This window comes from Cervus elaphus, chromosome 7 (genome assembly GCF_910594005.1).
Source record: "Cervus elaphus chromosome 7, mCerEla1.1, whole genome shotgun sequence".
In the NCBI taxonomy this organism is placed as follows: Eukaryota; Metazoa; Chordata; class Mammalia; order Artiodactyla; family Cervidae; genus Cervus; species Cervus elaphus.
In genome coordinates, this window is record NC_057821.1 from 1,283,110 (window position 1) to 1,422,702 (window position 139,593).

Here is a 139,593-nt window from a genome sequence, read left to right on the forward strand (position 1 = left end):
TTAATTATAAATTATTGATAAACATGATTTATTTTGTTGATTAAGATTCAATCAAGGATGATGGTTATCAGAGTCTCTTCTCTAGGAAAGGCTTTGCTAATCTTTGAAAATGTTAATGGTTTACCTTTTTATGAGTATTGTGTTAAGAATCAATATCACTGAAATTAATGAAAGTTAATATGTGACTGGTTGACTTTCAAAGCTAATAATGTTAAACATTTTAAGCTACATAAACAGAGTTTTCATAGATTCTGATCTTTTCAAACAAACAAACAAAAAATCCTGTGTTTTGGCTTTATATGAAAATGAGTCAAAGAATAGCTTTTTGCACTGTATTCAAAATTTAATTATAAATACCAACTTGAAATAGAGTTCACTCCTCTAAGGTTTTACCATTTGGGGCAGTTGACTCATTTCCCAATGTGAAAGGCAGTAAAACACTTCCTTGTAGCTCTTCTAGTCACCATTTTCCTTCTCAAAATGAAGTCCCTAGTTTATTCTCTGTCTCTGTTTTTCTATAAAGAAAACATGTATACAAGAAATACTATATATTTAAGTTGGTTCAAACATAATTGCAATTTTGCACTGTTGAAATTTGCCAGTTGATATTGGAATACATTCTTAAGTAAATGTGGTTATGTTATACATCATTTTAATGCACATATCGCTCTTTATATTTTTTTGCTAATTACTTATTACTTGCTGTTTATTTTATATTATTTTAAACTATGGACATGATATTAGACAGAAAGCAAATTTGATCAATTTTCTTATTCTAATTCAAACTGGGTCGTGAAACAGTGGAGACAACTGGCAACATCAATGACTCCTTTGTCCCAGGAACTTCCAACAGACGTGCAATGCAGTGGTGGTTCAGGCAGTTTTTCAAAGGAGACAAGAGTCTTGAAGGTGAGGAGCAGAGTGGCTGGCTGTTGGAAGTCGACAACAACCAACTGAGAGCCATCACTGAAGCTGGTCCTTTTACAACGACACAAGAAGTTGCCAAACAGCTCAACATCAACCATTCTGTGGTCATTGGGCATTTGAAGCAAACTGGAAAGGTGAAAAAGCCTCATGAGCTGATCGAAAATATATTTAAAAAAAAAGTTGTCATTTGAAGTGTCATTTTCTCTTATTCTGCACAACTATGAACCATTTCTCAATCGGATTGCGATGTGTGATGAAAAGTGGATTGTATATGGCAACCAGCAATGACCAGCTCAGTGGCTGGACCAAAAAGAAGCTCCAAAGGACTTCTTAAAGCAAATTTGCACCAAAAAAAAAAAAAAAAAAAATGCTATGGTCAGTGTTTGGTGGTCTGCCGTCCATCTGACTCCCTACAGTTTTCTGAATCCTGGTGAAACCGTTATATCTGAGAAGTATGCTCAGCAAATCAACGAGATGCACTGAAAACTGCAACACCTGCAGCTGGCATTGATCAACACAAATGGCCCAATTCTTCTCTGCAACATCGCCCGACTGCACATTGCACAACCAACTGATGCTTCAGAAGTTGAACAAATTAGATTTGCCTCATTAGCCACACTCGCCTGACCTCTCACCAACTGACGACAGCTTCTTCAAGCATCTAGACAATTGACTAGCACTTCTTCAAGCATCTAGACAACTTTTTGCAGGGAAAACCCTTCCACAGGATGCAGAAAATGTTTTCCAAGTGTTTTGTATAATCCCAAAGCACAGATTTTTATGCTACAGGAATAAATAAACTTATTTTTCATTGGCAAATATGTTCTGATTGTAATCGTTCCTATTTTGATTAATAAGATGGTTTTGAGCTCAGTTACAATGATTTTAAATTCACATTCTGAAACCACAGTTACTTTTGTGTGTATATATATATATACATATATGATACATTGCAATTGATGAACTAATATTAATACATTATTATTAACTAAAGTCCATACTTTACATAGAGTTCACTCTTTGTGCTGCACATTCTATAAGCTTAAGAAAAACATAATGCTGTAATCCACCCCTATATATAAAAAGTAGTTCTTTTCACTTAAAACACCCTTTGCTTCACCCATTCACCCGCTCTTCACCTCTAACCCCTGGCAACCACCGATCTTTAAACTGTCTCCATAATTTTGCCTTTTCTAGAATGTCACATAGTTGAAATCATGTAGTATGCAGTCTTCTAAGATGGTTTCCTACTTTGCAATATGTTTTTAAGGTTCTTCATGTCTTTTTGTGGTTCAATAGCTTGTTTCTTTCAATGGCTACTATTATTTTATTGGCCAGATACAACATAGCTAATTTACCTATTGAGGACATCATAATTGCTTCCAAGTTTCAACAATTAAAAATAAAGTTTCAAGCTTTGTGCAGTGGCAGTATCGTAGCCAATGAGGTTTATCCGAGGTGCGATTATTGCTAATTGAAAAAAATTTAAAAAAAAAAAAGTTTCTATAAACACGCATGTGCAGGTTTTCTTGTGAACATGAGTTTTCAACTCATTTGTGCACATATGAAGGAGTATAATTGCTGGATTATATGTTAAGAGTATGAATATTTTATAAGAAACTATCAAATTGTCTTCCAAAGTGACTGTGCCATCTTGTATTTTCACAAGTGAGGAATAAGCATTTATGTCGCTCCACATCCTCATCAGTATTTAGTGTTGGCAGTATTTGGACTTTACATCTTTCTGAAGTGTATGCAGTAGTGCATCATGGCTGATTTAATTTATGATTTCCTAATGGCATATGATGTTAAGCATTTTTTCATACACTTGCTTGCTATCTGTATATCTTCCTTGGTGAAGTGTATCTTAAGATCTTTGTCCATTTTTAACCGCTTTCCTATTGTTCAGTTATAAGAATTCTTTGTATATTATAGAAATCAGTCTTTTATCAGATATCTTTTTGCAAATATTTTTCCCAGTCTGTGGCTTGACTTTTCATTCTATTAACAGTGTCTTTTGTAAAACAGAAGTATTTTATTTTAATTAAAGCCTATCACATTTTACATTGAATTCCATGATCCATTTTGAGATCCATTTAATGTATATCAAAACTGTAAGGTCTTTGTCTGGATTCACTTTTTCGGCATGTAGATATTCAGTTGTTCCAGCACCAAAATAACATAAAGGGAAATAGACGATCTCAATTAGCCTATGTATACTAAGAGATTTGAAACTATAGTTAATAACCTGCCAAAAAGAAAGCGCTAGGGCCACGTGGGTTCACTGATGAACTTTAGCAGAACATTTTAGGAAAAATGCATGATTGTTCTCTAAAAATAGAGCTAGAATAAATATTTTCTAACTCATTTTAGGAGGCCAGAATTATCCTAATGTCAAAAGCATACAAAGCATTATAAAAAAAAGAAAAATTCAGACAAATGAATATAGTTGCAAAAATCTTGAACAAAATATTAGTCAATCAAATTCAATTATGTTTGAAGAGTATCATACACCATGAACAAGTGGGGCCCATTCCAGCTATACAAAGCTGGTTTACCACAAGAAAACAAATTTGTGTAATTCATCATACAAACAGGTTAAAGAAAAAAAAAAACTATAAAGTGATACTAGTAGATATAGAAAAAGGATTTGACAAATCCAATGTTTATTCATGACAAAAACTTCCAGTAAACTAGAAACACAAGGGAGCTATTGCAACTTGATGTTGAGAATTTATAATATACCTACAGATAATACAGTATTTATTAGTGAGAATCTAGATGTTTTTCTCACTAAGATTAAGAACAAGGCAAAGGTATCCCTTCTCAACACATTTTTTAACATTGTCTTAGAATTCACAGCTAATATAATTAGACTAAAATAAATTAAAAATATATAAATCAAAAAGGAAGAGATAAAGCTGTCTTTGTAGTTGGCATGATTAGCCATATAGAAAATCTTGCTGAACCAACCAAAAGACTTTGGGAACTATAGCAATTATAGCAAGTGTTGCAGGATACATATTCACATATAAAAGCTAATTGCTTCCCTGTATACGAGCAATGAACAATTGGGTTTTGAAATTTCTTCAAAAAGCATCATTTACATTAGCACCCAAAATGAAATACTTAGATATAAATATGTACTATACCTAAATGAGGAAAAACTATAAACCTCTGAGGAAAGAAATCAAATAATTTAAATAAGTGAAGGGATACTCATGTTCATGTATAGGATGACAAAAAGTGTTATGATGATGCCAGCTCTTCCCAATTTGAGCTACAGATTTAATATGTGTGTCTCAGTCGCTAAGTCGTGTCCAACTCTTGGCAATCCCCTGGACTGTAGTGCGTCAGGCTTCTCTTTCCATGGAAACTTCCAGGCAAGAATATTGGAGTGGATGGCCATTTCCTTCTCTAAGGAATTTTCCCTACACAGGGATCAAACCCACAATTCTTGCATCTCCTGCATTGGCAGGTAGATTCCTTACCACTGAGTCACCTGGGAAGCCCATAGATTTAATTAATCCCAATCAAAATCAAAAAAGTTATTTTGCAAGATATTGACAAATTGATTCCAGAGTTTATAAAAACCCAGAATGGATGACACAATCTTGAACAGGAAGAACAAAGTTGGAGACAACAACAAGACTTACTATAAAGTGATAGTAATCAGGACAGTGTAGTATGGGCTTGAGAATGGACAAACATATCAATGGAACTGAACAGACAGCCCAGAAACAGACCCAGACATACACAGTAAACTGATTCTGACCAAGGCACAGTAGCAATATGAAGAACAAAGATTGTCTTTTCAACAAGTGGTCCTGGAATAACTAGACATCCACGTGCAGAAAGAAAAAAAAAAGTGAATTTATAAATAAACCTTATACCTTTTAGAAACATTAAAAATAAAAATGAAGTCGCTCAGTCGTGTCCAAATCTTTGCATCCTTATGGACACAGTCCTACCAGGTTCCTCTGTCCATGGGATTTTTCCAGGCAAGAGTCCTGGAATGGGTTGCCTGGAAAAGATCCCCTTCTCCAGGGGATCTTCCCAATCCAGGGATCAAACCTCCGTCTCCTGCATTGCAGGCGGATGATTTGCCGTCTGAGCCACCAGGGGATACTTTACTTAAAAGTGAAAGTCTACACACCAAGGAAACCAGATCTGAAATAGACACGTGTACCCCAATGTTCATCAAAGCACTGTTTATAATAGCCAGGACATGGAAGCAACCTAGATGTCCATCAGCAGATGAATGGATAAGAATGCTATGGTACATTTACACAATGGAATATTACTCAGCCATTAAAAAGAATACATTTGAATCAGTTCTAATGAGATGGATGAAACTGGAGCCCATTATATAGAGTGAAGTAAGCCAGAAAGATAAAGACCAATACAGTATACTAATGCATATATATGGAATTTAAAAAGATGATAACAATAACCCTATATACAAGACAGAAAAAGAGACACAGATGTATAGAACAGACTTTTGGACTCTGTGGGAAAAGGTGAGGGTGGGATGATCTGAGAGAATGCATTGAAACAAGTATGTTATCAAGTGTGAAACAGATCACAAGCCCAGGTTGGATGCACGAGAGATGTGCTCATGGCTGGTGCACTGGGAAGACCCATGGGAATGGGATGGGAAGGGAGGTGGGAGGGGGGATCAGGATGGGGAACACATGTAACTCCATGGCTGATTCATGTCAATGTAGGGCAAAACCCACTACAGTTTTGTAAAGTAGCCTCCAACTAAAAAAATAAATGAAAAAAAAAAGAAAAGTGAAAGTCACTCAGTCGTGTCCAACTCTTTGCAACTCCATGGACTATGCAGTTCATGGAATTCTCCAGGCCAGAATACTGGAGTGAGTAGCCTTTTCCTTCTCCAGGGGATCTTCCCAAGCCAGGGATCGAGCCCAAGTCTCCCGCATAGCAGGCAGAATCTTTACCAGCTGAGTCACAAGGGAAGCCCTAAATATAAACACAAATCTAAATATAAAATGGGCTTCCCAGGTGGCCCTAGTGATAAAGAACTTGCCTGTCAATGCAGGAGACGTAAGAGACATGTTCCATCTCTGGATGGGAAGATTCCCTGGAGGAGGACATGGCAACCCACTCCAGTATTCTTGCCTGGAGACTCCCATGGACAGAGGAGCCTGACAGGCTACAGTCCACAGGGTCACAAAGAGTCAGACATGACAGAGTGACTTAGCATACATGCATGCACACAAATATGAAACACAAAGCTATAAAACTTCTGGAAGATAATATAAAAGAAAACCTTCCAACTCTGCAACATTTTGGGAAAGGCAAAACTATGGAGATAGTAAAAAGATTCGGAGTTGTCAGGAATTAGGGAAAGAGATGTAGTGATGAGCAGGTAGATCATAGGAGTTTCTAGGGTAGGGCAGTGAAAATATTCCGTATGAGATTGTAGTGGCCAATACCTGCCATTATACATTTATTCAAACCCATATAACAAACAACACAAATAGTGAACTAATGCAAAATTTAATTAATCACAATATATCAGTATTGGCTCATCAATTATAAAAAGGTACCTCTAATGCAAGGTGTTAGTAACAGGGAAAAGGGGGAAGGGTATTGTCAATGAAATATATGGTATCTCTATGCATATCTGCTTAATATTTCTGTAAACCTAACATTGCTCAACAATTGAAGTTTTTTAATTTACAGATAATAGCAGAGAGAGTTGGAGATTCATATCAAAGTACTGATTCATGAAGGTTTTAAAGATTTAACAAAAATGCAGTAAGTGATAGCTTAGGGTTGGTAGGGCATGAGACTTCTTGCAGGGACAAAATTGTTTTAAAGTTAACCATGGAGATGATTGCACATATCTGTGAGTATACTAAAAATTACTGAACTATACATTCTAAATGGGTGAGTTGTAGTCCTATGTCAATTGTATCTTAATACATTTGGCTAAAAAGTTAAATGTCCTAAATCTGTGTTATTTAATTAAGTAGTACTTAGTAGTTTTTCTATTCCTGAAGTTTATGCTATAAGATTCTAACATCTGACTTCCTTCTTGGAAGTCAATAATGTTTAAAAGCATAAAATTCCAGAGTAAACATCAATTTTTTAAAAAATTTTCAATGATAGTTACAAGAATCACAGATGCATTGACCAAGAGTTATTAAATATTCTCCCTCCGGATCACAGACTAATGAGCAAGATTTTCATATGTCACTACTGATGACAATATTAATTTGTAGCGAAGCTTTCAGTATGTTCTTCTGAATGAAAACAATTACAAAACACTCTTCCCCAGACACACACGTGCACACACACAAATGCAGAATGCATCCTCCTTCATGAAGCTACCAACTCAGCTGCTTTTAATGAAGGACATACAAAATGCAGAGTGCATTACAAATATCCATTCCTGTTATCACCTCAGTAAGAGATGAGTAGCTTTATCATCAGAAGGAATTGAGAGAAAGAAAGAACAGATGCGCATCTGGATTATAGGGACACCTACAATAAGCATCGCCCTAGGTGGAAGGCTTGCCTCCAGAAAGAAAGTAGATGTTAGAAGAAACATGAGAGCAACAGAAAGGAAGAAGCTTTGGAGAACCTAATTACTTTCTTCAGTTGTTTTATTTTTTGGTACGTGTTTGACAGATTGATTGCACAGAACTGCCTTTTCTTACATGAGTGAAATTGAACTAGTGCAATTATTTTAAATTGAGGCTATCTTATTTAAAAAAAAAAGCTAAAGAACTAAGACTGATAAAATGATTACTATTTAACTGGAATCTAACTGTTTTACAATGTGATGGTGGTTTCTGCTGTACAGCAAAGTGAATCAGCTGTATATACATTCTCTCCCCTTTGAGCCTCCCTCCATCCCTGCCCCCCACCCCACCCCCTCTTGGTTGGCACAGAGCCCTGAGCTGAGCTCCCTGGGCTATATAGCAGCTTCCCACTAGCTGTCCGTTTTACACGTGGTAGTACATATATGACTGATTCTTTTTAAACATCCTGTGAAAACCCAACTTTTAATAGGGACTTTAGATCACTGGTATTTGGGATGATTTCGTACTCTCTCTTCCATCATTTCTAGATCAACATCATTTCATCAAGTGAAAAATTACATTTCACTGTACTTGTGCTCCATTTCTGCTCCATATAATGTTCTCCCAACCTCGTTCTAGTATCACCTATGATCCTGGGAGATTTAATCTAAACTTGAAAAATGACACATGGATGATTTTGAACTCTAAGCTTAGAGCATCAACCAACTATCGATTTGAATTAATAAGATGGAAATAGCCATTGGAAGTAGTGTAACCAGGAGAGGAGACTCCCTTCTTATACCTCAAACATGTACATACATGTGCATTTCACATAAATGCCTTTACTGTAGCTTTATAATGAAGATGTTTAACCATCTGACAATTAAAAAAAAAAAAAAAAAACTGTGGTACTCTAAATTCTTGTCATATTCTTCAAACTTACTCTTCTAAAAACATTTGTGTAGAACAACTGAATTTCAAAGGTACATTCTAAAAAGCTTCCTTGGTTTTAAGCTTTTAAATTTATTTTTAATTTTTATTGTAGTCTAGTTGACCTACAGTGCTGTCAGTTTCAGGTGGATAGCAAAGTGAAATAGCTGCAAATGCATATGCCCAGTCCTTTTGAGTCTCTTTCCCATGTAGGTCATAGGGTTACTGAGGAGAGTGCAGTAGGTCCTTGTCGGTTGTCTATGTTATGTAGAGCTGTGTGTAAATGTCACTCCCATTCTCCCAGCTTATCCCTCCCCACCTTCTTACCCCCTGATAATCGTGCTTTTTACATCTGTAACTCTCCGTTTGGTAGATAAGTTCATTTGTACCCTTTTTTCAAGATCCCACATATATCATGTGATATTTGTCTTTCTCTGCCTGACTTCCCTCAGTATGAGAACCTCTAGGCCCATTCATGTTGCTGCAAATGGCATTATCTCACTCGTTTGAATGGCTGAATAATATTCCATTAAATGTATATACATCTTCTTTATCTGTTCTCTGTTGATGGACAACTAGGTTGCTTCCATATCCTGGTTATTGTAAATAGTGCTGCAATGAGCATTGTGGTGTATGAATCTTTTCAAATCATGCTTTTCTCCACTTGTTCAGAAATGGGATTAAAAACTTTCTTGTTATATATGCATATAGATCAACTTTTAATATTCTGTAAGCTGTAAGATGGAAGAATTTCTGCAAGTAAGCTCATACTTTTTATTTAAATTATATTTGGGTAATCACTGCAGGCTATGATATACAGTGCTCCTGCATGCAAGGTCTCCATAAGGTAAAATTCAGAGTTTCCTGTACTATAAATACCAAAATGAGGTAACTAGAAGGGAAATTCATAAAAAAGATAACTAAATTAGTTTTGTAGCACATTGAGCATTGTTTATTAGCATATATATTTTAAAGCACTGACTTATATTGGAATGATTTCCAGGGTGAAATCATAGACATGATGTTTTAGAGAATAAAGCAAAATTATTTTTATAACATATGCATATATGTAAATATATATATTAGCCAATATCCATCTCTAAACCTTTATTCTGTTTAATTAATATTCTACTTCCAAAAAGGTATGTCCATGTAAAGTTAATAAAGCTTAACTTGTAAAGTATATGTCTATGTTTAAAAGAAATAAAGATGTACTATAAGCCAAATTCAATTATTTAAATTTGTGTTTCATCCTGTAAATTGGACTAAATTGATTATATAATACTCCAAGGTACTAAATAAGTAATGAAAACTAAAATTATTATTTATCTGGATGATATTATTGACCAGAAGGTATGTCCTCAGTTATTATAAATATTTCAAGAGGAAGCAGATTATCTATAAAACCTGTTTCCTATGAAGTCCTGGGTCTTATGATATGGATAAAACTTTTTCTAAACATGTATATAATTTCCTGATTTTCTTTGAAGAAATTCCTTGAAGAAAAAAAAAATAAGAAGCAAGCTAATTCAGTTTATGTTACTCCTTGTTTTGTTTTACTAGATATTATTAAATTGAAAATCAACTTGAAGCCTGTAGTAACATGAAATGTTTACTTAAGTAGAAGCAATTCAGCAAACTGTTTTAAGTATAAATGTGTCCAGGCACTCAGGCAATCCATTTTAAAGATGCATTAAGATAATAGGCTGAGATTTCAGAATAGAATTTAGTTAAAGGAGGGCTGGGTAACAAAAAGTCAACTTCTTAAAGTTCACGCCTTGATATTACAAATACCAATATAAAATGTTTCCTGTTTTCCTCGATGTCCATTGGCAGATGAATGGATACGGAGATAGTGGTATGTTTACACAATGGACTATTACTCAGCTATAAAAAGGAACACATTTGAATTCATTCTAATGAGGTGGATGAATCTAGAGCCTATTATACAGAAGTGAAGCAAGGCAGAAAGAGAAGGACAAATATCGTATATTAACTCACATATATGGGATCTTGAAAGACGGTATCAACAACCCTAGTGCAGGGCAGCGAAGGAGACAGAGACAGAAAGAACAGACTTTGGACTCAGTGGGAGAAAGAGGGTGGGATGATTTGAGAGAATAACACTGAGACACATACATTACCAAATGTAAACTAGATAGCTAGTGGGAAACCCAAAGCTGGTTTCTGTGACAACCTAGAGGGATGGAGCGGGAAGGGAGGTGGGAGTGGTGTTCCGGAAGGAGAGGACAGGTGTATGCCTATGGCCAAGTCATGCTGGTGTATAGCAAAAACCATCGTAATACTGTAATTATCCTCCAAGTAAATAAATGTTTTAAAAAATAAATAAAATATTGCCTATTCTTTTTAGATCTCAGTGTTGCATTAAGTATTGAATGTATAAGTAAAAAAAACAACTTTACAATTCAGTGATATTTGGGGGCAAAGTTGATAGTGTTTTTTCCATAAAAAATATAATGGAAGCAGGAAATCTCTATTCAACTGGAATTTTTAAATTTTAGTTAAAAATAATAGAGGCACATGGTTTGAAAAAGTCGAATAGCATGAAAATGTTTACTTTGAAATTTAGCTTTTCATAGCAAACCATGCAACTTTTGGCAAGTCATTTACCTGTCTGTGCTTCAGTTTCCTCATTTGTAAAATGGGGATAATAATATATCTGATTCACAGAGATGCTGTGAGCATTAAATGAATCAATATATTTAAAAGACTTAGTACAATGCAAGGTCATAGCAGAATCCTAATGCTTTCAACTACTGTAAATACTGTCCTCACCCTCAGAAGTAAACACCTCAATTTCCATAAACTGTCTCTTTTGGAACATACTTTTTGTTCTTACTCTCAATTAAATGTAAATCTGTTAGAGGGGAAGCTCAGGATATGTATTCACACTTGATTGAAGTTAAAATTTCAAAGTTTGAAACACATCTACATGATTCTTTTCTGATTCTTATTGATAGAATATGGAATTCTTGTTTTCCTGGTTATCTAATCCAAAATATTTGAAATATTTTCAATGTGGAGAATATATTTGTGATTGCCATGGGTGAAAGAGGGTGAGAGAGGGATGGACTGAGAGTCTGGGATTAGCAGATCCAAACTATTATATACAGAGTGGACAAACAACAGGGCCTTACTACACACACAGGGAACTGTGTTCAATATCCTGTGATAAACTATAATGGAAAAGAACATGAAAAAGAATGTATATATATATGTATAACTGAATTACTTAGCTGTACAGCAGAAATTAACACAACACTGTAAATCTACTATAAGCAAATAAATGCGGGGGAAAAAGCCTACTTTCAATGCCTGAATACTAACCACCATTCAGAATTCATCCTGAATTTATACATATATCTTTCTATCTCAAAACGTATTTTATAAACGTCAGTCATAGTTTCAGTTTTTGTCATCACATGTATGCTTACACTTTGCTAGAGTTTGCATGGAAATACCACATGGCATAATTGTCTATTCCACACACTAGGAGCTGGGAAGGCATAAGGACTCATAATAGACTGAGATTCTCATCTGATTTAAATAATTAAAATTTCAGTCTCATAAGCAACATTTGAATTTTTTTTTTATTGTAGGCAACTAAAGGGATGGAGGACAACACAAGTAATAATATCAAATAAAGGCATACACTGAACTGGGAACCCCAGGTCCCACTCCAAGGCTTTTTTTGATGGGGTATTTTGGTTTCATTGAGAGGCCAGAATTCCTGGGGATGGAGCTTCATGATCAAAAAGTATGGGACAAACCTGTCTGTATTACTAATTTCAACACAGAATAATACAACTGTATTACACATCTCTCAATTTAGAATATGAATACCATTATAAATGTGTTTTGGGGACATTACTGAAATTCTCTAAATCACTTTGATATCCTTAAGTTTCTTAAGGCATTTATCAAAACTTCACAGGAACAAAACTCATCTTTGCTGCTAATAGTTATCTGACTCAACTCCTACTTCAGGTCACAAGTTTTTAAAGGATTAAACCAGGATTTCCTTAATAATGAAACTACAAGGCCTGACTGTACTATACTGCAATTCAGTAAACTCAATTATAAATGCTACAATTCCTTTTGACAGTAAGGAGCAATATAATTCTTTGCTGGGAGCAGCATAATTTGAAAATCTTTCTTAAAAAAAGGAGAATTTATCAAAATATGAGTTTGCAGAATCAACAAGAGGCTGAAGGACTGAACTTGGGAAATAAGTAGAAACCAAACACCCTGGATGAAGGGTGGGAGGGTCCAGGGGCAGAAGCATATTTGCCTTTTGGTGGGACTCTGCTGCACTCTTTATCTTTGCCTGTGTGGAACCAACCAAAAGCTAACAATCCTCTTCTTTTTAGTTTTTTGAAGAACTTCCCTTGCTTCTGGGCATATATTTAAAGGAATCGAAATAAGAATATCATAGACATCTTCACACCTATATTCACTGCAACAAGATTACTCACAATAGCCAAGATATGGGAGTAACCTAATGTCCATCAACAAATGAATGAATAAAAGAGATGTGAGGTATACACAGTGGGATATTATTCAGTCTTTTAAAAGAAGGAAATTCTGCCATTCGTGACAATTTGAATGAACCTGGAGGACATTCAGTCAGTTCAGTTCAGTTGCTCAGTCATGTTGGATTCTTTGTGACCCCAAGGACTGCAGCATGCCAGGCTTCCCTATCCATCACCAACTTCCAGAGCTTGCTCATGTCCATTGAGTTGGTGATAAATATTAAGCTCAATGAAATAAGTCAGACACAGAAAGACAAATAATGCATGATATTGCCTATGTGAGAATTCTAAAAGTAGTCAAACTCACAAAAGCATAGAGTAGAATAGTGATTGCCAGGGGCTGAAGGGAGGCAGAAAATCAAAGTGTTAGTTAAAGGGAAGGACGTTCCAGTTATGCAAGATGAATAAGTCCTAGAGATCTTCTGCAGAGCAGTGTTGTTCAGACATTCAGTCATGTCCAACTCATTGTGACTCCATGGACTGCAACATGCCAGGCTTCCCTGACCTTCACTATTTCCCAGAGTTTGCTCGAACTCATATCCACTGAGTTCATGGTGTCATCCAACCATCTCATCCTCTGTCACCCCTTCACCTGCCCTTAATCTTTCCCAGCATCAGGGTCTTCTCCATTGAATCAGCTCTTCGCATCAGGTGGCCAAAGTCCTGGAGTTTCAGCTTCACTATCAGTCCTTCCAATGAATATTCAGGACTGACCTCCTTTAGGATGGACTGGTTGGATCTCCGTGCAGTCCAAGGGACTCTCAAGAGTCTTCTCCAACTCCACAGCTTGAAAGCATCAATTCTTTGGCATTCAGCTTTCTTTATGGTCCAACTCTCACATCTGTATATGACTACTGGAAAAACCATAGCTTTGACTATATGTACTTTTGTTGGTAAAGTGTCTCAGCTTTTTAATACGTTGTCTAGGTTTGTCATAATTATTCTTCCAAGGAGCAAGCGCTTTTTAATTTCATGGCTGCAATCACAGTCTGCAGTGATTTTGGAGCCCAAGAAAATAAAGTCTCTCACTGTTTCCGTTGTTTCTCCATCTATTTGCCATGAAGTGATGGGACCAGATGCCATGGTCTTCATTTTTTGAATGTTGAGTTTTAAGGCAGCTTTTTCACTCTCTTCTTTCACCTTCATCCAGAGGCTCTTTAGTTCCTCTGCACTTTCTGCCGTCAGGGTGGGTCATCTCTACAGCATAGTGCTTTTTAGTTTCAATGACACTGTGTTGTGCTATTAAAAATTTGCTAAGGAGATAGATCCTATATTGTATTCTTATACCCAAATAATAATGGTGGAAGAGAAGGCCAACAACCTGCTTCACACAGAGTGCAGGTCATAAGCCTGCTCTTATCTGCAGGGAGAATGAAGTGGTTTCCATGGTAGCAGGAAACATATTGCCTCTCAATAGAAAACCATATCTGGAGAAATTCCCCAGAGCCAGGGGACAGTGGGTGTCAGACAGTCAAAAAAATATCAAGCACAGTTTTCCCAAATTTATTCATGTACACACTTTGCTTCCCCAGTGGTTCAGTGGGTAAAGAATTACCAGCAAAGCCGGAGACACAGGAGACACAGGTTTGATTCCTGGACTTACCTGAATAGGCCATGGCTCCTGCTGGCTGCCCCCGCCCCCCTCAAAGGACTCCATGACCTCCATCACCACGGCAAAACCCCATGCTCCTTTAGCTTTGATCCGCTTGTTCCTAACCCTATCTTGGGTTTCAGGGCCCCACTGGCAGACCCGAACGTTCATGCCCTCACATTGGCTGCAAGGAACACCAAGAAGGGAAATCTGCCTCCTTCATGCATCACCGGGCTGAATGAAATGATATATTTAAAGCTTTTGAAATAATTCCTGGCTTGGGGCTAGTGTTACTCTCACTGTGTTTCCATGTCTTCCCAGAAAAGAGCTGCCTACAGGACTACCTACTGTAAACAAACTATTAGAATTAGAATGTAATTGAAAAATCAAATGTTAAAAATTAAGTTAATTAAATAACTAACACATTTATTGAGACAATCAGGCATGTGCTCTCATTTTCCTTTTTAGTGCCAATGAAACAGACTCCAAAGTGCTCACATGGTTAATTAATAGCAGAACTGGGACGAAAATGCCACACTAAATATTGAGCTACCTAGGAACACCATCCAAGCCTTACACATTCATTGTGACTGTCACAAAGTAAGCTCCAAATATTTTTTACTGAATGACCGAATCCGTACACTTTCTAATATATTAAGCTTCTGTGGGATTGGAATGAAAATTGACCTTTTCCAGTCCTATAGCCACAGTTGAGTTTTCCAAATTTGCTAACATATTGAGTGCAGCATTTTCACAGCATTATTTAGGATTTGAAATAGCTCATCTGGAATTCCATCACCTCCTATAGCTTTGCTCCTAGTAATGCTTCCTGCCGGGAGCCGGAACATGAGATCCCACCCATGACAAAGTCATGAGGAGAAGACCTGACAGGCAAGGCGGATCAGGACTTCAGGGATTTAGAAAAGCTGCCCCGGTGCTCACCTTAAAGATGATCTCTGTCTTTCCGATGCTTGCTGTATTAGACTACTCCCTAATTTCTGTGACACAGGCAGAAGGCCTTCCCCGATCTCTCTCCAAACAGAATCAACTTAGAACTTTAATCAATATGTCCCCCAGATGGTGGTATCCTATAAGATTATCCAGGATGAAAGGAGTGTTTCAATTTAGACCCCTTTGCTGGCATTCTAGCCTGCTTGGCAAATGCATACTGATGCACATGACTGCTCACAACACCTTAATCATAAACAGCATAAAGAAGCTGATCACAAAAGGCCCTAATAGGCACAGAGGCCTTTGGGAGTGAGGAAACCCTATTAGAGAACATAAAAATTTATTCTATAGGTGGTTATAGTTAAAGATTTAGAAAAATAAGAGTTTAGAATTGCTAATTTTAACCAGGAATGCTAAACAGGGGATGCCTCACCAGAGCTGCAGAGTCTTTGTGTGGTAAACCTTTTAGATAAATTTAACTGATAACTTCTGCAAAAGGACTGACCTTTGTGTTCATTAAAGAATAGATCGCAGAAAACAGCTTTGTATTCACCTAGTCATAAAATGTCAATAGGCCCCAAGGCCAGAAGATAATGTACAAGACTCTCACAAAGAAGTATGCAGAAAACACCCTGGTTTCTGTAGGAAAGCTGATGTAACAGTAAACTATCTTCCCCTTAAAAATGTACTAACTTAGAATATAAAAGCTACGGCAAAAAATAAAGATTTGCCGGACTCTGTGAACCCCCGTCTGGTCTCTCTCTCTCTCTCTCTCTCCCTCGCAGACTTGGCCCTATCAAGGCTGGTCTCACATGTCTTCTCTCGCCGACACCGATCATCCTGAGGGTACCCCCTGGATCCTGCCGAGGCTGGACCCCGGCAAGTGGCCCCCGAACTAGGAGGAAAGGGCCACAGTAATGCAAGGAGGTATTATTGGCAGTTGCTGCCCCCAGTACTGAATAGTGGTTTGGAAAGAGCCATAGGAAGCAGGGATCTTAGGAAGAGAGAGGAGGGGGAGGTGTGTATGACCTCCTTTTCTGATAGCTTTAGATCATAATATTAAGTGTTATACTGTGGGACTACAGCATGTTATGTCAGGTCACTTATTGTATTATGTCAAAGTCCTTTAAGAACAAGCAGTAGAAAGAATAAAACCTGTAATTTCCATTTTTACCTTTTTATAAACAGAATAGACTGACAAACTATTAGTTCAGCTTGGATGCTGTGATTGCAAAAATATTTGAGTACAATAGCAATATGATACGGAGATGTTCTAGTTCAGATAACAGCTGAAAAGAGGGTTTTTCACCATCCTTTTATGGTCTGGGAAGTTGACAAGTCAGTTACAGTTTTAAAATAATAATGATAAAGTCTACTTTTCTGTTATATTATCAAGAGCTTAAAATTATTGACTTTTGACTTCACATACTTTGAGGGAGACAATATGTTTTAGCCAAGATGACAGATTTCTGTTATATATATCTCAACTATATGTGTATGTATTTTAAGGCAAGGAATTCTCCTAGATCTCTAAAAATCAATCTATTATTTCTTTTTTATTTTTCCCCTGTGTTTCTCAGATACCTTAAAAAAAAATCTATTCATTTTCTTCTTTTTGCAGTTTTTCTTTTATTCCTTGAACACTCAGTTCTCAAACACAATCTGATGCTGTTTCTTTTCTCTTCTTTGCCTCTCTCCATCACTTTATGCACCATAAGCAGTGAGACTGATTTCCCCAGTTGATTCAAGAAACTTCCGTTACTTTGTCTCAGCTTATAAACTATGTCCATTGTGCTTATTGAGGTTGCAGTTATCAGAAGCCAAGTAGTCTTTTCTTTTATTGAAAGATAACTTGTATTTTGAAAGAAAATATAATTTATGCTATTCATTCTTTGCTCTGATTTTATGAATAAATTTTCCATAAGATAATTTATATCAGAGGAGAGATAAAATTATTGGTCATTTCTATACCATATAAGTATAAAAACAATGAAACGTTCATTTTTGTTTTAAAATTTTTTCCACATGAGATTCTCATTGAGCCAATTTTCATACGTATCTTGCTAGCTTGAAGTTTAGGAAATTGTGTTGGCATCAGAAAATCAAACAGATCAGGCAAAATTGCTGTGTTGTTGATTGACATGAAATGACTCGTCACATTTATTTTTGTGACAGTCCATGTCAGTTAATTAGGAAAGATTGGTTTTTTTGCCCTGATAAATGGTGAAATTCAAGTATGATATTTCTTTTTTTTTTTTTTTTTTAAATTTTATTTATTTTTTTTTTCCAGTGGGTCTTGTCATACATTGATATGAATCAGCCATGGATTTACATGTATTCCCAATCTCGATCCCCCCTCCCACCTCCCTCTCCACCCGATTCCTCTGGGTCTTCCCAGTGCACCAGGCCGGAGCACTTGTCTCATGCATCCCACCTGGGCTGGTGATCTGTTTCACCATAGATAGTATACATGCTGTTCTTTTGAAATATCCCACCCTCACATTCTCCCACAAAGTTCAAAAGTCTGTTCTGTATTTCTGTGTCTCTTTTTCTGTTTTGCATATAGGGTTATCGTTATGCAAACTAGTACAGCCGCTATGGAAAACATTGTGGAGTATGATATTTCTTTAAAGGGTTGTGCCTCCAGATATTATTGGTGAGGTCTGCTGTTTTTCATGTTCGTCATTTTATGCTACTGCCTTTTAAAAAGAACTAATGTATCTTTGAAATAGCACAAAAATGTTTTAAATTTAATAATTTCAAAATAACCTGTGACTAACTTAATGTCTTCATATCTAGAGTGTATAAAAATATTGATATTTCAATGATATTTCACTTGCTGCCAGAAAAAAAATATTCTCAATCTTTTGTAAGAGGGAGGAGGATTTTTGCATACATTTTTACTCTTTAAATAAAGACACTTATACTGTCATAATAACAACAACAACAACAAAATAAGATTCTGGAACATTCATTACTGAACACTAATTTCCTCTTACAGAGAAACTAGAGATTTTGGACTATTACTGAGTAATGTTGGATGCCATCCTGAGATGTTCGCTAAAATTTTTTAAAAAATTGTCACTGGTGTTTATGTTCACCAATCTGTAGATTGATAATATAAAGGTCAATTCTTGGTTGTTTAAGGAAAGTAAGATGTGTGTGTTCAGTAAAGAAGGCATGAGGAATGAAGTTACATTTTACAAAAAAAAAAAAAAAAGGAAGTAAGTCTGACTTACAGGTGGCTGTTTCAGGATGGGAGAACAAAGTAATGGGTACAGAAAGTGTTAAGAAGGTTTCATGGAAAGTGCACTCCAAGAAAAGAGTTTTGTGCATAAATACAAGTTTTCTTGAGATGTTAAACTGCCTCTGATAATGGATTTTAAGTTTCTTTACCTCTGAAGTGATCTGTTCTATGTTTACCTTTAAAATCTTCTTTTTCACTTTGGCTAAGTAAATATATTATTTCACAGTGATCTATATGATTCTACCTGACAGAGTACTATAAACCCTTTTGATATTTATTGACAAAACTGGCTAAATAGCTTGACTTCTAGCTGACTTTGGGATGCTTCAGAGGGTCCCTGAGACATCCCAAAGAGCTATTAAACTACCTGAGTTCATTTGACATGTTAAATTGCATGGGAATTATTGTTGGAGGAGTGATAAATCTTCTCAGGTTATATTGTACGGTTGATGTTACTTATATAGATATTCTAGAAATTATGTAAAATTCATGAGAATCTGATATCTCCTGGTAAAATGTTATCAGTTATATTTCTAGTTATCACGTTTAAGTGTTACAAGTCACAGCAATGACCAGGCTTCTTTGTCAATTACAATTTAATTAGATTTTAAACATGCCTTGTATGGTTTCACTCTCATGCCTTTAAAAAAATACTGCTAGTTCTTCAAGATTTATAAAAAAGACTTTTCTAAGATTAACTGATAAAGTTTGTTTGTTTGCTATCTGGTAAATTGGTAACAGACTAGAATTTAGTCTACTCTCTATGTTAAGAAAACAAGCTTTTCTTAAAATAAATCTTTCAGTAACAGATTATGAATTTCTTTGCCTTTAAGTGATTTATATTTGTTTTTAAAATCTTTAGTTACTTTAGTAAAGTAAATAAGTGCTATTTAAGATTATGGTACATGTAAAAGCTCATTTTGCTTCTACAAAAATAACCTCTCACTGTTAGACTTGTGCTATCCTAATGTCCTTAAAACATGGCAACAGTCTACTCCTAAATTGAAAAATTAAAAATGGGTGAACAATAGCTGAAAATCAAAGAGTCAGGGCTATGGAAAATCCAAGACAGCCACTGGCTTTTCCCAGCTCCCTGACAAATCTCATTTTTATTTGATGGGTTAAAGCCTTCCCTGGCTACAGGGTTAATGTATCCATAATAAAAAAAATTACTGAATATTAAGTTTTGTAAATTGTTAAACTAAGTTTCTAGTTTTGTTAATTAAGGTTTAGTGTTTACTAAGACTCACTTCTGAGATAGTTCCTTGTTATATTATATTGCTAACAGATTTAATTAAGTTATTTAAAAAAACAACTCTGTTTGTTTCTAAAGCTTATCTCAGTAATCTATCTTTGGATGAAGATCAGATGCCTCATGACCTGCAACCAAGAAATCCTGCGCGGGCAACTCAACAAGCCTCCACACCCACATGGGGGCAAATTAAGTCGCTGTGCCGTCAAGCACAGGGAATAGCTTCTCTGCAGGGATCTTCAGCCTCTCCTGAAAGGGTTTTTATAGCTATGCTTGCTTCACTTTCTTGCCAGGTAAATGCTACCTCTTCTACATCAGAAAAATACTGGGCATCAAAAAAAATATTGGGTGTATTTCCCTGATCCCCCAACTTTCCAAGTAGTTACTTGGAACAATGACTCTATACGGGTCAACACAAACCAGCTTCATCTCTTGGGAGGATCCTATACTTCTTATAATAAAGATCACTATCCCATTAATTTTAACTGTACTTTTAGGGGATTAACAGATGACCTTCCCCTTTGCTTTAACTTCCCAAGAAATGTTATCACTCCCTCTAAGGAGGGGTGTGTCGGAGCCTCCAAGAAAGCAATTTTGACAGATTCTCCAATATCAAAATTTTCAGATAAAACAGGAGATCAGCTGGTTTGAATATTACAGGCCCGTATTCCCGGGGCCCTTGATCCCTATAAATCCTTGTTCCTTAATGCTCCACCAAAATATCCAAATTGTATTGATGTTGCTCCTTCAGACGTCATATGGAAAACTATAGGCAACCGCCTTGGATACCTGGTATGGAAATCTTGTACTTATAATTCAAAAATAGATTATAGAATACCGGGAGGCGGAAGCTATTCGGTACAAGACTGGAGCAATCCAAACCCAAGTGAGGATCCAGGATCTGTTCCTGACTATGTCAATAGGTTTAGCAATTGGAAAAATGATTCCCTCCCTTGGCCACTGGGGGCCAGCAGATGGCATTATAGTCAATTTGTTCCCCCATGCTGTCCTATACAACTAAGGGTAAAACTTTTTGGCAACCAGAAATTTGGAGAGCCCTTGCTGCCACCTCCCTTGTTACTCTACCTCGGCCCGAGAACAATTCCACCTATTCTGTGCTGGCTTCTTTACCCTCCCCTTACGTTTTTTTGTTCACTAATAACTCTAAAAATATTTATATACAGATGAACTATCCAGGTGGACCACATATAGTCTACTGTGAACAATGCATGCTCTCATCCTGCCTAACCTCTCAACATAATATTTGTTCCTTTGTGGTGCTGCGACGCCCACCTTACCTTATGGTGCCCATCGCAGTGAGTACCTTTTGGTATGACAATTACGGTGTAGCCGTTCTGCAACAACTGCAAGATTTAATGCGATCCTGACGGTTTGTAGGACTACTTCTCTTAGGGATTTCAGCCTTAATAACCGCAATTACCTCTGTCACTGTGGCAGCGATATCATTGACTCAACAGGTACATACTGCTCAATATATCTGAAAGGTCGGGGCATGCCCCCGGGAAAGTGCTGCAAGGCAAATTCCGGAGGCTGGCTAAACTTCCAGGGGCTGGCCCCCTGCAGCCTGGCCCAATCAGGTACCAACATAAAGCCCTCGGACACTGACCACCGCTGTAGCCCGCGCTTTCTTCCTTATATGAAAAGACCTGGCCTGGATGCCGGCCCGGACTATAAAACCCCTCCCCACCCCTCATACCTTGCAGACTCCCTTTGTCTCCTCACTCACCAGCCCCCAGGAGTTCTGCCCGAGAGCGACGCTTAATAAAAGGCCTTTACCACCGGTCCTTAGAGGCGGCTTTTTCCTCCAGCGGCGTTTTTCCTAACAATATCAATGATATGTCAAAATATGTTTCTTTAGCTCTAGCTATGCAAAAGATTATAGATAGGAAATTAGAATTAAAAGTAGATGCCCTAGAAGCAGCGGTCATGCATATTGGAACTGAATTACAGGCCTTAAAAGTAAAGTTAGCATTATTCTGTCACGCCAACTATCGGTGGATTTGTGTAACACCCCTAAAAGTAAACGATACAGATTATAATTGGGAAAAGATTAAAAATCACATTTCAGGTGTATGGAATAGCTCCAGCATTAGTTTACACTTTGGAAAGCTTCACGATCAGATAAAAACCTTAGAATATTCCTGTCTGGACTTTACTGCTGCAGGGGCTGCTAATGATTTTTTTCATACCTTTTCTAACTTTATTACCGGAATAAATATTCTATCAACTATCCTCAGTTATGTTACTGTGGCAGCCCTAGTCCTACTTCTCATTATAATCCTTCCTTGTATTGTCAGAACTCTCCGGCAGAACACTCAGAAGCTCGCGACTGAGATCCATCTGTCTGTCTTAAAAAATAAAAAAGGGGGAGATGTCGGGAGCCAGCGCAGGAGATCCCACCCATGACAAGGTCATGAGGAGAAGACCTGACAGGCAAGGCGGATCAGGACTTCAGGGATTTAGAAAAGCTGCCCCGGTGCTCACCTTAAAGATGATCTCTGTCTTTCTGATGCTTGCTGTATTAGACTACTCCCTAATTTCTGTGACACAGGCAGAAGGCCTTCCCCGATCTCTCTCCAAACAGAATCAACTTAGAACTTTAATCAATATGTCCCCCAGACGGTGGAATCCTATAAGATTATCCAGGATGAAAGGAGTGTTTCAATTTAGACCCCTTTGCTGGCATTCTAGCCTGCTTGGCAAATGCGTACTAATGCACATGACTGCTCACAACACTTTAATCATAAACAGAATAAAGTGTTATAGCCACGCTTTCTGGGAAACAAACTCACTCAGAAGGACAATGCAGATAGTGGAGTGCAGTTTATTACACCGGTGGGCCCAAGGCAGAATCTCCTCTTAGCCCCGACCAGCATTTGTGAAAATCTTTTATACCCCATGTGTACGCGTCCAAACCCACCAGCCCAAATCCCTTGAGGCTTACAAAGGAAGGCTAAATACAATCACAGTAACCCCATCATTCACGTGTCATGTGTTCAAACAGTTAGTAATCAATAAGCCCACAGTTACATTCCAACCAGTTAATAACCAATAAGCCTGTGGTTACATTTTGATAGATACTGTCCGGAGGCAGGGGTGATTAGTGTCTGTTTTCTCTTAGGCAATGAGTAACCTGGATGTGATCTTCAAGATTCCCCTGCCCAAAGGGGGTCTTATCCTTCCATTGTCATTCCTACAGGCGCTAAGCACAAGAGTTCAGAGTCCAGTGGAGAGGTGGCCGCGTACAACCAGCACAGACAGGCTGAGATGGAGTCCAGGTCCTATGAATTCCTTCTTCAAAAGAACCTGATCACACAAAAGGCCCTAATAGGTACAGAGCCATTCGGGAGGTGAGGAAGCCCTATTAGAGAACACAAAAATTTATTCTAAAGGTGGTTATAGTTAAAGATTTAGAAAAATAAGAGTTTAAATTGTTAATTTTAACCAGGAATGCTAAACAGGGGATGCCTCACCAGAGCTGCAGAGTCTTTGTGTGGTAAAACTTTTAGATAAATTTAACTGATAACTTCTGCAAAAGGACTGACCTTTGTGTTCATTAAAGAATAGATCGCAGAAAACAGCTTTGCATGCACCTAGGTCATAAAATGTCAATAGGCCCCAAGGCCAGAAGATAATGTACAAGACTCTCACAAAGAAGTATGCAGAAAACACCCTGGTTTCGTGTAGGACAAGCTGATGTAACATTAAACTATCTTCCCCTTAAAAATGTACTAACTTAGAATATAAAAGCTACGGTAAAAATAAAGATTTGCCAGACCCTCTGCACCCCCGTCTGGTCACTCTCTCTCTCTCTCTCTTTCTCTCTCTCTTTCTCTCTCCCTCGCAGACTTGGCCCTATCAGGGCTGGTCTCATGTGTCTTCTCTCGCCAACACCGATCATCCTGAGGGTACCCCCTGGATCCTGCCGAGGCTGGACCCCGGCTGCTTCCTAAGGCCCACTTGACTTCACATTCCAGAATGTCTGGCTCTGGGTGAATGACCACACAACCACAGTTATCGGGGTCATTAAGACTTTTTGTACAGTTCTGTGTATTCTTGTCACCTCTTTTTAATCTCTTCTGCTTCTGTTAAGTCCTTACTGTTTCTGTCCTTTATCATATCCATTTTTGCATGAAATGTTCCTTTGATATCCCCAATTTATTGAAGGGATCTCCAGTCTTTCCTATTCTACTGTTTTCCTCTTTGCATTATTCATTTAAGAAGGCCTTCTTATCTCTCCTTGCTATTCTCTGGAACTCTGCACTCAGTTGGGTTTATTTTATTTTGTTTTTATTTTTTTTTATTAGTTGGAGGCTAATTACTTTACAATATTGTAGTGGTTTTTGCCATACATTGACATGAATCAGCCATGGATTTACATGTGTTTCCCATCCCACCCCCCCACCCCCCCACCTCTCTCCCCATCCCATCCCTCTGGGTCTTCCCAGTGCACCAGCCCTGAGCACTGGTCTCATGCATCCAACCTGGGCCAGCGATCTGTTTCACCCTTGATAGTAAATTTGTTTCAATGCTGTTCTCTCAGAACATCCCACCCTTGCCTTCTCCCACAGAGTCCAAAAGTTTGTTCTATACATCTGTGTCTCTTTTTCTGTTTTGCATATAGGGTTATTGTTACTATCTTTTAAAATTCCATATATATGCGTTAGTATATTGTATCGGTGTTTAATCTTTCCCTTTCCTCCTTGCCTTTCACTTCTCTTCTTTTCTCAGCTATATGTAAAGACTCCTCAGACAACCACTTTGCCTTCTTGCATTTCTTATTCTTGGGGATGATTTTGGTCACTGCCTCCTACACAGAGTTATGAATCTCTGTCCATCATTCTTCAGGCACTCTGTCTACCAGATCTAATCCCTTCATCTATTAGACCTATTAGATCCCTTCATCTAATCTAATCTTCATCCCTAATCTAATCTACTCATCACTTCCACTGTATAGTCATAAGGGATTTGATTTAGGTCAACCTGAATGGCCTAGTGGTTTTCCCTGCTTTCCTAAATTTAAGCCTGATTTTTGCAGTAAGGAGCTCATGATCTGAGCCCGTCAGTTCCAGGTCTTGTTTTCACTGACCGTATAGAACTTCTCCATCTTCTGCTGCAAATAATATAATTAATCTGATTTCAGAATTGGCTATCTGGTGATATCCATGTGTGGAGTTGTCTCTTGTGTTGTTGGAAAAGGCTGTTTGCTATAACCAATGTGTTCTCTGGAAAAACTGTTAGCCTTTGCCCTGCTTCATTTTGTACTCCAAGGCCAAACTTGCCTATTACTCCAGGAATCTCTTGACTTCCTACTTTTGCATTCCAGTCCAGTATAATGAAAAGGATATCTTTTTTTTGGTGCTAGTTCTAGAAGCTATTATAGAGCTTCATAGAACTGTTCAACTTTGGCTTCTTTGGCATGAGTGATTGGGGCATAGACTAAGATTACTATGATGTTGAATGATTTGCCTTGGAAACAAACCAAGATCATTCTGTTGTTTTTGAGATTGTACCCAAGTACTGCATTTCAGATTCTTTGGTTGACTATGAGGGCTACTCCATTTCTTTTAAAAAATTCTTGCCCACAGTGGTAGGTATACTGGTCATCTGAATGAAATCTGCCCATTCCTGTCCATTTTAGCTCACTGATTCCTTACATGTCTATATTCACTCTGGTCACCTTGTGCCTGGCCACATCTAATTTGCTTTCATTCATGGACCTACACATTCCAGGCTCCTATGCAATATTGTTCTTCACAGGATCGAACTTTAATTTCTACACCAGACAGACTTTACTTTCACCACAGACACAGCCACACCTGAGTATCGTTTTTACTTTGGCCCAGCTGCTTCATTCTTTCTGGAGCTATCAGTAATTGCTCTCTGCTCTTCCCCAGTAGCATATTGGACTCCTTCCAACCTGATGGCCTCATCTTCTGGTGCCATATCTTTTTGCCTTTTCATATTGTTCATGGTGTTTTCTCAGCAAGAATACTGAAGAGGTTTACCATTCCCTCTTCCAGTGGACCACATTTTGTCAGAACTCTTCACTATGACCCATCCATCTTGGGTGGCCCTGCAAGGCATGGTTCATGGCTTTATTGAGTTATGCAAGCCCTTTCACCATGACAATACTATAATCCATGAAGGGTAATGGAAAAGCTGAAGGGAACTCAATTAGAGACCAAGGACCTGTCCAGCCAGCACTCCTATCCCAGGCCTTTATCCCCGCCACACATGGTCTCAGAGGTCATGTTCATTGAGTGTCTACCACTTGGTCAATATTGTATTTGGTTTAACAGAGAAACAAGTCACATTTTCCTCCCTATTACAGAAGATATTTATGTGATTTTGGTAGTGAAAATGCATTCAAAGAGCATTTCTAAAGCAAATCTTTCCAAATGTGAATATGTGGATGTTTTTTGTCTGTACATTCAATAATATGAAACTATGATGACTTAGGGAGTATAATTAAAGTAGGGAAAAATACTCACTCTCCTTTCTCCCTAAACATATGTCAGAATAATTGGGCTTATAAAAGCCTGGAATCACAAAGGCTGATGATGAAAACTATGTGATTGGGATAGCTCCAATTAGATACTTTCTAAAATATTTTTCTTTCTAAAGTATTTTAAGCTACAGAGAAGCTTGTTAACTGTAATAGAGCTTGTTGAAGATGGATTCTTTAGAGGTAAGCAGAGCTCTGCCAGCCTTCAGATGCCTGTGTGGGAGACATGCTCTCAGTTCAAGGCAGACTCTCTGGACCCTGTGCATGTGTGGTCAGTCATGTCCAACTCTTTGTGACCCCATGGACTGTAGCCTGCCAGGCTCTTCTGTATATGGGATTTTCAAGCAAGAGTATTGGGTTGCCAGTCCTTCCTCCAGGGGATCTTTCAGACCCTGGAATCAAACCCATGTCTTCCACATCTCCTGCATTGGCAAGCAGATTCTTTACCACTGACCCGCCGGGAAGGCCCCTCTGTGCCTTGAAATCTGGCCAAAGCGGCACAGAGCTATGAAGGCAGCTCGTGAGGGGAGGGGTAGGTGCAGCAGTGCAACAGAGTCTGGTTCTCAGGGACAATCACATTTTAGGGGCCAAATAGTCTGGGTTTGGCCTGGTCCCTTGTCCTGAGCAAGCTTGGAAATATAATTTCAGAGTTTCTCAAGCTATACATGAAGGCTTTAATTCTGTACCAGCTCTGTAAATCTTTGTTTTCATTGATTCACAATTTACCATGTAACCTCTTGTAATCATCATTAGTTTTCAGCAGCTTTGGACTTGTCACTTACCTTGACATCAGAGATCTACAGGGTTGCTTAAATTAATGAAAAATTCCATATAGCATGATATCATTTATCTTAAGAGACTGCCTTTCTATCCTAATGTTGTTCATTGATTACTAGATTTATCTACCTGTGGTTAACCTACCTCAAAAGTTGGAAAATATTATTCAGCAGAAAGTAATATTTCTAACATAGTGTGTCAAAAATTACATTAAAATTTCCAAATATAATCCCCTAATACAATTTTTGCTTCTTTTATTATGTTACCAATGATAAAATGACTGCTTCAGATTTGAAGATGTCTTGAACAGTTTAGCACCCTCAAGAAAAAAACTTTTATATAATTTTTTTTTCTTATTCGAACACATTACTTTTTTTTTAGTGATTTGTTTTGTAATAATTATAGAGAGCCAGGAATGTGCAAAAGTAGGACAGAGACTTCAAGTAATCTTGGTCCAGTTTTCCTAATTGCTTACATTTTGTATAAAAATAGGACTCTATCAAAGCTGGGGAATGGACATTGCTACAATGTAGATGTATCATTTCATCACATGTGTTGGCACCACCACAGTCAAGATACAAACCTGTTCCATCAACACAAAGGTCTCCTTCCTGTTGCTCCTATAGGTACACTTACCATCCTCCCACCTTGGCCCCTAGGCACCATCCCCAAACTTTTGGCAACCACTTATCAATCTCTTTTTTTGTCTTCTTGAGAGTGCTATATAATGTATTCATATAATATATGGCCTTCAAATGCCAACCTCTAAGGTTGACACAGCATTTTACGAGAGTCATCCAGGTACTCTCATATATTAGTAGTGAGTCTTTTTTATTGTTAAGCAGTGTTTCATGGTATTCATGTACCACAATTTGTTTAACCATTCACTTATTCTAGAACATTTTTGTTGTTTCTAGCTTGGAGCTACTACAAATGAAGTTGCTAGAAACACTCATGTACAAATATTTTCATGGACATGAGATTTAATTTCTCTGGGATGAATGTAATGACATTTTTGAACATTTTTGGAAAACTAATCTATGTAGTTATGTTGTTCTGTTACTCCTTATGTCACCTAAAGAAATGGATGGACCTGAATTCCCAGCTCAAGTGCCTCATAAATGACTTGAGAGCTCCTATGTGTGCCCTAAAGGACATTGCTATTTCCTGTAGTGCAGGGCTGAAAATCAAGCACAGAACCTCAACGTGCATCTAGTTGAATTGCAATGCAAGTTGAACTTGCTGCCTGAAAGGGCATCTCATGTTGAATTAACATGAGGGCTTTGATTAGGAAAGAACTGGACCCTCTAAGTTAGAATGGGGATCTGTGGGAAGATCCTGATGAAGATGGGGAATCTGAACCCCTAAATTGTGATAAATATTTCTTACCAGTGGTCTCAGCCCCAACGTAGATGGCCTCTTCAACCCCAGTTGAAGTAGCTTCCCCTGACACAGGTGTCATGTAAGGCAATGTTTAGTCTCCTCATGACGCATCCCAACCACAACTCTTGACTTGTGGAACTTTTACTAGACTTAGCTTCAACAGGCCCCATGAGGTGGAATACACACTCTGACTCATGAGGAAGTGTGCTAAATTCCAAAATAATGACTTTCTAAGTTACACAGAAAAAATATTGTGAAATGTGTGGAAATGGGTACTAAAGGCGTGGGATGATGGAAGAAAGAATGCCTTATAAGATTGGATGAGGCTGAATTTATGGGTTCACTAAATAAGACTGCATTTAATTTGCAGCTTAGAAAGCCCTCTAGAAAATTTGGCTGGTTGGTTAGCTGATACACAGGCCAAAAGGTGGCCTCTTGGCCACCCCACCCCCACCCCCCACCTGCATGAATACACTGGAAATGCTGGACTTGAATCGGTTTAATGGAGAGAAGAACTGCAAAAGCTTAATGAGAGAAGAATGTTAGACTGGATTTATCATTTAAAACGTACACACCTGATGCGGTGGGCGGGGGCGGGGGAGGGGGGCGGAGATCCAGGAGTTTTACCTTCCACCAATACTATGAGGAATAAATTTATGAGAAGACCATCAATATCCTTCGTAGACAAAAAATGTCCCCTGTCATATCATTAGACAAAGGATGTTGCAGCCGTCAAGCCATCAGCCACTGGAGCCACCACTGATAGTGTACCCTGAGGGGATTCAAGATGTAGAAAAACAGATATTGACCTTAGATGTGCGTGTGTGCTAAGTAGTTGCAGCTGTGTCTGACTCTGTGACCCTATGGACCCTAGCCCGCCAGCCTCCTTTGTCCAGGGGATCCTCCACACAAGAATACTGGAGTGAGTGGGTTGCCATGTCCTCCTCCAGGGGATCTTTCTGACCTAGGGATGGAACCTGCATCTCTTATGTCTCCTGCATTGGCATACGGGTTCTTTACCACTACCACCACCTGGGAAGCTCTGGCCCTAGATGGTTAAGATGTACATCAAAGGAATAGTTTTATTAAGCCCAGACTCTTGCAGCTCCTCATACATAGAAAAGTGTTAAATTTGTTAATTTGAGATGTCTGCTTTATTGCTTGTTTGTTTTCTTTTTGTTGGCATTTGATATTTTATTACCTGGGTTTTTTGTTTCCATTTTTGTGTGTGTGTGTGTGTTTCCAGAAACCCCTATATATCCTATTTCTCTTTGAAACAGTCCTCAAGGAAGTTGTAGCCCAGGAAGTCCTCAGTGATATTCCAAATAGGACATAATTCTGCACTTCTGGTTGTGCTTTTTTTTTTTTCAGTTGACACCTTGAAGACTCTGCTATTGCTTCACTCAGTAATTGCATTGGGAAACCTAAATGCGATGAAGATAATTGAATCCTGGGGTGATAGGAGCCAAATGGCAATATTCAATTATCAAAAGCAAAGTGGGCATGGTTACCTTAATGAACAGTAGGGTCAAAGCAGCAATCAGAATGTTGATCTCAGTGTTCCTGGAAGTGACATAGATGGGAAGCCTACTAAATTTATATTTATGTCTGCAGAAGAGTTCCAGGTCAAGGGAGTAAAAGTCTAGCCTAAATCATAAAAACAGATCATTACATCCCTTCAATCCATTCCCAGAAACAAGCCAATTAATGCACCCAGAATTCCTGGAATGAAGGTGAGGCTGGGTCTGCTTGAGGAAGGACCCCAGGGAACTACTAAAAGTTTGTACTATCAATCCTTATCTCAGCCTTCCCCAAGATGATGTTTGGCCTTTTACCAAGGTAACTATGCATTGGGGAAAAGGAAATATTTTCCTTTTGGGAACTACTGACTGGCTTTGAACTAATACTAATTCTAGGAGACCTAAAACATTGCAGTGGCCCTAAAGTCAGCATAGAGCCTTATGGAAGTCAATTAATCAATGGAGTTGTAGCTCTGTTCTGCCTCACGGTGAGCCCAGTGTGTCTCTGAACCAGTCATGTGGCTATCTCTGCAGTTCTGGAATGTATACTTGGAATAGACATATTTAGCAGCATCAGATTCTTCACATTTGTTCCTTGACTTGTGGAGGGAGGGTTTTTATGGAGGGAAAGGCCAAGTAAAAGCTATGAGAACTACCTAGAGAAATAGCAAATAAAATTTAACAACACATTCATGGAGGGGTTGCAGAGTTTACTTCCACCACCAAGGACTTGAAGGATGCAGGAGCGGCAATTCCTACCACGTCCTGTTTGGCCTGTGCAGAAGACAGATGGATCTTGGAGAAGGACAGTGAATTATCATCATTTCAACCAGCTGGTGGCTCCAGTTGTAGCTGCTGTTCCAGATGTGGTTTCATGGCTTGAGCAAGTGAACACTCACCCTGGTAAGTGGTATGTAAGTTTATGTATTTAATCTGGAAAACACCTCTTTATCTATCCTTGTCCATAGGTGCACTAGAAGCAGTTTGCTTTCAGCTGACAAGGCCACTAATATACTTTCACTGCTCTACCCCATGGGTATATCAACTTTCCAGCCTGACACCATAATTTACTTTGATCTAAAACTGATTGACTCTCCCTTTCAGAAGATATCACACAGGTCTGTTACATTGCTGCCTCTATGCTGGTTGGCGCTAGCGAACAAGAAATAGCAACTACTCTAGACTCGTTGGTAAGGCATTTATGTGTCAAAGGATGGAAAACAGACCACACAAAAGGCAGGGGGCCTTCTATATCAGTGAAATTTCCGGGGGCAGTGGTGTGAGCCATGTCAAGATCTCCCTTCTAAGGTAAAGGATAAGTTGTGACATCTGGCCCCGACCAAGAAATAGGCACAGCACCTAGTGACTTCTTTGAGTTTTGGAAGCAGCATATTCCTCATTTGGATGTGCGACTCCAGGCTTTTTTATAAAGTGACTGCAAAAGCTGACAGTCTAGAAGGGAACTCAGGACAAGAGAGGGCTGTGCAATAGGTCCAGGTTGCCATGCTGGCTGCTTTGGACCATAACATTCAGAGGGTCCAATTGTGCTTGATGTGTCTGAGGCAGGTGTGGACGTCCTTTGGAGCCTTCTGAAGGCCCTTAAAAGTAAACTGATGCACAGGACTTAAGCATTATGGAGCAAGGTCCTTCTATCATCTAGGTAACCAGTCTGCTTTAGAGAAACAAAACATCTGCAGATTTTGTAGAAACTGAATGCTTAAACTTGGGCCATCAAGTTACCATGTGACCTGAGCTGCCCATCATGAACTAAGTGGTATCTTAACCACCAAGCTGCAATACAAGATGTGCATAGCGGCATTTATGTGAGCAGGCCAGAGCGGGTCCAGAAGGCACAATCAGTCACATGAGGTAGTAGCTCAGAAGCCCATAGTCCTCACTTCTGCTACACTACCTTTTCTGTCCCATCCTGTACCTGTGACCATGGGGGTCTTCCCCACTGTGGTGGGGAACTGACAGGGGAAGACTCAGGCAAGCTGGTTTATGAATGGTTCTGCACAGTATGCAGACACCACCTAAAAGTGGGCAGCTGCTGCCCTCACCCTGTCTTTGGGACATCTCTGAAGGACAGTGGTGAAGGGAAATCCTCCCTAGGGACAGAACTTGAGGCAGTTAGCTTGGCTGAGGGAGAAACACTTGGGAGGAGAAATGGTCAGACACACCGAGTGATCAAGGACTTGAAAAAGTCATGATTGGCAAATTGGTCACAAAGAAAAGCGGGGAAGAGGGATGTGGGCAGACTTCTTTGAAGAGTTGAAAGACATGAAGATATTTGTGTCTTATGTGAATGTTTCTCAAAGGGAGATCTCAGCAGAGGAGGATTTTAATTATCAAGTAGATAGAATGATACAATATTTATCCCCTCTGCCTAGAATGTGCTTCCTCAGCCTGGCTTGACTGGCTCCAAAATGGTATTCAACTCTGAACAGGAACATCATCACTTTTGCCTTTGCAAATAAAATTCCCCAATTTTCTCCTAAACTTGCTTCTTACCTTCAAATCATTTGTGATTAAACAAACAAACAAACAAAAACACTTGCTGATGCGTGATTTAAAGTTTGGCTTTCTGAGGTTACCTTACCTAGGAGTTGGTGACTACATGAGGACAGAAACTCTAATTTTTTCCTCACCACTGATCCCTCATGTTTTGATTGAGAAAATACTTGGGGATATCTGCTTAAATATTGATCTTTGAGCTGATCACCGATTAGAAGTCTGCCTCTATCAACTACTGCTCTCTACTGTTTGATTTGTAACATCAGTGTACTTATGGTTTGCAGTAACATTTTTATGTTTGTTATTAATTTTGCATAAATTCACCCTCCAGGATTTGTGTTCAATAATAATTTGTGTTATTTGTGTTCCATTTTCCTCCCTGGAGAAGGAAATGGCAACCCGCTCCAGTATTCTTGCCTGGAGAATCCCATGGACTGTAGCCTGTAAGGCTCCTCTGTCCATGGGGTCACAGGAGTTGGACACAACTTAGTGACTAAACCACCATCACCACCAATAATAATTAGCTGAAAGTCTAATTTTATATGTTAGGTTCTGCCGGTTTTCCACTCATCTTGATTTTTCAGTATCATGTGTTGAAATAATTTTGATAAGTGCCGAACTATTTTTTCCAAAAGTTATTTTTATATTAAACACTAATAATACATGTTCCCCTTTTTTCTGAAACTGATAAAAAAGACTTAGTGCTGAAAGCCTTAGTAAAGAAATTCTCAAATCAATGAAAACAATTGCAATTGAAGCTTTAAAATTTAGGAAGAAATCTTCTGGTTTAACTGTGGCATTGTTCTTCACAGAATATTTCTATAATTATTAAATTTATTTAATTTTAGGTGTTAATGTATACTAGAAATCAATTTTTTTATATATTTCTGAAAAGTCAACTTGGTTTAAATGTCTATTATTATTATTGTTATAATTTAAGTGCAACTAGGTTGGGAGGATAGGGATTCAAAGTTAAACATTTAACACAATTTAATTCATGAGAAAATAAGTCACATGTATTAATTCTTTTTTAGCTCTGATAGCCATGTAAGTTTTTTTGCTGATTTTTCTGAAGAGATTAAATCCTTAAAGTGAAAATTTTTTTTTTCAAAATGGTGAACTACACAACTTCAGAATTATTTTGACATAGAAGATTGCTTGATTTTAGGCAACAATTATACATTTTATTTGATTTAACTGTTATGAAGTGAAATTTAAATTCCTCATCAAATGTACTACACTCAGATGAAAAAGGCTGCATTCATCTGCAATGCAGATCTCTCATTTTGCAGGAAGCACAACTTGCCAATACTGACTGGGTCATTTTTGGTGGTATCAGGATGCAAATTTGAATATAACCTTGATTCTGAGAAGAAAGGAAGGGACCAGAAACAAAATTGAGCTGAGTGAATCCTTACTTCTCCCTAAGGGAAGGAAAAAAAAAAAATATATATATATATATATGTGTGTGTGTGTGTGTTGATTCCAATCGTTTGTAAAAGCAAATAAAGCAAGCACTTCTCATTTAACAAGATGAAACTAGATGGGCCTCACATACACATGGGAAAGGGTCTGATTTTGTGGTAATTCAGGACTTTAATCTAAAGACAGGTTTCTCTTTTCAAAGCAATTTCTTTGTAGTGCACACACATTATGCCAAATACTCAGCTGGATCTCAGAACTCACTTCCTCTGTATAGATAACAATTAAACTGTAAAATCTTGCATTGGTATACATTATTATTTAATATGATGTGAAAAGGGGCTTCCCTGATTGCTCAGATGTAAAGAAGTTACCTACAATGCAGGAGATGCAGGTTCAATCTCTGGTTCAGGAAGATCCCCTGGAGAAGGAAATGGCAATCCACTTTAGTATTCTTGCCCAAAAAATCCCATGGACAGAGGAGTCTGTCGGGCTACAGTCCAAACAGTTGCAAAAAGTCAGACACAACTGAGTGGCTGAGCACACGCACGATGTGAAAATGCTCTAGGTTTATTTACCGTTTTGAGGGCTTGACCTGTCCCCTTTAAAAGTCTGTAAGGATTTAAGAGGAACTCTATATTATTCTTTTCCACATATTTTTCTGAGTGTCTTTTGGCCAGGCAAGTACAGCGTTGCCAGAGGCCCACAGATTTATCCTCCTAATATAGGTCTAGTGTTACCAATTTATGCTGCATGTCTGGCCCCTGAAATAATCTGAGATTGAAATGAGATTTGCTTCAGTCCACTTGTTTGACAAAAGAGAAAATTAAAACCAGATTGTTTAAGGGATTTGCCTAAGTCCTGATAGTAGGACTATTTTATGAGTTTCATTGGCTTACTCATTTCCTGTGACTGCTATGATTAATTCCCACAAACTTAGTATCTTAAAACAACAGATAAAAATTATCTTAGAGTTTTGGAGTTCAGATGTCTGAAGTGAGTCTTCTGAACTAAATTCAAGCTGTCAGCAGGAGGCTCTGCAGGAATCCATTCTCTTGCTTTTTCCAGCTTTTAGTGAAAGCCCACATTCCTTGGCTCACGGCCACATCCTCAACCTATGAAACACATTGCTCCCACCTCTCCTCCTGTCATCATATCTCCTCCCTCTTTCTCTTACATCTGCTCTGTCTTGTAAGTGCCCTGGTGATCACACTGAGGCCCCTGGGGCGGTCCAGGATTCTCTTACCATCTCAGGATCCTTAATGTGCAAAGTCCCTTTTGCCTTTGGAGGTGACGCACTCACAGGTTCTAGGGATTAGGCTGTGGGCATCTTTGGGGTCACTGTTCTCTCTAACAGTGAGCATTTTTGTCTGGCGGGCTGCTTCATTACAAAGCATTAACAGATACACTGTATCACTGTCTTAGTCTAAAGACAAATATAATTCAGGCTCAACTTTTTATGAAACACATTATTATTATATTCATGCTTTCTCCTAATTTTAAAAGAAATGCAAATTAAACCAGTTCAATGGCCTGTCATACCTCATAGATAAGTAGGCCCTGGATGGAAAAGGTAAAAATGCAACACAGCTTTGTGAATTTTCATTTTCTTCATCTTTACACTAAAATTTCAGGCCTAATTTGGAGTTTCAGATGAAACTGTTGTTAATGACATACTGCTTTGGAATGTGCTACCACTTATGGCTACCTTTAACTTGAATCAAGTGTTCACTAAGCAATACAATGTTTTGGCCAATGCCTATTGTCACTAGACTGTTTTTAGACAAAATCCAGCAGCCACACAGGAAAGACAGACATCACATCTACATAATTCTTTTCTCAGCAGAAAATGCTTTTCCCAAGAGGTGCACTACTTAATTTCCTGCATCCCATATTCTTTTGTGCATTCTAGCTTAGTCAAAGATCCAGGAAGAAATTTATTTTCCTCTGAAGTACAAATCTCCCTGCATTCCTTCTCCAAATTGCCAGTGCAGTCATTAGCACATGGCATGAAAGAAGAATCTGATGATTTATTCTGTGACTTTTCAACTATTAAGAATGGCACATTGGTGTCAGTGTCTTTCCCCAGGGAAGGGGCAATAAGACAGCCCAAATTCTCAGGATGCATTGGGTCTCCTGAGATCCCTGATTTAGTTTCTGCTTTTTTTTTTTTTTTTAAATTATACAATGTTTAAAAGTTTCCTTTCCTTTTACAATTATTACAAAATATTATCTATGTTTCCCATGTTGCAGAATATATCCTTGAACTCCTCTTCCACCCAATAATTTGTACTTTTCCATTCCCGCATACCTCATGCCTCTGTCTCCCATAACCACTGGTTTGTTCTCTGTATCTTTGAGTCTGCTTCTTTATTGTTCTATTCACTAGGGTTTACTGTATTTTTAGATTCCACATATAAGTGATAACATAAAGTATTTATCTTTTTCTGACTCATTTCATTTAACATAATACTCTCCAAGTCCATCGATGTTGCTGCAAATGGCAAAAATTTCCTCCTTTCTTATGACTGAGTAGTATTTCATTGTGTGTGTGTGTGTGTGTGTATAAATCACTTATTTATTCATTCATGTGTTGATGGACACTTAGGATGTTCTCCTGTCTGGCTATTATAAATAATGCAACTGTGAACACTGGGGTGCATGTACCTTTTCAAATTACTTTTCTTGATTTTATCAGATATGCAGCCAGAAGTAGAATTGCTGAGTCATATTGTAGCTCTGTTTTTAATGTTTTGAGATACCTCCATACTGTTTTCCACAAGGCTGCACCGATTGACATTTCCACCAATAGTGTACAAAGGGTCTCTTTTCTCAAAATCCACACCAATATTTGTTATTTGCAGACATTTTTTTCCATTTATTTTTATTAGTTGGAAGCTAATTAGTTTACAATATTGTAGTGGATTTTGCCATACATTGACATGAATCAGCCATGGATTTACATGTGTTCCCCATCCTGAACCCCCCTCCCACCTCCCTCCCCACCCCATCCCTCTGGGTCTTCCCAGTGCACCAGCCCCAAGCACTTGTCTCATGCACCCAACCTGGGCTGGTGATCTGTTTCACCCTTGATAAGCATTGAAACATGTATATTTGTAGACATTTTGATGATATCTCACTGTGGTTTTGATTTGCGTTTCCCTGATGGTTAGCAATGTTGAGGATCTTCTCATGTGCCTATTGGTCATAAGCATCCCTTTTTTGAAAAAAAAAATGTCTATTCAGTTCTTCTTCCCATTTTTGAATCAAGTTATTTGTCTTTCTTTTTTAAAAAATACTGAGTTTTATGAGCTGTTTCTGTTGGTTATTAATCCCTTATTGGTCATACTACTTGAAAATATTTTACCCTATTCTGTACATAGTCTTTTCATTTTGCTTATAGACTCCTTTACTGTGCGAAAACTTTTAAGTTTAATTAAATTCTATTTATTTTTTTATTTCTTTTGCCTTAAAAGACAGATCCAAAAAATAATGCTTTGATTTATATCAAAATGTATTCTGCCTATGTTTTCACCTAGGAGTTTTATGATATCCAGTTTTACATTTAGGTCTTTAATCAATTTTGTATTTATTGATATCTACAGTGTTAGAAAATGTTCTAATTTCATTCTTTTACATGTAGCTTTCTAGTTTACCCAGCACCACTCACTGAAGAGACTCTCAATTGTATATTCTTGCATCATTTGTTATAGATTAAATGACCAAAGTGTGTGAGTTTAGTTCTGGGCTTTGTATTCTGTTCTAGTGATCTGTGTGTCTGCTTTTGTGCCAGTAGCATACTGTTTTGATTACTGCAGCTTTGTAGTATGGCCTGAAATCAGCTGAGCTCCTTGATTTAAGAACCAGCCTCCATGGGGGCAAGCTATAATTCTGAAAGCAGAAGAGTCTTGTCTTCATCATTAATACACTGTTTGTTCAGTTGCTCGGCCATGTCTGACTCTTTACAGTCCCATGGACTGCAGCATGCCAGGCCTCCCTATCCTCCACTATCTCCCAGAGTTTGCTCAAACTCATGTCCATTGAGTCAATGATGCTATCACACTGTGATGTACTTTTAAAAATGCTATCTTGATCCAGCATAGAGAGCTCTGGCTAGAGGCAATCAGTTCCCATTCTTGAACAGCCTATTAACTCCACATCCAGTCGTTTCCCTTACAGGGCTTTCACATGTTTGTCCACTAGTCCCCTGCCCTAACTGCTCCAGGGCCTGGTAGCTGACAGTTAAGAACAACTGCTCTGCCTCACAGCCCGCTGGAATTATTTCAAGTAGCCAGTCCTGAGCCTGCTTACCGTGAAATGCCCGTTCTTTCCCAAAGAAACCACAATAAAATCTCTTGTCCATAATTTCCATTCATTCGCTCAGCCTCCTGCCCTCACTCTGGTGATTCTCCTGTGGCTCTTCATGGTGTGGTGTGTTCCCTCCTGTTGTCATCTGGGAATATAATAAACTACCTTTTCAATGACTTTCATCTGGTGATCTGTTGACCTTCCTAAAATTAAATAGTAATAAAATATATTAAAGCATACACTTCTCTACAACAAATACTCATTGAAATAATGAGACTCTTAATCCAAAGAGTGCGTGGAACCCAGAGGCACACATGTAAAAGAGTTCATAAATTTAACAATGAGATTTGTAAGTTAAAATATTGAAACTATAATATGAATAGTAAGCCATTTGGAATGTAAAGATGAATGAAGGTATGTTTAAGTAAATAACTAATGAACAGGGTCTGCTTCACAGTTGGTCTTATGGGAAGAAAGAAAAATGCTCATTCATTGAATATTAATTGCACATAAAGCATTTTATAAGAACTGCCTTAGTTAATCCTTATCACATATGTCGAGAGGTCTCATTACAAATTTAGAAATTGAAGATCAAGAAATGAAAATAATTCTCTAAAGTCATATAACTAGCAAGATGTACAGCCAGATTTTCAATCAAGTCTGACTCATCCTTGCCATTTTCAAAATGTAAATTTATGCTTCTAGGTTTCCTCAGATGTTTTTGAAAAATATTCAGGAGTTAGGAATTGAGGCCAGTTCACAGTAACAAGTTGAATATGGAAAAAATATTTTAAAAGGATGCCAAAATTTAAAAGTCATTTTAAGAGAGAAGAAACTACAAAATGTGTTGGGTTTGGTAGGAAAAAAAAGTCATCTCCATATCTTCAGAGACAAGTCAAAGGCTCTGGTTCTTTGAAGTTGTTTACTTCATCAGGGAAAGGTGAAAGCCTCTAAAATGCAAGGCAAAGGGTAGGACACCTGCTGCTACAAGCTGCCTTGATTTCACTTTTTAGTCCCTGCCATTTTCATTTAATTCAGGTTTTGACCTTGCTATTTCCTCCTGAGGGTACTGTAAACAGAATGTTCAATTGCAGTGATCTCAAAAGATTATTTTCCTAATAAAATTTTGATTATAGTCTATTAATTCTTTGATCAAAGGTTTTGCAGTGCAGTTTTGAATTTTTTTAATTACTATTTTTATTTCATTCTAAGTGTTTCAATAATTTCCATTCCTTTCTTTCTATGTTAATTGTAGAGAAATAATTGATTTATGAATTCTTCCTTTTGTAACATCACATGATATTTCACTCAGTCTAACTTTTCTCATAGTGCATTTTTTTGTGTGTGTGGACATTACTTTAGTTAATCAGTTGCAATTACCCAAGGTCTTACAGATTTAAACTTTGTCACCTTTTGCCCAAAATGTTTTACCATGTGCAGTTTTATCTTTTGTCAGTATTACTTTGGACCAGTTGTTTCTACTGATTATAAAATTTTGCATGTTTATATTGCCGTTTTCAATATTGTCAAACTATGTGATTCAGCAATATTTTTACCTGCAATCAGTTAGTACTGCCAACTCTAATTTATCTTGGCTCCTTTTACCGGACAAATCACTACAAATTAGGCAGTTTTAGATGTGCCTACCATCATGTTTTTATGATACATATTTTAAATTGCTTATAAATGATTACTTGACCCAATAAGAAATCACCCTACATATTCTCCTCAGTTGAAAAATATAATGTTTTTCATCCTACAAATACCGAAATAGAGGTACTGTTTCAATAAATCATATTGTTGGGAAAGATGATATTGCATAACCTGCCATCTCTTGTATAATCTAATAAGCGTGGCCTCAGGCTTGGAGATTTCCTTCCTTATAGCCTGTGCTGGGCTTATTACTTGGTTTGTGAATATCTTCACCTGTTCTAAATTTAGCATGTTCTTATTTGTTCTGTTTAAAGGTGCACATAACATGACATCTGGCCAGCCGCACTGCTTTATCTGTTCCCACCAGAGAGGAAGTGGTTCCCCCGAAACCAAGAGGGGTGTGTGCACAGCATCACCTTACGTGGGCTGTGGGTGAGACCCAATGGCCACAGGAGATCGGTCACTATTGAGGCTAATCTCGATCTGTCTCTTCCTTATGTGAGTAAAGCATTGTTCCATCCCACGCTTGTGTAAATCATCTCTTTTCTGGCAACCCCAACATCTGTAAGCCCTGCAAGGGGCTGACACCCTGGCACTATTGCTCCTGGTGGTGGGAGCCTCCAGCAGGGGTATCCTCCCCTGCTTACTTGACAATAATGACAAGACTCCAGCTTTATTTGACCTTCCACACAAGACTGTTCAGCTAAATAAGCATAATATTAAGTTTGCCTTGGATTTAGTAGAAGGGGTATCCTATATTTTTGAGAATCTAAGAAATATCTATAAATTGAAAATCATTCAATCAAAACCAAAAAATTCTAAGCCATAAAAAAAAAAAATCTTCATCCCTTCCTTCCCCCTTTCCCTTTCTCCTTCCTTCCTTGCTTCCTTTCTAATGAAAGTATTCCCTTGACCATGATTTTTTATTATGAAACCTTTGAACCTCATATTGGTAATTTTGTGTTCTCTATCAAAAAGATGCTGTAAAATATATATATATATATATATATATATATATATATATATATATATATGTATCAAGCTCTGTAATTCAAAAGGTTAAGGTTGACAATGTGATTTTGACACATTTATCTAATCACACTAGGCTTTAGTTTCCTCATCTGTAAAGTGAAGTTGACAATACATTTGTCACAGACCTGTGTGCAGACTAAATGAACTAATGAATCTGCATTCACACTCAGAGTTACTGGCATATATTAGATCATCACTGGCTTCCCTGGTGACTCAGTGATAAAGAATCCACTTTCCAATGCAGGAGACACAGGGAACATGGGTTCAATCCCTGCGTTGGGAAGATCCCCTGGAGAAGGAAATGGCAACCCACCCCAGTATTTTTGCCTGGGAAATCCCATGGACAGAGGAGCCTGACACAACTTAGCGAATAAACAATAACAAATTAAATCATCTATACACAGTAGTCATTAGTGACTTAGCTTTTTTCCATGAGGAACGCCTAAATTTAAAAGCAAGAGCTCAAATCTGGACTGAATTTTTTCTACTGAATTCTATCAATAGATATTTTTCTCTTTTCCAATTACCTAAATCCAAGCAGGTCTTCTGACAAGTGGACAAGATTTAGGAATAAAGCTCAAACTGAGGGAGAAGTTTACCTCTATGCTTCTCAGATCTTTTAGTTAATAAACAATATAAATATGATCATTTGTCTTAATACTACCTTTCTCCAATGATGACTTTATTTTCTATGTATGTGTATCTTTAGGGATGAAGCAGGATGGGGAGTAAAGGAATGAATGACATTTGGTGAGAATCTGTGTGTCAGGTGCTGTTTTAAAAGATTTCTCAGTATTTCTCTTTATTAGTTAGTTCTCAGAGCATCCCCTGGAAGTAAATATTATTCATTGATTTTATTTATAACAAAATTAATACTTGGAAAATCTGACCCATCTTTGCAAAGATAACATACCCAGGAAGAAATGAACTGGGTTTTGAATTCCTGTTGATTTTATGTACTTTCCACTATACCAGGTTTCCATGGACATAGAGACTGTATCCTCATAGTCAAATAGTATGATTATTTGTATTACTTTTCAAAGATTTCCTATAATAAAATATGCTATTTACATCCACCATAAAAATTTTTATTGATTATATGTATTGCCTTTAGATTGAGTGTTTCTATCACCATAAACTTCAGGCTTAGCTGGGCAGAATCCTGAGCCTTTACTAGATCTGCGTATAGTGTTGTTCTCATTAGAACTCATGTATCCAGCTCTCCCACTGACCAGAGCCAGAGAATATGGGCCAGAAAGAAATTAAGTTATCAGGGGAAGTAAGCAAGACAAAGGAGAGTTGTAATGTTTTCTGTCTTCAGTGATAGAAGAAGAATACATTCAGTATCCTTCTTTTTTGATCAGTTTTTATCAGGAGGCTTAGAATTGACCACAAAGACTTGAGTTATCATATTGTTTTATTTAAATTAGTATAATCTATTGATTTTTTTTAAAAAAATGTATATTAGACCAACTTGGTGAGAATATATGTGACTCATAAAAGTGATTTAAGTAGAATTGTGTCAAATCACATTTTTCTGAAACAAATTTAGTGTAGCAAAGAGTTTTTCAAATGTTAATGCCAAATTGTAAAAGAATGAAAAGGGAGGTGCAGTTGAATCTGAGTAATATACACAACCAAAGTACAAAACACCACAGTAAATAGACAGCAATAAAATATGGTATTTCATTTGCACTACACTAGCTCAACATTCAGAAAACTAAGATCATGGCATCTGGTCCCATCACTTCATAGGAAATAGATGGGGAAATAGTGGAAACAGTGGCTGACTCTATTTTTGGGGGGCTCCAAAATCACTGCAGATGGTGATTGCAGCCATGAAATTAAAAGATGCTTACTCCTTGGAAGGAAAGTTATGACCAACCTAGACAGCATATTGAAAAGCAGAGACATTACTTTGCCAACAAATGTCTGTCTAGTCAAGGCTATGGTTTTTCCAGTAGTCACGTATGGATGTGAGAGTTGGACTGTGAAGAAAGCTGAGTGCTGAAGAATTTATGCTTTTGAACTGTGGTGTTGACTCTTGAGAGTCCCTTGGGCTGCAAGGAGATCCAACCAGTCCATTCTAAAGGAAACCAGTCCTGGGTGTTCATTGGAAGGAAAGATGCTGAAGCTGAGACTTCAATACTTTGGTCACCTCATGTGAAGAGTTGACTCATTGGAAAAGACCCTGATGCTGGGAGGGATTGGGGGCAGGAGGAGAAGGGGACAACAGAGGATGAGATGGTTGGATGGCATCACCGACTTGATGGGCATGAGTTTGAGTAAACTCCGGGAGTTGGTGATGGGCAGGGTGGCCTGGTGTGCTGCAAATCATGGGGTTGCAAAGAGTCGGACATGAATGAAGGACTGAAATGAACTGAACTGAACTGAATACTTTTGGGAGCACTGAAATGAAGCTTTGACATTACAAGGTCCTGAGCTTCTTTGTGTAACAGTGTCTCCACCATTCAATCTCCTGAGATTCAGTCCAATAGCAACAATGGAAACAGTCCACATGCCTGGTTACAACAATTCTCTCCAATCACCTTTTAGGTCACTTTCAAACTTGAGCCTTCTCAGCCTGTTTTTCTGATCTACAGGGAGTGTCTGTTGCAATACGATAATGAGGAATTGCCATACATTATGAAGACTATTTTTGGTTTTATGGAAGATGGTGGCAGAATCAATGGCATCAGTTTTCCTATGTAGTCATCACTTGAGAGGACACATGATATACAAAAGAGATCAGTCAATGAACTTCAGGATATTTGTATTTGCATAAATTCATATGACAAGCAAATATGACACATCCTTTCTTGCCATATAGTACACTTTTCCTTGAAAGTGTATTCACATCTATAAATAACTCAATTTAAGGAGATATATTTTTTTTCAGTGAAAATTTTAAATGCTCAAATCACAATAATGCCTTGCACAGTAAATCGGAGAAATAAAATGTATAGCTCCAACTCTCCAATTCAAAACTGGAGTCCCAGTTTCTACCTCCACTTTTGATTTTGCATCATATTTCTTTTTATGCTGAACATTTCCATTTGTAGGTTCATATTTATGATTTTCCACCTGAAAATATCTGTGCTTTATGATTTTTACCTTCTTGTTCAAAGGAACCATTTTTGTTGTAGATCCTGCACTCAGAGCCATGTTCATATGAGCAAAATAAACTCAAATTTTAATTTAAAAATCTTCCTCATTAAGAAGTCTATATTTATGATTTTCAAATAGAATATTGATTATTCTTTATGTGGCAGTTTCATTTGTAATTATATTTTAAATGATTCAGTAAAGCAATGAGAAATGCAAGGCGTGTTTCAATGCTTTGACTATTTTCTAGCTGCATATAATATTTTCTCTTTGTCACTAACTTTTAATAGTTTGACTAGGATGTACCAATGTATTATTTTCCTTATCCTGTTTAAGACTTAACAAAAATCTCTGTGATAAAATTTTTCATCATAGAAAATTCTCAGCTAAATCTCTTTAAATACTTTGAATTTTGTCTCTGCTTTATTATTTTTTCTCCTATTGAGACCAATTACACATATCTTAGAAATTTTGAGGATATCTTAAATGTCTCTTATGATTTTAATTTCCTTGATTCCTATTTTCTCTTGTGGAATCTGGAGTCTCAAAACACACCTCGGAGGACACTCAAGACAGTGGAGGATGGTTTATTACCCCAGTGGGTCCGACGGGTCAGCTCCCAACAAAGACTCTGATTTATTACCCCAGCGGGTCCAAGGGATGAGCTCCCTACAAGGACTCTTATGTTTCTGAGAGGCCCAGTTTTAAACCCTTTGCTCCATGACTGGCTACATGTTAGCAATCTTTTTGTTGTATATGATTGAGTTTTACAACAAATAGATGCTAAGAGAACAAACAATTAAGGTTAAAGGCGGCGGGGTGGGGGGGTGGGGTGGGCAATGATTACACATCAAGGGGGATGTCTCCATGGTTAATCTAACAGGGGCAGCCTGACCTCAACTACAATCTCTGTCATCTGTAGGGAGGGAAGTCTCCAAGAGACCTGGTTTTCACTAGCAATGGTTTCCTCACTCTTGGGCAGGGTTCAGGCCCAGCTCACATCCTGTCTTTAGGACGGATGACAGGCTTCAGGATGGAGTCTCTCCTGCTTTCCTCACACTGGCCCCCAACACTCTCTTATCCATGTTAGATATTTTCTATTGATTTGCTTTCCAGTTCAACAATCCTGTTCAAACTGCTCTTAAATTCACTGTTGTCATAATTTCAGATACTGTATTTTTCAGTTCTAGAATGACCATATGATTTTTTTTTAGACTGAAATTTTTTGATAAACCTTCCATTTTTCTCTTCATTTATTTCTAAAAGGAATCAGTTACTTCACTTTTTTATTTTTGAATTGAACTATAATTGATTTACAGTGTTGTTTTAGTTTCCGGTATACAGAAAACTGACTCAGTTAAACATATATATGAATATATTATTCTTTTTTATTGGAGTATAATTGCTTAACAATTCTACGTTAGTTTCTTCTGTACAATGAAGTGAATCAGTTATATGTATATATACACATCCCCTCCCTCTTGGATGTTGTCAGTAAAATTAAATAGTCTCATTCAGGCTTCAGAGGCATAGAGCGGAGCACTGCTGTGAGTGTCAGCCACACCTGCTGTGAGTGTCCTAAGAAAAACAAGATAGATAGAAGATCTTGGAATTTGTTAAATGCCTAGAGGAGGTCTGGCCAACTACTCCCTGGACTTAGCAACATTCCAAGATTTGCAGGACAAAGCAAACAGGATTGTAAAAACTTTACATAATACCAGAGCTGCAGTTTTGCTCACAAACTAACAATGATATAGGTTTGTGACATGGGGATTATACGCAATGGCCTGAGAGACAGCAATTTAAGTCTCACCCACGGAGCAGACGCACTGCCTGGGACGTTCTCCCAGTTGGAACTCTGGACTGCTGTTACACAGAGCTTCACAGCGCTGTTTAAGTCTGGGTGTTGGCAAATCCAATTTGGTGATGTATGTACTATTGCTCTCCTCTGCTGTTTTTCTTTCTTTCTTTTTTTCTCTTTTTCTTTTAACGACAGTGTGTTGAAAGTAGACTAGATGGGCTGATAAATATTTGTATTGTTCATCTGTATATAACAAATGGCTTAGTTTGTTAACAAATCCTTTGAATCTGAGATGAAAGTGAAAACTTTTGGCAAAGCAGATGTGCCTCCCACCATCCCCGCCAGTCACCCGCCTAGATCACCAGAGCTCCAGGCTGAGCTCCCTGTGCTGCTCGGCATCTTCCTGTTCAGAATCTGTCTTACACTTACTTGCAGTATATATTCTCTCAGTTCATCCCGCCTTCACCACCCCTCCATGTCCGCATGTCCCTTCTCTACCTCTGCTTCTCTATTCCCACCCTGCAAAAATGTTCATTTATGCCCTTTTTCTAGGTTCCACATATATGCATTAATATGCAATATTGGTCTTTCTATTTCTGACTTATTTCACTTTGTATGACAGACTCTAGGTCGACCCATATCTCTGTGAATGACCCAATTTTGTTCTTTTCTATGGCTGAGTAATATTCTATTTTATATATGTGCCACATCGTTTTTATCCATTCATCTGCCTATGGACATTTAGGTTGCTTCCAGGTCTTGGCTATTGTAAACAGTGTTGCAGTGAACACTGAAGTGCATGTATCTTTTCGAATATGATCTTGCAATCCTCCTCTCGGGCATATATCTAGAGAAATCCATAATTCAATGAGTTATTTTAAAGTCCTTGTCAACCACAGGTAAGAGCTGGACTATCTGTGCTTCTGTTTCTGTTGTTGTTTTTTCTCATGATTACCAGTTACATCATCTTGCTTCTTTACATGTCTGGAATTTGAGAGTGTGCCTGGCCCGTCATTAGAGGACCCAGTGACATCTTCCACTACTGAAGGTGCTTTCCTTTGCTCTACACAAAGCATGAGGCTGATTCCCTATGTCAGGGGCTTAAAAATACTTAAAGATAAAATCTGCCAGCCCAGAAAACAGCTCCACAGAGGTATATGTAAAAGAGGCCTTTTATATAACCAGACAGACACAACCCATTGCATACATGTAAATTGCCTTTATGTATCAAAAAGAAAAGTGAACTTCTGTCATCTTTCCAATAAGCAGGAAGTCACAGCTTGAAGTTAAGTGTCTAAGTCTGAGGTCCCGGAGACAGGAGGACAAGACAGGAGGACATCTCTTTGAAATACAAACAACAAGGAGGACTTGCTTCTAGTTGTTTGTATTTCAAACAGATAGCTCCAAAATCCCCAAGAAAGGCATTCCTAGCATGTAAGACCAGCAAGAGTCTCGCTTAACTTTCAGAAAGATGTGTATACACAGGGGGCCCATGATGACCTAGAAGGGTGGGTAGCCAGGGGATAGAGGCTTTACAAAGAGGTGATATGCATACAATTAGGGCTGCCTGCAATGTGGGAGACCCGGGTTCAATCCCTGAGTCAGGATGGTCCCCTGCAGAAGGAAATGGCAACCCACTCCAGTATTCTTGCCTGGAGAATCCCATGGACAGTGAAGCTTGGTGGGCTACAGTCCATGGGGTTGCAAAGAGTCAGACATGACTTAGTGACTAACGCTCCATGGCAGAAACCAACACAACATTGTAAAGCAATTTTCCTCCAATTAAAAAATAAAGTTAAAAAATGTGGGTACATCTCATAGAGGTAGAAAAAGCACTACGATTTCGATTTCAAATTTCCTAAAGAAAATGCAAAAGAGGAGTGAGGAAGATGAAGTTATTTTGATCTTGGACAGCAAGGTAAATTTTAAACTAACCTTTTTTTTTTTTTTTTTAAATGATGGTCACCTTTACACCTGTCAGAGTTGCACTCCATCAGGATTGGGTAGCAGCTTTAGTGGGATTTCTACTTCAGTTCACCTCTGTTCCTTTCAACTGAGAGTCCAGTGTATCTAGTGGTTGCAGAAGATCCATATCTTCTTTACAGCTTACTCTTGAGCCAGCCAGACAACAGCTTCAAAATCTCACAAATGTCTTGAGTCAAGAACTACTATATGTTACAGGTCCCTCAAGTCCCCAACTCTGTCACTATAGTCCTTGCAACTGTCTCCCAGCAAAGCCTTCCGCCAAATGTAGCACAGAGCCTCAGGCTAGAAGCAAGGATAGAGCCTCAGGGTCAACTCACTGCCCCCCCCAAGGTCTCATCTCAGGATACCTTGTTTCCAGCCCTGACTACTATAGGTCTCTGCTTCCTAAAGACCCTAAGACTGCAGAAGTCCTACTGTTTCTCGGAAGTTTTGGCACAGCTCTTTCACCTTCCATGCAAAATTCACCTAACGTCTTCTGAGGAAAGCCAGAATGTACTTAAAACCCTTGAAGACTCCCATTGTATGACTGTATAACTTCCAAGAGCTTTGCCACTTTCTCTTTTTCCCAGAGGTTGTCTTTGACTTTGGCCAAGCCCGGTCTCTCAGCCAATGCCCAGAACTAGCAAATACCCCTCAGGGGTAGGGAAACTCTCAGCTGGCCTGGAATTGTCATCCCTTCCTGACAACTGTACTTCACCTGGTTCTCATGCTTTCTATAGCCCTCCAATGTCATCAAAAATACAGTCTTTGTAATATTTTCCTTTCTAGGTATTGTTAGCAAGACTGATGGTGCATATTAGTATATATCAGAAGCCTAGAATGTTCTCATGTTATTCTTTGAGGTTTCACTTTAAGGACAAAGCATTGACCCCTGTTTCCTAATTAAAATAATATCCAAAACCTACAAAGAACTCATAAAACTGCACATTAAAAAGCCAAACAACCCAATTAAAAAAATTGGGCAGAGTATCTGAATGCACATTTTTCCAAAGAAGATGTACATATGGCCAATAGGTACATCAAAAAGATGTTCAACACCATCAATCATCAGGGAAATTAAAATAAAAATCACAGTGGGATATCACCTCACACCTGTCAGAATGGCTGTTATAAATAACAATAAATAACAAATGCTAACCAAGATGTAGAAGAAAGGGAAGGCTCATGCACTATTGGTAAGAATGTAAATTAGTGCAGCCACAATGGAGAACAGTATGGTGATATCTTAAAAAAATAAAAATAGAACTACCATATAATCCAGCAATTCCTCTCCTTGGTATTTGTCTGTGTGTGCTAAATCGCTTCAGTCCTATACAACTCTTTGCCACCCGATGGACTGTAGCCCGCCAGGCTCCTCTGTCCATGGGATTTTCCAGCACAAATACTGGAGTGGGTTGCCATACTTTTCTCCAGGGGATCTTCCTGACACAGGATTGAACCTGTATCTCCTGTGCTCCTGAGCTGCAGCTGGATTCTTTACTGCTGAGCCATGGGGAAGTCCACTGGGTATTTGTCTGAAGAAAACAAAAACATGAATTAGAAAAAATATGTGCACCCTTATGTTCATTACAGCATTATTTACAATAGCCAAGATATGGGAGCAACCTAAGTGCACATCAGGAGATGAGCAGATGAAGAATATGTGGTGTACATACACACAATGGAATCTTTCTCATCCATAAAAAGGATGAAATCTTGCCATGTGTGACAACACGCATGGGCCTAGAAGGTATTATGCTAAGTGAAATAAGTCAGACAAAGAAAAGCAAACAAGATATGGTTTCAATTATGTATGGAACCAAAACCAAAAGAACAAAAAAGTAATAGAAGCAAGAGTTTTAAATACAGAGAACAAACAGGAGGTTATAGACCAGAGAGGGATGAGAGAGGAGAAAAATAGATGAGAGAGATTAGGAGGTACAAAATTCCAGATGCAAATAAATGATTCACAAACATGAAGTGTATGTATGGAAGTATAGTCAATAAAGTTATTAAAACTATGTAATATTTTTTTAGTGTGACATATTGTAGCTAGACTTATTGAAATGTATATTGGAATATTGAATAACTATGTTGTATAACAGGAACTAACATAGTGTCATAGGTCAATTATACTTCAAACAAATAAACAAACACACCAACTCATAGGAAAAGAGATCAGATTTATGATTACCAGAGTTGGTGGGGGAGAAGAATTGAATCAGGTGTTCAAAAGGTACAAACTTCCAGCTATAAGATATTTAAATACTAGGGGCATTATATACACCATGATAGATATAATTGAGACTGCTATATGTTACATATAAAAGTTGTTAAGAGAGTAAGTCTGAAGAATTCCCAGCACAAGACAAATTTTTCTATTTCTTTACTTTTTATCTACATGAAATAATGGATGTTCACTAAACTCAGTGTGAGAGTCACTTCATGGTGTATGTAAATGAAATCTACATGCTATACACCCTAAGTTATACTGTGCTATATGTTAATTTTATCTTAATAAAAATGGAAAAATATAAATAAGAATAATATCATCTACATTTTCCCAATAATTTGTAACTATTAATTCTCCCAAAGCACAAGTTAAACAAATATCATCTGATTTTTTCAAATGCCTCTGTCCCTGTAATGAGTCACTTCCTGTTTTGTTTCTTTTTCTGGACCTCTCACATTTTTCTTTTAATTGTGGTACTTCCACCCGGGGCACAGACACATCATTGCAAAAGTCCCTCTATACCATATTTCTCTCATATTTGTAATCTGACATCTAACTGGTTTAAAAATAAATTATTAATTTGTTTCTATGGGCTATAAACAAAGCAGGATTGCTTTCATTTGCTTAGCAAAATAGAGAGATCTTTTAATGTGAATAATAACTCATTAATTGGCTTGTTATGTCTGCATAGCTATTTTAGAGTAGAGCGCAAGTTCAGTGCATTATCTATAATGGCTTAGAAAATTTAATAGTTAAATTATACACACAGCTTCCCTGATGGCTCAGATGATAAAGAATCTGACTGCAATGAAGGACATCCGGGTTTGATCCCTGGGTCAGGAAGATCCCTGGAGAAGGGAATGGCTACCCACTCCAGTACTCTTGCGTAGAGAATTCCATGGGAGAGGAGCCTGATGGGCTACAGTGCATGGGGTGGCCAAGAGTCAGACATGGCTGAAGCAACTTAGCATGCAGGCATGCATGCACAGATTAAATGAAGAGTACAAAGCAAGAAATATTCACCCTGAAGAATAAAGAAAATAATATGCCCTTGACATGTCAGAGGTCACTTTAGAGGAAAGTAGTGCTCTGAGCTGTTAATTGACTTATTCATTGATACAACAAATACTGATCAAGTCCTTTATTGAAAGCTTCAGTGACCACTGACTGGTGGCTTTGGTAGAGAAAGTGACTAATCATTTGTAAATGGATTTGGAAGATGACAGACATTGATTAAAGTGCTGGAAAATTAGATATCAAGGGGGATATTAACAGATTACCCAAAGAGGATATGAACAGCAAAATGTGAGATGTTCAAAACTCCAAGTATCTTTACTAAAGTGCTAAAAAAAAAAAGATATGGGCCAAAAATAGTTTACCCCCTTCATGTATCATAGACATTGATTAGTAAAAGACTGTTCAGTTAAAGAAAATAGCATAAATAGCAGAAATTTTGGTCAATAATGTCAATCTCTTTCTGTCTACTCCATAGTGATGTATTTTTATGCTATAAAGTATGAATAAATTAGAAGTCTTTATATTTAGCAATGGCAACCCACTCCAGTATTCTTGCCTAGAGAATCCTGTGGACAGAGGAGGCTGGTGGGCTGCCATCAGTGGGGTTGCACAGAGTCGGACATGACTGAAGAGACTTGCCATATTTACCATCGGAAAGACTATAAAATCTTTAGCAAATGGGAAGATAGGACCATTTGTGTGTTCATTATTTAAAACTGCAGCAGCGGGGAGTCCTGCCTGTGAGATCCTTGAATAGTCCTTGGTTAGAAGAAATCTAGCAAGCAGTAGGGCACTAATGAACTGGAGTCTTGTTTCAGCAACAGTAAATGTGTATGAGATTTGAAGTAGTGAAGTGGGCTGTGTCTCCCCAAGGTGCAACCAATACAGAGTAATTTCCTTACACCCTTATATTCTTCATATAACACCAGCATCACCTGACCTTCAGTTATTCCTGACTCGATAATGCCTGTGGTCACAGATACTTGCATGTTGCTAGGTGATAACAAAATCCCATCAATAGCAGCAGTCTTATTCAACCTATTCCTGCAGATGAGTGATATATACTTGGATCATGATTCAAACATTAACTCAAGAGAGACTTTTGAAACCATGTCCACTAAATAGGATTAAGGAGTCAGAAGATTGGGGTTCCTCTATCAAATTCAACTCCCATCTCTGGATAGTGAACAGCATTCACTTGGGGAACTATTGATAGCAAAATACTGCAAACATCAAAACACACCTCCAGTTCAGCCCTGGGTGGGAGCTTGGTCATGTGGACCTAATCTGGCCATCTCTTTGTGTGAGAAGCTCCACCACTGAACTATGGACTCCGGAGAAGCTGGGGGAGTGAAAGGAAGCACTGAATGCTTGACCACCAAGGATTCTGCTGCTGGGTTAAGATCACTAACAGGTATTTTGAAACTTTATTGAGTAAAACAGAGTTTATTTATTTTTAATTTTTTATTAAACTTTTTTTAAATTACAGTATGGCTGATTAACAATGTTGTGATCATTTCAGGTGAATAGCCAAGGGACCCAGCCACACCTATACAAGTACCCATTCACCCCCAAATTCCCCTCCCATTCAAGCTGCCACATAACGTTGAGCAGAGTTCCTTGTGCTATACAGTAGGTCCCACTTGGCTATCTATTTTAAATATAGCGGTGAAATGGAGTTTTAACTGTAAATAAAATAAAGTCCTCTTGTTGTTTTTGTTCAGTCGCTAAGTCTTGTCTGACTCTTTGTGACCCCATGGACTGTAGCACACCAGGCTCCTCTATCCTCCTCTATCTCCTGGAGTTTGCTGAAATTCATGTTCATTGAATCGGTGATGCTATCCAATCATCTCCATCCTCTACTTCCCCTTTATCCTTTTGCCTTCAATCTTTCCCAGCTTCAGGGTCTTTTCCAATGAGTCAGCTCTTCACATCAGGTGACTAAAGTTAAAGACTAAACTTTGAGGATCCACAGAAAGAGAGACAAAGCCATCTCTGAAACGGGTGTTAAAGTCTTGAATACATAGGGCAGCCACAGTAACCAGACCTGCGTGGGACCAGAGAGACCTATGTTCTCCCAAGCAGCTTGAGATCAGCATATGAGGGTGGGTGGAATATTAGGGGGATAATTCCAAAGAAGCATGAGAAGGGGATGTAACAAAGTGAGAGGGAAGAAAGGACAGCAACTCAAGGTGCACAGATGAGCACGTGACTACTATGAGAAATGGCTCAGTCACACAGGGGTCCCTGGGGGACAACACGCCTCAGAGCTGTCCCAGCTGAAGGATGAAGTAGCTGGAGTATCGCGCCACCAGCTGTGCCATTGACTGAGAAATGAGACGGCAACCCAGGCACATTAATTTCCTGACACATCTGATCTTCCAAATGTGTATAAGCTAGACATGTTCTTTCATAGGCAGAGAAAGTTTCAGACAGAGCCCTGGGAGTTGTAGCAATTAAACCTTAGCGTTATGGAAATGTAGGTGCCAACAACACCTTCTACACACAAGGGTGAGAGGCATGGCAGAGTGAGTGTGAACACTAGAACAAAGATGAACTTAAAACCACCATGAGGAAGGTCTTTTCTGATATCTCAGTAGAGAGAAACCAACAGTGGTACCACAAATTAAGAATCATTAACCACTGCACCTCATGGGAAGAGTTGACTCATTGGAAAAGACCCTGATGCTGGGAGGGATTGGAGGCAGGAGGAGAAGGGGACGACAGAGGATGAGATGGCTGGATGGCATCACCGACTCGATGGACATGACTTTGAGTAAACTCCGGGAGTTGGTGATGGACAGGGAGACCTGGCGTGCATGGGGTCGCAAAGAGTTGGACACGACTGAGCGACTGAAGTGAACTGAACTGAACTGAACTGAACCACTGCAGATGCAGAGTATTTTTTATTTGGTATGCAGCATAAATATAACAAATATGTATCCATATTTATATTTATGCTTACTCTAATGGAGTATGTTTCTCATCCCTTGCCCTGAGCCAAGAAATTTGTTTTATCTTTTTTCATTTATTTATTGCCTAGATTAGATAACCACAGATGTTGAATGAATTAATAATATGAATGTGCTTGCCAACCGGACAGCCCTTTGTAGAATGAGTGCAGAACCAAGTTTGTTTGGGCATGAGTGAGTCACAGAAAAGTGCTGTCAAGATCCGTGCAACACTGCACAAATGTTAGTTAATAAGAGAATGATGACCTGGGTGTGATATTGTGCATGGCAGAGGCTCCAAAAGAAAAGGGACATTCCCAGGATTTTGGGCTGCCCACAGGTGGAATTTCTATTTTCTCTCTGACCCCATGTGGTAAATCAAATCTTGTAATAGAGCATGGGCCACAACCCACATAATGACAATTACATAGTCTAACAAAAAGTATGTTGAACAATGAAAGTCTGATTTTGTATCAGAATCCACTATTAACTTTTTAAATTAACTTTTTATTTTCAAAATTAATGTATGTTATAAAAATTCTGAAATCTTAAAAATATGTGCAGGAGAAAATATAAGTCCTTTGACATTCTAACCCTCTTAAAGTAGGTGAGTTACTTTGGCATGTTTACTTCCAAAATGCTTCCGGTTCATTTCTTTACCACTTTAGCAGAGCTTTCTACATTTGGCATATTCATAATCAACAATGCCAATGTCTGATTATGACAGCATTTGGAAAGTGGGAATTAGAGATTTAATTTTTTGTAGATGGGTCTCTGTGTTCACTGAGGAAACTAAGGGGTCTCAGGAGACCATCCATCCCGATCTTGCCTGACCTGAGCATCTGGGTCAAAGACACACTCTTGAAGAGCAGAGATTATGCCCATGTGCTGAGACTACAGAGAACAATGAAAGATGTGTGTTTCTTATAAGCTTCTCACTCTATGGTATTCCACTATAGCAGCCTAAATTGTCTAAGACAGAAATTGTTTACCAAGAGGTAATGGTCTTGCTCTAACAAAATACCGTAAAAAATGTAGAAATGACTTTGGAACTGGAGAGTGGGTGGAGACTGGAAGACTCTTGAAGTGCATGCTAGCAAAGTCTAGATTGTTGGGAACAGACTTCCGAAAATGGTTCTAGTAAAAGCTCAGAAAGAAAAGAGAGCTGTAGAGAAGGTTTTCATCTTCTTCAGTTCAGTCGCTCAGTCGTGTCTGACTCTGCGACCCCATGAACCGCAGCACGCCAGGCTTCCTTGTCCATCACCAACTCCCAGAGTCCACCCAAACTCATGACCACTGAGTCGGTGATGTCATCTAACCAAATGCCTAAATTACTGTGAATAGAACACTGGTAGAAACATTCTGGTGAAGTCTCAGATGGACGTGAGGAACATGTTATTGGACAATGATTACCACTTTTATCCTTGTTATAAAATGGCAAATAAATTGGTTGAACTGTGTTTGTGCTCTAGCATTTTGCAGAAAGTAGAACTTTCAAGCAATGAACTTGGACTTTAAGCTGAAGAGATTTTTAAGCTAAGTGTTGAATGAGTCATTTGGGTCTTCCTGGCTGCTTATAGTAAAATGGATAGGAGCCAAATAAATTGCAGATGGAATTGTTAAGCAAAAAGGAACCAGAAATGATTGGTCTGTTCATATTACAAAAATTTGTGTTTGGGAAGGGGCACTAACAATGTAGCAAACCAACTTTTTGATGAGGAGAATAGAGTGGGTGAGAACCAGGGACTTCTTCTTAGCAAAAACAGGAGTAGATATGGAATTGTGCCAATGAAAATATTGCAAGCTGGGAAAATAAGACAAAATGAAGGAAAACTGCCAGGCTTCTGAGACCCTACATGATCGACCCTATTCAGCTATGAATACACATTACTGTTTAAGACAAGGGAGGAAGGACTCTGAAGATGCTTCAGAGATCATCAGGGCTGCCACACCCACCCAAGGACCAGAGAGCAGGTGTGGGGTAGGGGAACAAGTCCACTCGACTTCAGTTTCAAAAGGTGGGGCCAAAACCCAGTGCAGCTATGAGGGCATGGCTGCCTGACGTAGCCTTAGAAAATTCATAATAAATGAGTATGATTGATTGTGTTCAAATAAAAGTTTGCGATCACTGAAATATGAATATCAAATACTTTTAACTTATAAAATATACTTCTTTTGATTTTTCCTAACATCATAAAATATAAGATCTATTCTTCATTTATGTGCCATATAAGAACAGGTTGCAGGCCCAATTTGACTGGAGGGCTGTACTGTGGTGACCCCTGCTTTAAATTTTCACGTGGATTTTAGAATCAACTTGTCTTATCTATAAAAAATTATGTCACTATTTTCTTTCACATTGCATTAAATCTATTGATGAATTTGAGGATAAATAACCTCTTAACTGTATTGACTATTCCAATACATGAACACAGTATGTGTCTCTATTTATAGACATTCTTTGATTGCTTTCATCTGTGTTTACAGTTTTTAGCATATAGATCCTAGGCACACTTCATTAGGTTTTTAACATGGTTAGTAAGCCCCAACACAATTGACATTTTGGGCTGGATGATTCTGTGTTATGAGTGGTTCCTCTGTAGCATCACAAAATGCTTAGTGCCATCCTCGGCATCACCTAATAGATGTCAGTAGTACCCATAACCCCACTGTGACGACTGAAAATGCTTTCAGACATTATGAACCCCTGGTTAAGAATCATTTATATATATATATACACATATATATAAAGAATCACTTATACATATATATATAATATAATACTTTAATATAATACTATATTATATATAATACTTTAAACAATACTCTTTCAAATATAGAAGTATAATTCATTTTTCAAGTTGACTTTTAACTTGCAATATTGCTCACTCATTTTTTCATTCTAGGGACTTTTTTGTAGAGTCCTAGGAACTTTCTGGCTTCTCTGGTGGCTCAGTGGTGAGGAATTTGCCTGCCAATAGAGGAGATGTGGGTTCAATCCTAAGGTTGGGAAGATCCCTTGGAGAAGAAAACGGCAACCCACTCCAATATTCCTGCCTGGAAAATCTCATTAACAGAGGAGTCTTGTGGGCTACAGTCCATGGGGTCACAAAAGAATCAGACACGACTCAGCAACTAAACAATAATAATTTTCTACATAGACAATCATGTTGTCTACAAACAGAATATTTTATTTCCTCCTTTTTCAAAAAAATTTTCCTTGACTTATTGAAATTGCTAAACTTCCAGTACAATATGGAATAAGAATCAGGAGGACAGATATCCTTGCCTGTTTCCTTACCTTTTAGTTTTTCATTACTAAGTACAGTTTAAGCTGCAGGGCTTCCTTGTTACCTTTATCAGCTCTTTTATATTCCTAGTTTGATACGAAATTTATTTGCTGCTCTTCAGTAGCCAAGTCATGTCCAACTTTTTGTGACATCAGGGACTGCAGCCTGCCAGGCTTCCCTGTCCTATACCATCTCCTGGAGTTTACTCAAACTCATGTCCACTGAGTCAGTGATGCCACCCAAGCATTTCATCCTTTGTTGCCCCTTTCTCGTCTTACCTCAATCTTTCCCAGCATCAGGATCTTTTCCAATGAGTCAGCTCTTCTCATCAGGTTGCCAAAGTATTGGAGCTTCAATACAAAGTAAATAAACCAGCTTACTGTGTTCCCTATATACTCATGAAAGTACTCAGTCCCCAAAGTTCTGATGTGAACACCTGTGCCATCAACCACATCCTCTTATTTTTAACCCAGTACCTCCCAAACACCGACAGAGCCTGCACAGGGCTGGATTTGGGGTTCATAGGGTCACTTAAGAAAAACATTTTAAAAGCCACAGCTGTTCTTGCTCTGAACCTGGGGATGGGGTTCACGAGGTGGCACATGTATAAGAACCACTGCTTCAGCTCATATTGTAGCTTTATTTCCTACAGTCCATAGAAATAGCCTTCACGGCAAACTGCATTTTGAAATATATAGAGCATTTGAATATGTACATTTAGGAAAAAGCCATTCTAAGCAGACGTTATAACCAGTCACAGAAACAGTGGCAGAGAAGAGTGCTTCCTGCAGTGACTTTTGATGACCGCTGGTCCAGCCCAATGGCTGATTTGCTTGGAGTGTGGAGTACAAGTGCATGTAGGAAATATCTGGGATTGGAGTGTAGATGGCCTTGCATGTCAAGTACACCCAGGTTCATTGCCCAGGCAAAAGGGAGTCTGTGGAGGCTTTCAAAATGAATGAAGACAAGATAGAATTATGGGCCAAGGACATACATCTATCTGCCGACTGTAATAGTAACTGATGTGCTGTGAATGAATGTGAGAGACAGAAAGCAAGGTCAACAAATGAGAGAAAGCAAAGATCAGAGGTGGCCTGGGGAGCACCGGGGAGCACTGTGGAGCACTGGGGAGCAGATACTGGGCACTAGAATGCGAGGAGGAGGAGGAGATTTGGAGACAATTTTATTTGAGTCACAGATTTCAACTTTTAAGGTCAACTATCCAGTTTAAGTGGGGAATCAGTGTTTTAATTTACAAAATAAGAAATCCACCCTTAAGATTTACTCAGTGCAGAATATCCTGTGGATATATATCAGATAAATGTGCTAACATTTCCAATGTAAATTTAATTTGCAGTATCACATTTCTCTTTAACTTTTTGAAGAGTTCTCAGTCCTTTATTAAATTGCATCAGAATAAATGAGTTAAGAACTTGGATTACTTTCTATAATCTTGAGAAAGAAGAATGGAACTGGAGGAATCAACCTGCCTGACTTCAGACTATACTACAAAGCCACAGTCATCAAGACAGTATGGTACTGGCACAAAGACAGAAATATAGATCAATGGAACAGAATAGAAAGCCCAGAGATAAATCCACGAACCTATGGACACCTTATCTTTGACAAAGGAGGCAAGAATATACAATGGAAAAAAGACAACCTCTTTAACAAGTGGTGCTGGGAAAACTGGTCAACCACTTGTAAAAGAATGAAACTAGAACACTTTCTAACACCATACACAAAAATAAACTCAAAATGGATTAAAGATCTAAATGTAAGACCAGAAACTATAAAACTCCTAGAGGAGAACACAGGCAAGACACTCTCCGTGATAAATTACAGCAGGATCCTCTATGACCCACCTCCCAGAATATTGGAAATAAAAGCAAAAATTAACAAATGGGACCTAATGAAACTTAAAAGCTTTTGCACAACAAAGGAAACTATAAGGAAGGTGAAAAGATAGCCTTCAGAATGGAGAAAATAATAACAAATGAAGCAACAGACAAAGGATTAATCTCAAAAATATACAAGCAACTCCTGCAGCTCAATTCTAGAAAAGTAAATGACCCAATCAAAAAATGGGCCAAAGAACTAAACAGACATTTCTCCAAAGAAGACATACAGATGGCTAACAAACACATGAAAAGATGCTCAACATCACTCATTATCAGAGAAATGCAAATCAAAACCACAATGAGGTACCATTATACGCCAGTCAGGATGGCTGCTATCCAGAAATCTATGAGCAATAAATGCTGGAGAGGGTGTGGAGAAAAGGGAACCCTCTTACACTGTTGGTGGGAATGCAAACTAGTACAGCCACTATGGAGCACAGTGTGGAGATTTCTTAAAAAACTGGAGATAGAACTGCCATATGACCCAGCAATCCCACTGATGGGCATACACACTGAGGAAACCAGATCTGAAAGAGACACATGCACCCCAATGTTCATTGCAGCACTGTTTACAATAGCCAGGACATGGAAGCAACCTAGATGCCCATCAGCAGACGAATGGATAAGGAAGCTGTGGTACATATACACCATGGAATATTACTCAGCCATTAAAAAGAATTCATTTGAATCAGTTCTAATGAGATGGATGAAACTGGAGCCCATTATACAGAGTGAAGTAAGCCAGAAAGATAAAGAACATTACAGTATACTAACACATATATATGGAATTTAGAAAGATGGTAACGATAACCCTATATGCAAAATAGAAAAAGAGACTCTGATGTAGAGAATAGACTTTTGAACTCTGTGGGAGAAGGCAATGGTAGGATGTTTTGAGAGAAGAGCATTGAAACATGTATATTATTAAGGGTGAAACAGATCACCAGCCCATGTTGGATGCATGAGACAAGTGCTTGGGGCTGGTGCACTGGGAAGACCCAGAGGGATCGGGTGGAGAGGGAGGTGGGAGGGGGGATCAGGATGGGGAATACATGTAAATCCATGGCTGATTCATGTCAATGTATGACAAAAACCACTACCATATATATATATATATATATATATATATATAAAGAGAACTTGGATTACTTTCTAGTTCAAGACTTATATGTAATTATCCTCTGTTGCCTTACATTATTGCTTTTTTACCTATGCTATTTCTTAACTTTAACGTTTTATTTCTCATTACCCTGTATCCACACTTAACTCAAGGAAATATAACCAGAACTAACTTCTGGGACAGTTTGTGAGAATTTGAGGACTTGAGGGACATTTTTAATGAGAATTTTTCCAAAGGATAGAAATACAGCAAAATATGACCAATGTATTCCTCTAATATACCTCAGTCAATAACCTTTAAGTCTTAATTCACAATATGTCTTTATTTTCTGACTGATTTTTTCTCACCTTATGAAGGAGAATTCAACCTTCACATTTTATCATAGCTTTCTTTATATGAGCAGTAATGATTTTGATTCTATCCCCTAAGGTTTTTTTTTTTTTTTTTTTTTTTTTTTTGCCAGGCCCATTTGCTTTTCCCCTTGGGGGCAAGGAAGCAGGTAGGGTAAAATCATATTTCCCTTTATCTTTCTTCCTTCAGAGACAGCTGGTGGCCAGGAGGGCCAGTAGGGAAGGTGAGTGTGTGGGAATAACCAACCTTCATTAGTTCCATTTTGTGAATGAATAAAAGTTACCAGTTCGAAAGTTTACAAACCTAGCTTCTTTCACAACCACCCCAAAGTGGAAACAATCCAGAAGTACTTCAACAGGTGAGTGGATTAACAAAGTACGGTACCTCCATACAGTAGAGTACTATTCTTTAACAAAAGGAACAAACCACTGATTCGTGTGACAACATAGATAAAATAAATGGATAAAGTTTAATGCATTTTACTACTAAGATTGCTGGGAGGTGATGGAATTCCAGTTGAACTATTTCAAATTCTGAAAGATTTATGCAGTTAAAATGCTGCAGTCAGTATGTCAGCAAATTTGGAAAACTCAGCAGTGGCCACAGGACTGGAAAAGGTCAGTTTTCATCCCAATCCTAAAGAAGGGCAATGTCAAATAATGTTCCGCTTACCAAACAGTTGCATTCATTTCACGTGCTGGTAAGGCTATGCTCAAAATCCTTCAAGTTAGGCGTTAGCAGTGTATGAACAGAGAACTTCCAAACATACAAGGTGAGTTTAGAAAAGGCAGAGGAACCAGGGGCAAATTGCCAACATTCATTGGATCATAGAGAAAGCAAGGGAATTCCAGAAAAACACCTACATCTGTTTCATTGATTATGTTAAAATCTTTGACTGTGTGGATCACAATTGTGGAAAATTCTTAAAAAGATGGCACTACCAGACCACCTTACCTGTCTCCTCAGAAACCTATATGTGGGTCAAGAAGCAACAGTTAGAACCAGACTTGGAACAACAGACTGGTTCCAAATTGGGAAAGGAATACATCAAGTCTATATATTGTCACCCTGTTTATTTAACTTATATGCAGAGAATATCGTACAAAATGTCAGACTGGATGAATCACAAGCTGCCGGAATCAAGATAACTTGGAGAAATATCAGCAATCTCAGATTTGCAGAGGATACCACTCTAATGGCAGAAAGTGAAGAGGAACTAAAGAGCCTCTTGATGAAGGTGAAAGAGGAGAATGAAAAAGCTGGCCTAAAACCAACATTCAAAAAACTAAGATCATAGCATCCAGTCCCCTTACTTCATGGCAAACAGAGAGTGAAAAAATGAAAACAGGGACAGACTTTATTTTTTCAGGCTCCAAAATCACTGTGGATGGTGATTTCATGGATAGTCATGAAATCAAAATATGCTAGCTCCTTGGAAAAAGCTATGAAAAACATAGACAATGTATCAAAAAGCAGAGACATCAGTTTACCTATAAAGGTCCATTTAATCAAAGCTATGGTTTTCCCCTGCAGTAGTGTATGGATGTGAGAGTTGGGCCATGAAGAAGGTTGAAGAATTGATGCTTTTGAATGGTGATGCTGGAGAAGACTCTTGAGAGTCCGTTGGATGGCAAAGAGATCATACCGGTCCATCCTAAAGGAAATCAACCCTGAATATCAATTGGAAGGACTGATGGTGAAGCTGAAGCTCCAGTATTTTGGCCACCTGATGTGAAGAGCTGACTCTTTGGAAAAGACCCTGATGCTGGGAAAGACTGAGGGCAAGAGAAGAAGGGGTGACAGAGGACGAGATGGTTGGGTGGCATCACTGACTCAATGGACATGAGTTTGAGCAAACTTTGGGGGATAGTGAAGGACAGGGAAGCCCGTGCTTCAGTCCATGGGGTTGCAGAGTCAGACATGACTTAGTGACTGAACAACAAATACAGTTTGTGTTAATTATGCCTCCTTACTACCTACTGTGAGTCCTGCAGATAACCATGAAACCTGGGCTGAGAAACAATGGACATCATGTTGAAAAATATTATAGACAATGGACAGCAAAGCTGGACATCTAGACTAAGACTCTTAGGAGAGTACTTGTAGATAATAGAGAGTGTTGCACATATTTGACCAGAAAAATATGTCTATCAAGCCACAGCTTATACAAAAAATTGTTTTTTTTTTTTTTAGCTAGTCCTAGGATAGACTGTAGAAGCTAAAAGTAATGTGATGAATTAATAAATTATTATAGGTGTTTGAATTAAAGAATATGAGCAGACAGTAGGAGGGCAAAAAAAGAAATTGATTTTTATAAGAAGGATTTATAAGGAAATAGATTAACATGAGAGTGCTCAAAGTCTGCAATAACTGAAAGACATCTGAAGAATGACCTACATTTTAGAGACTGAGAAAATAGGAGAAAGAAGCCTGCAGGGGCAGTTGCTTTCAGAAATGACAATGATTTTTACTCCAAGAACATTTGCAGTGTTTACTGCCAACAGAAAGAGAGAACCCAGTAGGAGCTAGATAGAAAGTGCATGCCTGGGGCACACAGCCTTTGGTGTGGTGGAGGTGACCGAAGTTCCATTTTCCTTCTCTTTCACTGAGGGAGAAGGCTTATCTGGTCTTTCCCTCTGGAAGGTCACAAAGACCTTTGTGACAAGACCGGGAGGGATGGGTAAGGCCTGGACACAGCGGTGGAGAGCAGGTCTTCCTCGCTGCCTACCCCTCTGACTTCATCAGAGCAGCAACTGCCTAGTCTTCCCATCCTCAGAGGTCTTTGGAACCAGGTGAGGTGCAACACTTTATGCTCAAGTCGTTTTCTCTGCTTGAATACCCCAGCTGCCCGAAAGGGAAGCAGCAACACCACAGATGCAGGAATCAGTAACGCTCAAAACTCTGAAAACTAGTGCTTCACTTTGCTGTCTATCCAGTCTTTATGACCACCGTCTTAGAATCGCGGATTCGGGACGAGATGTGGACAATGACTGGAGTCACTATGACTTGCACCCCCAGCACTCAGGACAGCACAAAGCTGTGAGATATGCTCACAGCAACTTTGAAATGAAGTTGTTTCAAGCTCATTAAAAGCAGGTTTCTACCGATGGGAGTGCCCAGGATCCCGAGTGTCCAGGACACTATGAACCCACGATCCCTTTCTATGCATGGTATTGTACAATCTCCTGTTTGTCTTTTTAACTATTGGTTTTAAGTAAAGTATGTCTTTTTGCCCTATTGTTTTTACTGAAAGACTATTTTTTAGTTAAGTTTGTCAGTCTCCAAAATGCCTCCCACACCATATTGCTATGAAAAATTCCCTGAGATTTTTATACTACTTAGAAGGTGTTAAGCTTTATAAAAAATTTTTTTAAATTGGAAATACATTTTTACTTAGACAAATTTCACTTAAATTTGCAGAAGAGTTTTCAGGAGCACAAAGGGTTTCTTTATATCCTTCATTCAGATTCCCCTAGTGTTACCTTACATAACCATTGGACATTGATCAATTCTAAGAAATTAACATTGCTACATTACTATCAACTAAAGTTTATTTAAATGTAACCCATTTTTCCACTGATTTCTCAAGACCACACACTGCATTTAGTCATCACATTTCTAAAAATTTTTTTAATCAGACAGTTTATCAATCTGTCCTATTTCTCCTGATGCTTTTGAAGAATATTGGTCAGGTATCTTGTAAAATGTCCTTCAGTTTGGGTTTGTCTATTCTTATCCCTTGATTAGATGGAGTTTGGAAAAATTAGAGGGAGAATTTATTTTTATAAAAATACAGTAAGGGTGATTTGCCTGTCTCATCACATTTTATCAGATGTATGATGTCAAAATGATTTATTACTGGTACCCTTTTTAATTTGGTCACTAGGTTAATTGGTGTCTGCCCATATTTTCTGCTACAAAGTTATTATTTTTTTTCCTTTCTGTTCTCTATTTATTAGAAGACAGTCACAGTCCAGCCCACGCTTAACAGAGGGGGATTAACCTTCACCTCTTGGAGAGAGAAATAACAAAGAACCTGCAGGCATATGTCAGAATCACCACAGTGATTAACAAATACTTGGCATTCATCCATGGGTATTGCCTGCAACAATGTAACTGTGATGTTTTAATGGTAATTTTCTGTTTTCCTCATTCTGACCACATTTATTAATTGGAATTCTTCTGTAAGAAAGCTTTCCCCCTTTTCCCCTCTTTATTTATTTAGTTATTGGAGACAGAATTGAACTCTAAATAGATTAAAGAGCAAAAGTAAGAAAAAAAATACAAAGCTAACCTAAGGATAAGGAAAACAATATAAATACACCAAAAACATTAAAGACAACTAACATTTTTAATCAACAGTTGATACCCATAGAGTGTTTTAAAACAATTTAACAGACAGGGAACAACATATATGAAGCATACTGTAAGTTTTGGAGACATATGTAAAAGACAATAAATCAAAGTCTAGCATATCCAAAAATTCTTGCAAATGAGCTACAAAGATGATGACAATAACAACAAGATGACAACAAAAAATAACAACACAAAAGCAGAAAAGTTAAGGAGTTCCTATTTTTTTTATTTTTTATTTTTTTTCCATTTATTTTTATTAGTTGGAGGCTAATTACTTTACAATATTGTAGTGGTTTTCACCATACATTGACATGAACCAGCCATGGATTTACATGTGCTCCCCATCCCGATCCCCCCTCCCACCTCCCTCTCCATCCCATCCCTCTGGGTCTTCCCAGTGCACCAGCCCTGAGCACTTGTCTCATGCCTCCAACCTGGGCTGGTGATCTGTTTCACCCTTGATAGTATACACCAGCCTAGGAATTCCTATTTTTAAAAATCAACAAAGGATATGGATGGGCAATAACCAGAAAACTACTTTAAAATTCCATTTGATAAACTAAGATACATAAATTAAAGCAACGAGATACAAGGACTCTTGTCAGTCAGCCTTAAGGACGTGAGTTACAATATGGATGCGGATCCTCTGTTATAGCTCAACTTGGAGAAGGCTGTTGACACACAAGTTGGAATGATTCTGATAGCCAACCTTGCAGAGTGCCTCAGAATGACAGAATTTCCTTTGTAAGAATGACAAAGGACGTGTCAGGGTTTTGCACTTAGACCAACGACTTAACATTGTTAGCCTAGAAAATTCCGAGAAGACAACTGTGGTTCTCCTTGCTTGTGGTTTTTTATTCTAGTCACCAACATGCACCTCAGGTTGTTTGAACTGGTCAAGAACTACACGAACGCAATAGGAAAATATACAGTTAGACAAGGCACAATTTATCCTGTCAGCAAGGTATAAAAGAAGCATCAAACTCTTCTTTGCCCATTGCCGAGTTATCATTGCATATCTTGCCACCAAGAATTCAAAGCAGGTGGAAGTGTGTGCATGGGAAAGACTTCAGAAGGGGTGGCTAGAGACTGCTCAGGTGCTCAGACACCATCGAGAGAAATTGGAGACTAGTAGCTGTGATAACTGGAAGGACTCACCTATGCCAGAAAGACCTGAATGGAGGAGGAAGTTGGCTGAACAAAGCCAAGATTTTAGTCAAAAGAAATCCCTGGGGTCAGAAGCAAAAGGTGTCCAAAGGTAACATTGCTGTGTGGGGCAGATTTATTGGGGTCCTTTGGTGATCCCAACCTGCAGAAGAATGAGGATTTCACCCAAATTTAAGAAAGTATGAGTTCATAGGTATTACCCAGGCAGGGATTGTTGTTCAGAAATTCATCTGTGAACCAGATGTTCTGTGAAAACATCAGAACAACATTCTTCTAGTGAATGAATGGATTACCAATGACATCTTATTCACAAAGACCCAGCAAGGCCTCAGAAGGAGTTAGAGCATTCACTACTTGGTACTAGATCTTGTCCAAGAGTATACTGAAAAGCATAATTTTTATGACTCCAAGAGTGAAGAGAGGCATTTTGGGGTGATACTGGCTCCTTTGCAGAAAGACAGTGTGGATTCTAAGTCGTAAAAAATTCTACAGCATGATATTTTGGACTTCCTTTTGGGAATTTGAGACAATCAAAGTGTTAGTAACTGGGGAAAAGAATTGTGATCCTGTCTCTTAAACTAAAACTTAAAATTTTGATAAAAATCAGTAGTAAATTAAAATCAGCTTTGTCTCTCTATCAGAAGTTGCTAAGGTGAATGTTTTCAACATGGTCTCTCTTTTTCAGGATGTACAAATCTTTTAATCTTTATTTTTGTTTTTCCAGCTGTGTTGGGATATAATTGACATATAGCACTGCCTAAACTTAAAGTATAATTATTTAATTTAAATACATCATGAAATGATTACTGCAATAAGTTTAGAGAGTATCATTTTCTCATATAGATACAAAGTAAAAAGAAAAAAAATATGTTTCCTAGTGATGTGAATTCTAGGAATTACTCTCTTAACAACTGTCATATATAGCACAGCAGTGTTATTTATATTGATCCTATTGTACATTACAGCCTTTGTACTTTTTATCTTATAACTGGAAGTTTGTACCCTTTGATTCCCTTCATCCAATTCCCCCATCTCTGGTAACCTCAAATCTGATCTCTTTCTCTAGGAGTTTTTCTGTTTGGTTTTTGAAGTGTAATAGACCCACAACACTGCACACCTCACAATGATTCAGTACTTTTATACATTACAGAGTGATTACCATTGCTTTAGCTTTAAAACAAGGGATCAACAGCACTAAAGTCAGAAGAACATTTAATCAAACTAACTACAAAAAGAATTCAAAACGAACACCCTGGCTTTACCATATAAGAGAAGCAGAGTGCCAAGCAAGGGTGCATTTAAGATCCTAACTTCAGTGATGAAGAGAACTAACATTCTATGCATACCTTTTTCTGTGCAGTCTTCCCCCAGGATAGCCAAAGAAGTAATTCTTAAAACAGCAGTCTTGTAAAATGCACCACTGATCAGTCATCTCCAGCTCTGCAAAATACAGGCTGTGAATGCTTCTGGCAAAAACTTTATACTTATAATTTGTTCTCCAGCACACATCTGAAAGCCAATGAAACTTTGCCAAGACACACTTGCCAGCAGCACCGCCTTTGGAGGAAGGGAGAGGGGTCTAAGACCTATAGAAAGTTGCACAGGTGTTTTTGATGCCCCCCCCCCCCCCCGAGATAGAAAGCCTCTCCCTTATATGTCTTATGTACATTCTCTTCACACTAACCTGTTGTGGCTCATGTTCTAGTACTGGTCATCCACCATCTGTCTTTAGGAACAGCTTCAAAGATGACATCATCCTTCCTAGAACAGAGGAACCACAGAGAATGAGAGATCTCCCTCAAGGATTTTATGAAATATGAATGCTTTTAACCTTTCCTGAGAGCTTAATCATCAAAAAGATGAATGGACATGAGAAATGTCACACTGGCTCACCCTGGAAGATCCTTTGGCTCAGGATTTGGGGCACTGATGAATGACTTGTGGAAGAGTACCCAGTGATCTCAATCCAAAACTCTGGAGTCTCTGAAGAGCACTACTATTTCTATTTCAGCCAACTGTGAATCTGCCATTTGTTAATTTAAGGAGAAAAAGGGTCTATTTTCTTATGCTGTTTTTCTTCTTGTCCTTTTATATAGACTCTGATCAAAGTAGAATTCCTAAATAATAATTAAAGTCATTGTTGTTGTTTAGTTGCTAGGTCGTGTCAGACTCATAACCCCATGGACTGTGGCCCTCCATGCTCCTATCTCCATGAGATTCTCCAGGCAAGAATACTGAAATAGGTAGCCATTTCCGTCCCCAGGGCATCTTCCCAACTCAGGGATTGGATCTGGTATTCTACATTGGCAGGCAGATTCTTCACCACCAAATCACCAGGGAAGCCCCAGTTTAGCTTTATACTAAAACATAAGCTTGTTATATAATTTTCTATTGACTAAAATTTTGTGGAGGGTTCACCAACTTATAAAGCAAGAGGACCAAGTTAACTTTTTATATAATAGTTTATATTCATGAAAGTCATTCTGTGATAGAAACAGGACTAAAGTTAAATTTGCAATGAAAATGGAATAATTTACTTTTTTGCAATTTATATTTCATACCTACACCTGATGAAGGGTTTATAATTCTGCAGAGAAAAAAATACTTAAAACTGTGCAATCATATAGTCAGATCTGAATCTATAATTTAAAAAGGGAAAATGTTAAATAAAGCAAATGCAAAAATAACAACAACAATGAGCTACACTTCACAGCCATCAAAATAACAAATAAGGCCAATATAGAGGAACTGTGGCTCCCAAGGCACGCTGGATGCAGAGAAACTGAATATGTGGTCGACCAGATTTTGGAAATAACTGCAACAGGAGGTCTGAAAAACAAAGAGATTGTTTTCACCTCATCAGTCCTAGATGAAGAGGTCAAGCCATAAGCTTTTGGAGTGGGAGCACTGCCTCCAAGACCTTAGACTACCAGAGAACTAACCCTAGGGAGTATCAAATAGTGAGAACTCATACCAAAAAAAGCCCTGTGCAGGGCACCTCATCTAAACAACAAACAAAGCAAAAATATAAAAAAGTCATCAGCAGACAGGAGTACCACCTCACTCAGCCTTGCCCATCAGAGGGGGAAAAAGGAAAAAAAAAAAAAAAAACTGAGCACAAATCTCACCTTATACGAAGCTTACACAAACCACTGGACTAAACTTAGGAGGGCAGAAATCAAAAGGAAGAAAGAACTCAACCTTGAAACCTGGGAAAATGAGACCTCAAATGCAATAAGTTAAAAAGAAAAAAAAATGAAAAGGCAGAGAGATAGTACACAAATGAAGGAACAAACTAGAAACACAGAAGTCCAAACAAGTGAAGAGGAAACAGGCGAACTACCGGAAAAAGAATTCAGAACAATGATAGTAAAGATGATCAAAAACCTTGAAAACAGAATGGAGAAAATGAAACATTCAATTAACAAAGACCTAGAAGAATTAAAGAACAAACATACAGGGACAAACAACACAATTACTGAAATTAAAAATACTCTAGAAGGAATCAATAGAAGAATATCTGAAACAGAAGAACTAATCAGTGAGCTGGAAGATAAAACGGTGGCAATAACTTCTGAAGAGCAGATAAAGCAAAAATAATGAAAAGAACTGAGAATAGTCTCAGAGACCTCTGGGAAAATATCAAACCCAGCAACATTTGAATTATAGGAGTACCAGAAGATGAAAAGAAAAAGGGTACGAGAAAATTTTTGTAGTGATTATAGTTGAAAATTTCCCCAACATGGAAAAGTAAATAGTCAATCAAGTCCAAGAGGTGCAGAGTCCCATACGGGATAAACCCAAGGAGAAACACACCAAGACACATCCTAATCAGGTTAACAAAGACTAAACACAAAGAAAAAAATATTAAAAGCAGCAAGAGAAAAGCAACAAGTAACATTCAAGGGAAACCCCACATGTTTAACAGCTGATCTTTCAGCAGAAACTACAGACCAGAAGAGAATGGCAGGATGCATTTAGAGTGCTGAAAGGGAAAATTCTACAACCAAGATTTCTGTACCCAGCAAGGATCTATTTCAAAATTGATAGAGAAATAAAAAGCTTTTCAGACAAGCAAAAGATAAGAGAATTCAGTACTACCAAACCAGCTTTACAACAAATGTTAAGGGGAATCATAGAGTCAAGAAATACAAGAGAAGAAAAAGATCTACAAAATCAACCCCAAACAATTAAGAAAATGGCAATAGGAACATATATATCAATAATTACATTAAATGTAAATGAATTAAATGCTCTGACCAAAAGACACAGACTAGCTGAATAGATACAAAAACAACACCCATATATACGCTGTCTACAAGAGACCCGCTTCAGACCTAAAGACACATATAGACTGAAAGTGAGAGGTTGGAAAAAATATATCCCATGCAAATGGGAAGCAAAAGAAAGCTGGAGTAGCAATCTTCATATCAAACACAATAGAGCTTAAGATAAAGAAGATTATAAGAGATAAGGAAGGACAGTACAGAATGATCAAGGGACCTGTCCAAGAGGAAGACATAACAATTGTAAATATCTATGCACCCAACATAGGAACACCTCAATACATAAGACAAACACTAACAAGACATAAAAGGAGAAACTGACAGTAACACAATAATAGCAGGAGACTTTAACACCCCACTCACATCAATGGAGAGATCATCAAAACAGAAAATTAATAAGGAAACACAGGTCTTAAATGATACATTAGATGAGATGGATCTCATTGATATCTTCAGGACATTCTATCCAAATGCAGAAGATCGCACCTTCTTTAAAAGTGCACATGGAGCATTCTCCAGGATAGACCACAACTTGGGTCACAAATCAAACCCCAGTAAATTTAAGAAAATTGAAATCCTATTAAACATCTTTCCTGACCACAACACTATGAGACTAGATCTCAAGTACAAGAAAAAAAAAACTGTAAAAAACACAAACACATGGAGATTAAACAATATGTTTCCAAATAACTGACAGGTTACTGAAGAAATCAAAATGGAAATAAAAAAAAAAATTCTAGAAACAAGTGACAATGAAAACATGACAATTCAAAACCTATGGGATGTTGCAAAAGCAGTTCTAAGAGGGAAGTTTTTAGCAATACAATCGTACCACAAGAAACAAGAAAATCATCGAATAGACAACCTAACTTTACACCTAAAATAGCTGGAAAAAGATGAACAAAAAAATTAGAAGGAAATAAATCATAAAGATCTGAGCAAAAATAAATGAAAAAGAAAAGAAAGAAACAATAGTAAAGATTAATAAAACTAAAAGCTGGTTCTATGAGAAGATAAACAAAATTGACAAAACTTTGGCCAGACTCATCAAGGAAAAAAGAGAGAAGAATCAAATCAACAAAACTAGAAATGAAAAAGAGATTACAATAGATAATGCAGAAATACAAAAGACTATAAAAGGCTATTATGAACAATATATAGCAATAAAATGGATAACCTGGAAGAAATGGTCAGATTCTTAGAAAAGTTCAATCTTCCAAGACTGAACCAGGAACAAATAGAAATTATGAACAACCCAGTTACAAGCACTGAAACTGAAGTTGTGATAAAAAATCTCCCCAAAAACAAAAGCCCAGGACCAGATGGCTTCACAGGAGAATTCTATCAAATATTTGGAGAAGAGCTAATGCCTATCCTTCTAAAACACTTTCAAAAAATTGCAGAGGAAGGAACACTTTCAAACTCATTCTATGAGGCCACCATCACCCTGATACAAAAACCAGACAAAGACAACACAAAAAAAGAAAACTATAGGCCAATATCACTGATGAACATAGATGCAAAAATTTCAACAAAATTTTAGCAAACAGAATTCAGCAACACATCAAAAAGCTCATACACCATGATCAAGTTGGGTTTATTACAGGGATGGAAGGATTCTTTAACATATGCAAATCGATCAATGTGATATCCCATATTAACAAATTGAAAGATAAAAACCATATGATCATCTCAACAGATGTAGAAAAAGCCTTTGACAAAATTCAGTATCCATTTATGATTAAAACTCTTCAAAAAATGGGCATAGAAGGAATCTACCTCAACTTAGTAAGGGCCATAAATGATAAGCCTACAGCAAACATTATTCTCAATGGAAAAACTGAAAGCACTCCCCCTAAGATCAGAAATAAGACAAGGGTGTCCACTTTCCTCACTATTATTCAAAACAGTTCTGAAAGTCCTAGCTACAGCAATCAGAGAAGAAAAAGAAATAAAAGGTATCCAGATAGGAAAAGAAGAAGTAAAGCTCTCACTGTTTGCAGATGACATGATACTGTACATAGAAAACCCTAAAGACAGTATTAGAAAATTACTAGAGCTAATCAGTGAATTTAGCAAAGTTACAGGATACAAAATCAATACACAGAAATCACTTGCATTTCTATATACTAACAATAATGAATCAGAAAGATAAATTAAGGAATCAATCCCATTCACCATTGCAACAAAAAGAATAAAATATCTATGAATAAACTTACCTAAGGAGACAAAAGAATTATACATAGAAAATTATAAGACACTGATGAAAGGAATCAGAGACAACATAAACAGATGGTGAGATATTCCTTGTTCCTGGGTAGGAAGAATCAATATTGTGAAAATGACTATACTACCAAATGCAAGCTACAGATTCAATGAGATCCTTATCAAATTACCAATGGCGTTTTTCACAGAACTAGAACAAAAAATCTCGCAATTCATATGGAAACACAAAAGACCCCGAATAGCCAAAGCAGTTTTGAGAAAGAAGGACAGACCTGGAAGAATCAACCTTCCTGGCTTCAGATTATACTACAAAGCTACAGTCATTAAGACAGTATGGTACTGGAACAAAAACAGAAATATAGACCAATGGAACAAGATAGAAAGTCCAGAAGTAAATCCATGTGCCTAAGGGTACCATATTTTTGACAAAGGAGTCAAGAATATACAATGGGGCAAAGACAGCCTTTTCAATAAATGGTGCTGGGAAAACTGGACAGCTACATGTAAAAGAATGAAATCAGAACACTTCCTAACACCATACACAAAGATAAACTCAAAATGGATTAAAGGCCTGAATGTAAGACCAGAAACTATAAAACTCTTAGAGGAAAACATAGGCAGAACACTCGATGACATAAATCAAAGCAAGATCCTCTATGACCCACCTCCTAGAGTCATGGAAATAAAAATAAAAGTAAACAAGTGAGACTTGATTAAATTTAAAAGTTTTTTTCCACAGCGAAGGAAATTATAAGCAAGGTGAAAAGACAACCCTCAGAATGGGAGAAAATAATAGCAAATTAAACAACTGACAAAGGATTAATTTCCAAAATATACAAGCAACTCATACAACTCAATACTAGAAAAACAAACAACCCAATCAAAAAGTGGGAAAAAGATCTAAACAGACATTTCTCCAAAGAAGACGTACAGATAGCTAATAAACACATGAAAAGATGCTCAACATCGCTTATTATAAGAGAAATGCAAATCAAAACTACAATGAGATATCACCTCATACCCTTCAGAATGGCCATCATCAAAAAGTCTACAAACAATAAATGCTAGAGAGGGTGTGGAAAAAAGCGAACACTCTTGCACTGTTGGTGGTAATGTAAACTGATACAGCCACTATGGAAGACGGTATAGGGATTCCTTAAAAAACTAGGAATAAAATCACCATATGACCCAGCAATCCCACTCCTAGGCATATACCCTAAGGAAATCAAAGTTGAAAAAGACACATGTATCCTATTATTCACTGCAACACTATTTACAATAGCTAGAACATGGAAGCAACATAGATGTCCATTGACAGATGAATGCATAAAGAAGTTGTATTACATATACACAATGAAATATTACTCAGCCATAAAAGGAACACATTTGAGTCAGTTCTAATGAGGTGGATGAACCTAGAGCCTATTATACAGAAATAAGTCAGAAAGAGAAAGATAAATATCATATCTAACAGATACATATGGAATCGAGAAAAATGGTACTGAAGAATTTATTTACAGGGCAGCAATGGAGAAACAGACATAGACAATAGACATATGGACATGGGGTGAGGGGAGGAGAGGATGAGATGTATGGAAAGAGTAACATGGAAACTTACATCACCGTATGTAAAATAGATAGCCAGTGGGAATTTGCTGTATGGCTCAGGAAACGCAAACAGAGGCTCTGTATCAATCTAGAGGGGTGGGATGGGCAGGGAGATGGGAGGGAGTTTCAAAAGGGAGGGAATATATGTATACTTATGGCTGATTCATGTTGAGGTTTGACAGAAAACAGCAAAATCCTGTAAAGCAATTATCCTTCTATTAAAAAATAAATTAAAAAATAAAATAAAATTAATGACCTGAAAAAAAAGACAAATAAGATGGATAATAACAACATGTGTTGGCCCAAGATGTGAAGAAGCAGAATTTTTCAAGCCCTTTTATGTGAGTGTAAATTACAGAGCATTCTGGAAAGGAATCTGGGCAATATTCAGTGAAATAAAGTATGTATCCTATGACCAGTGATCCCACTTCTGGGTATGTATCCCAGAGATATTTTTATACAGGTCCTTAAGGAAACACATACAAGAGCTTGGTTCGTTGTGACAGAGAAATAGAAATAATGTGATCTTTATTATTAGGTGAGTGGATGGGGAGTGGGGCAAGCTACAGAACACTCTGGAGCAAAGAACACTGAAGTAGAAGTACATATGACAACACAGGTAGATCTACAGTGTTGAGGGGAAAGGATAAGACACAGAACAAGGGCTGTTGTTGCTATTGTTGTTCAGTCGCTCAGTCGTGTCCGACTCTTTGTGACCCCATGGACTGCAGCACGCCAGGCTTCCCTGTCCATCACCATCCCCCAGAGCTTGCTCAAACTCACGTCCATCGAGTCGGTGATGCCATCCAGCCGTCTCGTCCTCTGTCGTTCCCTTCTCCTGCCCTCAATCTTTCCCAGCATCAGGGTCTTTTCCAATGAGTCGCCTCTTCACATCAGGTGGCCTCCATCAGGTGGAGCTTCAGCTTCAGCATTGGTTCAGGGTTGATTTCCTTTAAGATTGACTGATTTAATCTCCTCGCAGCCCAGAGGACTCTCAAGAGTCTTCTTCAACATCGCTATTCAGAAGCATCAATTCTTATGGTCCAACTCTCACATCCATACATGACTACTGGGAAAAAAACATAGCTTTGACTAGATGGACATTTGTTGACAAAGTAATGTCTCTGCCTATTAGTCTGCTGTCTAGGTTTGTCACAGCATTTCTTTGAAGGATCAGGTGTCTTTTAATTTCGTGGCTGCGGTCACCATCTGCAGTGATTTTGGAGCCCAGGAAAATAAAGTTTGTCACTCTTTCCATTGTTTCCTCATCTATTTGCCATGAAGTGATGAGACTGGATACCATGACCTTAGTTTTTGAATGCTGAATTTTAAGTCAACTTTTTCACTCTCCTCTTTTACCTTCATCAAGAGGCTCTTCAGTTCCTCTTTGCTTTCTGCCATAAAGGTGTTGTCTTCTACATATCTGAGGTTACTTTTTTTTTTTTTACTTTGTTTTTTCTTTTTTTTTTCATTTATTGTTATTAGTTGGGGGCTAATTACTTCACAACATTGCAGTGGGTTTTGTCATACATTGATATGAATCAGCCATGGATTTACATATATTCCCCATCCTGATCTCCCCTCCCACCTCCCTCTCCACCCGATTCCTCTGGGTCTTCCCAGTGCACCAGGCCCGAGCACTTGTCTCATGCATCCCACCTGGGCTGGTGATCTGTTTCACCATAGATAATATACATGCTGTTCACTCAAAACATCCCACCCACGCCTTCTCCCACAGAGTCCAAAAGTCTGTTCTGTACATCTGTGTCTCTTTTTCTGTTTTGCATATAGGGTTATCATTACCATCTTTCTAAATTCCATATATATGTGTTAGTATGCTGTAATGGTCTTTATCTTTCTGGCTTACTTCACTCTGTATAATGGGCTCCAGTTTCATCCATCTCATTAGAACTGATTCAAATGAATTCTTTTTAACGACTGAGTAATATTCCATGGTGTATATGTACCACAGCTTCCTTATGAGGTTACTGATATTTCTCCCAGCAATCTGGATTCCAGCTTGTGTTTCATCCAGTCTGGCATTTCACATGATGTACTCTGCATATAAATTAAATAAGCAGGCTGACAATATACAGCCTTGAGGTACTCCTTACCTAATTTTGAACCAGCCCATTGTTCCATGTCCAGTACTAAGGGTTATACTAATGGAGAATCATTAACATAGATTAAAAGCACATGCTCAAAGCAATCACATATTTCACAAGGCTGCCACCACACACCAAACATATTAAAGTGAGAGTTTTTGTGGAAAAAGGAATAGGGAAATAGTATGAGGATGAAGGTAGAAAAATAACATAAGAAACCACTCTTTTGCATACACTAGATTATATTACTCTGTACTAAAGAATTTGATTAGCTTGATTTTAAGTAACTGAATTTTTTTTTAATTAAGAAACTTTACTATACAAATGCCCTAGGGCACAGGAGAAACCAGTACCTAAGGAGAACTGGGTGAAGACAGAAAACCCCACAGAGAGTATATTCAGGATATAGATAAATAAAGTGTGGTCTAGCCATACAATGAAATATTACTCAGCTATAATATGTAATAAAATTCTGAGGCAAGTTGCAACATGGATGACCTCAAAAAAAAAAAAAAAAAAAAAGGTAAGTAAAGAAGGCTGACACTAAAGGTCACATATTTAAGATTCCATTTACATGAAACATCGAAAATAGGCACATCTGTAGAGACAGAAAGTAGGTTAGTGGCTGCCAGAGGCTGAGAGAGAAAGGGATAGGAAGTGACTGTTTAATGGTATGGGGTCTCCTTTGGGGGCAATAAATCCACCTGCAAGGCAGGCCCGGTTCGATCCCTGGGTCAGAAAGTTCCCCTGGAGGAGGGCATGGCAACCCAGTCCAGTGTTCTAGGCTGGAGAGTCCCATGGACAGAGGAGCCTGGTGGACTACAGCCCACGGGGTCACAAAGAGTCCAACACGACTGAGTGACTAAGCACACAGGGGTAATGGTTGCACAAAATCATGAATGAACTAAGTTCCAATGAATTGTATACTTTAAAATGGTAAACTACATGTCATATGAACTTTACCTCAATTAAAAAAAACATAAACTTCACAGATATCAGGCAAAAGGGTAGATAACTTCTCTCTGAAGAAATGTAGCCTTATTGTAAATTCAATTAATCTCAGTCTTCAAAACAGGAGGAAGCCCATCTCCCAGACTGGATCATTTAAAGGAGAAGCAGAATACATTCCATGTCTTTGTAATGTGTTTTTGGACCAGGGTGCATATAATGGATTTCAATAATGTTTTTGACTGTTTTATTATGTTTTCATTAATGATATGTATCTCACTTTACCAACAAAGGTCCACAGAGTCAAAGCTATGGTTTTTCCAGTAGTCATGTATGGATGTGAGAGTTGGACCATAAGGAAGACTGAGCACCAAAGAACTGATGCTTTGGCCACCTGATACAAAGAGCTGGCTCACTGGAAAAGACTCCAGTGCTGGGAAAGATTAAAGACAGTAGGAGAAGGGGGCAACAGAGGATGAAATGGTTGGATGGCATCACTGACTCAATGGACATGAGTTTGAGGAAACTCTAGGAGGTAGTGAAGGATACGGGAGCCTGGTGTGCTGCAGTCCATGGGGTTGCAAAGAGTCAGACACCACTTAGTGACTGAGTAACAGCACCAACTAGTTCTTTCAGTGGTTGTATATATATGTGGTTATTATCCATAATGGGCATGCAAAGTTGCTTCAGTCTTGTCCAACTCTTTGGGACGCTATGGACTGTAGCCTGCCAGGCTCCTTTGTTCATGGGATTCTCCAGGTGAAAACACTGGAGTGGGTTGCTGTGCCTCCCTCCAGGGGATCTTCACAACACAGGAATCAAACCTGCATCTCTTATGTCTCCTTCATTGGCAGGGGATTTCTTTACCACTATCACCACCTGGGAAACCCTATTATCCATAATACATAAGTATGTTTATGAATTATATAATTATTACACACATTAAATACAATTTTATCATTATAATGAACACTATACCTATACAATTGACGCTTGGATATCTCAGCAGCCCACCAAAGCTCCTCTGTCCTTGGGATTTTCCAGGAAAGAAACAGGAGTGGGTTGCTATTTCCTACTCTAATACTTTATGATATGTGTATGTATATATAGTCACACTTCTATACACTGGGGGAGTGTGACATTGGAAATGGAGTTTGATACCTTATACTGAAGACTCATGCAGGTTTTGTTAAGGGTCTTTCTTCTTTTCAGCCCATAAAAAATGGAAAGCCATTAAATGTATTATGAAGGGGGTTGCTGTTGCTGGGGTTGACCAATTTGATAAATATTTTGAAAAGATTACTCCAACTGTGATTAGAAAACAGATGACAGGAATCAAATGTGGTTGCAGGTGAAACAGTTATGAGTTTCCTGTAGAAGTCAAAGAAAACAGATAACATGGATTTGATTGATATTAAGGAAGAAGAATTTATGTAGCCAAATTTGAAATATACTTATGAAAAGACCAGGATAACTGCATATTAAGAGACAAAGATGTCAGACATGACTGCTGGGGTTTTAGTTAGCTAACCTATTAGATAATATTGCCAATTGTGCAATCATGCATTCAATTTCAAATATGGCAGAGTGGATGTGTATTTGAAGATCCCTAACATGCCTGATCGGAGAATGCAATGGCAACCCCCTCCAGTACTCTTGCCTGGAAAATCCCATGGACGTAGGAGCCTGGTGGACTGCAGTCTAAGAGGTCGCTGAGAGTCGTACACGACTGAGCGATTTCACTTTCACTTTTCACTTTTCACTTTCATGCATTGGAGAAGGAATTGGCAACCCACTCCAGTGTTCTTTCCTGGAGAATCCCAGGGACAGGGGAGCCTGGTGGGCTGCCATCTATGGGGTCATACAGAGTCGGACACGACTGAAGTGACTTAGCAGCAGCAGCAGCAGCAGCAGCAGCAGCAACATGGCTGACAAGTGATCAATACTTTCAAGTTGAGGCTGAGGCTGTATGATTGCTCAGCCCATGGGTGTTAACTGAAGTCACAGGCATGGGAGTGATGGATTACAGGATTTCAAAGGAATCCCTATCAAGCTACCAATGGTATTCTTCACAGAACTACTAGAACAAATAATTTCACAATTTGTTTGAAAATACAAAAAAACCTCAAATAGCCAAAGCAATCTTGAGAAAGAAGAATGGAACTGGAGGAATCAATCTGCCTGACTTCAGGCTCTACTGGAAAGCCACAGTCATCAAGACAGTATGGTACTGGCACAAAGACAAGGATATGCAATGGAAAAAAGACAACCTCTTTAACAAGTGGTGCTGGGAAAACTGGTCAACTACTTGTAAAAGAATGAAACTAGAACACTTTCTAACACCATACACAAAAATAAACTCAAAATGGATTAAAGATCTAAATGTAAGACCAGAAACTATAAAACTCCTAGAGAAGAACATAGGCAAAACACTCTCCAACATAAATCACAGCCAGATCCTTTATGACCCACCTCACAGAATATTGGAAATAAAAGCAAAAATAAACAAATGAGACCTAATGAAACTTAAAAGCTTTTGCACAACAAAGGAAACTATAAGCAAGGTAAAAAGACAGCCTTCAGAATGGGAGAAAATAATAGCAAATGAAGAAACATACAAAGGATTAATCTCAAAGATATACAAGCAACTCCTGCAGCTCAATTCCAGAAAAGTAAATGATCCAGTCAAAAAATGGGCCAAAGAACTAAACAGACATTTCTCCAAAGAAGACATACAGATGGCTAACAAACACATGAAAAGATGCTCAACATCACTCATTATCAGAGAAATGCAAATCAAAACCACAATGAGGTACCATTATATGCCAGTCAGGATGGCTGCTATCCAAAAGTCTACAAGCAATAAACGCTGGAGGGGGTGTGGAGAAAAGGGAACCCTCTTACACTGTTGGTGGGAATGCAAACTAGTACAGCCACTATGGAAAACAGTGTGGAGATTTCTTAAAAAACTGGAAATAGAACTGCCATATGACCCAGCAATCCCACTTCTGGGCATACACACTGAGGAAACCAGATCTGAAAGAGACACGTGCACCCCAATGTTCATCGCAGCACTGTTTATAATAGCCAGGACATGGAAGCAACCTAGATGCCCATCAGCAGACGAATGGATAAGGAAGCTGTGGTACATATACACCATGGAATATTACTCAGCCATTAAAAAGAATTCATTTGAGTCAGTTCTAATGAGATGGATGAAACTGGAACCCATCAAACAGAGTGAAGTAAGCCAGAAAGATAAAGACCAGTATGGTATACTAACACATATATATGGAATTTAGAAAGATGGTAATGATAACCCTATATGTAAAACAGAAAAAGAGACACAGATGTACAGAAAAGACTTTTGGACTCTGTGGGAGAAGGCGAGGGTGGGATGTTTTGAGAGAACAGCATCAAAACATGTATATTATCAAGGGTGAAACAGATCACCAGCCCATGTTGGATGCATGAGACAAGTGCTTGGGGCTGGTGCACTGGGAAGACCCAGAGGGATAGGGTGGGGAGGGAGGTGGGAGGGGGAATCGGGATGGGAAATACATGTAAATCCATGGCTGATTCATGTCAATGTATGGCAAAAACCACTACAACATTGCAAAGTAATTAGCCTCCAACTAATAAAAATAAATGGGGGAAAAAAAAGTGAAACCAGCATGCGTTTCTGGTTAATGACTTGGGGAAGGATCTTCAAGCATATGTGAATTTAAGTTTTTATGCCAATATTTAAGTTAAAGGGGATAAGTAGTTAATATTTAGTCCAAACTCAAAGTTGTATTTGAATATCATTCAACCTTTTCAGCCTTTTGTCACATTCTAATTAGTTCTGTATAACAAGTACCAAATCTCTTTTCTCAACCAGGGTGAATCTGTAAACAACTTACTATGTTTACTCCCATTAAAAATAAAACACTACAGGAACCTACACCCTGAAGGAGGAAAATCCCATAATCCTTGGCTTTCTGTCTCCTTATGGCTTATTGTCCTTGTCCTGGGCTGGCTTCAGATAGCCAGATTCATGTCTAAATCTTCATGACAAGAATAACTGCTGGCTACTTCTGTGTGGACTAGATACATGAGCTTTCACAGAGAATTATTTTTCCTTAACAAATAAAAAAGCTGTGGGGGACTTTCCTGGTGGTCCAGTGACTATGGCTTTGTGGTCCCAATGCAAGGTGCCTGGGTTCAGTCCCTGGTCGGGGAACGAGATGCCACATGTCACAGCTAAGAAATCCCTGATGACACAACTACATTGTCTTTCGGAAATGAAGGAGAGACAGAACTTTCCAGATAAGCAGAAGGTGAAGGACTTCCTCACCAATGGATCAATCTTAGAAGAAATGTTAAAGGAAGTTCTACAAGCTGAAATGAAAAGATGTGAATTAGTAAAAGAAAAATATATCAAAGTATAAAACTCCCTGGGACAGATAAGTAAACAGATTCAGAAAAGTCCAACGTTGTAAAGCTGGTGAGTAAAGCGTTCATGTAACATATCACTTATAAGTCATGTAAGTATACTGTTCATAATTCCAGTATGCAGAAAAAGATTAAAGTACTAAACATAGGTATAGCTATAAAAAACTAAAGGAACCATATTTAAATAATTAGATGAAAATATGATAATAAGGCAACAAATAGAGAAGCTCAGTGAACAGCTAGAAATTAAATAAAACTGAAGCAAATTTAAATTCTGGAATTGAAAACTATGATAATTGAAATGAAAAAATGATTAGAGAAGTTCAACAGCGCATGTAAGATGGTAGACAAAAGACTGTAAACTTGAAGATGGATTAATAGAAATCAATGTAAAAAATGAAAAGATTTTGAGAAAAAATGAGCTAGGGGACACATTAAGCACACTGGCATATATGGAAAGAGTATCAGAAAGTAGGAAGAGAAAGAGGAGGAAGAAAAAAAAAAAATACTTGTAGACATAATGACTGGAAATGTACCAAGTCTAATGGAAAACATTAAAAGACAAAATATTAGCAAGATGGCAAAATAAAAATATTCTCAGATAAACAAAGACCAGGAGAATTTTCTGCTAACATTCCAACTTATAATGATTACTAAAGGAAGACATTTGAACAGGAAAAAAGAAAAAAAGCTTGATTCTCTTAGATTTGAAAATACTGGACTGATTCATTAAAGATGAGTGTGTATCTGTACAAAATTTTCCAAAAGTTTTTGTTAAGTTTATTGATTTCAGAAACAAAGATGCTGGAAACTTATGAAAAATTTACTTTGAAGCTTAACTATTAGAATTTGTTTTATACTTCATAACTTTTAAATTTCATGTGGTTATTGATTTAATTTTAAGACTCTGTATCTACATCTAGTGAAAATTAAATGAAATTTTACAATTTTCTTAATATTTCCAAAATTCACATGGCTAAAAAATATGAAAGAAATTTTAGTTCCATGCCTAGGTCGATGCAAGGCACAAATATACTATGTGGAAAATTTGGAGTTACAGACAAGGGAATCCTGAGAGTAAGAATTCCTGGAATCAACCAAAACTATAGGGACAACTCTAGATTTTTAAAAGCCATTTATGGGGCTCAAGTAGAGATTTGGGAAAAAAACAAAAACAAAAACAGTATTGTCTGAGTTCCAGATGGGATGAATTGAAACTAGACTAATATTTCTGTCTAACAGGATGAGAAGGTAGGATGGGAAGGCTCAGAGATGAATGAAGCTGTGGGGATGGATGGTTAGGGAGGGGCTCTAAGTCCAGCCGCCTCCTCCTCTGCTAACCTCTCTTACCCCCAAGGGCCCTTTGTTACCAGACCACATCTCTGTGATGTGAGGCTGGTACTTTAGTCCCCAAGTGCACACCTGGCTCAGTTGCCTGAGGGCAGCGGTGTGATTCAGATGATGGAGAATCTTCTCTTTTTTCTGAAAAAAACTTCTGATATTTGGCTGAACTCCAGCTCCCCTATCTGGGTGATCGATACCATCCTCGCCTTTCTGTGTGGACTGGGGCTCTTTCTCCTGATCCTTCCTTACCTGGAGAATAACCCATCCTTTGCTCCCCCTAGGAAACATGGAAACATCAGGAAGGTAAGGAACTCTTGGTCCAGACTAACAAGCACCTGGCTGTCTCTTCATTTCTGTTATTATTTCCACTTTTCTAAACCAACTAGAGACTTTTGAAATGAGAAAGAACAGGGCATCTATTCTCAAGGAAGAATAGAACATCATGCCCCTAGGGACAAACCAGGCTGGGCAGGGGAGAGAGTGAACACTAGGATTTCCACCCAGAGATCTCAGACTAGATGTTCTGGTGTGATAGGGGCTCCAGAGCATGCACCAAGCAAAATGACCAGGGGCCGAGGATTGGATACTGAGTTCAATGTCAGCCAGAGCACAGAACTCTGGACACCAGTTCACCAGTCATGAACAAATGTCTTAGACCAGGGCTAGTTGGCTGGCAGTACTGAAATCCTAAGAGCCTCAGAGCAGGGTCTGGAGTGGAGTTGTGGCTTCAAAAAGCAGAGACTTACCTCATGGAGCTCAGTTTTACCCATAGGTCTGTGACTGCATGTGTTTTTTGAACAGAGGAACAGTGATGAGAGATACTGGGTGAATCTCACTTGAAAATCCTTGTCAGTGAGTGAGTGAGTCAAAGTACCTCAGTCGTGTCTGACTCTTTGAGACCCCATAGACTATACAGTCCATGGAATTCTCCAGGTAAGAATACTGGATTGGGTAGCCTTTCCCTTCTCCAGGGAATCTTCCCAACCCAGGAATCAAACCCAGATCTCCCAAATTGCAGGCAGATTTTTTACCAGCTGAGCCACAAGGGAAGCCCAAGAATATTGGAGTGGGTAGCCTGTCCCTTCTCCAGTGGATCTTCCCAATCCAGGAATCGAACAGGGGTCTCCCACATTGAAGGCAGATTCTTTACCAACTGAGCTATCAGGGAATCCCTGAAAATCCTTATATTCTTCAAAAAAGGAAAATAGAAAATATTTTTATACACTTTAAATATGAGTTTAAAGAATGAAAGGCCACAGAGTTCTGTTAGTGAAACATAGAAAGTCATATTATGTATGGACACTGTTTGATCCTTGTCTAGAGAGGAGAGAGAGAGAATTGTCTCCCAGGCCCTTATTTTTCCTCTCTCTCAGCATCACATGGAGTGGAGGGGAAGAAGCAGGAGCAGAATAAGAAATGGAGCTTTGAAAGGTAAGTTCTGACATTCAGTCCTGTGAGCCCCAGGTGTTAGCCCTAACCTCTTCAGTCATGATGGCCCAGTTCCACAAATTTCAAGGAGACCAGTGGCAGGGCCATCCCACAGTAAACAGAACACCCAGGGAAGCTCTGGGAAGGAGAGCAGAACCCAGATATATCCTAGATTCTGTGTATAGAATGAAGCCTAAGGAGTCTGGAAATAGACGTTGCCCAGCAGACATTTGTGAGCTTCACTGGACCAATAATGCCTGGATTGGGAGGTGGGACCTCTGGGTCCAACTATGGACACCTCGTTTAACTTTGCTCAGATGTCACTGCAAGGTGACCCACGCCCATTCTCCCCAACAGGGGATTATGAGGGAAGAAAGGATTAAAGGATATGAAAACACTTTGTAAATGATAAACCCTTTCATGAGCTTCACTTCACCATCACTGTCAGCGATCATATGACCTTGGATGCTGGTACTTGGGCTCCCATCTCCCAGTTGCAACCCTTTCAAGGGACCTACACGCAAAGCCCCATAAGTCCCCTAGGCTCCTGCCTTCATCCTCATGATGAGTCTGCCAATTTCCAGCTTGCAGAGATTGTCTGGAAGCACTGGAAGAGGTCTGGGACCTGACTTCACTTCTGCAAAGGTAAAGCATCTTTCTCTTCTCTCCTACGTGGTTCTTCCTCCTAGAGCCTATGGTGTGACCACAGGACTGCAAGCAGCCTGGGGCTGAGCTAGGAGGGGGAGCACTGGGGCAGAGAATGGCTAAAACCTTGGTGGGAGGGACAGCAGGAGCATTGTGAAGTCAGCATTGGGACTGTGCAGGGCCATGGGCTGCAGGTGCCGACCCCTGCCTGGCCTGCCCAGCCCACCTGGCCCCGGGGCTCCTGGCTACAGCTTGTTCTTCATGTCTTCTGCAGACTTCTGAGGAGGCTCCCTGACAAGGGCGGCTTTCATCAGGTATCCAGTCAAGATGCCCCTGGGGATGTGTGCAAAGCAGGGTCGGCTGGAGCCCACCAGCCAAGTAGGGAAAAGGTCACTCCCACCATGCCCCCTCCTCCTCTGATCCAGTGGCCTCTATCTTAGGACTCCACCCACTCTCCACACTCAGTGTCTTCCTTAGATTCTGTTCATTCACTTTCATCTGAGAGTACCTCTCAGTAATCAGAGCCTTTCTTTCTCCTGGACAGCCTTTCACCCTGGCCACTGGCTCTTTCCACTTCCCCACCATGCCCCAGTAACGGGGAGGCCGGTCCTCCACCTCCAAGAGCCTCCTCTGACTCCCCACTACTAGGTTCTGTGCTGAGTCTCAATCAGGGTGCCTGCATGTCACTCCCACTGGGCACCATCCCACACAGCTTGTATCCACAATCTCCTTGGAGACCAGCCATCTCAGGGCTTGTCCATTCAAGCTGTCCCCTTTCAGCCCTGTCTTGGTGGCATGGGGCTGCCAAATCTTGGAGTCTCTCTACCATGACAAACTTTGAGTCCCAGCAAAAGCACGCCATCCACCAGAGGCCTCATTCTGGGGACACCCCAAAAACAGGCAGATAGAGGCCAGTACCCTCTTGTTTGTCAACCTGGATGTCCAGAAGCTGCTGGAGATACTAATCACCAAGAGAGTAGAACTGAAGTCTTGGAAGGAGGAAGAAAACAAGGAGGAGGCAGGCTACCGCCTGAATTCTTTGGGGAAAAGGATCAAGTTACTGGGTGACAAGCAGGACACCTTGGGTCACCAACACTTCTAGAGCATAAAAGGCAAACATGATCAGCTGCTTGGTCCCGAGAAGCCCCCACATCCTGACACTTTGGGGGGCTGTCTACAGAAGACATGCAGCCAGCTCTTCTGGGGTCTCCCCTTTCTGCACAGTGAGTCTCTCGTAGCTGCTGTCACAGTACCTGGGTCAGCTCTAGAATTATGCCATGTCTTATTCAATGAACTCTCTAAGGCTGAAAAATTTCAAATTCAATCTAAAGTAACTTCACAACTGTCACTGGCCCAGCCCTTGACCCACTCTGTGGCCCAGGCTCAACCTCAATCCTTGACTCCAACCATGCCCCAATTGCAACTGTCACCTGTGGGTCACATGGAGACTCAGGCCCGACCCCTACCCTTGACTTCAACCATGTTCCAGTTTTGCTCACCATCTGGGGCTCACATGGAGACCCAGGCTTCACCCCTACTCTTGACTCTGACCATGCCCCAACATCAACCACAACCACAGGTTCATGTGGAGACCCAGGCTCAATCCAAACCCTTGTCTCCAATGATGACTCACTTTCAACCACCACCTCAGGCTCACATGGAGGCCCAGACCAGACTGCAACCCTTTGCTCCAACCATGACCCAGTGTCAATCACCATCTCAGGCTCACATGCAGACCCAGGCCCAACCCTAACCCTTGAATCCAAACACGCCTCAATGTCAACCACAATCTTGGGCTCATATGGAGGCCCAGGCCCAACCCCAATCCTTGAATCCAAACACGCCTCAATGTCAACCACAATCTTGGGCTCATATGGCGACCCAGGCCCGACCTCAAGCTTTGAATCCTTCCATGCCTCACTCTCAACCAAAACCTCAGGCTCATATGCAGACCAGGGTCCAACCCTTACCCTTGACAACAACAAAGGCCAAACATCAATCACCACCACTTTGGGCTCACATGGAGGCCCAGATGCAACCCCAAACCTTTACTCCAACCATGCCCCAAGGTCAAGCATGACTTTGGGCTCAGTTAGAGACCACTACCCATCTTATACACTCTTTCCCAATCAAACCATCTTCCTCTGAATCACAGACTAGGTACCATGATGTATCTGGCCCTATAGTCCAAAATAAGGCACAATATTTCATCCCAAAAGCAATTCATACCCTAGAACATCACTGTTTGCAAAAGCAAGTAGAAAGTGGGAGAACTTTACCCTCTTTGGTTAAAAAATCTCAGCAAGTGTTTAGCCAGGTCATCCCCAACCTTCCCCAGGAAAGCAAGTCTTCCTAGCCCACACCTCTGTTTCCATCTTTCCTGGGGATTTGATCAGCCCTGAGGTTTGGGAGAAATTGGAGCACCACATTTCCAAAAGGTTCATGGAACAAGAGAGTAGCCTGCCCTGCAGAATCCAAGCTTCTCAAAGACTGATGCAGTCTCAGGATCAATTCCCAAGGCCTTGTCAGGCACAGGGCAGGGAGGGGCCCTCAAGTGCCTCTGCAGGTCTAGGCAAAAGAAGCGAGGATGCACAGAAGATGAGGTCCAAGTGCCCAGCACGAATCCTACCAGGACAGACCTATGCCATGATGTAGGGCAGAGCATGGGGGGAGCCCATAAAATTCTATACATGACATCAGCAAACCACCCAATGAAGGTTCTAATAGCAAAACCTCAGTCAGAAAGAGAGTTGAGCCCAGGCAGGAAGCATCCAGAAAAAGTCTTGGGAGTCCTTATAAGCAAGAAGGCACAGCAGATCTGTGAGGGTCAAATCCCTGTGAATGTCCATTGTTCCAGACTTGCTGCCAACCACTTCCTAGACCTTCCTGGTGAGTTATATGCCCCTACAGGAACAGAAGACACAGATTCTTCTCAGGATGGGGAAGCCTCTATGAACACGTCCCATGAGTCTCTTGTTGTCAGTCCTTATATTCAGCGGGAGTTGGAAGCTTATGTGTTAAAGTTTCGGGTGAGGCACAGATGGGTCCTACTCCTCAAGGTCTTCAAGTTTATATTTAACTTAAAGTTGAAAGATGCTTACTGCACACACCTTCCAAGATCCACCTTGAAGGCCACCAGTGACACTGGGGACCACCCAAAAGCCCAGCTAGCCAAGGACTCGGGAAAACATCCTCAGCTCCATCCAGGAAAGAAAGGAATAACACCAGAGGCAGTTCCCCACCTGGAGAGGCCCCTCACTGCCCCTTCATGGGCAACTGAGGAAACCTGGCAGGCTCTGGAAGGACCCCTACCTGGCAATATGCAGAAACCCTTAAAGGCACCTCTGACTGGACAGGAAGTCAAGCCATCTTCTCAGGACACTACATACAACTTTGTGGGCAGAATTTGGCACAGTGAGTCTGTCATGGAGGCTGACAGAGGCAGCCTGGAGTCCAGTCCAAGTCCAGCAATGGCCAGGAATGTGCCACAAGAGGGATCCGGGGGGTGGACCACCCCAGAATCTTGCTCTAGTGAGACAGTCATGGACCTCAATGAGTGTTCCCCATCTTGCAGAGAACAAGAGGCTGTGGAGGAAGACCCTGTTAGGAAAGATAATTTTGAACCAAGTCTACTAACCAAGTCCTAAATCATCAATATTGATATAAGAAAATCACAGCTTCTAAGGTCCAATACAAATCCTTCCTTGAACACAAAGTTTGTTGACTCAAATCCAGAAGATGTAGACTTTGATGAACCATTTTGTAAGCTTGAGTTCCGAGGGTTCACAGACTGGCAGAAGCAGGCTCAAGGCCAGCCCGCCTGCATGCTCCCCCAAGACTGTGCCACTGAACGGCTTCTCAAAGACTCTCACTCAGATATATTCACTGCCGCAAACACCTGGCTTCTCAGGCATCTCTGTCCTGTTGTGAGACCCTGTCCAGTAGAGAATCATCCAATTCCCAGATACTCTATGATGTTATGTCAAGCGGAGAGCAGCCAGGGACAGAAGGAGGCTCTGAGAAGGCAGCCCCAACATAAGTCAATGCAGGAAATTCATCTCCACTGATGCGAGAGGGACTAATAGGAGGCCTAAACTAGGACAGCATAGAAAAGGGTTGGTGGTACGCAGAGCCCACCAGGTCCGCAAGATGAGCTACCCTGGCCAGAAATAGGAATCAGCAGAATCCCTACAAAGCAAATCCCACCTTGAAGAAGGGACAGGTTTCTTCAGAAAACCACTTCGGAGAGAGGATTAAGCACTTTCTGCAGTGGATTTGCCCCAATAAAGGCAAAAGATTGGAAGAGCCCTTGCAAAAATGCAAGCCTGCCGCAGACACTGCCCAGAGCCACAGAACTGTCAAAAGTTGTCTGATTACAGACAGCAAGGCTGTTGAGGCTCAGGCTCTCATGACAGCTGTTGGACAGATCTTAGAGGAGAAGATGGTGCTTCACTGTGGACCACACACCTCAGAATTAAACTGGTACAAAGTAGAACTCCAGGCCCCTTTAGGTCCACCTTACTGCTATCATAGGTTTCTCTCCTATCAAGGACAAAGCAGAGTGATGAGACAAACAGCCCACCAGCAGCAAGCTACGCCCACAGGCCACAGGTGTCCTACACAGGGCAGGCCCAGGGACAGCACATGGCCCTGCCCACCCAGGAAGCCAGGTCCCTGTCTGGGCAGAGCCTGCCAGCACAGATCAAGAGTGACAACTAAAAAAAAAAAAAGAGTGACAACTGCTGCAGGCCATTCCTGCCACTGTCCAAGGCACTGTCTTCTTCAGAGATATGCCTCTTCTCAATCAGAACATGCTTGTCACAGCTTTCCTAGTAAGAAAAGTCTTTCCCAAGAGAAAAATGTATACCATGCAGATAAAAACATGTTTTCCTCTTATTAGCACATCCTCTTTGTGCTAATGACTGCTTCCTACCACATATTTTCTTGTTTCCTGAAATAGATGCTTTTTCTCATGAGAGGTGGTGACTTTTGTCTGTGCCTTTTTGGGGGAAGGGAAGGGATCAGGGTCCACTCTTTCCAGGTGCCTGCTTTGACTTCCAGATGGAACAGGGCCATGGAAGGAGGGTGAGCTCCTCCTCACCCTCACCCCAATTCCCTCGATACAGCTCAGTTTCTATAATACCAGCTTTACAGAAACAAGCAATGGCATTCAAGCCTTGTCACAGTGAACTAAACCTAACGATCTCTCCCACCTCAGGATCTGGCTCTGTCTCCTGCTGTCTCTACTTTGAACTTGCGCGGCTGTAGGAGAGGGATTTGCAGAGGCTGAAATTCCCCTCTGGCTCAGAAAGTGTCAGAGACAAGTTCACAAGCCAGAATAAGGATGGAATTTTAGGGGCAGTGGGTCCTGAGTCCAAAGGAGGGAGAAATTTTGTCCCCATGTCCTGGTGGGATTAGATGCTGCTGCCCTGGAAGCCCCTCCTCTCCCAGCAGGAGCTGAGTTGAGATGAGCCAGGAGTGTCACTCTCCTTCTGTCTTTCTCCTGCTCTGGAGCAGAGTTGAGGATGAGGATCACACACCCCAGCCCTGAGGGTGTGTGGTGGGGAGCATGGAGGCCCTGTGGGCCAGTTCACCCCTGCCCCAGAGGAGAGGACAGCCCTGCTCACGGCGCCCACCTGCCCTGGGTGAACGAGCAAGGGGCATGGCTGTGCGTGCGGTCACTCATGGTTTGAGGGTGGGATGCTGCGCCCCTAGGGTGGGACGTGGGGAAGGAGGCAGGGGGCAGAGGCGCCCACTGATGACATTGAAACCCAGGAGCCCCTGGCATCCCACCGCCATCTACAGGCCCAGAGGAAAGAAGTCAGGGGCCCTACCCCAGAGTCTCCCCTCTGCTCCAGCTCCCAGAGCCCAGACAGAGGGAACCCCTGGAGCTCCTCCACAGAGGGCCAGGCTGCCAGAGGCGACGGAGCCTCCGAGCAGGGAAGCTTCACTTCTCCACAGTGTAAACCATCAGATTTCACAGGATGGGGAGCTCAGGACAGACTCGTGGTCTGTGACCTCTGCCTACACATGTGGCCCAAGGAGATTCCCAGGGGACAGGTGGGACTCAACAGGCCCAGGGACTGCAGGGGTCATAGCAAGGCTCACCTGCTCTCAGCCTCACTCATCCCAGAGCCCCGAGAGGGAAGAGAGCAGCAGACAGGATGTGTCACGCAGCGGGTGGGAAGTGACCTGTGGAGAAGGGCGCTGTCAGCTTTCCTCCCCGGGTCCCGCCCACACGGCAAAGTGGGGAGACAGGAGCAATTCCCTAGGGCAGTTTGGGGCTCTGTGTGACAGTCACTCTCATGGTGGAGAGACCTGCTCCTGGAGGGATCCCTGATCCAGGAGCTGGCAGGAACGGCCCTGCCTCCATGCCTGTCAGGGCCCCCACATGTGGGACCAGGCCCGGGGCTGTGGGGGCAGTGGGCACAGGCCTACTTGTGCTGTGGTTCCTCCCTGGAGGCTAGTCCTGACTCTGCACAGCATCCTCCTCTGTGGGCACAGCGGTGGGGGCTCAGCCAGGGTCTGAGGGGAGGGCTGGGACCCAGGCCACAGGGTGACCTCCAGAGCTCAGGAGAGGGGAGCACAGGGCATGGTCCTGAGCCTGGCTGCTGCAGGTTCTGTCAGAGGCACCATGGGGTCAGTGCTGGGGATGGGGGGAGCTGACCCCCAAGACGCCTGTTGGGAGAAGTGACACAGAGGGACAGCGACAGAACAGCAAGAAACCAGAAGGGGAAAATCCCTGTGCCCTTCTCTTGTAAGGGGCAGAACAGTCAGCAACCGAGGTGCCCTCACTGAGTCTCCACACAGAGACCCACACTGTTTCCATAGGGGGACCTCCCACATGCCCACTCTGAGAAATCTCACCCAGAGACCACTCAGGGCATCCCACAGAGACCTCTCTCTGAGACCTCCCATGCACACACCTCCCAGGTGTTCCTTAGGATCTGAGTACCCACCCGCTGACACGTCCTTCATGGGGGATCTGATGTCAGATAACAAACAGGCAGCGCAGGAGGAGGACCAATGACGGTGCCAGTCCCAACCCTCCCTGCCCCCAGGACTCCAAGACATCCAGACATCATCAGCGTTACCCTAAACAGGGGAGTTCTCTGCTTGGAGAAATGCTCATGCCTTCTGTCCTTTGCAACCATTGCCTCTGAACAGAAGAGTTTTGGTGCTCCACGTGCAGACCTGCAAAAGTCTTTCCTCCACATATCTTCATCAGCTTGAGCTCTGCCCCATGGCTTAGAGAATCACAAATTTAAGCATGAGTAAAGTGCTGCCAGATTCCAATACAAGCATCTTATTTGTCCCATTTATTCATCTTCCAGTCAGATGGTGCCAATATCTTTTTTTTTTTTTAATTTTTTTCTTTCCTGGGTGACCAGATCTGAACTCAAGATGCAGATTTCTTTACTTTGGAAACAAAGGTAAAGGACTGCAGCAAATGGGCTCTAGGAATAAAATAAACCAGCAACAAGGTGTGTAGAGTCTCACCTCGCTAGTGGGCTGTGCAACTAACACAGCATTTTGTATATAACAGCTTGTGTCAGGCTTGGGTTTGTTTTATTTTTAAATGAAACAAGCTAAAATTAAGTGAAAACTTTTCAAAGGAATCATATATCTGCCAATATTCCTCTTTTGTCCTCTGGCAAGAAATATACTTATTTGTTTTCTCAAAATGTGGCAATGCCCTCAAATGTTATTATGCATATTTCTAAAACATGATAAAATCCTAATGTCCAAGAACCATAGTTTAAACTGATGAACTATTTAGGATTCATTTCTTAAATCTTTTAAAATGTACAATCTCCAAGATGAGGACAGGTTCTATATTACAATCATTATAGGGCTATAAAAGGACACTTTGCTTCAAATTCTGTAGAATCTTACAAAAGATATCATTCAATCTATGCCTAATGTATACACATGGCCTAATAAAATGACCAGAAGGGTGTCCTCATATCTGAATAGAAGAAAGTGTACATAAATAATCAAAATGTACATTAACATACACAAAGTGTGTATCAGTCATCAAAATCCTCACATTGCATACCAAGCCCTTTCCAAAAGGATCATTTTAGTGATATTACATATATATTTCTCATTGCTCCTAAGCAACTAGTTTTCCTTGCCTTGTTAATATCTATCATTGTTAAGTCAGATTATCCCTCAGAGGACAGCCCCTCTTCTAAGAAAAGCAGAACTGATGTGAGGACTCTTTTGGCCTACTTATTTCAACAAAAACTTCCTTCTTGTACTTTCCATAACTTACAAATTTATAATTAATTTTCTACCTTACTTACAATCTCATTGAATCACAACATGATAGAATATAGTTGTGGCGTCCTGTAGTATTCTATAGGGTGGTACTTTTTTTGTAGTAAAAGTTATGCAGATAAGTTTCATGATCATAACAAGTAGGGAAAATTCCACACAGGAAATGCTTTGCCAAGTGTATTATTTCCTTTTCAAGTTGACTGTCTTAACAGTATTATACTGATTATTGTTCAGTCCTTTGAATTTAAGTTGAACAAACTGAAAACATAGACAAACATCCATAGTAGTTTATTTCATTAACATGTGAATGTGATTGTCCCTCAGAAGCAATGCATAGTTTAATAAACTGTGCAAAACTGCAATGAACAATGTGCATTACAGCAACGTTCCCATCAATCATTGCACCTGCCTCTATCACATGTTACCTCAAATGAGTTGTGTGTCCAATTTTCATGGCATAAACTTGCACCTTTACCCTGGATGAAACAATCAAGGGGATTCTATTATAAAAACATTGTCAGTATTGGCAGGCTTTATGGTCACTTGTTTATTGTTAACAAGATTCACCTACAGAAAATCTGTAAACTTTTCCCCATTTATATATACCAAACAGAAAAAATAAGATAATGGAGAAAGTAACAAAAGCAAGTCCTTTGCTTTTGGCATTTTTCACATGAAACCATTTTGCTGAAAATGAAGTGGTTTTTAATCTACAGATAAAAGACTGTCTCCGTCTCCATGATATTCAGGGTCTTTTGTCAGTATGGTTTGAATCGAAGTATATTTAAAACAGTTCTCACACTGATTATAACGAACCAGAAATTCTAGGAAAACAAAAAAGCAGAGGGTGCAATTATGTGATGACTTCTTAATACTCCAGGGGGTAACTTTTTTTCCAAATGGATAAACAAGAAATACAAAAAGTAGTCATCTACAATGTTACTTCTGAAGAGCTCCCATTGATAGGTTAAAATGCTGTGTTCACTTTTACTTTATAAAGAGCTCCCACAGGAAGTGTGTTGGCAGTGTTCGTGCACATATACAGTTAGACTTTCCGCCATACTCACACCATGGACACAGCAGGGAACATCAAGGTCTGGATGATCCAGCAGCTGCATAACTGACACTGCCTTTCTGAGATCAGTCATATTCATAATTATTCCTGGAACAGGATCCGTCTTTATCATTGTGCCTCTGGTCTCTATCCATCTGGATGGTTTCATTTCCCGAGAAGGCATGAGGCCGTATTACTCTGGAAGATCCCCCGGAGGAGGGCAGGGCAACCCACTGTCCCCGTGGACAGAGCAGCCTGGTGGGCTACAGTCCATGGGGTTGCATGGAGTTGGACCCAGCTGAAGCACGTCTCCAACACCCAGATTTACTGTGGCACCCTCCCTCACCCTGTAGTCAGGCTGTGTCCACACACCGTGGTGACCGATAGAGCCATTTCTCCAGGGATAAGCAATCTGTGCTCTCCACAGACACACGGAACCACAGAAATGCATGTGGCACCTAGGAAAATAACTTTCAGGTGGCTGCAACATCATGCCGTGCCAGACCCAGCAGATGAAGATGTGGGACACGCCCTCTCTTTCATGGCAAACCTGGGGGACACAGCTCTCTGACTTGAAGCATTTTGGTGCTTTCCAGTTCCTCACCCTCACTCACTGTAATGATGTCTGCAGCTCTTCTTTTCTCCTCTGAATCCTGAAATTGCTCTCATTACAACCTGCTCCATGTGGCTTCACAATCTCTGCTCTTTGTTTCCAATCAACACTGCAACCAAACAGACCTCTCCCAGCTCACGTATTGCCCTTAAACTTCAGAAGCAAGACCACCATCTTTTGTTTTCATTCCTGCCACAATTTTATGCTGGTGACACATCACATGCCCATTTCCAGTGTCAAGAAATATTTCATAGAGTGTGTAAATTTATTTTGCAGAGAATGGTCCCTGGAGTGAGATAAACTTTTCACCTACCAGTTCTATGACTTGAGCAAGTCACTCAGAGCCTCCAAATTTATTTGCTTCATTTGGAAAATGGGGCTCAAAGTTAACAGAGTTGCAGTGAAGGGAAAATGAGTTAGAATATTGAAACACTGCATGGCTCGTATTGAATCATTTGGTTACTTTTGTTGTTTTTATTTTTTCATATTATTATTACCAAGTTACTTGTTATTTGTTAAAGTATACACAATTAACTATTTTTATAGAATTAAGTGATAAAAATTTTCTATCACAAAAGCTATTGTGTTATACATATTAAAAATTAAAAATCCTGTCTGAGAAAATAAGCTGAATATTCTTTCAAATAATTTTCAAATCATTTTTTTCCCACACAGTATTTAGTAGATTTCCAAATACTAAATATTAAGTAGGTTTATTTTAAATGACTCTTTCTGCAATCTCAAAGCCATTGCTTCTTTCACTTCGAACAAGTTGGACTCACTGGGTTCTTCAAAACCAACTCTGTTCTCTCCACCTGTTCATACATGCTCCGTGGTGCTGAACTCCCAGGTCTCAGGTGAAATCCAGGGGTCCTCGAGTTACTTTCAGTAATAAGAGGAAGTCTGCTTTCAGTAATTAAATCACACAGGCCAGAGTAACAGTCAAAATGCACGTTGCATTTCAATGCAAGGCAGCTCCTGTCCTCCAGAAGAGCCCGCCTTAGATGGAGATGCTGTGGTGCAGAGCTGGGCCAGGAGCACCTCAGCTTCTCCATTTGCCCTTGGAGTTGCTTCCTCTTCTTCCCAGCCCTGTCCGCTAGGCTCAGCTGCTCCCTAGGTTACTCATCCGGAATTCTGACCTCTCTCCATCTAGCAAGGGGAGGGAGGGAAGGAAAGAAGCGTAAAAGAGCAAGAAAGGCTTGTGTTACGCCAGTGCTCTGCTGGAAGCCCACCATGGTACCACCCGCACTGTCAGAGGTTGAGAGCAGACTTTCTCTTGTGGGCATTTCATGTCATTTCCAGGGGCCTCACACTCACAGGGCATTGTCCTGGGGAAGCATCTCCTCTGGTCGATCCTCACAGTTCCCCATTAATGGGCAGCACTCATGTGGTTGCCATCTCCTCCTCTCTCTCGAGCTGGGCCACGTTAAGTCAGCAGGGAAACACCTTTAGTCCCAAGACTGAGAGAGCACTTGTTACCAAGTCTAAACTCATGCTGCTCGCCAGGTGACAAGCCAGTCTGTTGGGAGAAGAGTTGTTGTGGCAAGGAATAAAGGCTTTATCTGGAAGGCCAGCAGACCAAGAAGACTGCAGGCTACAGTTGTAGGGAACCATCTTCCCCAGTCAGAATTCAGGCTTCTTGTATACTTAAAGGGGAGGGAGTATGGCTGGTGGGTGCAAACTTCTTGACCTTAGAATTCTTTACTGTCAGCTTACTGATGCTCTTGTAAACCTCCAGACGTTATTTTCATTTGTTTCAATAAACAACACAAATGTTATTTTCTATTCTGCAACTTGTTATCTCTATATAAATGGAAAAGTGTTACACCCTTTAAAGGTCAGAGCCTTGAGGATGGGCTACCCTGTATATTTCAGACTATAGGCAACATTCTTCAGTTCAGTTCAGTCGCTCAGTCGTGTCTGACTCTTTGCGACCCCATGAACCACAGCACATCAGGCCTCCCTGTCCATCACTGACTCCCGGAGTCCACCCAAACCCATGTCCATGGAGGCGGTGATGCCATCCAACCATCTCATCCTCTGTCGTCCCCTTCTCCTCCTGCCCTCAATCTTTCCCAGAATTAGGGTCTTTTCCAATGAGTTAGCTCTTGGCATCAGGTGACCAGAGTATTGGAGTTTCAGCTTCAACATCAGTCCTTCCAATGAACACCCAGGACTGATCTCCTTTAGGATGGACGGGTTGGATCTCATTGCAGTCCAAGGGGCTCTCAAGATCTTCTCCAACACCATAGTTCAAAAGCATCAATTCTTTGGTGCTCAGCTTTCTTTATAGTCCTCATATCCTGGCTGCGACGGCACGCGAGCGCGGCCGGGAGGAGCTACCCCACGCCCGAGGTAAGGAGGCACGGCTGCGCTTTTCTGGAGCAGCCCTGAAGAGAGATCCTGCGTCCAAGGTAAGAGAAACCCAAGTAAGACGGTAGGCGCTGAGAGAGGGAGTCAGAGGGCAGACAGACTGAAACCGCAATCACAGACAACAGGCCAGTCTGATCACAGGACCACAGCCTTGTCTAACTCAGTGACACTGAGCCATGCCGCGTGGGGCCATCCGGGATGGACGGGTCATGGTGGAGAGGGCTGACAGAATGTGGTCCACCGGAGAAGGGAATGGCCAACCGCCTCAGTATTCTTGCCTTGAGAACCCCATGAGCAGGATGAGAAGGCTACATTCTTAACCTGAAGCAAAAACCACAGAATACAGAGGTTAAAGACACAGGTTTAATGTGGAGTCAGATTTGTTCTTCCTTATTACACAGTTACTCCGGGCACTCCAGCCAGCTTCTCCCCCACATCTCCAGGACGGTCAGACAGTCATGCCTTGGGATCCCCAAAGGCCAAGAAGACACAGGCAGGTTCTCAAAGTTGGTCCTAGATGCTCCCTGTTGGAAAGGGTGCTTACAGAACCTTGAAAGCACTCTCTAAAACTCCTCCTTCGTCTCCACCTCTCTGAACCTGCCTCAGAGAGGCTGCAGGGCTGAAGGAGGGGATGGTCATCTGTGGCCCATTCTACAGGCCCCTCTTTCCAGGTGCTGCTTTCCAGGTGAATGAGGGCTTTGTTCTCTCATCAGGATCCCTCACCTCCTAGGGCTGGTGTTAGGCCTTTGAGTTATGGTAAAGCCATCTGAAGGAAATCATGAATACTCATTGGAAGGACTCATTGGAATACTCATTGGAAGGATGCTGAAGCTGAAGCTCCAACACTTTGGCCACCTGATGTGAAGAGCTGACTCATTGGAAAAGAGCCTGATGCTGGAAAAGTTGAAGACAAAAGGAGAAGAGGGTGGCAGAGGATGAGATGATTGGATAACCTCACTGACTCGATGCACATAAGTTAGAGCAAACGTCGGGAGATAGTGAAAGACAGGGAAGCCTGGCCTGCTGCAGTCCATGGGGTTGCAAAGAGTTGGATACGACCTAGTGACTGAACAACAACCACAAAGGCATCTGAATTTATGATTTTTGTTTTAATTTGCAGCTAAGTTTGATATCAACTTTTATCAGTTCATTTGAAAGAGAATTTCTCATCCCCAGGAAAAAGAGTTAAGATAAAAGCTTATAAAATTTTATATAACTTGGAAATTTAGAGACTGAGGCCTGGCTCTGTTTGTTTATGTAATATTGGCACTTACGTATAAGGATATTTACCACTTTCTCTTCCTTCTTTACAAAAACCAGAAAATACATTAAGAATTAGCTGTGAAAATGCCAATATTTAGGAAGGACTTCACTTGTGTATTTTTTAAGTTAAGCTCTCCATTTTTATAGCACAAAGGAGAGAGTTCCTTGAGGAAAAAAAAAATCAGCCTTAAATACATACTTGGTTGAAGTATTTATATTTCAGGGTCACCATTCAAAGTCACCTGACCTTGTCTAGATGTTCCTCATGGGTCAGTGAAAAAGCTCTAAAACCTTAGGAACAGAAACAAATTGGAAATTAAAAGCCACATCATTGAAATTAAGAGTCATCTGACGAGATCATGATTCCCTCCTATACCTCTGGTAAGTGGCAACTGTTTCTGTGTGGACAGCAAGGCTTTGGGCACTTCAGAGAAGCATCAGGAGTGCAGGGCATTCCCAGAATTGAGACTTGTCCTCCTGGCGGCTCAGATGGTAAAGAATCTGCCTGCAGTGCAGGAGACCCTGGTTCAATCTCTGGGTCGGGAAGATCCCCTGAGAAGGGAATGACTACCCACTCCAGTATTCTTGCCTGGAGAATTCCCCAGATAGAGGAACCTGGTGGGCTACACTCCATGGAGTTGCAGAGTCAGACACAACTGAGCAACTAAGACACCCCACATGAAGGTGCTTTAAGGCTGAGAGGGACAGGATCTCACAGAGGTGATGGGATCTCACAGAGAGACAGCAGTGGCTGTCATCACTGCTGTGAGGCTTAGCTGTATTTTCCTCCAGATGATAAATATGATCCATTTTAGTTACATGGTTATTAGATCACATTCAACCACCTGTTTACCTGCTGGTGAGTGCTTCAATATTGTGGACCAGATGACATTTTGACTAGTTCAGGGAAGGAATTCTTTTCTGAGACTTTTCAGTGATAAAATTTTATCCAACAGAGATGCCAGAAAAAATATTGGTCTTGCTAACTTTCTAGTACAGAGAGGATCCAACACTATATTTATTTGGGAACAACAGTATGTATTTGTCTAAAAGAATTTTCACTAATGAGCAGTGAATGAAGGATACAATGCATCTGGGCCTGATGAGTAATATTCCTCCTTCATATTTTGCTGTGGGCTCCCCAGCCTTGTGTGGCTTCTGCCATCCAGATCCTCGAGCCGTGGGTCTCTTTCTCAGGCTCAGGGCAATGTGGGGAGCTGCTGTCTCATGCTATCCAGATAGACACACGTCGTCATCTCTAACTGAGGGGCTTTATATTGTGAACTAGCTCCGTTTGATAGGACACAGTACACACATGCTGAAGTCATGCTTATCAGGGCCTCTTACAATCTCAGCGTAGATGTAGATAACCAATGTGAAAGTCATCTTGCTCAAATAACAAAGTACATTATTATTTTTTTTTTCTGTAACTGTGGTCTTAGTTTTACAGCCAACTCAATCTGACCAGAGGTCCCAGGGACCCAAGATGAAGCAATGCCATTATTAGATACCATTTTACCTTAAGGACCAAAACCTCTGAGAGTTGGTAACATGCAGAAGTCACTCTCCATAGATTCAAGTCAGCTCATAGAGCCACAGAACCAAAGATCATCTTGTCCAGGCTGGAAGAGCCCTGTAAGGAGTGACCTGAGGGGGGAAGTTGGCAGTCACACACTAGGAGGGCTCATGTCCTTTGATGACATCTAGTAACTTAACACCGAAATGACTTAACACCCTGGTGGGGAATTGATAGTTAGAGAGGCTCACTGTCATGACATCCAAAACGGCTTCAAAGTGCAATTGTTTTACAAAAGCAATGAGGTCAGATATGCTTATTTAGGTCTAATATAATTTGAAAACCATTTCTAATACAAAAGGAAAAGAAAAAACAATTCTTATAATGTCATTCACTCTTCACTTTGTTGTGAATCTTCCATTTTAGAATCACCTAGTGGGGGGCTGCAGTAATTCAGCAATGTTGTGTTATATATGGTAGCTCTCAAAGTAGACAATAAAGAATGCTAATTTATAAAAAGATTCTGTGGCCAAAGAAGTTGGAAGTTTGGGTCAAACAAAAAAGGGTTGTCATCCTTTCATTTTGCGTGTGTGGATGGGGGTGGGGGTGTCAATTCTCAGAGACCTCACCACCATATGCAAAGGAAGACATAGGAGAGTCAGACTATGTCCCAAATATATCTAAGTTACAACACTTATCTTTCTTTGCTTTTTCATAGAAAAATTTCAGGAACTTTGGGGTCACTGTGTAAGAAATGTTTGAAAGTTTCTAAAGAAGATGACACACACTAACTATGTTTATACTAAACTGAATAAGGTTTAATTCAAAATTAAAGGATCTTCCAATGTCTTCTGGTGACATAAATTACTCCAAGGTAAATTTGCATTTTAGCAAGTATAAAATAGTGTTCTACTTGGTAACTAGATGTAAGTTATTGACCTTTACTTGGAGACACTCAGAAGAAGTCATTTCCCTGCCCTAGTGTCGGTCTCATGTTTTTGGTGAAGGAGAAAGTATTTAGCACGTTCTCAGGAATAAACTGTGATTAAATATTTTTTATCTTTTAGGAGAAGTCTAAGGTTCAGAGCAAAATCAAGAAGACACCCATATACCCATTGCACACATATACAGACATAGCTTCTCTCACTATCAGTTCCCCCCAGGGTGTTAAGCTTGTTGTTGTTGTTGCTCAGTGACTAAGTCATGTCTGACTTTGTGGCCCCATGGACTGCAGCACGCCAGACTGCCCTGTCCTTCACTATCTCCCTGAGTTTGCTCAAACTCATATCCATTGAATTGGTGATGCCACCCAACCATCTCATCCTCCGTAGCCCTTTTCTCCTCCTGCCCTCAATCTTTCCCAGCATCAGGGTTTTTTCCAGTGAGTTGGCTTTCACATCAGGTGGCCAAAGTATTGGAGCTACAGCATCAGCATCCGTCCTTCCAATGAATATTCAGGGTTGATTTCCTTTAGGATTGACTGGTTGGATCTCCTTGCTATCCAAGGGACTCTCAAGAGTCTTCTCCAACAGCACAGTTCAAAAATATCAGTTCTGCTACTGTTTCCATTTTGTCACCATCTATTTGCCATAATCTTAGTTTTTTAGATGTTGAGTTTTAAACCAGCTTTTTCACTCTCCTTTTTCACCTTCATCAGGAGGTTCTTTAGAACTAGAATTGATGCTAGTTAGAAATCTTTTCTCATTCTTTTGGATGTAAGGAAAAGATCACTACAGAGTAGATAAAAAGAAATAAGAAAACCAAAAGTCTAAAGGGAAAAATGGGGATAATACAACAAAGTTTTGGATGTAAGGAAAAGATCACTACAGAGTAGATAAAAAGAAATAAGAAAACCAAAAGTCTAAAGGGAAAAATGGGGATAATACAACAAAGTTTCCACTTACAGAATGTATTTAGTGTCTTTCTCTGTGGTGTTCTCTCTCTCACTATCACACATACAGGAACACGTTACAATTTGAGGAACTGCTGTGTCAGGCACTGTGCTAAAACTGGGGTTACAGTGGTGACTTTAATTCTTTTACTTCCATGAAACGTATAGTCCAAGACAAAAAGCATACACAATACAAATAACCTCACCGCTATAAAATTGCAACCACAACTAGTGGCTACAACTATGGAAAAAGTGAAACTATTGTCAGATAACTTCCCAGTGATACATACATTTGTTCTCTCTCTCAATCCTCAGAAAAGTGTGTTACAGGGAAAGTCCTGAGAACAAGTTTTAGTCTGCTGGGGAGATAGGATATCGTTGAGTCTCCTGCATCTGATGTTGTGCAGTTTTTGGAATGTCAAGAACAAAGTTAGGGAGACAGCCCATCCAGACCCTCAGCCTACCAGTCTCTCTCTCCTTCTCTGCTCCAATAACCTAACCAACTGCTGTGTGTCTGTCCCCATTCCCTGGCCTGTTCACAGAGCTGACAAAGAGATCCCTTCAAATGTGAGTCTGACCATGTCACTCCTACTCAAATTAGAGCATCTCATCTGATTCCATAATAAATCCAAAATTATTGTGTGTGCCTCTTGTGGAATCTTGTGTGATTTGGCCCCAGGCTCTTTTAGTCTCTCTCTCAGCTCCACATTCCTTTGCTCACTGCATTCTATCTGTGCTGGGCTCTGTGCTTTTCCTCAAACACCCCTGATCCTACCCTTGCCTTAAAAGACTGTACTTGGAATGTTCTTCCCACCTGCAACATATGCCTCTGTTGCCTACCTCAGTGGGATCTCCTGAGTGAACCTCTAAAATTGCTTTCTGTGGCCCCCAGGGGACTGTCTCTGTTATCCTTCCTGGCCCACATCTTCAACGGACACAACACTAGATACAGTAACTACGTGTTCATAGTGTGTCCTTCCTCACGAAGTCCTGCTGCTCCAGGCTGACGCTCCACCACCCACAAGCCCACCCCTGTCCTCATCACCTCTTTTCCCACATCTGGGTCTGTGGAGGTTCCTGGGACCATCAGCTGATTTTTGTGTCTAGGGAGCCCAGGGTAGAGCCTAGAATCTCCAGCGGGGCTCTGACCGCTGAATGGGGGTGTCTGGCTGGAAGCTACCCTTGCAGGTGGAGCAGCTGGCTGGGCAAACACCTGGGGCCTGAGTAGGAGAGGGGAAACAGGACTGAGTGAGTAGGGATGGAGGTGTGGAACCTTAGGGGAGTCTAGAGTCTTTCAGAGCCCAAATCATCCCACGCAGTCAGCCTCTGCTCTGAAATCATACACATACCCAGGAGCATGCAGTTTTGGTGGCACTTAGGTCAGGGCCCAAAAGATCCAGGCAGGGCCACACTGAGAGACCCAGCCCAGCCCTGGTTCTTTCCTTCCTGCATAGCCTAGGAAGTGCTCCAGTCAAGGTGAGTGAACAGGACTGAAGACCCACTGTGGTTCCTTGGCAAAACGTAGGCCCAGACTTGAGCTCCAACATCCTTCCTTGCAGAGTCTAGTTCTAGCAAGAATCCTGCTAAGTCAGTTTAGTCGGAATCCCCATCCTTGAAATCCAATCACCTGTGATATCTGATTGAGTTCCTCATTCTCCACCATCTCCTAGGTCATGTGTGATCACCCTGGCTCACCTTCAGCAAGACCCTTGTTAGGTCCATTTAGCAAGAACTTCCCCCCACTCTCGACTTTACTGCTTACTGATTTTCCATCCACAGACCCCCCACCTTGTTCCTTGCCTGTAAATTCCCACTTTTCCTTCTTGTATCTGAAGTCGAGCCCAGTCTCTCTCCCCAACTACAAAAACCACGGTTGCATCAGCTCTTACTTCATGAGTAAAGTCACCCTTACAAGTATCATGAGTGATTATTTCTTCAACATTCCAGGGTCCCAACACATGCTTTCTCCCCTTGTTACAAGGCAAGCTTGGTTCTCAGACACAATATGTACAAGTGGCTCAGTTTCTGGCCACATTCTTCTTTTCCACAAGATGAGGGACCACTTTACCACTCAGCTGGAGAATTAGACACACAACAAGTGTGAATGCAGGATGGCCAGCCCCAAAAGGTGATGCTTCTTGTTGTATCATCCTCACTGGCATCTGCCTCCTTAGCACAGTAGGCAGCATGTCAGTCTCATCCTCATTGGCACTACAGCTAGAAAGGTACTTGTTTGTAATCCTATAAGCAAAAGTTTGGTTTCACTGGGTGTTTTTCCTAGTTTACCGTACAGAGTTCCTGGCTTCTGAAGGGGTTTTTGATCTACTGTTTCAATCTATGATAGTTAAGAGTTTTTATTTATCCTACTCATTATTATCATTTCACACTAACTCAGTTCTTAAATACTATTGTGACTATAGAAACCTGATGTCTTCAAAGATTCATCCTCAAAGACTCCTGCTAATATTTTATAAGGAAATGCTGACCTGTTTCAATCATTGTTTTCTCCATCGTTTTCTCAGTGTCTTCCACCAGCTCTGCCCTTGGCTCCTAGACTATGGTCAGTGATGTCTGCCTTTGGGTGTCCTGAGTGTGTTACTTAGTCCCAGGGGTTCTGCTGGGTCTGTCTCGCCACTGTGGTGAGGGGGATTTCTAAGAAAGGAGCTCCTCAGGCCCCAGGTGCAGAGGCCGCTGATCTTTTGTCAGGGTTGCATATTTCAGAGGATTCAAACAGCTCAATACAACACACTAAAATTAAAAACAAAAGCAACTACCATCAGAAGTTTGTGCTCAGCTGAAAACATGTGTTTCCTGTTTCCTTCTCCATTAAAACAAGTATCGCAGTATTACTGAGGAAAGAGTTTCAAAGTTATAGAAGAACACATGCTGACCTTCAAAGCAAATGAATATCAAGGGAAGGCAGTGACCATTTGAAGTTGGTCATGAGATAGACTAACTGGACAAAGACTTTAAAAATCAGTCCAATTGCTTTACTGGTATTGAGTATACCTATTATGTAATTCTGCAGGTCATTCTTTTGATTTTTAGGAACCAAAACTGTATGTACAGTTTAATATCAATGATTAATAATTATAAAAGCATCCAAAGATATATGCAGTGTCTTTATATTTAATATCAAAAATAAATGTTATATTAATATTTCTTACTATGAAGGACAGTAGTCAATTTCCATGGAAATGCTAACAATTAGAATGAAGTTTAGGTAATCATAAAGAACTGATTGGAATAGAAAAAACAGAATTAAACTAGTTGAAGTAACCTTTAATAACCTTTGAAAATATTTTCTGAAATACAATGTCTTCTAGTAAAAATACAACCTAACTGATGCTTTCATCATTAATCAAAATGTTTATCAAAATTCTATAATTTACTGAGCTGTGGTAGTAACCAACAATATGAGCAAAATATAAATTCTGATGTCTTTCTGTTGTCAGCCATACCAAAAAACTCCATGAATAAAATGAAAATATGAAAAATACAGTCTAAATATATTTGACCCCATTTTACTGATATTTACCTGTAAATGTCAATGGAATTCAACTCTTGGCTCCTAATTACTATCTATTTTTCCAAAATATTCCCTAAAAAGTTATTACTGTCAAAAACCTAGAAATTGTAAAAATTAAAGCCATATCAGTAAACTGGGTGCTCTCAAATTCAAAGCTGATATGGGGCTCAATGGACTGGCATTACAGGGTGACTGACGAAGTGAAGATGAGAGAGCTGTTTCACCTCTACAATGACTGTTATTATATTGGGGGTTTCTAAAAGGCAGAAGACTGGTTAAAACTGTATCATTTTCAGGATGATGGACTAAGTTTCTTTCGTGATTATAATAGGCATTTAATAACAAATAACCTAAGTTTCAATTATGCTCAAAAAATAAGCTAGATTTAGGTGCTAACATGCCTTAAGTGGTTTTGACAGCTTGAGGAATTTTCAATCTTGGTCTCCATCTTATTTTCTTTAAACACTAATAATTCATTGCCATCTTTAAATGTGCAATGGAGAAGATATTCTTAGTAGTATCTACAAATAACCCGTTAGAGTTAGGTTGAATTATCATATTCAGGTTAATGAAGGCAGATCAGTTCATAAAAAATAAATTTTAGTCATAAAAGGTAAAAATAAGCTTATTAACATTCACCCAATCCAGTGTTCTTGCCTGGAGAATCCCAGGGACGGGGTAGCCCGATGGGCTGCCATCTATGGGGTCGCACAGAGTCGGACATGACTGAAGTGACTTAGCAGCAGCAGCAGCAGCATGGACCTCATTCAGAATTTTCCACAGTTTATTGTAATCCGCACAGTTAAAGGCTTTAAAATAGTCAATAAAGCAGAAATAGATGTTTGTCTGCAACTCTCTTGCTTTTACGATTATCCAGCGGATGTTGGCAATTTGATCTCTGGTTCCTCTGCCTTTTCTAAATCCAGCTTGAACATATTCATGGTTCACGTATTGCTGAAGCCTGGCTTGGAGAATTTTAAGCATTACTTTACTAGTGTGTGAGATGAGTGCAATTGTGCAGTAGTTTGAGCATTCTTTGGCATTGCCTTCCTTTAGGATTGGAATGAAAACTGACCTTTTCCAGTCCTGTGGCCACTGCTGAGTTTTCCAAATTTGCTGACATATTGAGTGCAGCAGTTTCACAGCATCATCTTTTAGGACTTGAAATAACTCTACTGGTATTCCATCACCTCCACTAGCTTTGTTCATAGTGATGCTTCCTAAGGCCCACTTGACTTCACATTCCAGGATGTCTAACTCTAGATGAGTTATCACACCATCGTGATTATCTGGGTTGTGAAGATCTTTTTTTGTACAGTTCTTCTGTGTATTCTTGCCACCTGTTCTTAACATCTTCTGCTTCTGTTAGGTCCATACCATTTCTGTCCTTTATTGTGCTCGTCTTTGCATGAAATGTTCCCTTGGTATCTCTAATTTTCTTGAAGAGATCTCTAGTCTTTCCTATTCTATTGTTTTCCTCTATTTCTTTGCACTGATCACTGAGGAAGGCTTTATTATCTCTCTTGCTATCCTTTGGAACTCTGCATTCAAATGGGTATATCTTTCCTTTTCTCCTTTGCTTTTCACTTCTCTTCTTTTCACAGCTGTTTGTAAGGCCTTCTCAGACAGCAATTTTGCCTTTTTGCATTTTTTTTTCTTGGGAATGGTTCTTGATTGCTGACTCCTGTACAATGTCACGAACCTCTCTCTGTCCATAGTTTTTCAGGAACTCTGTCTAAATCAGATCTAATCCCTTGGATCTACTTGTCACTCCCACTGTATAATAAGGGATATAATAATAAGGGATTGATTTAGGTCATACCTGAATGGTCTGGTGGTTTTCCCCACTTTCTTCAATTTCAGTCTGAATTTGGCAATAAGGAGTTCATGATCAGAGCCACAGTCAGCTCCCAGTCTTGTTTTTGCTGACTGTATAGAGCTTTTCCATCTCTAGCTGCAAAGAATATAATCAATCTGATTTCGGTGTTGACCATCTGGTGATGTCCATGTGTAGAGCCTTCTCTTTTGTTGTTGGAAGAAGGTATTTGCTATGACCTGTGTGTTCTCTTGGTATAACTCTGTTAGCCTTTGCCCTGCTTCATTCTGTATTCCAAGGCCAAATTTGCCTTTTACTCCAGGTGTTTCTTGACTTCCTACTTTTGCATTCCAGCCCCCTATAATGAAAAGGACATCTTTTTTTAATGGGTGTTAGTTCTAGAAAGTCTTGTAGGTCTTCATAAAACCATTCAACTTCAACTTCTTCAGCATTACTAGTCAGGGCATAGACTTGGATTACCGTGATATTGAATGGTTTGCCTTGGAAACAGAGATCATTCTGTCGTTTTTGAGATTGCATCCAAGTACTGCATTTCGGATTCTCTTGTTGACTATGATGGCTACTCCATTTCTTCTAAGGGATTCTTGCCCACAGTCGTAGGTCATCTGAGTTAAATTCACCCATTCCTGTCCATTTTAGTTCGTTGATTCCTAAAATGTCTATGTTTACTCTTGTCATCTCCTGTTTGATCACTTCCAATTTGCCTTGATTCATGGACCTAACTTTCCGGATTTCTTTGCAATATTGCTCTTTATAGCATCATGCTGTACTTCCATCACCAGTCACATCCAAAACTGTATGATTTTTTGCTTTAACTCCATCTCTTCTTTCTTTCTGGAGTTATTTCTCCACTGATGTCCAGTAGCATATTGGGCACCTAATGACCTGGGGAGTTCATCTTTCAGTGTCCTATCTTTTTGCCTTTTCATACTGTTCATGGGCTTCTCAAGCCAACACTACTGAAGTGGTTTGCCATTGCCTTCTCCAGTGGACCATGTTTTGTCAGAACTCTCCACCATGACCCATCCATCTTGGGAGGCCCTACACGGTGTGGATTATAGTTTCATTGAGTTAGACAAGGCTGTGGTCCATGTATCAGTTTAGTTAGTTTTCTGTGCTTATGGATTTCATTCTGTCTGCCCTCTGATGGAGAAGGATAGAAGCTTACAGAAGCTTCCTGATGGAAGAGACTGACTGAGGGGGAAACTGGGTCTTGTTCTGATGGACAGGGCCATGCTCAGTAAATCTTTAATCCAATTTTCTGTTGATGGGTGGGGCTCTGTTCCCTCCCTGTGTTTTTGTGAGGTCAAACTAGGGTGGAGGTGATGAAGATAATGGCGACCTTCTTCAAAAGGTGCCCCCGACCCTGCAGCAGGCCACTGCCGACCCACACCTCCACCAGAGACTCCTGGACACTCATGGGCAAGTCTGGGTCTGTCTCTTGTGGGGTCACTGTTCCTTTCTCCTGGGTCCTGGTGTGCATAAAGTTTTGTTTGTGCCCTCCAAGAGTCTGTTTCCTCAGCCCTGTCTAAGTTCTGGTAGCTCTATGGTGGGGTTAATGGCCACCTCCTCCAGGAGAGCTTATGCCATACCCAGGTCCGCTGCACCCAGATCCCCTGCCCCTGCGGCAGGCCACTGCTGACCCGTACCTCCGCAGGAGACACTCAAACACAGTTCTGGCTCAGTCTCTGTGGGGTCTCTGGGTCCTGATATTCACAAGGTTTGTGTGAGCTCTCCAAGTGTTCTGGCGGGTATGAGGTTTGATTCTAAACTCGATTTCACGCCTCCTAACATGTTGCCGAGACTTCTCCTTTTCCCTTGGATGTGGGGTATCTTTTTTTGGTGGGATCCAACATTCTCCTGTCAATGGTTGTTCAGCAGAGAGTTGTAATTTTGGAGTTCTTGCAGGAGAAAATGAGCACACGTCCTTCTACTCTACAATCTTGAAACTTCAGCAGATATCTCGTCCCTTCTCCAGGAGGATCTTCCCAACCCTGGGATTGAACCCAGGTCTCCTGAATTGCAGGTGGATTCTTTTACCAGCTGAGCTACTAGGAAAACCCAGAAGTTTAAAACAAAAACAGATGCCCCTAGAGTTAGGAGAGAGTGTTCATAGAGCAGAAAGAACTTGAGCTCAGTAACACTGTGTCACTGTTATTTTTGTCACATCACTAGAGATGGTCCCTGAAGGGGGAGGTCACAACACACATCTCTGTACCTCTCCTAATAAAAAAAAATAGGTATTATCAATGAGACTGGTCACACCTGGAACACAAGGGATGGCTAGGCAAGGAGATCAGATGGACACACAAGTATGGCAATTGAAGAAACCCAGTGTCCATGGGAAGATAGAGGAACCCAGGGTCTGACCACAGTGGCCACAACCAGCCAGCTCAGAGTCTCAGCTCAGCATTACCTGGAGAGGTTTTCAGACTCCATCCCAGATCATCTGTCTCCAGTCAACTCTGATCCCTGACTGTTTCTTTTCGCATGATCATTAGGGAGTCTTACTAAGGCCATCAGTGAGTTTCCTTTATCTTTTGATGCTTTTAGTGGCACACTGGAGTTGAGTGCTGGATTTTAGGTGTTTTTTTTTTTTTTTTTTTTTTTTTTTTTTTAGTAAATACTATAGTACTGGATGAAGCATAAGCTGGAATCAAGATTGCCAGGAGAAATATCAATAACCTCAGATATGCAGATGAGACCACCCTTATGGAAGAGAGTGAAGAGGAACTGAAGAGCCTATTGATGAAAGTGAAAGAGAAGAGTGAAAAGCTGGCTTAAAGCTCAACATTCAGAAACCTAAGATCATGCCATCCAGTCCCATCACTTCGTGGAAAATAGATGGGAAAACAATGGAAACAGTGACAGACTTTATTTTCTTGGTCTCCAAAATCACTGAGGATGGTGACTGCAGCCATGAAATTAAAAGACGCTCCTTGTAAGAAAAGCTATGACCAATCTAGACAGCATATTAAAAAGCAGAGACATTACTTTGCCAACAAAGGTCCGTCTAGTCAAGGCTATGGTTTTTCCAGTAGTCATGTATGGATGTGAGAGTTGGACCATAAAGAAAGCTGAGCACCAAAGAATTGATGCTTTTGAAATGTGACATTGGAGAAGACTCTTGAGACTCCTTTGGACTGCAAGGAGATCAAACCAGTCAATCCCAAGGAAATCAGTCCTGAATATTATTGGAAAGACTGATGCTGAAGCTGAAGCTGCAATACTTTAGGCACCTGATGCAAAGAAAGGACTCATTGGAAAAGGCCCTGATGCTGGGAAAGATTGAAGGCAGGAGGAGAAGGGGACGACAGAGGATGAGATAGTTGGATGGCATCACCGAATTGATGGATATGAGTTTGAGCGAGCTCCGGGAGTTGGTGATGGACAGGGAGGCCTGGCGTACTACAGTCCATAGGGTTGCAAAGATTCGGACACAACTGAGTGACTGAGCTGAACTGGAGGGACCCTGGCCAACTAAGCCCCAGCTTAACAACATCCAGCGCAACATTTCGTGCAATGCACTCTGCGTATAAGTTAGAAAAGCATAGTGACAATATACAGAGTTGACATACTCCTTTCCCAATTAGAAACCAGTCTGTTGTTCCATGTCCATTTCTAACCGTTGCTTCTTGTCCTGCATACGGGTTTCTCGGGAGGAAGCTAAGGTGGTCTTGCATTCCCATCTCTTTAAAAATGTTCCACAGTTGTGATCCACACAGTCAAAGGCTTTAGCATAGTCAATGAAACAAAAGTAGATGCTTTTCTGGAATTCTCTTGCTTTTTTTATGATCCCCCAGTTATAGGAAATTTGATCTCTGGTTCTTCTGCCTTTCTAAACCCAACTTCTACATCTGGAAGTTCTCAGTTCCTGTACTACTAAAGCCTAACTTAAAGGATTTTGAGCATAATCTTGCTAGCATGTGAGATGAGTGCAATTGTATGGTAATGTGAACATTCTTTGACATTGCCTTTCTTTGGGATTCGAAAGAAAACTGACCTTTTCCAGTCCTGTGGCTACTGCTGAGTTTTGCAAATTTGCTGGGATACTGAGTGCAGCACTTTAACAACATCCTCTTTTATGATTTTTAAATAGCTCAGCTGGAATTCAATCACCCCCATTGCTTTTACCGTAGTATTGTTTCCTAAGCCCCACTTGACTTCACACACCAGGATGTCTCGCTCTAGTTGAGTGATGACACCATTGTGGTTATCTGGGTCATTAAGAGCTTTTCTGTCCAGTTCTCCTCTGTCCATGGAGTTCTCCAGGCAAGAATACTGGAGTGGGTTGCCATATCCTCCTCCAGGAGATCTTCCCAACCCAGGGACTGAACCCATGTCTCTTATGTCTCTTGCATTGGCAGGCAGGTTCTTTACCACTAGGGCAACCTGATTGAAATAAATAAGCCAAAATAGCCCTCTATCAACTCTGCTTCTCTTACAGGAGATTGTCATCCAGTGGATAATCTGACTTAACAATGATAAATGCGTGACAGCTATCATTTAAGTCAATTTTAACAAAGCCAGGAAACTAGTTGCATATGAGCAATGAGAAGCATGCCTGTGATATCACTGAAGTCCCCCTTTGGAAAAGGCTGGATATACAATGTGAGGATTTTGATGATTGATTTACAATTTGTGTATTGCTAATGCACACTTTGATAATTTATGTAAACTTTCTTCGATTCATATGTGAAGTCCTTTCTGGTCATATTATTAGGCCATGAGTATACACCAAACAGAGATTAAATGATATCTTTTGTAAATTCCACATGATTTGAGGCAAAGTGTCCTTTCTTTGCCTGTAATGAACATAAAATGGAGTCCATTTGAGTCTTGGAAATTGACCATTTAAAAAAAAATATTTAAATACTGAATCTTCTTAAATATTTCATCACTTTAAGCTATGTTACCTGGATTTTATTATATGTTGGAAATATGCATAATGTCATTTGAGGGCATTACCACATTTTGAGGAAGAAATAAGTGTATTTTTTTGCAGGGGACCAAAAAGAAATATTTCCAGATATATGATTCATTTGAAAAACCTACACATAATTTTAGCTTTTTCATTGAAAAATACAATCCAAGGCGGACACAAGCTGTTGTGTACAAAATGCTGCGTTAGTTGCACAGCCTCCCGGGAGATGAGTAAAACTCCATACACCTTGTTGCTGGTTAATTTTATTCCTAGAGCCCACTTGCTGCATTAAGTAAAGAAACTTGCATCACAAGTTCAGATCTTATCCTCCAGAAAAGAAATATTTATGATATTGGCATCATCTGACAGGAAGATGAATAAATGGGACAAATAAGATACTTGCATTGGAGGTTGGCAGCATTTAACTCATGTCTAAAATTTGTGATTCTCTAAGCCATGGGGCAGAGCTCAAGCTGATGAAGATCTGTGGAGGAAAGACTTTTGCAGGTCTGCACGTGGAGCACCAGGACTCTTCTGATCAGAGGCAATGGTTACAAAGGACAGAAGGCATGAGCATTTCTCCAAGCAGAGAACTCCCCTGTTTAGGGCAATACTGACAATGTCTGGATGTCTAGAGCTCTGGGAGCAGGGCTCGGGGCGGGGTACCATCCCTGGTCCTTCTCCTGCGCTGCCTGTTTGTTACCTGACATCAGATCCCCCAAGAACGACGTGTCAGCGGGTGGGTACTCAGATCCTAAGGAACACCTGGGAGGGGATGTGCATGGGAGGTCTCAGAGAGAGGTCTCTGTGGGATGCCCTGAGTGGTCTCTGGGTGAGATTTCTCAGAGTGGATGTGTGGGAGGTCCCCCTATGGAAACAGTGTGGGTCTCTGTGTGGAGACTCCTAGTGAGGGCACCTCGGTTGCTGACTGTTCTGCCCCTTACAAGAGAAGGGCACAGGGATTTTCCCCTTCTGGTTTCTTGCTGTTCTGTCGCTGTCCCTCTGTGTCACTTCTCCTCACAGGTGTCTTCGGGGTCAGCTCCCCCCACCCTCAGCACTGACCTCTTGATGCCTCTGAGGACCAGGCAACCCCCAGGCTCAGAGTCTCTGCTTGTGCTTCCCTCTCTCCTGAGCTCTGGAGGCCACTCTGTGCCCTGAGTCCCAGCCGCTCCCTTAGACCCTGTCTGAGCCCCTACCTCTGTGCCCACCCTGAGGGATGGGGCCCAGAGGCAAGACCTGGCTCCAGGCACAGACCTCAGCACAAGCAGGCCTGTGCACGCCGACATGCAGACCTGGACCTGGTCCCGTGTGGGGGGGCCTTAACAGGCGTGGGGGCAGGCCCATTCCAGCTGTCACCTGGATCAGTGCCCCCTCCTGGAGCCAGTCTCTCTACCCCATTAGTGACTCTGACACAGAGCCCCGAATCGCTCTAGAGAATTGCTCTTGTCTCCTTGCCTTCCAGGGCTTCCCTGGTGGCTCAGATGGTAAAGAATCTGCCTGAAATTCAGGAGACCTGGGTGCAATACCTGGGTCAAGAAAATACCTTGGAGTAGGTATTCTTGTCTGGAAAATTACATGGACAGAGGAGCCTGCAGGCTACAGTCCATGGGGTCTCAAAGAGTTGAACATGCCTGAGTGATTAACACTTTCCTTTGTAGATGTCCTGGGGAAGAAAGCTGACTGCACCCTTCTCCACAGGTCACTTCCCACTCGCTAGGTGATACATCCTGTCTGCTGGCTTCCTCCCCCTCCGGGCTCTGGGCTGTGTAAGGCTGATGACAGGTGAGACTTTCTATGACTTCAGCAGAGCCCTTGGGTCTGTTGAGTCCCACCTGTCCTCTGGGAGCCTCCTTGGTTCACATGCATACATAGGTGGAGGTCCTAGACTGTGAGTCTGTCCCAAGCTCCCAGTCCTGTGAAAGCTTATTAACTACACTGTGGAGAAGTGGAGATTCCGTGCTCGAAGGCTCCTCTGCCTCTGGGAGCCTGGCCCTCTGTCAGGAACTCCAGGTGGCCTCCCTCTCTCTAGGCTCTGGGGGCTAGAGTAGAGGGGAGGCTCTGGGGTGGGGCCACCAGAAGTCCATGGGCCCCTAACTTCTTTCCTCTGGACCTGTAGGGGCTGGTGGGATGCCAGGAGCTCCTGGTTCAGTGCACCATCTATAGACACCTCTGCCTCTGCATTCAACACTGGGGCACAGTGTCCCACCCTCAGACAGTGAGGTGACTGCACCCAAAGACATGCCCCCTGCCCATTCCCTGGCAGAGGCGGGGACTATGAGCAGAGCTGTCCTCTTCTCCAGGGCAGAGGCAGGGACTATGAGCGGGGCTGTCCTCTTCCCCAGGGTGGACTGGCCCTTGAAGGCCTCCATGCTCCACACTGCACACCCTCAGAGCTGAGAGTGTGTGGTCCTCATCCTCGCCACCTCTCCAGAGCATGAGAAAGACAGAGGAAAGGTGACAGGCCTGGCGTGTCTCATTACAGCCCATTCTGGAAGAGGAGAGGCTTCCAGGACAGCGTCATCTAATCCCACCATGACACGGGGACGACCTCTCACCCTGGACTCGGGGCCAGCACGGCCCCAAACTCCCCTCCTTATTCTGATATGTGAATAGTCTCTGACACTTTCTGAGCCTGAAGGGAATTTCAGCTTCTGCAAACTCCTCCCCTACTCACAATTTCAAGGCAGAGAGAAGTGGAAAGGACAGAACTGGATCCTGAGAAGAGGGAGGTCTTTGGGTTTAGTTCTGAATGCTGTTGCTTGTTTCTGTAATGCTGGTATTATGGCCACTGAGGTGCATGGAGGGAATTAGGGTATATATGAGTATCCATGCTGGGGTTCACTTTCCTTCCATGGCCCCATCCCATATGGAAGTCAAAGCACGAGCCTGGGAAGAGTGGCCCCTGATCCATTTCCTTCCCCCCAGCAGGGCACAGACAGAGCACCATTTCTCAGGAGAAAAAACATTTATTTCAGGAAGCTAATTCTGTGGTAGGAAGAAGCTTTCAGGACATAGAGGATGGTTTAACACTAGAGAAAAAAGGTGTCATATGCACAGTATGCATTTTTTTTTTTTTTCCCTTGGAGAAGAGTTTTCCTTTCAGGAAAGCTGTGACAAGCATGTTCTGATTGACCAGAGGAGGTTTATTTCTGAAGAAGACAGTGCCTTGGACAGTGGAGGGGGACGGCCTGGGACACTTGTCACTCTTGATCCGTGCTGGCAGGCTCTGCCTGGCCGGGGACCTGACTCCCTGGGTGGGAAGGTCCGCCTGCAGTCTCTGGGACTGGTTCACTACCTCTTTGTAGGACAGTTGTGACCCATGGGGGTGGCTCGCTGATGGTAGGCTGTTTGTCTCATCGCTCTCCTTTGCTCTTCATTGGAGAGAAACCTATGGTAGCAGTGAGCTGAACCTATGGGTCCTGGAGTTCTGCTTTGTACTAATGAAACTCTGAAGATGAGGTCTACGGTGAAGCTCCATCTTCTCTAAGATCTAACAGCTATCATGAGAGCCTGAGACTCAACAGTCTTGACATCCATAATCAGACTTCTTTTGCCTGTTCCCTGGCTCTGGGCAGTGTCTGCAGCAGGCTTGCCTTTTTGCAGGGGGCTGTTCTGGTCTTTTGCTTTATTGGGGAATATCCATTGCTTAATCCTTTCTCTGAAGTGGTTTTCTGAAGAAACGTGTCCCTTTTTCAGGATTAACTGTTGAGACTTGCTTTGTAGGGACCCTGCTGATTCCTTTTTCTGGGCAGGGTGGCTCATCCTGCGGGCCTGGAGGGCTCTCTGTACCACCAACCATTTTCTATGCTGTCCTAGTTTGGGCCTCCTATTAGTCTCTCTCGAATCAGTGGAGATGAACTTCCTGCTCTGACTCTTATGTTGGGGCTGCTTTCTCAGGGCCTTCTGCTGTCCCTGGCTGCTCTCTCCACTCAATGTAATATCACATGTGCGGGAATTGGACGTGTTTCCACCAGACAAGGTCTCAGAACAACACAGAGATTCCTGAGAAGCGAAGGGGTTTGTGGCAATGAATATATCTGAGTGACAGGTTTTGAGAAGCCTCCCAGCAGCACAGTCTTGAAGGAGCAGGCAAGTGTCCTGGCCTTAGCCTGTTTCTGCCAGTCTATGAACCCTTGGAACTTAAGCTTATGAAACTGTTCATCAAAGTATACATCTTCTGGATTTGTGGCAACAGACTTTGTGTTCGAGGAGGGATTTTTATGGGACCTTGGATACCATGATCTCCTTATATCTATATTATTTGGTATTTGATTAAGAGACTAGGTTCAAAAGTACCTTTCCAAGTAGTGTCTCTGTCCATCACCTCTTGTTCTCTGGACGATTGGGAACATTCATTGAGGTCCATGACTGTCTCACCAGAGCAAGTTCCTGGAGAGGCCTGTCCCCCAGATTCCTCCTGTGGCTCATTCATTAACACTGCTGGACTTGGACTGGGCTCCAGGCTGCCTTTGTCAGCCTCCACAACAGACTCACTGTGCCGAATTCTGCCCCCAAAGGTGTATGTGGGGGCCTGAGAAGGTGGCTTGTCTTCCTGTCCAGCCAGAGGGGCCTCTGAGGGCTTTTGGACGCTTGCCAGTTGAGCTTTCTCCCAGAGCCCCCCCCCCCCCCCCCGGGTTCCCTCAGTCACACGGTAGGGGGCAGGGAGGGGCCGCTCCAGGGTTGGCACTGCTTGCACTGTTATCACTGTCTGTCCTGGATGGGCGTGAGAATGTTTGCCCAAGTCCTCTGGCAACTGGGCTTGTGGGTGGTCCCCAGAGGGGCCTTCAAGGTGGACCTTGGAAGGCATATGCAGTGAGTACTTTTTAACTTCAAGCTCAATGTGATCTTGAGGACCTTGGGTATTAGGACCCATCTGTTCCTGACCCAAACCTTGTCCTATGCACTTCCAGCTCCTATTGAATATAAGGACTGAGGACAAGAGACTTCATGGGAGGTGTTTATGGAGACTCTCCTATCCTGAGAGGAACCTGCATTTTCCGTACCCATAAGAGCATTTGACTCTCCAGGAAGGTCTAAGAAGTGGTTGGCAGCAAGCCTTGAACAACAGACATTAACAGGGATCCGCCACTCATGCATCTGCTGTCCCTTCCTGCTTATAAGGACCCCCAGGACTTCTGGATGCTTCCTGCCTGAGCTCAACTCTTTCCAACTCAGGCTTTGTACTTGGAACCTGCACTGGAGGGTTGGTTGAGATCATGTACAGATCTTTTAGGATCCTCCCCACGCTTTGCTTTACATTCTGGCACAAGTGCTTCCCTGGTGGGATCCTTGCTGGGTACCAGAGCCTCATCTTCTGTGCATCTGGATTGCTTTTGCCTAGACCTCCAGAGAGACTTGAGGGCCCCTTCTTGACCAGTGCCTTGACAAGGCCTTGGGGAATCACCCTGAGTCTGCATCTCTTTCTGAGGCTCTTGGGTTCTGCAGGGCAGGCCACTCTCTTACTGCATGAAACTTTTAGAAAGATGGTACTCCAGTTTCTCCCAAATCTCAGGGCTGATCGAATCCCTAGGAATGATGGAGATGAGGTGTGGGCCTGAGAAGACCTGTTCCCCTGGGGAAGATTGGGGGTGACCTGGCTAAAGACTTGCTGAGATTTTTTAACCAAAAGAGGATAAAGTTCTTCCACTTTCTAGTTGCTTAAAAAGAAAAAAAAAAGATATTCCAGGATTTGAATTGCACGGGGGATCAAAGATTGTGGCTTAGTTTGGATTATAGGGCAAGACTTCACAGTACCTAGTCTGCAGTTGAGAGGAAGATGGTTGGGTTGGGAAAGACAGGGTGAGATGAGCAGCAGTCTCTAACTGAACCCAAAGTGGTCCTTGATCTTGGTGTATGGTTAGAGTCAGTCACGAGGGTCAGGCCAGGGTTGTCATATGAGCCCAAAATTGTGGTTGAGAGTGAGGCTTGGTTGGAGTCAAGGATTGGAGTTGGGTCTGAGTCTTTATGTCAGCCCAAGTTTGTGGCTGTGAGTGAGATATGATTGGAGTCAAGGTTTGGGGTCAGACCTGGGTTCCCATGTGAGCCCGAGGTTGTGGTTGTGACTGAGGTTTTGTTGGAGTCAAGGACTAGGGTCAGGTCTAGGTCCTCATGAGTGTGAGGTAGTAGTTGAAAGTGAGGCATGGTTGGAGTCAAGGGCTGAGTTGGGCCTGGGTCTCCCTGTGAGTGTGAGGTGCTGGTGGGTGAAAGTGAGCTGTAGCTGGAGTCAGGGGTTAGGGTTGAGCATGGGTGTCCACATGAGCTGGAGGTGGTGGTTGAAAATGAGTCATGGTTGGAGTCAAGTGTTTTGATTGGACCTAGGTCTCCACTTGAACTTGAGGTGCTGGTTGACACTGTGGTAAGGTTGGAGTCAAGCGTTGTGGTCTAGCCTGAGTCTCCATGTGAGCCCAAATGTGGTGATTGAATCTGGGGCATGGTTAGAGTTAAGGGTAGGGGGTCTGGCCTGGGTCTCCGTTTGACCCAGAGGTGATAGCTGCAACTGGGACATGGTTGGAGTCAAGGACTGAGGCTGAGGCTGGGCTACAGAGTGGGTAAGGGCTGGATCAATGACCGTTGTGATGTTAATTTAGCTTGAATTTGGAATCGTTAAGCCTTAGAGCATTCATTGAATAAAATAGAGTGTAACTCTAGACGGGACCCAAGTACTGTGTCAGTAGACACCAGAGACTCATTGTGAGAAAGGGGAGACCCAGAAGAGCTCCCTGCATGCCTTCTGTAGATGAACCCTCAACGTGTGAGGATATCAGAGCTTTCTGGGACCAAGCATCTGTTCTGGTTTGCCTTCTATGCTCCAGAAATGCTGGTGCCCAAGGTGTCCTGCTTGTCACTCAGTGACTTAATTCTCTTCACCAATGAAGTCACATGGCAGCCTGCCTCCTCCTTCTTTTCTTACTCCTTCCAAAACATTAATTCCACTCTTTTGGTGATTGACATTTCTAGCAGCTTCTGGACATCTGTGCTGACAAAAAAGAGGCTACCTGCCTCTACCTGTCTGTTTCTCGGGTCTCACCAAAATCATGCCTCTGGTGAGTGTATGGGAAGGTATTCTTTTGGGTCCCCAAGTGTGTCAAGGTGGAGAAGCTCCATTCTTTGGCAGCCCCCGCCACCAAGACAGGGTAGGAAGAGGATAGCTGGAACAGATGATCCCTACGATGGCTGGTCTCCAAGGGGAGCATGGGCGTGACCTTTGTGGGATGGTGCCCGTTGTTAGTGCCATGGGCTCACCCTGAGGGAGGCTCAGCAAGGAGCCTAATGGTGCTGAGGTGGAAGGCAGGTCCCTGTATCAGGATGACATGGTGGGAAGGAGAGAAAACCAGTGGGTGGAAGACTGTCCAGGGGAAAGAGAGGCTGTGGTGTTGGCGAGGCTCTCAGGGATGAATCTGAGTGAGTGGAAACTAAGGCGGGAACTAAGCCTGGAGAAAAGCTGGAGAAATGCTTGAGGCTCGAGGCAGAGGCCGTTTGGGCAGAGGAGACATGGAGCACATGGGGAGCGGACTTTTGCCGCCACAGCTGTTGGGCTCCAGGAGGTGTTTCTTTGCACATCTCCCCTGGGGCATCTTGAGAGGAGACCTAATGAAAGCTGCCTTTGTCAGGGAACCACCCCAGATGTCTGCAGCAGACATGAGGAACAAGCCGCAGCCAGGAGTTTCTGGGCCCGGAGAACTGGGCAGGCTGGGAAGGGGTGGTCATCTGCAACCAACTGCCCTGCACGAGCCCCATACTGAATTCACAATGTCCGTGCTGTCTCTCACCCCAGGATTTTAGCCATAACCCACCCCCAGGACTCCCCCTTCCAGTTCAACCCCAGGCTACCTGCAGCCCTGGGGTCACACCATAGGCTCTGGAAAGAAGAACCACTGAGGAGAGAACGGGATGATTCTCTCCCTTTGCAGAAGCGGTGTCACCTGCCAGACCTCTTCCAGTGGTTCCAGGCAACCTCTGCAAGCTGGAAATCAGCAAACTGGGTCATGGTGAGGAAGCCAGGGCATAGGGGTATTACAGGAGGCTGACTGCAGTATCCCTTTAAGGGGACACAATTGGGATATTGGAAACCAAGTGCCAGGGCCCAAGGCCACATGATCCCTGACAGTGATGGTGAAGCTTGTGATAGGGTTTACATTAACAAAGTGCTTTCATACCCACTACCCCTTGATGCCTTCACCAGTCCCTTTGTGAGGGAGAATGGGCAGCATTCACTGCATAGATGAATCTGAGAAATGTTAAATGATGTGCAAAAATAATTAACCTCAAAGTAAAATGAATAAATTAATTAAAAAAACAAAACAATGTGTCCACAGTTGGACCTGGAGTCCCACCTCCCAATCCAGGTGCTATGGGTAGTGCAGCCCAGAGGCTCCTGCTGGACCAAACCTTTTTCCAGGCCCCTCCAGCTTCATTCTCTACATGGAATCTGGGTAGTGTCTGGGTCCTGTTCTTCCAGGAGCTTCCCTGAGGGTTCTGTTTGCCAAGGGACGGGCCCTGCCACTGGCCTCCTCCGAGCCGGTGGACCTGAGCCCTCAGGGTCGGAGAGATGGGGCTACCTCCAGGGGCACACATAGCTGAATGGCAGAATGTACCTTTCAAAGCTCCACTCCTCTCCCTACTCCCACTTCTCTGCTTTGGCTCCTTTTGATGCTGAGACACAGAAAAAATGAGGACTTGAGACCCAATTCTCAGTCTCTCCTCTCTAGACAAGCATCAGACTCTCAGTGTCCATACATAATATGACTTTTGGCATTTCACTAACAGAGCTCTGTGGTTTTTCTTTTCACGAATTTTTAAGGTGGATAAAAATATTTTGTTTTCCTTTTTTGAAGCACATAAGGATTTTTGAACTGAGATTCACCCGGATCTTTTGTCATTGTTCCTCTGCTCAAAAACGCACACATTCTCAGAACAATGGGTGACTCTGACTCTGTCAGGTGGTCCTCTGTTTCCGAGTCCAGCGCCCCACTCCAAGACTCTCAAGACCTCAGCACTGTCCTCAGATCCATCCTGTCCAAGATACCTATTCACGGCTGGTGAAGTGGTGCTCGCGCACCTTGATGTAGTTGAGACTGAACTCAATATCCAGTCCTCGTGCCCTGGTCACTGTGTTTGGCAGATACCGTGGAGCCCTTGAACATACCTGGAAAACTAATATCTGAGATCTTTGGAGAGACGTGTTCACTCTGCCCCCTGTCCAGCCTGGTTGTCTCCAGAGGGTAATGTTTTATTCTTCCATGAGAATAGATGTCCTATTCTTTCCCTTCTCAGGAATCTCTCTAGATGATTCAGAAGCGTAGAAATAATAATAGAAAAGAGAGGATCACGTACTTGGGGGTCTCAGCCAAGGTTTCCTTATCTTCCTGATGGTTCCATGTTTCTGAGGAGGAGGAAAGAACGGGTTATTCTCGAGCTAAGGGAGGATCCAGAAAAGAAGCCCTAGTGTACACAGAAAGGGGAGGATGGTATCGATCTCCCAGGAATTGGGGCTGGAGTTCCGTCTGTATCAGAAGTGCTTTTCAGAGAAAAGAGAGGATTCTCCATTGTCTGTATCACACGGCTGCCCTCAGGAAACTGGGCACAGGGTGTGCTTGGGGGCTAACGTTCTAGGCCCACATTCTCGAGCTGTGATCGGTCACAATGGGCTCCTGAAGGTGAGGAAGGAGCAATGGAGGTGGAGGCTGGGACACGCCACCCCCTCCCCGGGACATTCAGCCCTGCAGCTCCACCCACCTCCCTCCTCTGAGCCTCCCTTCCTGCCTTAGTCAAGTTTCAGTTCATCCTACCTGGAGCTCCGACAATGCTTACTACAGTTTATGTCAGAAAAAAAAAAAAAAAAGATGGAGGGAACCAGATGCAAGTTTCTGGTTGTCTCTCCTCTGGGCTTGTACAGTGCTCAGCTCTCTCAGCAAACAGTGTGACAGTGTGTGCAGAGCAGTGTTAGCCATCATTAAGCCTTGGTGTCCAGGGTTGTTACTGGGGCTCAGTCACATTCGAATGAAAGGATCATATGACTGTACTTACTACTTAGTCACCAGTACCCCTCCCTGACATCAGACTGTTATAGCCTGTCCAAATGACCAGGACTTGATTAATAAATAACAACATTTCTAACTTTTCTCACTGCTTCCAGCTTAGGACAAACCACAAAACCCAAATATATATACCTAACCAGTCACATAAGGTGCCCTACTTTGGGACTTCCCTGGTGGTAGAGTGGCTAAGAACCTGTGTGGCAATGCAGGGAACATGAGTTTGCTGCCTGCTCTGGGAAGATCCCACAGGCCCTAGGGCAACTACACCCGTGTACCACAGCTCCTGAGCCTGTGCTCTGGAGCCCACAACTACTGAAGCCTGAACACCTAGAGCCCGAGCTCTGCAACAATGAACACCTTACTCATCACAGCTAGAGAAAGCCTGAGTGCCACAGTGAAGACCCAGCACAGCCAAAGACGATAATAAATGCAAACGTTACAAATATGCCCTACTTCTAGTTAGCTGTCAACAGCTTCCCAGTTCCAACAGCCTCTACTCAGGGCACACCCAAAGCCTCCCATTATCTCCCCTGTAAAGCTCCCCCCGCCCCTGCCAAGCTTTGGATCTCTGGCCAACACAAGTAATGGGGGCTGACTCCCTTGTTAAAGCAAGCTCCGAACAAACAACTTGGCTTCTTTTCATTTGGTTGGTTTGTATTTATTCCCAGCTACATTTTTAATGGTTTTCCAAGATTCAAGTCTTAAATGATAGAAAATTGAAATAGAAAAGTTATAGAAAGAACACTGTCAAGGTTCTGATTCAAGATGGTGATGCAGGAAGATGCTTTGCTCACCACCTTCCACGGACACACCCATTTTACAGCTCTATGTGGAATAATTTCCTCGGGGCGGGGCTGGCGGGACTAAAGACTGGCTGAGCAATAACTACACATCAGGCAAAAGAGAAAAAACACACACTGAATCAGATGTGAGAAGGCAGACCACATCTCACAATTAACCCCATCTCTGACACTGCAACGCACAGTAGGGATGGAACTCAAAAATAGGAGATTCTCCCTGAGAAGCAAAGGGCTTGAACCCCACATGGAGTACCCCAACTTTTAAGACCTACATATGAGAAATGAGCCCCCCAAACATCTAGCTTTGAAACCCAGCAGAGATTGCATGTATTATACAAGACCCTAAGACTGCCATGATCAAAGAAACAGATCTTAAAGAGCTCATGAATCACACTCACCCATCCAATGGCCCAGTCCGTTGTGCAAACTTTAAGTGAGAGAGAATCATTTGCATGTATTACAGCATTGACCTGAGGGGCACACACCTGATTTAAAACACACAGCAAAGAGTGTGCTAGACAGTCATCAAGACAGTATGGTACTGGCACAAAGACAGAAATATAGATCAATGGAACAGAATAGAAAGCCCAGAGATAAATCTACGAACCTATAGACACCTTATCTTTGACAAAGGAGGCAAGGATATACAATGGAAAAAAGACAACCTCTTTAACAAGTGGTGCTGGGAAAACCGGCCAACCACTTGTAAAAGAATGAAACTAGAACACTTTCTAACACCATACACAAAAATAAACTCAAAATGGATTAAAGATCTAAATGTAAGACCAGAGATTATAAAACTCCTAGAGGAGAACATAGGCAAAACACTCTCCAACATGAATCACAGCAGGATCCTCTATGACCCACCTCTCAGAATATTGGAAATAAAAGCAAAAATAAACAAATGGAACCTAAAGAAACTTAAAAGCTTTTGCACAACAAAGCAAGCAGTAAGCAAGGTGAAAAGAAAGCCCTCAGATTGGGAGAAAATAATAGCAAATGAAGCAACAGACAAAGGATAAATCTCAAAAATATACAAGCAACCCCTGCAGCTCAATTCCAGAAAAATAATTGACCCAATCAAAAAATGGGCCAAAGAACTAAACAGTCATTTCTCCAAAGAAGACCTACAGATGCCTAAAAAATACATGAAAAGATGCTCAACATCACTCATTATTAGAGAAATGCATCAAAACCACAATGAGGTACCATTACACGCCAGTCAGGATGGCTGCTATCCAAAAGTCTACAAGCAATAAATGCTGGAGAGGGTGTGGAGAAAAGGGAACCCTCTTACACTGTTGGTGGGAATGCAAACTAGTACAGCCACTATGGAGAACAGTGTGGAGATTTCTTAAAAAACTGGGAATAGAACTGCCATATGACCCAGCAATCCCACTGATGGGCATACACACTGAGGAAACCAGATCTGAAAGAGACACGTGCACCCCAATGTTCATCGCAGCACTGTTTATAATAGCCAGGACATGGAAACAACCTAGATGCCCATCAGTAGACGAATGGATAAGGAAGCTGTGGTACATATACACCATGGAATATTACTCAGCCATTAAAAAGAATTCATTTGAATCAGTTCTAATGAGATGGATGAAACTGGAGCCCATTATACAGACTGAAGTAAGCCAGAAAGATAAAGACCATTACAGCATACTAACACATATATATGGAATTTAGAGAGATGGTAATGATAACCCTATATGCAAAACAGAAAAAGAGACACAGATGTACAGAACAGACTTTTGGACTCTGTGGGAGAAGATGAGGGTGGGATGTTTCGAGAAAACAGCATGTATATTATCTATAGTGAAACAGATCCCCAGCCCAGGTGGGATGCATGAGACAAGAGCTTGGGCCTGGTGCACTGGGAAGACCCAGAGGAATCGGGTGGAGATGGAGGTGGGGTGGGGGATGGGGATGGGGAATACATGTAACTCCATGGCTGATTCATGTCAATGTATGACAAAACCCACTGCAATGTTGTGACGTAATTAGCCTCCAACTAATAAAAATAAATGAAAAAAAAAAAAAAAAAAGTGTGGTAGAACACTTGGGGGACAGAGACTGGGGGAGCATACCAGTCTGGGTATGCATTCTTTCTGTCTTGCTCTGGACAGCAGGCACCATTTATTTTTCTTCTACTTCTTATGGGGGTACCCACCAATAGGTACCCACCTAGCTACAGTCAGCAGAGGGCATGTTTGCATGCTATCTCTGCCATACTCCAGAGCACCAGATTCTATCAGAAGGAAGCTTTTACAGGCTTCTGGTGCCCTGATTTCTGTAGCTACTGCCCAGGGAACCTCCTTGGTCATCTGGTTCTGGAGACAATGGGAGGCTTGTATTCCTTCATGTCAGAGAGACACGTTTTGGTAGGCTATCAACCCCAGAGCATTGCACAGATAGCAGACTGAAAAATGCCCCACACTCCTTTTCCCACAGTGGAGGAGGCATATTTGCTGATCTAAGAGCTCTGGCCTGAGGAGCAGGCTTATGGTATGATATAAATCCAGGGACCTAAGGTAGTGCTTTCAGGGAGCAGAGGCGATCAGAGACGATCTCTGCATTCTCCCTTGGTCTCGCCCCAGCTCATCAGTATCTCTCAGAAGGTAGCTTCTACCCTTGGCAGAAACCACAGATTTTGCACCTGCTGCCAGGTGATGCGTGTACATGGTCTGCCTCTGGTGGTTAAATGACTTACACTAATATGTCCCACAGGATGGTAATCAAAAGAAGAAGTGTTCTCCTGAGCACAGCAAGAGACAACAGGCCCAGGAGCTCAGTCTATGAGACAGGCCTAATTTCTCTCTCTTTGCTATTGGAGTCAGCTTTTCCCCTTCAGGAGTTGTTATTCTTTATTTGTTGTTATTCTTCTTTTTTCTTTTCTCTCTTTTTTTTCCCTCCCTCACACCCCACATCATGTGGGATCCCAGTTCACAGGCCAGAGATGAGGTGTGAGCCCCTGTGGCTGAGTTCGAATTTCTTGAGTAACAGAGAATGTCGGGCCCCAGGAAATATTAATCAGAATAACGTATCCAAGAGGTTCACATCTTAACACCAAGACCTGGTTCTACCCAACTGCCTGCAAACTCCACTTCTGGAAATGTCAGGCCAAACAACTAACAAGATGGGAATAAAGCCACAGTCATCCCCCCCCCCCCCCCACACACACACAAATGATGAGACGGCAAGAAAAAAAATGTTCCAGATGACAGAGAAAGGTAAAAATTTACAAGACCAAATAAATGAAGAGAAAATAGGCCAACCTATCTGTAAAATAATTAATGATAGTAAAGAAGTTTCAAAATATCAAAATAGAATGGAGAAAATGCAAGAAAGATTTACTCATTTAACGGACACCTAGAAGAAATAAAGAATAAACAGTGACGAGCAACACAGTACCGAAATTAAAAATACTTCAGGAGTTGATAGCAGAATAACTGAGGCAGAAGAATGGATAAGTGAGCTGGAAGACCAAATGGTTAAAAGAACTACCAAGGATCAGAATAAAGAAAAAAGAATGAAAATAACTGAGGACTGTGTCAGAGACCACTGGAACAATATTAAACACACCAACATTTGAATTATAGGGGTTCCATAAAAAGACAAGAAAAAGAAAGGGTATGAGAAAGTATTTGAGGAGATTATAGTCAAAAACTCCCGTAACATGGGGAAGGAAAGCCACCCAAGTCCAGGAATTCCAAAGACTCCCATACAGGATAAACCCAAACAGAAATGCACCAAGACACATACTAATCAAACTAACGCAAATTAAACACCAAGATAAATATTAAGAGCAGCAAGGGAAAAGCAAAAAATAACATACAAAGGAATCCCCAAAAGGTGAATACCTGACTTTTTGGCACAAACTCTGCAGGCCAGAAGAGAGTGGCAAGATATATTTAAACTGATGAAAGAGAAAAACCTACAAGAGACCTCTACCCAGCAAAGATATCATTCAGATTGGATGGTGAAATCAAAAGTTTCATAGACAAGCAAAAGCTAAGAGAATTCAGCACCACCGAACCAGCTTTACAACACATGCTAAAGGAAATTCTACAGCAGGAAAGGCCAGACAGGAGAAAGATCCACAAAAGAGACCTATTGCTAATCATCAAAGATGCAGTCTGAAAGATAAATTTCTAATCAAACACACATCTGAGGTCTGACAGAGACATCCTTTCTGTAGAACTCAGAGGCTGGGTACTAGTAACATTTGACAAAATTCAACATCCATTTATGGCTAAAAAACCCAACAAAGTGATAGAGCAGGAATAGACCAATATGAAATAAAGTGATTTATGACAAGCTTACAGTTATGGTGAAAAACTAAAGCTTTTTCTCTAATATAAGGAACAAGACAAAAACGCCCACTCCTTCTGGTTTATTCAAGAAAGTGTTGGAAGTCCTAGCCAGACAAATTATTAAAAATAATGATAATAATCATAATAATAATAAAAGCATTCCACTAGAAATAAAGAAATAAAAACTGTCACTATTTGCAAATGATGTAATATTATTTATAGAATAAAATAAAGAAGGACCAGTCAAGATGACAGGGTAAGAGGATGTGAAACTCACTATGAACACAACAAAACTAAATCTACATGTAGAAGAAGTCTCAACGAAAGGTAACAGAAAACTGGATGAAGGATTCCAGTACAATCAAGACTATCAGAAGGAAGCACAGGTAGTCAGGCAGGAAGGGATGAAAAGCAATCTTCTTGACATCTGTGGCCTTAGGAGGACACTCAGAAGAAAAGGGAAAATACACAGCTGGACACCTCCCCTTGGGAGGGATTCTTAAGACCCACAAATTGGGGTCTAACACAAGGGAGACAAGCCCATTGGGTGGTGGAAGGACTGCTGGGACAAATAGATGGACAGTGGGAAACTTGGACTTTCTTCACAGGGAGAGCATGTGCTGGCTTGCGCCTGAGGCAAGGCGAAGAGAATTCTGTTCTAGCAGCTGTTGATTTTCTCCTTATCACCTCAAAACATGTCCTAGCCTTAGAAAAGCAAACACTTTGGTCCTGCTCACTCCATGGCAAAGTTTGGCACTGAATCTGGAGCAATGACAACCAGAGATGAAGACGTGACTGTGGCAGCAGAAGTAACCTGGCTTTGGGGTAGAGCCTGGGTTTGGCAGAAAGAGCGCAATGCTTGGTGCTTACTCAGCAGGGCATCAGGAGCAGCCCAGACCTCTGACAACAGCCACTGCATGACATCTTGCTCCCAGATACATGCAGAGAGGTCACTAAAGCCCTTTGTCTCCACAACTGGGCAGGAATGGCAGAAAATGGGGGCAGTGATCAGCTGTGAGGACCAAAGAAGTCTTGAACCTCACGCTGAATCTGTGCAGACTGAAAGAAGTAACTATGGGTGCCTGCCCATGCAGAGCATCAGAGAGAGCTCAGGCCTCTGTCCACAGCAGACTTACCTGAAGAACCTCCAAAGGCCCCACTTGCTGCATGTCTTACCCCCTCAGGGGCAAGGGACTTGGTGAAGGGACAGGAGAAAACACACTTAAAGGAAACAGGGTCAACTTGGGCCCAACCCATTAAATAAGAATATAGGACTTCAACACCTCAAGTGCATCAGTGGCCTTCATTGGTACAATAGACAATAGATCAATTGGACTTCATGTATCATTGCAAGACATTGTATCCTAAAGTAGTAGAATAAACTTTCATATGAATACATAACGTGCTAGGGCACAAAACAAATCTCAACAAATTAGAGAAGAAAAATTATATAAAGCATTTTTTTTTTGGTCACACCAGTACGAAATTAAAAATAAATTGCTGTAAGAAAATGTGAAAAAGCACAAGAGACTAAAAATTCTAACAACAGCAACGAAAAAGCAATTTGTCAGTGAATATCTCAATGCCAAAGAAAGGCAATGCCAAAGAATGCTCAAACTGCCACACAAAAGTACTCATCTCACACACTTAGTAAAATAATGCTCACAATTCTCCAAGCCAGGCTTCAGCAGTACATGAACCATGAAGTTCCAGATGTTCAAGATGGTTTTAGGAAAGGCAGAGGAACCAGAGAGCAAATTGCCAACATCTGCTGGATCATTGAAAAATCAAGAGAATTCCAGAAAAAACATCTATTTCTGCTTTATTGACTATGCCAAAGCCTTTGACTGTGTGGATCACAATAAACTGTGGAAAATTCTGAAAGAGATGGGAACACCAGACCACCTGACCTGCCTGTTGAGGAACCTGTATGCAGGTCAGGAAGCAACAGTTAGAACTGGACATGGAACAACAGACTGGTTCCAAATAGGAAAAGGAGTATGTCAAGGCTGTATATTGTCACCCTGCTTATTTAACTTCTATGCAGAGTACATCATGAGAAATGCTGGGCCAGATGAAGCACAAGCTGGAATCAAGATTGGTGGGAGAAATATCAATAACCTCAGATATGCAGATGATACCACCCTTATGGCAGAAAGTGAAGAGGAACTAAAGAGCCTCTTGGTGAAAGTGAAAGAGGAGAGTGAAAAAGTTGGCTTAAAGCTCAACGTTCGGAAAACTAAGATCATGGCATCCAGTCCCATCACTGCATGGCAGATAGATGGGGAAACAGTGGAAACAGTGGCTGACTTTATTTTTCTGGGCTCCAAAATCACTGCAGATGGTGATTGCAGTCATGAAATTTAAAGATGCTTACTCCTTGGAAGGAAAGTTATGACCAGCCTAGACAGCATATTAAAAAACAGAGACATTATTTTGCCAACAAAGATCCATCTAGTCAAGGCTATGGTTTTTCCAGTGGTCATGTATGGATGTGAGAGGTGGAGTATAAAGAAAGCTTAGTGACAAAGAACTGATGCTTTTGAACTGTGGTGTTGGAGAAGACTCTTGAGAGTCCCTTGGACTGCAAGGAGATATAACCAGCCCATTCTAAAGGAGGTCAGTCCTGGGTGTTCATTGGAAGGACTGATGCTGAAGCTGAAACTCCAATACTTTGGTCTCCTGATGTGAAGAGCTGACTCTTTTGAAAAGACCCTGATGCTGGGAAAGATTGAGGGCAGGAGGAGAAGGGGACGACAGAGGATGAGATGGTTGGATGGCATCAGCGACTCGTTGGACATGAGTTTGGGTAAACTCCGGCAGTGGGTGATGGACAGGGAGGCCTGGTGTGCTGCGGTTCATGAGGTTGCAAAGAGTCGGACACAACTGAGCAACGGAAATGAACTGAACTGAACTGAAAGTGGAGGTAGTAATATTTTGTGTGTTATAGGTTTATTAAGAGGATCAAAGCATGTCTATAAAGTCCTTGCCTCTTTGGGAACCAGTTATAAAGTTTAGTCGTGCTGATGACCGTTGCTTACTACCCTGGCCAATTGCCCAAGCTTCCTCAAAATGTAATGTTGGAAATTTAAGAGCTCCGACGATAAAACAATTCATTTATTGACAAAAACACAGACCCAAGAAAGGACTCAGTTCAGTTCAGTTCAGTCTCTCTGCCGTGTCCGACTCTTAACGACCTCATGAATCGCAACACGCCAGTCCTCCCTGTCCATCACAAACTCCCGGAGTATACTCAAACTCATGCCCATCAAGTCAGCAATGCCATCCAGCCATCTCATCCTCTGTCGTCCCCTTCTCCTCCTGCCCCTAATCCCTCGCAGCATCAGGGTCTCTTCCAATGAGTCAACTCTTCGCATGAGGTGGCCAAGGTATTGGAGTTTCAACTTCAGCATCAGTTCTTCCAGTGAACACCCAGCACTAGTCTCCTTCAGGATGGACTGGTTGCATCTCCTTGCAGTCCAAGGGACTCTCAAGAGTCTTCTCCAACACCACAGTTCAAAAGCATCAATTTTTCGGTGCTCAGCTTTCTTCACAGCCAAACTCTCACATCCATACATGACCACTGGAAAAACCATAGCCTTGACCAGATGGACCTTTGTTGGCAAAGTAATGTCTCTGCTTTTTAATATGCTGTCTAGTTTGACCATAACTTTCCTTCCAAGGAGTAAGGGTCTTTTAATTTCATGGCTGCAGTCACCATCCACAGTGATTTTGGAGCCCCCCCAAAAAAAGTCTAACACTGTTTCTACTGTCTCCCTATCTATTTCCCATGAGGTGATGGGACCAGATGCCATGATCTTAGTTTTCTGAATGTTAAGCTTTAAGTCAACGTGTTAACTCTCCTCTTTCACTTTCATCAAGAGGCCTTTCAGTTCGTCTTCACTCTCTGCCATAAGGGTGGTGTCATCTGCATATCTGAGGTTATTGATATTTCTCCTGGCAATCTTGATTCCAGCTTGTGCTTCTTCCAGCCCAGCGTTTCTTATGATGTACTCTGCATATAATTTAAATAAGCAGGGTGACTTATGTACTCCTTTTCCTATTTGGAACCAGTCTGTTGTTCCATGTTAAGTTTTAACTGTTCCTTCCTGACCTGTATACAGGTTCCTCAAGAGCCAGGTCAGGTGGTCTGGTATTCCCATCTCTTTCAGAATTTTCCAGAGTTTACTGTGATCCACACAGTCAAAGGGTTTGGCGTGGTCAATAAAGCAGAAATAGATGTTTTCTCTGAAACTCTTTTCCTTTTTCAATGATCCAGTGGATATTGGCAATTTGATCTCTGGTTCCTCTGCCTTTTCTAAAACCAGATGAACACCTGGAAATTCTCGGTTCACGGATTGCTGAAGCCTGGCTTGGAGAATTTTGAGCATTATTTTACTAGTGTGTGAGATGAGTGCAATTCTGCGGTAGTTTGAGCATTCTTTGGGATTGCCTTTCTTAGGGATTGGAATGAAAACTGACCTTTTCCAGTCCTGTGGCCACTGCAGAGTTTTCCAAATTTGCTGGCATTGAGTGCAGCGCTTTCACAGCATCATCTTTCAGGATGTGAAATAGCTCAACTGTAATTCAATCACATCCACTAGCTTTGTTCGTAGTGATGCTTTCTAAGGCCCAGTTGACTTCACAATCCAGGATGTCTGGCTCTAGGTGAGTGATCACACCATTGGGATTATCTGGGTCGTGAAGATCTTTTTTGTACAGTTCTTCTGTGTATTCTTGCCACCTCTTCTTAATATCTTATGCTTCTGTTAGGTCCATACCATTTCTGTCCTTTTTCGAACCCATCTTTGCCTGAAATATTCCCTTGATAGCTCTAATTTTCTGGAGGAGATCTCTAGTCTTTCCCATTCTGTTGTTTTCATGTATTTCTTTGCATTGATCACTGAGGAAGCCTCTCTTATTTCTCCTGGCTATTCTTTGAAACTCTGCGTTCAAATGGGAATATCTTTCCTTTTCTCCTTTGCTTTTTGCTTCTCTTCTTTTCACAGCTATTTGTAAGGCCTCCTCAGAAAACCATTTTGCCTTTTTGCATTTCTTTTCCTTGGGGATGGCTTGATCCCTGTCTCTTGTACAATGTCATGAACCTCTGTCCATAGTTCTTCAGGCTCTCTGTCTATCAGATCTAGCCCCTTAAATCTATTTCTCACTTCCACTGTATAGTCATAAGGGATTTGATTTAGGTCATACCTGTATGGTCTAGTGATTTCCCCTACTTTCTTCAGTTTACGTCTGAATTTGGCAATAAGGAGTTCATGATCTGAGACACAGTCAGCTCCTGGTCTTGTTTTTGCTGACTGTATAGAGCTTCTCCATCTTTGGCTGCAAAGAAAATAATCAATCTGATTTTGGTGTTGACCATCTGGTGATGTCCATGTGTTGAGTCTTCTCTTGTGTTGTTGGAGGAAAGTGTTTGCTATGAGCAGTGCATTCTCTTGGCAAAACTCTATTAGCCTTTGCCCTGCTTCATTCCGTACTCCAAGGCCAAATTTGCCTGTTACTCCAGGTGTTTCTTGACTTCCTACTTTTGCATTCCAGTCCCCTATAATGAAAAGGACATCTTTCTGGGTGTTAGTTCTAGAAGGTCTTGCAGATCTTCACAGAAATGTTCTGCTTCAGCCTCTTCAGCATTCCTGGTTGCGCTACACAGCTCTGTGGAAAGGGAGCATCTGTGAGGAGACACCCCGCGTCCAAGGGGAAAAGGAAAAGCGCAAGCAAGAGGGCCGGAGGGGCGAAGTCACCTTTAGAATCAAACCCCATGCCTACATACCTTGTACGCACCAGGACACAGAGACACCCACATGGACCGAGACAGAACTGTGTCTGAGTGTCTCCTGTGGGGGTACGGGTCAGCAGTGGACTGCTGCAGGGGCATGGGCTCTGGGTGCAGCAGACCGGGGTATGGCATAAGCCCTCCTGGAGGAGGTAGCCATTAACCCCACAACAGAACCACCAGAATTTGCACAGGCTTGGGGAAACAGACTCTTGGAGGGCACAAACAGAACCTTGTGCACACCAGGACCAAGGAGAAAGGAGCAGTGACTCCACAAGACACTGACCCAGACAGGCCCATGAGTGTCCAGGAGTCTCCAGCGGAGGCATGGGTCGGCGGTGGCCTGCACGGTAGGGGCGCTGAGTGTAGCAGTGTGTCCATGGGACCTTCTAAAGGAGGTCACCATTATCTTCATTACCTCTACCATAATTTGGCCTCAGGTCAAATAATAGGGAGGGAACACAGCCCCACCCATTGACAGAAAATTGGATTAAAGGTTTACTGAGCATGCCCTCCCCCGCTCCCCCATCAGAACAAGAACCAGTTTCCCCCTCAGTCAGTCTCTCCCATCATGAAGCATCCATAAGCCTCCTATCCTTCTCTATCAGAGGGCAGACAGACTGAAAACCACAATCACAGAAAACTAAGCAATCTGATCACATGGACCATAGCCTTGTCTAACTCAATGAAACTATGAGTCACTCCGTGTAGGGCCACCTAAGACGGACAGGTCATGGTGGAGCATTTGGAGAAAATGTGGTCCACTGGAGAAGGGAAAGGCAAACCATTTCAGTATTCTTGCCTTGAGAACCCCATGAACACTACAAAAAGGCAAAACGATAGGACACTGAAAGATGAACTCCCCGGGTCGGTAGGTGCCCAATATGCTACTGCACAAGAGTGGAGAAGTGACTCCAGAAAGAATGAAGAGACAGAGCCAAAGCACAAACAACACCCAGTTGTGGATGTGACTGGTGATGGAAGTAAAGTCCAACGCTGTAAAGAGCAATATTGCATAGGAACCTGGAATATCAGGTCCATGAACCAAGGCAAACTAGAAGTGGTCAAACAGGAGATGGCAAGCGTGAACACTGATATTTTACAAATCAGTGAACTAAAATGGACCAGAATGGGTGAATTTCATTTAGATGACTATTACATCTACTACTGTGGGCACGAATGCTTTAGAAGAAATGGAATAGCCATCATAGTCAACAAAAGAGTCCGAAATGCAATACTTGGATGTAATCTCAAAAACAACAGAGTGATCTCTGTTCATTTCCAAGGGAAACCATTCAATATCACAGATCACAGTAATCCAAGTCCTCTTGGGTAGTCCTCCATTATTTGAGACGTGGCACCGAGTCTCTCCTTCTTCATGGAGATTTCTTGACTGTCCAGCTCTCACTGAGCCTTTTCACTTCAGCCCCTGTTATCTAGTCTCTGAGGAACAGTTTAGCCCCTAATTTTAAGCTGCCGTCTCACTCCCCCCGCCATGGGGGAGAATCTTGGCTAAGTATACATTGGTTGAACAGGGAATATTTATTGATATGCACAGCTCTTGTCTTGCATAAATGGACAGTAACAAAGCATGACAAGAATGAGGCGGTTTTTGTTGTTGTTGCTGCTGTTGAGAAAAATGTATGGATCATCTCAGTAATCTATTAGGAAATGGGATTTCTCCTTGGAATGCCATTCAAATTAGCAAAAAGTCTTTGTAGTTCAGAAAAAGGCTTATGGGATTAGAATCCATATTTATAAGATTTATGAATCAGAGTCTTATTCTCACAGTCTCCTTGTGGGAGGCATTTATTAACTTAGCCCTAGATAACTGAATACAGCATCCATCCCTCAAACTTCTTTAAAACCCTGGGACATTAAGATGAGGGGAAGGAGTAAGAGACGGTCTATGAAGAGGTGACTTGTAGTCATTTTATGGAGGAAAGATAGAAAAATATTACTGTAGAACAATGAAAGAGTGTAAAATCAAGTACAAACCTTGTGTGACAAAGATGACAGTGAAGAATATGTTCTGTGACTCTTGGTGGTGTGAACATCTTTCTTGATTCTCTGAGTAATTCCTGGTCGTACATTCTACAATATAGATATTTATTTGATCCTGGGTTTGAGTTAGGCTGTGCTCAGTCCACTTTCTTCATTACCAGTTGGTATTGTTGTATTCCTGAAGACTGATGATCTTCCAGCAGAGCTGGAAACTGCATTTTCAAAATGTCTGCACTGGATGCACAAAAATCAAGTGTTCAATAGGAGTTATTATCTATGAAAGGAATGCAAAAGAAATGTGAAAAACTAGAGAGAAGAAAAAGAAGTTGGAGCAAGAAGTAATGAATCTCAAAAGTCATATAGAAAAATGAATATAATAGAACACAGTCAAGTTGAGCAGTATAAACAGGAGACCGAGGAAAGGGAGACAAGATCTAGCAGAGAAATAAAAAGAAGTCAAACTATTTTTGCAGGTTAATTCGTTGATCTGCCATGTGCTTGAATTCACTTTCACTGCAGATTACATTCCAGAGGTAAACTGCTTATGTGTTTCCTCTATTTCCCTTAGAGCAGTCTGTTTTATAGATTTCAAAGAAGGGGACACTTGTCCTCCCTTTAGATATTTCAGTTTTCATCATACTTACACTAAATTGACCTATCAGAATGATTCTTACAAGAGAATCCTTTTACTTATAAGATCAATTGGTATAAAACAAAACTATGAAGAATAAAAGAAAACATTATGGTTTAGAGCTAGTACCATCCTCTTGAATTATTCTTAAGTTGATCCTCTTATTCATTGAATTGTCAGTATATAAGTACTACTATAATAATGATTTCACTTTAATTTTATAATTCAGATTTAATTCACTTGACATTGTCAATAATTATTTTAAACTTCCGTTCTACTTTATTTTTTCACTTTTAAAATCTCTCTCTGAAAAACTGACTCAACACTAAAGGGAAAAAATATAATATTCCAGGTTATAATTATTTTAAAAATGTTACCTTTTTCAATTTGCTTTAGATAAAAGCAGGATCTCAACAGATGGAACTCAGAATTAAAGTCTTGGGACCTGAACCCTCCAAGATGAAAACCCTGCAGGAAGATTCTAACAAAGCAGAGTTGGAAAAATATAAGAAGTTGTACTTAGTAAAACAAGACGTTAGAAAGTCATTGGAAGATAAACTACACAAGTGAATCAAAACACAGTGTCACAGGAAAGAAATTTACGTCATTAATTTGTCTCTAAAGCTTAATTTTTATAGAGTGTGGTTCATGAGATTGGCAAAAAGTGAAAGCTAACTAGATAGTCACTGCTAAGGGAGAGCCCCAAGACAAACTATTAATACTGTATCAAGTTTTTCTACACTATGAGCAAAGTCTCTGTTTCATAATTTTATTAATGTATTTTTAGGCATCTACACTGTTCTTCAAATTTTATGAAAATATCAACATCAGTTCAGTTCAGTTCAGTTGCTCAGTTGTGTCCAACTCTTTCTATTCCCATGGACTGCAGCACACCAGGCTTCCCTGTCCATCACCAGCTCCTGGAAGTTTTACAAACTCATGTCTATTGAGTCGGTGATGCCATCCAACCATCTCATCCTCTGTCGTCCCCTTCTCCTGACGCCTTCAATCTTTCCCAGCATCAGGGTCTTTTCAAATGAGTCAGTTCTTTGCATCAGGTGGCTAAAGTATTGGAGTTTCAATGTCAACATCAGTCCTTCCAATGAATATTCAGGGCTGATTTCCTTTAGGATGGACTGGTTGGATCTCCTTGCAGCCCAAGGGACTCTGAAGTCTTCTTCAACATCACAGTTCAAAAGCATCAACTCTTCGGCACTCAGCTCTCCTTTATTCCCCAACTCTCACACCCATACATGACTACTGGACAAACCATAGCTTTGACTAGATGGACCTTTGTTGGCAAAGCAATGTCTCTGCTTTTCAATATGCTGTCTAGGTTGGTCATAACTTTTCTTCCAAGGAACAAGTATCTTTTAATTTCCTGGCTTCAGTCAACATCTGCAGTGATTTTGGAGCCCAGAAAATCACCATCACTGTTTCCATTGATTCCCTGTCTATTTGCCATGAAGTGATGGGACCAGATGCCACGATGTTAGTTTTATGAATGTTGAGTTTTAAGCCAACTTTTTCAGTCTCCTCTTTCACTTTCATCAAGAGGCTCTTTTGTTCTTCTTCACTTTCTGCCTTGAGGCTGGTGTCATCTCCATATCTGAGGTTATTGATAGAAATACCAATATTTCTATATTTCAGTATTTCATCCCAGCAATCTTGATTCCAGCTTGTGCTTCATCCAGCCCAGCATTTCTCATGATGTACTCTGCATATAGGTTAAAAAAGCAGGGTGGCAATATACAGCCTTGACATACTCCTTTTCCAATTTGGAACCAGTCTGTTGTTCCATGTCCAGTTCTAAGTGTTGCTTCCTGACCTGCATACACATTTCTCAGGAGGGAGATCAGGTGGCCAGGTATTCCCATCTCTTATAAGTCATTAGGAAAATAGAAATTAAAATCTCAGTGAGATAGCACTACACACCCATTAGAATGGGTAAAATTTAAAAGGCTAACCATACCAAGCATTGGAGTGGATGCAAACTGGAACTCATATACTGCTGGTGTGAATGCAAAGTGTACAACCACCTTGGAGGAGTTTGGAAGTTTCTTCAAAAGTTAAACTCACACCTACATTAAGACCCAGCCATTTCACTCCTAGTTATTTGGCCAAAGAAAAGGAAATACACACTCAGAACAGACTTGTACATCGACATTCCTGGCATCTTTTCTGTAACAGCACCAACTGGAAATAACATAGTGTTGGCAAAGAAGGTTAGGGGGAGTGACTCTCATAACTCCTGGTGTAGTATAAAATATAATTCCGATATCTTTCAGCAAGAGCCATCAAAAGTACAATTATCCTACACACAAAGCTGTGCATGTGTAAAATGATGTATCCACAAGGGTACACATATAGCTTTGTCTATAACAGCAAAAGGATGGAATCTCTTCAAGTGTCTGTCAATTAGGTAAATACATTAAAAAAAACAAAAAAAGATACTAAACGTCCTCTATTAGTTTTCAGGGGTTGCCAAAACAGAATATTACAGAATGGGTGACTGAAACAAAAGTAATTTATTTTCTTACAATTCTGGAGGCTAGAAATCGGAGATCAAACTTATTAGCAGGTTTGTTTTTCCTGAGGTCTCTGTCTTTGGCTTGCAGATGGCTGCCTTCTTTGTTACTACATTTTGTTCTAAGTGAAAACATTGTTTTTGCAATGTCACAAATAGAATAAATTCAACTCATCCTAAAATACCATCAATTGTGAAAAGCAATAGACCACGAGAAATTAGCACCTCCCTCCTCTACATCCTTGAGGATTAATACAGTATCAATACAGATACTTCTTCCAGTTATAGGGCTAAGACGAGAAAGGAAAGACAGACACATATTAGGGATAATTATATGTAGTGAAATGACAAAAAAAAAAAGGCCTTAATACATTTCAAAACATAGATTTTAAAAAGCTTAGGAAAAAAGACTAACTGAAATTTACTTAAGAAAAAGCAGAAAAGTTTGACTACAAACTAAAGAAAAGAAAAGAAAAAATCATCAAGTATCTCTCTCCAAAGAAGATTTGTACTGAGATAGTTAGATAGGTATCAATGCCATTTTCAAAGGTACATGTCTATGAAAAATAGATAAAGGAACTTGCACCACTAAAAACTGACATCAGAACACTGACACCCCATCTGACTGTGGGGCCTCTTGCTGTTCTGCCTTTATGTGGTCCACGTGGCCTCTTCACTGACTCTGAGCACCCAGGACTGTATTAGTTGACTGAATTTGGCAGAAAATGGTGCTAGTCCACTACCAGGCCTAGTCGTTCAGAAAATTAGCAGCAC

At 40.9% G+C, this 139,593-nt stretch overlaps 2 pseudogenes; both read left to right on the forward strand.

Annotated features, from left to right (window-relative positions):
• The first annotated feature begins 860 nt into the window (after positions 1 to 860).
• On the forward strand, positions 861 to 66,880 carry LOC122697695 (annotated as a pseudogene).
• Positions 2,341 to 2,447, forward strand: LOC122697930 (annotated as a pseudogene).
• Positions 66,881 to 139,593: the final 72,713 nt, after the last annotated feature.